This window comes from Labrus mixtus, chromosome 16 (genome assembly GCF_963584025.1).
Source record: "Labrus mixtus chromosome 16, fLabMix1.1, whole genome shotgun sequence".
NCBI classification, from domain to species: Eukaryota; Metazoa; Chordata; class Actinopteri; order Labriformes; family Labridae; genus Labrus; species Labrus mixtus.
This window is the reverse complement of record NC_083627.1, coordinates 18,361,081-18,500,722: the sequence shown is the minus strand read 5'-3', so window position 1 is coordinate 18,500,722 and position 139,642 is coordinate 18,361,081. Positions and strand designations below refer to the sequence as shown.

Sequence of the window (139,642 nt, the reverse complement as noted above, 5' to 3'; positions counted from 1 at the left end):
TCCAGCTATAATATCCCAAACAATGAAACAACAAGTCAGGTTTTACCTAAAGTGCCTAGTCTTTTGGCAAACAGCTACAACATGTCTGGCTGTCAGTCAAATCAAACACGCTCCTTTTTATGTCTATTTAAAAGGATGCATCTATTGTGAAAATCAGGTGTATGCCGCTGTTCTTTCTCAAAGACTTTCGTTCAGTTTCACCACAAAAACAAATCAAGTTAAACAGGTGACTTCTGCACATTAAAAAGGCTCTTCTCAATCAGCAGTGAAGTATACTGGCTTGTCAGCTTTGAATTGTTGCAACACAACAGATATACAGTACATGCCACATTATTTGCCGATGGGCAAATAACTGGTATATAACAAATAACCTATTAATTAAGCATGACTCATAACCTTCATATAATCAGAACAGATTAGTTCTAATAGCAAAGGTTGCTGCTATTTCTGGATCTATTCTCATATTTCTCAGGAGAACAGTACAAAAAAGTTATATTTTTGGTTGATGTTTAGGCTTCTAGCCCCTCTTATTAGAGAGACAGAACAGTGAAGAGAGAGAGAATGGGGAATGACATGCAGCAAAGGAGCCACAGTTCAGAAACCCGCTTTGAGGACTAAAGCCTCTGTACATGGGGGCCACCAGCGCCCCGTAAATGTAGGTTTGATGTTCATTGTTATGTGGTTCATAAGCTCAGAGCTAAAGTGAAGGACAATGCACAGGGTAGTTGTAAAGACCAACTCTTGGTCCTATCCCCCAACTAATTAAAACTACTGTGAGGAACATTTGTCTCTGTCTTAGGGTCTCTTTGCTGATCTTGTCCCTATATGTGTGAGTAGGGTTTATTGGTAGAGAATTAAAAGTCAAACACATCAGTCAGTATGAATCTTTTCAGCAAACAAAGACAAAAAAACAAGAAGACTATTTCAGCATAATGCTGTTAATCACTACGTCTGATCCAGTTGCAGCAGTAACAGGCATTCCATTTTTCTTCATTGAATGAGTCCATGTTCTTGCTGATGGTCTCGTTTGCTCTCAAAGGTCAAATAGACGCATTAGTATAACTTCTTCATGTTTCATAACCAGCTACAAACTCCTCACAGGAGCTTTGAAAATAAAGAGTAACCTTACGTCTTGTAACTTACAACAAAATTACTTTTATGTGATATTCAACTGTTTTCATCTTTATTTTTGTTTGGATTTAATTGCAGTTGCCCTAATTGATTTTTATATGTGGCAAATGTCCTTTAGGTTTACCAGCTGGCGGTGAACAGAATATATTTAGCTGCTTTAAATTGTGTCTCAAGGCAGTGACTCAAAACATGCCACAAAAAGACTGAGAAAAGATTGTATTATTTTCTTTAAGTGCATGTATCACTGTAGATAGGGTAGCAGCTTCTGTGTTTTTGCACTTTCTGTGAAAGTATTTGATCATTCAACCCTTGTGTGTCTTTCGTGCACTGCTTTTCTCACCCTCTCACCCTTAGACACTCTGATTCATGACCTACTCACACCACTGTTCCCCACGTCCTTGTGCAACAGATTCAGTTGCTCAGCTGGATGGTACCTCCTGTGAGGCTGTGGCCCAGATACCCTCTAAGATAAAAGACCGGGCGCTCTTTGCTCTTGTGTGTCTGCCAAATTTCATTTAGCTGAGCTCATAGTAATCACTATCACTGTTTCACATGGCCTTTATGCCCTCTTGTCTGCTGATAAGCACTGACATAGACTTTATTCATGTCTACTCAAACATGTTAAACAACTGCTGGCAGAGGCTGTTAGTAATTTTACTTTGCATGTTGATTTACAAGACAAGTTGAAACATTTGCGAGCTCTCCTCTTTAATGTACAGTGGTCATTATTTGGAAAGATCTTTTCTCAGACACAGGAAAGTTTTGTTAATCATTTCTTTGAAATCTTTAGTTAGGAAATTCAGATTAACTTTTATGTGAACTCCCTTTTGTAAAAACGTATTTTGCCTCGTTGCTGCCCGACCCTCGCTCCCCTGCAGTGAAAAAATTAGTTTGGCTGGTTGCACCTTTTATTAAGTTGAAAATGGGGGTTATGCTTACAATTTGCTCGGTTCAAACTCAATTTATCCAAAAGGATTAAAGCTGTAGGAGACGTGCCCTGACATGTCAGCTGCAACAAAACTAACATGGGGGGCAAGCATGTTAATTATAGTCCTGGAAAGATACTGGATGGTTCACAATTCTCCACCATGGAGGTAAGAAACAAAACATCTTCATCAAGATGAAACGAGTATTGCTAACTAAACTAAATAACTGTTTCTTCTATTCCCCCAATGAAATAAAATGTATCTTGTTTTCTTGTATTATTTCCTTAGACTGTAGGTGAATACATGGACATATTAATTCAGTGATGCATCGGTTTCTAAAGAGTGGTCATGAAACCCAACAATGGCCGTCGCTATAACCAACTAACCAACTCCATGCTAATAAAAATGTTTAAGGTCAGTAACAGCCACAACAAGCCCACCTATCATTTTGATAAGCCACACCCCTTATTACTGTATGCCAAATTATGCTAACAGGGATTCCCAAGATTTTGTAGCCAGCCTCATGTGGACACACAAGGAAGTGCAGTCAGTTTTTTTACACTTGCTGTTTGGCCTCATTTTTTAACACATTTTTTAAAGTTGCCCTTTGATTGTTTGACTGATGTTTCTTGTAAATCTGTTCAAGTCTACACCAAACACATCAATGCTCACTAGCTAATACTAGTTAAATGCTAGTGTAAAGTCAAATTTAGAAACTTTTGACAATTTGAAAAAGGTGGAACAAATACAGTGGGCAGCGAATCAGTAGTTTGTAAGTTAAATGCAAATCAAAAATAGTTTGTAACCTCATTTCAACCTACGTAGCTGCTAACGCTACAGTATGCAGTTAAAAGCTAGCACCATCTTTGTAGGCTAACAGCAAAAGATTTAGCTACCTAAGCCCATTTACCTAAAAAACATAATTATCCCAACCACATCTGCTAGCTATGTTAGATATGCAGCAACCTTCAACAGGCACATGTTTTAGTCTTTTAAAATGTAAGAAAGAGAGAAAAAAAAATAGCTGAAGTCTTTAAAGATGCTGTGTAAGTTTAATTGCTAATTTTCTCCCAGATCTATCAGGTTAGCTAAATCTAACAGAGAAGCAAGGACAAGATGGAGAGTTCATCTCAGGGCATATGGGCAGAAAACACATTTTAGATGTTGGGAAAACTGGAACCTCAACCTACACACATGAAGACCTTCAATCTCAATGTCACACTCTGTGAGAGCAGAAAATCGAAAAAACTGTAAGCATTGAACTGTGCACGGTTTGTGAGGATAATGACAGTCTAGTGTATTCACAGGGCCTTAAAACACTCGTATTGATTTAGCCCTATTACAAAATAAACCTGCAATGGATAGACTGCATCCATAAAGACAAGATGTGTCTATTAGGCTACTGTGGATAGGAAGAAGTTCAGACATTACACTGGGCTTATTGAAAATTATGAAAAAGACCATTTCAAATAGACTGCATTAAAGAGATAATGTACCTTTCATTAAAAGTACATTCATACAAACCCTTCTGCAATTCAATAAAGGTTCAATAAACATTATTGTCCTTAATTTAATAGACCCTATGGCGGTACTTTCTCCTCTTATTGACTGGCATTAGAGATTGAAGCCGCTAATTGGATGTCAGACTCTGCTGCATAAACTTTCACGACGGCCCTCTGAGAATCTTGTTCCGCCAGTCGCTGCTAATTTGTTGCTTGAGTAACTTTACTTGGGTGGAAACAAATATGTGTGGTCGAAAACACAAGCATGGAGAAAGAGAGCGTGTATAAACTCAAGTGGTTCGGCTGTTCCTCGGGGGAAACCTCTCTTTCACATCAAAAAGATCATAAAAACATGAGAAACATTTGACATGATGCCAGACAGTTACTTCTCATAAAGAAAACATTAAAGAGACTAATTCAAATACTGCCCATGTGATGTATTATTTATTTCATTCCAATTCACATCACTAAGTAATCTCAACAGCAGCACTTTGTGGAGCTCTTGGAAATACCCTTGCACAAAACACAAAGTCAATACTCCCGTCTCTCAGGCATGCATATTGATTTTTCTACTGTGGACCTATACACACAGTTTAAAAGAGTGATGCTGTGTCTACATCTCAATTCACAGAGATGGAGGTACAGCAGGAAAACATTTCTGTGTATATCTTTGTTTCATAACCTGAGTACTGAGGCAGTGATCTATTATAAAATAGGCTACTTGCTGTAATGGCAAGTGGCCTTTTCATTCAGAGGGCATTGAATAATATCATCTCTGAACGGTCACTGCCTCAGTGTTTAGTCACTCAAAAAGACTGCTTCACCTTGCTGAGGTCTTGAAAATGAAATTGTCTTACATTACATTTGACTGCTTGATTCTTAAATGTTTCTATTGTCATGAACAGATATAATATATTGGCATGCAAGACCAAAAATATACTATGACAGCCTATAGTGCATTTTAAACTGGATGCCTTGTTGTGTTGTGCAGAGAATTTGCTCAACTTATAAACATTCATACATTTAGTCATTCAAAATAGTAAACATACAGTGCTCATTCAATCTAACGCTTCAGCCAAAGAAAAATAAGACTAAGGTCTAAGGGGGGGGGGGATATAGAGGAGTCAAAGGTTACAGGGCACATGCAGACCAAGGCAATGAAATAAGACAAAGATAGACTTTAAAAAATATTCAAAAAGAAAACGTGTGCATATATTGTATGCTATTGTCATTTATCAAGGTGTGTGCAGCATGTGTGATATGAGCTCAGGCAGCAGTGGTGGGGAATAAACTAATGGATTATGGAGGGTTTGGTTGGATGGGGGTCTTTTTTCAGTTGCAGGATGAATAACGGGGGTGCTGACTGATTGTTGTGCTTCCATGATGGTTTCCTGGAGGGCATGGTTGTGTCTTGCATATGATAGGTATTTCAGGGCTGTTGTTTGGTGCCTTTGTTTATTGGTTTTGATGCCAGATATGGAATGGATGCAGGGGTTAATGATTTACAATGGGAGTTTATCAGCTAGTTTTAGTGTTTGTTTTGTATGATCTGCAGGCACTGAAGTTGATGGATCAAGACCAAGACAAAGAGTTCAAAGTCATATGGACGAGGGTAGTCACTGGTAACGTCTTCAATATTAATTTCCGGATGTTAAACTTTCCATTCATTCGCAATTTTTCTGTTGCAGGTATGACGACATACTTGAAGACCATGTGCTCGTTCAGTGATTTTTCGCGCCCAGCTCCCATGGTCCTGGACCACCCTCTTCAGCTCCATCCAGAGTTATGAAAAAATCGGATCAGCTGATCAACCAACTGATGTGCTTTCCCTTGTCTTGTCATGTTTCATGGAGGAACACTTCTCTACAGGGAAGGGAAGTAGTCACAGGGGTGCTAAGGATGCTTCAGCACCCCTTATAATCAGGTACAATTAAAACAATAAGCTTTTAATAACAATCTTATTTAATCTTATGTTCAGTCCATTTTATGGTGAATGTTGAAGTAGTTCACCGATATGTGTGATCACTTCTATAAATGGTTCATAATAATTCTGTTTGTGCACACATTGAGATGTTACAGAGATATTTCACTATTATAAAAGATCATCAGACAGAGCACAAAAACTAAATATTAGACTGCTCTAGATTTTTTAGTTTAAGTTGATTCTTTAAAGAACAACGTCTGAGAGGGAGAGAGAGCTCGAGCAGTTGTAAAAGAGTGAGGGAGTGCACAGAGGTTGAGGGACGGGGGAAAGAATCAGGGATCATCTGTCCAAATGTATCTTTGTATTACTTTACCAGTTAAGTGTGTGAACAACACTGCAGACTTCAGTACAACAAGTGCTGAGTGTACATTTATGTCTGTGCTTCTGCTTGTCACCCTCACGTCTCTGTTTATTGTAAACTAGATAAAGTGGCCATAGAGTTCTTTTGTCTTTTGCTGTATAAAATGTTCTAAAGGTTGGTAGGAGCTGCTGTTAATAATATTAATAATCCTGAACATTCAAATGAATTAATCAAATATAAATTTGGGCAGCACATGGTAGAGCATCAATGACTTCTCTCAGTACTCCCAACTTAAACTGACTTCCACGATCATTGCCTCTCCCTGAGGCTCTGACTTTATTGGTTCATTGTGGTTTTATTTGTGATCGTCGTCTTCTTAAGAGCCCCATTAGCTTGTGCATTTCAAGGTGCAGCACTAAAAAAAAATGGCTTACATACTGCAATCCATTACCATCTCTATCTTCCAAAGTAAGAGCAAAGGGTTTTAATTTGGAAGCTGGACAAAAAAATGAGCCGGGCTAAAACATTTCATTTTAACACTGATTTGAAAGAGTTTCATTGATGTTGAAATTTTAGGAACTGTCATTGTCTTTATCTAGGGCTATACATGAAAATCACAATTACATCAAAGTATCACAACAAGTGTTGATATTATTTGAATTTTAGAAGTATGATATTGAAGTTTAAAATGTGAGTATTGTTAAAACCCTATGTTCTAATACATTGGAATGGAAATTTTGAATAAAAGCTGCAGTATGTAACATTAATTCATTAGAATTCTATTCAAAATGGCATATTTTGATGATTGCATATCACCTACAATATTAAATTCATCATAATGTTCCTTAGAATACATGTGTGTAAGATCTGTAATCGACACTACTCTCCCTCATTCAGGCTGGATCAATATAGCCAATCAGAGTTGGTTTTGCACGTAACTAGCCAATCACAGCGAGTCTGAGAGGAGACTGGTCGGGTTGCAGACAGATTGTAACAATGATTGGCTGCAATCTAATGTAATATTCATGTTATATACTGAATACTATACTCAATAACATGGCAAGATGTAAGCACAGCTCTACTTTAAAATTTTCAGTAAATTATTTGAAAAAAAATCTTTCTTTTCTTTCTTTTAGTAATTTAAAGATATTAAGTCATCTAAAAAACAGAAACATTGGTGTCCCAATACTCCTTTTCAAAACACAGAATATTAAATAGATGTTAATTTCTTTACAGACATGTTTTCAAAGTTCTTCTAACAAGTGACTTAAATCTACTGTGCCTATTTAGTGATCCATGAATGAGGACTGCAGACATTTAGTAGCAGAATGTGAACCACACTAACAGGCTGAATATTTAAACTGGTAAACAAACAAAATGATCACAAAAGATTATTCACAGGTAATTTCATGGGTCTTGCCCTCTCATGTCTCAGCTTTCACAACACTGTAAACAGAGAGATGACTTTAGAGGAGTGAGACAGATAAACCAATGAGAGACTCTCCACAGTATCTCACCCATCTAATTGTGTTTGCAGTTTAATCATGCTCTCACTATCAGCAAATATTCCTGATGAGCGATGTGAGGGGGGCTCAAATATATTGTTGACTTTGAGTATATAAAAAGAGCAGTGTTGGTCTTACACCTCCGGATAGCGCAGCGGGACCACAGTCCTCAGATCACCTCACATGCGAGTATCGTGAGGAGAATTAGATATACAATACAGGTCAATACTTGAAATCTGCAGGGAGGACCGTATTTATCATAATGTTGACAGGCTGTGTTTGATTAAGAAACATGTTTGACCTTAAGATTAAAACACACAGACAAACTGTTGATATTTGAATTGGATTACCATTGCACCTATTGATCAAACAACGGCTGTTAAATCAAAACAACTGTGCTCACATGAATAGCTAACCGCTGGTTACTGTCTGATCACGTTTGTTTTATTGCTCACATATGTATTTAATTCTATATCTACTATTTATCTTTCTGTCCTGTATAAATAGTGTATATTTTGTCATTTTAGCATAACTCTCTTCCTCTGATTATTTCTATTATTATTCTCAGTTTCATTATTATTACATTGATATTTCTCTCAAAGGCATCCTGAGGACAAGTGCTGAGAATTAGCATGTGTGCTAAAACACTCAAACCATGCATCTGGTTCGTCCAATGTTATTGTGATGTCAATGTAAATCAAATCTATCGTATAGTGAGCTCAGGAATCCAGGATGCTACAATACATTTTGATCTACATATTGGAATTGCATCAAGCCTTCCTGCTCTGCGTTGACCTCTCAATGTTCAGGGATGTAATTTTTATGGATTTATTCAGAATCCTGATTTCCAGATTTTAAAAGCTGACCCAGCGGACTTTAACCATCCATGAGGATGTTCCGCTCAAACTCAACCTGCTAACTTTAAAAGAACAATGGTGAGTTTCTTGGCTGTTTGTGTTCTTTTGCCGTGATGCTAATGTGGTCAAAAGTAATTTCTGAAGCGTCTGTTAATGACACAAATGTCTTGAAGGGTAGAGTTTGAGGATTTTTATTAAATCTGACAAATCGTTGTAATTTCTATCCTTCTCGATTGATAAGTAACTGAAAAGACATAATGCTGGAGGGACACTGCGCCACAAGGAAAAAAAACGTTAATAACCATTCATTTTAGCAGTCAAGCCTGTCTAGCTAGCATTTATTTTAAAAGTGTGATAATTACAAAATTAATTAAGAAGTGTATATTAATGGTGAAAGATAAACACACATCTTTTGAAAAGCCTGCTATTCAATCAGACTCAACTACCTATCCCACCACATAACTCTGTCACATGGTACTGTAAGCTAAGTGCTTCAATGCTGATGTTAGCTCTTTAATGGTAACCAACAAATACAAATACATGATATATTCCCCTCTGAAATTTCTCTTACCATTGAGTTTTCAAGAGCTGATCAATGGGGACATCTTGAAATCAAGACAGTTTGTCAGATTTCCTTCTCTTTAATAACTTGCTAACATAAAAAGTAGCCATACTGGCATAAAGTTGTCACCTTGTGAAAACACAAGAGCATAACATAATGCCACTAATGATGTGTAAGATCAGATTCTGTCCATTATTGCTTTGTTAACTGTGTTTTAAAGGGTGTATGTTGAACTGGAAATATGATATCAGCTTCATAGTAGCTAATGATACCGTTGTAAAAGAAAAGCTTTACCTTTTTACTGTTGCAGATGAAGCTGACAGGAAAACCTCTAAACAGCGACCCAGTAATGATTACTTTGCTTTCATTTTTACTGGATGGCAGAATAATGAAAGCAATACATCATGCGAGGGAAAGTAGAGCCGCTCACGTCCTCCTGAGTTCTGTAGGAAATGCGTTTCACGACCACCATTATCATACAGACCAATATTCCGTGCACCAATTTGTCAAAAGCTCCTCGGCGTTGCTTTTAGTAACACAATCTGTATACTGTACCATTTCAATCACTTGGTTATCATAAGGCCCGGCATGCTGCTCTTGGCTCTCCCCGTTTCTCATTACTCTGGGGAAAGCTCTGCCCCACAGATCAACGAGTTTAAAGAAGTAAGAGTGAAGGCGACAGCAAATGAAGGTCTAACAGGGACTGAGCTAACCTCACAGCGTGACAGCTTTTCTTTTAATGGCAATTACACACTGTGCTCGCCACGCTCCCGTACTGACAGCACGTAAGAGTGTATGTTAAAGAGAATAAGACAGGGAAAGAAAAAAACAGACATCATATGCTGTGATGTACCGGTATTCTATAGTACAGGTATACAACACATATACATGCTGTATGGTCCACAAACCACAGCCGACCACCGTAACAGTTTTATGTATCCAACCTCTTTCCCCTGCACTGTGCCTTTTATTCCAGTTTTTTTTTTTTAATTCCACTTTAATTTGTTTGCAGTGGTTAGCTCTGTTGCCTCACAGTGAGGAGGTTCCTGGTTTGAATCCCCGTTGGACAGGGCCTCTCTGTGTGGAGTTTGTATGTTTTTCTCCCTGTGCATGCGTTGATTGTCTCCGGCTTCCTCCCGCAGTCCAATGACATGCTCGTTAGGTTAATGGGTGACTCTAAATTTGACCGTATGTGTGAATGTGAGTGTGGTTGGTTGTCTATCTCTATATGTCAGACCTGTGATTGACTGTCCAGGGTGTACTCCGGCTCTCGCCTAATGACAGCTGGGATCATCCCCAGTCCCCTGTGACCCCGACCTGGAAAAATGGTATAGATAATGGATGGATGGGTGGATTTGTATAGCATAATTAATACAAGCATAAACGCAGTGTGATATTATATGGTCATGATTCCCATTTTTTTTATTCTTTATTTAGGAAAAGCCTTCACCATTATCATTGAGACTACTCTCACGACATTGGAACATTAAAGACAAAAAGAAATGGAATTCTTTTTTTCTGTACATATGAAAACCTTTTTACAGTCTGGTTCTTACAGATACGTTGTTCTTTATAAGTAACAGAAGCTGTAAATAATTATAAATGAACATAAGGAACATTCCCCTAAGATGCTAAAAAGGGTTCTATCCATTTATTAATAATGGTCGCGCTCTGTCTAAAATATTTTGACCGATTTATTATCAAAGATATTCCACCTATCCTATAAAATGTCACCCATGTGTACTGGTTGACACATAAAAGGGATATTATCTACAAATAAGTTATTACTATGTTTATGAATTTCCTGCCAATAAGGCACAATGACCTGGCAAGTCCAAAAATAAGGAAGTGATTGGTGTCATTTGTCCCTCATAGCCTCCAACAACTGCTACCACTTCCCTGATGTCTTTTTATCCAACAGAATCCTCCCAAGAAAATGCTGTCCTCTCAGTGTTAGGACAATGTTATCACGCTACAGTGAAGTCTGCTGGGGCAACAATTATGAGGGTTAATGATCATACAGGCTGTGTACAAGCCAACAGGGCTTTGCTCAGCTGAAACACTTTGGATGTAAAACTGAGATGTTCAATCCCAATCAAACCCCAAAACCCTGAGCTGAAAAGTCTGTATATATAAACACTATATATAAGTTAAGAACATTAAATTATATTCCTTTGTTCATATTTGACAAAAAAACCCACAAACAACTCTTTAAACATGGTATAAACAAACACAGCAGTTACTGACTATATTTGTCATTTACAACTTTCTTGTCATTTCCCCTTCACTGTCCCTGCTTACTTTTTTACATTTCGTTTTTTTTACGCACTCAACGGGAACTCCCCTCAAAGTTTGTGAGGCCTTGAGTTTTGTGACTGGGATTGGGCCTAAGTGTCCCCTGTATCATTGCAATTACAGTTAACATTGTTTATAAAGTAGCAGAGACACAGATATTATGGTTTAGATCATCTTCGGCTACGATGATCGTTTGAAGAAAGATGTCTTAATTAAATCCTAACAGAATGATAATTGTTATCTTGCATAAACTTGTGATAAAACTTTAAGTACAAGTTGAGCAATGGATGTTTGTTTGGGCAACAACATTGCCACTCCAGTTGGATTATGGTCACAAAAATGTTACTGTATTTCTGCAATGTCCTTTGTAAGTATGCAATTATTATAACTGATCAGAAAGTCTGCAGAATAACTCTTTCACACTTTAATAATCAACTGACAAGAGCATATTTAGCTTCCACAAAGCTCTGAAGTCTAGCTTGCACACATTAATTCATGCTTTCCGATCACGAGCTCCTCCACAGCTGTTACACCAACATGATGCTTTAACTCCATCTCTGCAACTCTCTCTCCTTATGTGCTGCGCTTCTTAGATTTTTCATTACACTAAGATTTTCTTTCATTTAAGCGTATCAAGAGGTTACTCTTGGAGAGCTCCCTCAGAGAGTAGAGCCTTTTAAAGATAAATCTAACCATGTATTTACGCTAAATGGTTAAGTCATGTTTGTCCTAAGTTTCCATTTCATCTGATACTCTGAATATTTTTTTTCCCATTTTGGCTGACTTGTTAAATGCTGTTTCAAAGGTCATTGACAACCTTGCGATTCGCAAAAGAAACTTTTAAGAGAAAAATTAAGAGAATAGTAAGATGTTATTTAGGAAACACTCTGACATTCATTGTCATTGCGTTAAGTAATAGCTGAAATCCATCCAATGCTCAAAGATTTGCAGTGGATGACGTCTGTCTTACACCCTGCTGTGGTGTCCTGTCACCCTCTTTTTTCTCACACTTACATCTGCCTCGAGGCTCTTTGATCAAGATGACCATCAGCCCTTCTGATTGTCTCCTTCATGGGGTCTTCTTACCATGTTTGATCTCTATGTTGGTAATCCTGCTGGGGTTTAGATCTTTGCTCGGAGAATGCAGCTTACATGCAGCGCTGGCTAACTGAGCTTTGACAGGTTTCTGTGGATGTCCCAGTGGACACCCTGAGAATGATAGGAACTGCAGACAGACGGCTCACAGGCCTGCTTCAGTTAAATCATCCCAATCCCACCTGGGCCTCAGCCAGCTCTATTTGCATATTCAAATGAAGCGCAGGATTAACTTGAGGTTTGCGTCGTGAACTCACTGGCGCAGATACATTATGCATCTGTCTCGTGCATGTGCTTGAATTTCCCACAATTATTAAAATACTTGTGCTGGTTAAGTTCCTCGTAGCCTTTTGAAGTTCACAGGGCAGAGAGGAGACACCTTTATTTACCGTCTGTTCTGCATCTTCGCTTCACTCTTTATCTTTGTTTCTCTTTCTGTCTTCCTCTCCTCATAAATCATCTGAATTAACTATTTATTAAACTGTCAGGGTTCTGTGAGGGTAAATTGCTTGCATGCACACAAACAATCACACTATTTAGGGAAAACACAGGAGAGGGATTTCATAAATAAAAGACTAATCCGACCCTGTTCAACTCCATCCCTGTCAGTTTGCGTCCTCTCTACAGATTTCTGTCTACTATGTCCAGACTAACGCTTCGGGATATTCTCGTCTATCATGTCTCACTTTTATTTTTCATGCTTGATAGTGTGTATGACACTCGCTGATGTTCATCTTCCACTCTGGCAGATATTTTAAGACCTCTGGAGTGAGACAGATTGGGGCTACGAGCTACGAGCTATGAGCGTGATTTAAACCTGATGGGTGATACGTGGAGTGTAACGGCTAGCTTGCCACAGGCAGAGTTGGATGACAGTAAACAATGCCTTATCTTTGGGTGGGAAGTGTCTGGCTTTTCCTCTCCCAACCTGCTGCGCCGTATAACCCCGAAGGGAAACACACTCTCCCTCACAAGTGTGTCTTACAAGCTGAGTACATGAAGTGCCTGTGAGTATCTGAGCTTGTGAGGCAGGTCAAGAATCTTGTTTGTGCTCAAAACATGTGAACGCGAACGCCTTTGATGTGCAAACGTTGTCTGTGCAGGAACCTAGAACATGTCATACACACCAGGGGCTGTATTGGTCATTTTTTGCTGGCATTTATTTTTTTAATGAGAAGGTTCCAGGGTTCAGATTTCTGCTTGTGTTTTTCTTAATTTCAGCACTATTTACAGATCTTACAATTTAAAAAAAATGTGTAGATGGGGATCCAGATTGTCATCATGGGACGTGTCCTGGTTGACATCTTTAGCACATAGGCCAGGTAGTATTAGCCAGTGACGTTTCAGTAATGTTAGCTCGTAAAACAGTCCATGTGAAAGTCCTGTTTGTTTGACACATCCATCCACCCTGACCTCTTCCTAATGCCGGCTTTGTTTCTCTACTATTCTCTACTGTTGGGATTTTTGCCTTTATTCGGTAGGACAGTGGATAGAGTAGGAAATCGGAAGAAAGGGAAGAATGACATGCGGGAAAGGAGCCACAGGTCGGACTTGAACCTGGGCCGCCCGCTTGGAGGACTACAGCCTCCGTACAAGGGGTGCTACCTAACCGCTAGGCCATCTGCACCCCTAACCTCACTTTTCTAAAGGTTTTGTTTTCCAGTTTTTCAATATAAATTTGAAATGAACAAGAAAAAGATACTTTGTGTCATCGAAATGGCCCTTTTTATAAACTTATAAACTGTTGCTATTGTACAAACTTTCCTGACACAAGGCGGTAAGTGATTACTAAAACGTGCACTTTGTCACTTACTCACACAGTAGTTGTTCTCTTTGCCTGCAGACCACAAAACAAAAGCCTGCCATTGGCATTGTGGTCAATTCACAGAGACGCTAACAACACAGTGTTTTTACCTGTTGTCCCAAATTGTGATGGACCTTTATCCATTGTGGAGGCCTGGATGTGAGAGTGACTGTAAGCAGAAGCTGTAAAACTCTCTTCGTCTTTGTTTCTGTATGATGTTACTTTTTGTAATTGACTCTCATGTTCTTTCACACAGTAGTAAATGTCACCCAGGATTTTAATAAAAGAGCAATGTAAACACCTCCTCCTTTTAATTTGAATCACATGTATTGTATGTGAACAAACGTTTACAGCATTTGTGAGCTCATCAACCGCCTGTCTGTTAAAGCTGTATCTATTAAACATCACAGGAATTGACACTGCAGGGAAAGTATAACAGAAAACCAGTTTGTGCTCCTCCTGCTGTGCTGGGACCGCTCATAAAATGTTCTAAGTACCGTGGAAAATCAGAGTGCACAGTCTTTGGATGGAGGGACGGCTTTGGCCGCTAAACCGGCGTTTAACGAGGCTCCCTGGTCCCTTAACCTTAAGCGCTCTGGTTTTCACGGCTGTGTCACTTTGAGCTCCGCGTGTCGGAGAATTACGACGCTGGTGCACGTCCGTATTTCTGCACAGTGGATGTTGAAATCTGCGGCTCCGAGGTGATGGATGCTCACGTCTTAGCCATGTGGGATCAGGCATTTTTTTAGGCTGACTAAGCAACAGTTTGGTAAATATTTTCCACCTCTGTTATACAGAATGTGTTCTTACACCCTGTGCTACAACATGCCTCATTCAGCTTATTTTGTGAAGTCTAAGAGGCCAGCAAACTTCCTTTAGATTCACTCAGCGGGAGATGTGATTAAAGTTAACGATGTCTGTCATATTGGATTTACATCAAATTATTCTCAATCCTTGAACAACTGTCTTTATGGACTCCCTCACTCCTGTAACTTCAGAAAAGGGAATAAAAGCGGTTTCCCTGGCTTGTGTGAATGTACACTGAATGTTTACATTAACTCCACATCACCGAGTAATAGCCCAAACCTGCTGCATTTGCATTGCAAGACTATCTGAGGACGGAGATAATGATAGGGATTAATTTGAAAATGAATACATTAGGAATACATTGGTTAATGTAGGAGGAATGCATTAGTTTACTTGACTCTGCCAGTATTTCAACAGAAAAACAAGTTAAATTGATGTGTCTTCCTATAGGTCTAAACAATGGAATTGGTGGAGTAACTATTTTGACACTCTAAATGATTTCCCTCCACGGCAGATATAAACCTTCACAGACACAAAAAACACGTCAAAGCTTCCTAACGGTTAGTGAGTGAAAGCACAAAATAAAAGCAGGCCGGAAATGAGTTTTGGAGAGTCTCTCTATGGCCGCTTGTCTATCAAGGGTTCTTATTATTGATAATTTGACTCACAAATCCCATTAGCGCATAATGAGGGAACATACAATTACATGATTTAGAGGGTTATAAGACGTATTATGGGCCCTGAGCTTTGACTGACAGGCTCACCTCTGCCTTCAGAACAAACAAGGTGTAAAGAAAAGCTTTCATCAGGATGTGTTGGACTTTGGACGGACATCCACAAAGATATCCAACATTGTTTATAAGGGTTTCTTTTTTTAAACAGCATATCAGAGTGCTCAGAGTGGCTCAATGCGCAGCAGCCTTCAGCAAAGGGATTCTGCTCTTAACTCAGGAAAGCAGAAAAATATACCTACTGTGAATCTTTCTTCTCTCCTTTTCCGTTTCTCCGCTGCTCCATTGCAAAAATCTGATCTTCACACAAGTGGATCAGTGATCTGCTTCAGGCCACTGCTTTGGCTCTTACGTTACTATTATCAAAGGGTTTAAATCAAGAGAGCTCAGATGATAATCACGCAGCTAGCATTATCTTCCAATAAAACATCAAACACACAGCTCATTAAAGATTATAATTTATGAGTGTTAGATGGTAATCCTGAAGGAGGAGTTACTTTATTAGGTAATCTCTCCTCCTCTCGCCGTAGGTTTCTTTCTGGGCGATGCTAATTTCCCGAAGAGGCAAACAGCATTGCAATTTAAAAATCCAATAAAAATTCTTGATTATTCTTGCGGCTTTGTGGATAAATGGACTTGGCCTCCAAAATGCGGAACAGAGCAGTGAGCGTCAGGCTGAAACCAAGAAGCACAGATGACATGATGGTGTCTGAGATGAGTCGGTTGACACTTATGGGGGCGACGTTCCAATCATAATTTGTAAGAATCTGATCTTTCTTCTTCATATTCTTACTCCCTTTCATGCAGCGCTCCACCCCGCTCAAACGGGGTTGCAATTCTCGATGGCTGAATGCAACCACGACTGTTAAATCCAATCACGTCTCAGAAGTCCCATCTCTTATGAGACCATGCTGCAGATCAGTCCCTGAGTGAGACGAGATTCTGATGGTTTGATTTATTTTCTTTGAGGCGGCGGCGTTTAACACAGCAGGGGTCCCTTTCTCTCATATTATGATGAAAATGCTATAGCTGGCACACACATGCAGGCAAATGCCAGCACACATTCACTCACAGTATGGAACTGTATATGCGCACACACATTGAGATCCAGGTCTGATGACATCTTTCTCATTTTGTGAGACACCACACATAAAGAGGAACAGGAAAAAAAACATGATGAAACCCAGAAAACATTTTATGGGCAGCTTCCAGAACATTTTACATTTTTCTTCAAGCAAATGTGACATTTTACAGATACAGCTGATGGTTGCCCTTTAGAGGCTGTTTGATTGAGTATCTCAGGGACTATTGAATTGGCTGAATAACTGTGACATTTTGGACCTACCATGCTGGCTCTTAGATGATGAGCTTTTCCTACGAAGCAATAGGGTTGAGATTTTTGGGTTTTGAATATAGTCTAAAGGATTATTGGTGTATTTAAATATACCTATCTTACCATACTGTAATTAGACCTATCACTGTGTTGTCCAATAGCCTGCAGAACAGGCTTTCTGATTGTGTTGTCTGTGGGGCTTTTCTTGTGTTTTTTGTTGGTGTCTGTTAATTCATGCCCACACATTTTCAACTGAGCATGAGTGCACACACTTCCAGTTATTTAACGTTGCTTCTGTATGGCCTGCTTGTTTAACATGACAATCTGCGGCCACGTTAGTCACAATCTTTGGTTTCTCTTTTCTCCCTGCATGCTTGATCGTGAATCCTGTCACTGTGAGCTCGGGTTGTCGGTGTGTACTTCGGGGGCTAAGTGCTGCGCTAAACTGTGTCCAAATAAGACAAAATGTAGCTACTCTCATACCTGCATGGACAAAGTGGAGAGCAGAGTCTTTGTGTGTAACCAAGCCGAGAAAAACATGTCCTTACTGCATTATCAATGAGCTTGTTGAAGTAAAGGCCCAGCTATCAAAAGAGCTGAAAACACTACAAGTGCCGGGTGAAAGAGGGTTCAGTGCACAGTCAGTACTCTTCAGATGGATTGAAAGGACATGAATGTTATTTGAAAAGAAGTAGGAAGAGAATTTGACCATCCATGACAACAATTATCTTAGCAGCCACAAAAGACCAAAAGTTTCCTCTTCCATTTTGAGCCATTTTTGACCCACAGGTGAAGATTTTTAAATGAATACTTGTCATCTCTTTGTCACTGCGGAGATAAAAAAAAAACATGGTCATGACTCATGTGGATTTCTAAGCATACATGACACATATTTTTTCACTTGCCCAGTATTCTAAAATTGTCGCTGTCAGGGAACATTTTCCAAAGCCTGCAATATCCCATCACTGACATTTTCCCTGAACTTTCCCAAGGCCAAATGATTGCAAGATGGAGGCTTTTTTAAAGCAATTTCTTCTTCCTCCTCTAACTTTCTGCATCATAGCTCCGTTGAATCTATTGAATAAACACCCATAACAGGAAGATCTAGGACAATTAGGAACGTTTTTAGTGTCACTTTATCTCCATTACTGCTGATTCTCCTCCATCTCTGTCTTCGTTTGCATACAATTTCAGACTTTGCATCGAACACTTGATGGATTTGTTGCTCTGCTGCTGGCAGGAGACATTACTCAGGAGAAGAATGACGTAGTGTCTCCATACATCTCTGACTTCATCATTGTGCAGGAGGACAGCAAGTCTTCTCCTCTTGACTGTGCCATTAGGATTCAGCAGGGCTTGAAATGACATATTATACTGCAGCTGTATAGGAAAGCTGTAACACTCATATAAAGAAAAGTCTTGTTATTACCGTTATAATCTTCATTTGTCGTGAATGTGAGCGGCCATGTCAGTAGATTTTGCCTTGATTCACATTAATGGGTGCTAGTTTATGTTTGTATGTTGTTTTGTGTTAGTCCGTTGTTGAACTTGTGTGTCTCTTCATGAATCCCTTCTGTGTGTTTTGAACTTGTTTCACATGTTTTTGTTGGGTCAATATGTGACCTGTTGTTGGCCCCATAGGGCCGCTTTATGGTGGGGCGTAACATTTTCGAACAAAAAATAGTGCCTGTATGGGATTGCCAAGCCCGAGGGATCGCAAAGACACAAAATGAAGTCAGACTTCTTTGTTTTCCCAGCATGCTCTTTATAAATAATATCTCAACCCTGAATTATTGACAAGAGTGTTGGCCAGGAAACTGATGCTGAAATCATTAGAGATTGTTACAGAATAATGTTTTGGGGAAAAAAAGTTTTATCTGATGTGAATGGAAAAAAATGTCTTCTTCAAAATGTCATTAAATCATTATCAAACACAAAATGAAAATAACTTTTTATTTTTCATGTAAGGGCTGCAAATTGTCCATTTTCATCTTAATTCTTTCATCTTACTCTGATTTCTGTTGCTCAGGAAATAAAGAGCAACAACAAATAGGCTTTTTATACGTGTATTCTTTTTCTAAATAGCTTTTATACAAAAAAAAAAGAACACTGATCAGTTTTGCTTTTACAAAATGCATGTTTTTTTTTTTTTTGTGATTCCAGTCCGAGCCGAGGGGGGAGAGGGAGACAAACATGGGAAGGTTACAAAAATAATTGTTGGAGTAATTCACAGTGCAAAAATCTATTATATACAAGGTGCCAGCTTGTATTTACATCAGAATAAAGTCACAAAATGTACAGAAGCCTTTTGCAAACTCAAAGATTTAAAAATGTGTCTTAGAGTGTGCACCACATCAAACCAATGTTCTAAAGATAACGAGGAAGGTGATATTTCATTTGTTAAATAAATAATACTGTATATGCTACTTTAAAATGACACACGAGAACATGTGTAGTATAAAACCTTCTCTGCCATCCTGGGATGATGATGTGATTCTCTCGTATTGATTGTCAATCTCTGTTACTTTCTTTGACCTTGCTCACGACAAACATTCATTTAAAAAAAAAAAAAAAAAAAAAAAAACACTGCAAACTAAAGGTGTTTTCAGACCAAACAGTTCTGGGGACTTTTTGAAGCAGAACTATCCTCTAGAGAGTTCCCTGAGACCTTCACACCACCCGGACTTTTTCTCTTGTCTGCCTTTGCACTGCCATGGTACCCTCTCTGTAGCAGTAGCTAAAAAGATTCCTCTAAACCGGGTTCTAGGAACTAAAATAGTTCATAGTTCCTGTGGTGAGGGTATCAACAGTTCCTGGAACTATGAAAAAGTTCCTGCGGTCTGAAAACGCCTATTGTCCGTGAATTTAAGATGCTATGAGAGCTTCGTCTGTGACCTAGAAAACTAGACTGATATAATTATATTCACCAAACAGGCCAGTTTAAAGTGATCACCTTAGTGTTGTTCACATGCTTTATAAATGTGGAGCTTGTTAGGTACCATGTTTCTATTATTTAGAATCCTTTGCATCTGATGATATATTGATTATAATTAAAAATATGACTTCTTTCCGGCTCATTATTAAGACTATTTTGTGTTACTTGATGTGCAAATTAAGTCTTAGCTTCGCTCTTCACTGTAGGTCCATAGAAAAATACTTTGCCCTTTGTTCTTTAAAAGTTGTGTTTTCTTATGAACAATCTCATCCATCTCTCTTTTACAAGTCAAACGTATCACTCTGTGACGTAGGGTTACATTGTAACCTTGGTTCTCTGAGTGAAGCAACTACTCTCCACCCTGTGACATCACATGTATGTGATCATATCCCGTACGATGTGATGTAACGGGGTGGAAAGATAGTCTCAAGATGATAGAGAACCCTCATAGGAGAAAATGTAAAACAAAATGTTGTTATCAATCACATTCTCTGACAGGGACCCGGTGGCAGAGTTACAGCCACTCTTCACTCTTCTTCTTGACACTCTTGTTTGCTTTTGGAGGTCATAAAGACACATTATTATAATAACAGACTGTTACATATCCAGCTCCAACTCTTTTAAAAAAGATTTTAGTTTGCTGAACTTTCTCCTCATTAATCAGGGAGAGACTTCTGTTTATAGAGGCCAACAGACAAATCACAGCAGCCTGAGCCAGAGGCCTTATTGGCTAAACTATCAACCAAATTCTACCTTTGCAGAATTTAAATTTTGAACACCTTTTGGGACAAAGAGTTTTAGCCAAGTGCAAAAAAATTGTTTGTTTTCAAACATTTGTCTACGTACTTGATGCAAATTAATTTTGGCCTTTTGTCTTTATTCACACTTAAATGCACCGTTTGCCATCCAGGCTGTCATTTTTGAGAAAACTTTTTATGACATGAAAGTGTCGTTATTCCTGTTTGTCCGTGCAAGTCTCTCGAGATGATGTGGATTTTTTTCAGTTGAAACGTTATGAATGTGATGCTCTCTCATCATTTCATCATCAGTAAGCCTTCCCTCTGCACTTGATGTTCATTCATTCAAAATGCTACACTCCATGAATAAATATGTATGAAGGACAGAATATAAATCTTAAAAACAGAAAAACAAGAAGATGGATTAAAAGGCATCATAACAAAAAGAGGATTGTGAATAAAATCAGACAGCGCAGCTTGAACAGTTAAGAGAAAGCTGCTAGTTCTCGAGGATCGTTGACATGTGATGGCATACACAGTGAAACAACTCTTGCGGCTGCTCAACCTCAAAATGTGTTTTTTTTTGTTCATAAATGGTTTTGTGCATGTAGCTTCTTTTTTGCTTCTCAGCCCTGTGATTTCGGCATCGGCACAAATACAGCAACTACAAAGCAGTCAGGAGTGCAGCATCACAGGACACACACACACACAGCACGTACTGAGGACTCGGCCAGAATAAAACATGAATAGAAAACAAAAATAAAAACCTTTAGAAAACATTTTAAAACAGTTTTCAACGAAAACGGTGAACATACATTATATACACAATTCCAGAGCTTTAAGAAAAGAGGGTCACCTCTATCATGGCACATACGATCAGGTTTGTGAAATCTGTTGATGTGTTTGTGTGTGTGTTACACCCCTACACAGCTTTGACCAACATACACCCTTTGGTATAGGTGAGCTTAGGAAGGATTGCTTCTTCTTCTTCACCCTTAAAATCAGCATCATGACGCCATTCCAATCCTTATTCACCATCCCTGTCACATTCAACAACATCATTTCCAAGCAGGAAACATCATTAACCTTGCTGTCAACACAGTCTCACTTGTTTATCCAGTCTCCACACCCGCACAAAACCTCTGTTGTCACAGTTTAGCAGCTTTAGGAAGTGACACATGTCGAAAGCAGCTCTGGTCTCATGCCACAAGTTCTTGACATCAAAGTTGGTTTTTTTTTCTCGAAAAAAGCAGCTGCAACAGTCATGATAAGTTACATGAAGAGTCAGCCTCATAGCAAGTCCATCTCCATCCTGTGACCTCTTTATTCCCAAACTTGTATCACCGTCCTGGAAAACCATGCGCCTGTCAGCCTCTGAGATTTTTCCCGACGAGATTTACTCTAAGTCTCCGATGCTCTGTTGCTCTTCTTCGGGCTGTTCCTACACTCTTTATCCCCCAACGGGACTCAGCAGCTCAAGCGTACGTCTCTCCCGATTTCAGTGCCACCAGTTCAGAGTCATCCATGTGGCGCCCATTCAAGTGTTCGCTGTTACAGTCATGGTGGTACATGAAAGCGGGCACCTCAGTGATGGAGGTGGCTGTGTAGGACGTGGAGCGCATTGAGCAGTGGTCCTTTCGTCTCTGACCCCACTGGGTTTTGTACTGCATCCACTGTCTCTTTAACGCCGACTGCACCTAGACAACGTCAAAAAAAGAAAACGTGTAAGACATGCACCATTATCAGGACGACAATCTATGACTTTGAATCCCATTCGAAGGCAATGCTTTGAGCCTTACATTTGTAAGATAGGGGAAGAAAGCTAGCATTATGTCCTTCTCAATCTCCTATACCCTGATAACATCAGGACAATTTAGCCTCAGGGAACAATGGTCAAGTTTTAAAGGCTGCTAATGTAGCCAGCAAGTTACATTACCAACCTACATTTTTAATCTAAATAGTTTTTTTTGTGTGGATATAAATAGAAAGATAAGTTGTCATTAGATAGTTACCAGGGGGCTCCGAGATTGCATTTGGACTGAAACCAGAACACTTCCAAACTCTGAAATCAAGACTCAACCTGTCAGAGCCGTCGACCACCATACATCTATTTAAACAGACTTGCTAGTAGCACTGAACTCCTCACCTAACCTCAGCTTGTACAGCGTAACTGACTCGACATGCCGATTGAGGTCGCCGCTACATTGCTGTGACTGGTTGGATTTAGATGTTATCAACTTTGACAGGTGGATCCACTATTATTGGCAGCTTATAACCCTGGAGTGTGGGGGAGGGGCATCTGTTTTTTTTTTATGTTGACTTGAAGTGGAAAGAGGCTTTTAAAATGCATTTATTGTCGTCGGATATTTCCGACAGTCTGTGAACCTTTTAGGGAATTATTAAAGACCGGACCGCAAGCTATCGGTAGTTTACGAGTAACCTGTTGCAGAAACTGTTGTTAAAAGAACACTTCTTTTTAAAGTGGGCGACGGTGGCTCAGTTGGTGGAGTCGTCGCCTCTCGACTGAAAGGTTGAGGGTTCGATCCCCAGCTGAGCAAGATGTCTGATGTGTCCTTGGGCAAGACACTCAACCCTGCATTGCTCCCTCTACTACTGTGCCAGTGTATGAATGGATTAGTGTTGTACCTACTCTATGATGTATGTCGCTTCGGATAAAAGTGTCTGCTAAGTGAATTGTAAAAGGCAGAACCCATGAGAAGAACCAGACTCACGTTAAACAGCGGCATTGCCTGCCTTGTGTAGTATAATCACTGTTCAAGTTTGCTCCACACGACCACAGCTCATTATTATCATTTTGAGCTTTGATTGTGTGTGTTTTTCAGTTCTCTCTGTGACACATCCCAAACGCTTCTTCGAACTCTTGCCTGTTTTGCTTTGACCACAAAATGATTCTGCCAGACGTCTGAATTTACATGCAAATCATAAGCGGCCGCGGAGCAGTGTGAGTGAGGCAGAGCCATGTAAACACCATCTTGTGACAACATCAACCCATGCAACTGAGATCTTCAGTGATGCGAGTGTAATTGCTGAAGCATATGGGGCCTGCCTCATATTTCTATCACAATAACAGATGCCAGTTAGGAAATGCAAACATCACAGTCACGTTTTTTGATATGAGGCCAAGTTGTGCATGTGGCCAGATCATCACTTTATAAAGGGAGGAAGGCTTTAGTCTATATTGAATTATATGAATAATTATCTCCTATATCTGTCAATCTACAAATGCTCAACACCAATATGCCTAAAGTTTGAGGATTGTGATTGATTCAGTTATACAAGCAGCAGATTTCCATGCATCCAACTTATTTAGCTATTTAGTCCAAACATCCACATTAGGAATAAAATAACCACATTCCAACTTCAATCCATTACATTTTGAAATGCCTGAAAAATAGGACAAACTGCAAGTGTTTCCCAAACTCCTCTCTATTACTTCCTCATTGTCCTGTATAGATGTATACCCTTTTTGAAGTTTAGATTTCAGAGCAACAACAACAACAAACTTTTCACCCTCCAGAAGCCTGAATGCCCGAGAGACCTCACTGTTCCAAATATTACACTCACTCGCTTACTTCACCTACATTGATACGAATGAGTAAAAGAAAAGCAAGTCATCTTGGCTGCCTCCAGATTCAATATTCAACCACATCTCAGGATGCAGTATTCATAGCCAAATCATTGATACTAAAAATATTCTTTCTATTTAGATTCCAGAATTACCATACAGTTTGTGTATAAGACACACTTTTATTGGCTTTTGTCATCTAAAAAGTTGTCTGGTTCCTTTTTACTGCTGTGCCAATATAAAAGTATAAATAAAATAACATGTGCCATCATGACTGCAAATGCAGCCCCCAGCATCACCCCCTGAACATGATAATTATATATCTGTGATTTGTTCTTCTCCTGCAGCTGTGCCTTAATGACTTTGTTTATGCTCTACAAAAAAAATACTCACAGCTGAAATGGTCAGAGCCTAAAGGTAGTGATTTAAAAAAAAAAAAAAAAAAAAGATATACATATACAGTATCATTCCTATATAAAAATGTTGTAACCCTCAATATTCATCTTTGTATTATAAAGTCAATTGTCATAAGGACAATTTCTTTCATGGGAAAAACAAACATGTTTGTCACTAAGTTTGGGCGCAGGAGAAACATACCGCTCAATACAAATCAAACGCAACACACAAGACTGACAACAATCAATTCACATCAAGTGGAGTATAACAATACCAGAAAAATACATAAGATCCCCAGAAGCCATAGTTTATTTTTCCCAGTTCATCCAGTATTTTTGGTAGGTTTTTGTTGGCTTGATAAAAGGGCTTTCTGTTGAGTCTTGTTTTTGTTTTATTTGGAGAATGTTGGAAAAGAGGAAAGAAATACATAGAAAATTGTTGAACGACCAAGACAGACCCACATTTTCAAAACGCTTCTTTGACCACTATAAATGATCTAAAAACAACTGGATTCATGTAGATTCTTTTGCAGCATTTTTTTCAACCTTGATTGATTCAAATTGATTATTTAAAAGTCGGCAACTCGTTTTCTGTTGGACTGATCAACTGGACTCTGTAAACAATCCTCTTTGAACGATTCTTTAAACTATAGAACATGTGTTTGAAGAAAGTTCTGATAACAGAATCTGGATCTTCAGTCCTCTGCCAGTGCAATGTCAACCATTTAATCCTGTAACGCCTTAGTACCACTGTAATTACTGCATACATTAACACACAATAAACCAATTATCTAAAATATGACACTAATTGTTATAATGAGACAAAAGAGCAGCCAGGGCTTAAAGCCTCCATTTAATACGTCACATATACAACATGGAAGCTGTTTGTTCAGCTGACCTTATTTAACAATGGCACCATTGAACAAACAAGGCAGGTCTGTGCAGTTTGGCCTTGAAATAGAAAACAAAACAAAAAACAGCATTGAAACCAGCCCCAGAAACCTGTGTCCTGATTAGAGGAGCTGAATTGGTCATTATGCGGATCAAGCGAACAAACCCTCACATTCTTGGATATAGTCTTCTTGTCTGTTGATCCTGAGTCTCCCAAACAGTGGCCTCATCCTTTAAACATACATTCTACTCATTGTCGATACTACGAATGTTTACATCGTTCTGGCGGATGTTCTCTGACCTGTTGATGAATGAGCTAATAGGTGACCTATATTTTTCCGCTGAACGTATATTGCTCTCTTAGTTTTGCATTTCTGCCCCGTTTCCTCTCATACAAATACAAAATAAAAAAATTACAGGATACAGGATTTAATCAGACATTTTATCTTAAGACAAATCATTTTCTTGATGTTTTAAACACAAAGTATTTTGTAATAATATTATATGTATATCGTATTTTATTTTATTTGTCTGCAGCAGCTCAGTCTCTAGGGTCTTGGGTTGGGAACCATGCAGAGGGTCTAAGGTTCAAGTCCCGGTATGGACCAAAGTACAGAAATGGTCCGGTTGCTGGAGAGGTGCCAGTTCATTTCAAGAGAATTGCCAAGGTGCACTTGGGCAAGGCATCGAACCCCAACAGGTCAGTGGTGCTCTCTATGGGTCTTTTCGCTGTTAATATTTATTTCTTATTTTTCTACTTTTGATGTCTTTGTGAAATCTCAATTCAACAACAAAAAATACACTTTTGATGCTCTGATGTTCAACAATATTATCCTTGTCTTTGCATTAATTTAGAACACCCTGATCTAAAAATTACAATAAATTAACTGAAATGATAAATTACAATAAACAATGTAGGCTCAATCTAATAGTTTTGTTATAAGTCTACACTAATATAACTAAAGAAGAAGAAGAATATATACATACATAAATATTTTTACAGAATGCATTAGCTACAAAAAAAGCTGTTCCCGCAAGATGCCGCTGAGTAACCATGGTAACATACAGTTCCTGTTTCCACCTGAGAGAGGGAAGTTTTTCCCAAAGCCTGCCGCTGTATTTCTACCCTACACCTTGATGAAGGAGACTGCGAGTGTGACTTCTAAGGGAGTGCACTCCGTCACGGAGGGGGAGTGTGTAGGGTTTGGTTTGAAAAAGGGCCTACGAGCTTCCCCCTCACTATGCCATCTCTCCATTAATACATATCCATAGGTCCTGTTTGTGCATGTGTGTATTTCAGTCCTATGTTTGTGAGTAGCATGCCTCAATAATAGAATGTTTACTTGAATCTTCCCTTAAGGAATAAATGAGGAAAAAAAGAGGGTAAAAAAAGTCTAATTTCACAATAAATATGTGGCATTCTGAAGACCAAATCTAACTATCTGCCCTAAAAAGGTCTAATTTAACACTTTATAAGCACATTTTGTTGCTTTTTTAGTCGTCACACAAGAGCCTCAACAGCAACATTAACCCCAGACTTTAGCTTTAAGAATGATAAAAGCTCACTCTATCTGAGAAGTGTTTGAACCACGTTAAGGATGCACGCAGCGAGAAAGCTGCAGACAGGCGTAGAACGGCTGACAGGAGGGAACTTGAAAGGAGAGTCAATTTCCAGCTGGGCTTGGAAACCTTACAGTCATTTATAAACAGCTTCTTACTCCTCACCTGACATGACCCTTCAGCTGCAGAGCTCTACTGCTCTCTCCGAAGAGACAACCTGAGCATATCTTTATAAGGTGTTACAATTGGACTAATGACAGATGCAGCTTCTTGATATTCTATCAAGTTAAGATGTCAGAAGTCAGAGATCTACCTTGGCAAAAACAACATTTAAAAATGTAATGCCTGATCGAGTTAATGTCATAAGCAATGGGCAGTTTTATTGCTCTGTGACTGAGCAGCTCCCAGAGCAACATCTGCAGGTTGACCTTTATGGAAATGCAATCACCCTGTCAAATATGCACAATTACTGTGTCACACACAGCACAAAGAATTCTAAAAGGAATATTTTCATTTTGAAAAATATTTACTATTTTCCTGAGAGAAACGATAGCAGGAGTCACTCTAGTCTTATGGCTGTCTGTTAAAGCAATAATATGTCACTTTTCCATCTTAAAATAGTAGCTTCAAAGTCGATGAAATACAACAACTTTCCACAGTGAGAATAGTGTTATCCTTAGTCTTATGCTAAGCTAAGCTAAGCTAAGTCTCTCCTGGATCTGGTTTCACATATAGCTTTCGCACATGAGAGTGGCAAAAATCTTCTCATCTAACTCATGGAAAAATAAGCAAAACTCTCAAAGTGTTGAGTTGCGTAACTACATGATCAGAGCTTACCTCTCCATTGAAGAAGCAGAATATTGTTGCCACCAGCAATCCCTTAAAACGCAAAAGAATACAAATTAGCATCTCACAGTAAGAAAGGAAAACACGTTCATAATAAAACACATGAACTTTCACCTCCACTCGATATAAAAACCATGGGATATAAACATCTACCCCCACCCACTCACTGGCAGGGAATATACCCTGAATATTACCTGCTGCTGTCACAAATCAGCTCAGCCCCACTTTTTGAGGAGAGATATTACTAGAGTGCTGGCAAGAAAAAAGTATTGATAAAGTCCTGTTGAACAAATGAAGGCCATTTGCATTCCGAAAAGGAGGAGAAATTATAAAGAGGTCAGAGCATGTGTGAAAGGGGCTACAATAAATAGAGTGCTTTTTTTTTAAGGAAAAAAATAAATAAACAACAGCTTGTTGTTGATTAAGTGCCTAACTGGTAGTGAAAGTTAATAGAGTGCCTAACTGGTTCTTTAAGAGGGAATCATCAGCGTATCACACCAATCAATCCCAACAATAATGAGGCAGAAAATGAGACCTTTCAAGCATGCAAAACATCTACATCTGGAGCCTGGCAGGAACAAAACTACTATTAACTCCATCCAAGATCAAGTTTGGATACATGATGAGAGCTGGGTAGTAAAATAATATAACGTATAACAATACTTTTCAGATCACAGTGTTTATGGATTTCGTACCCTTCAAATACTTTCAACCCACAGGGGCAGTGAAGCAACAGCTACTGAGCTTTTTAATTCACTGCTGCATTACCCTTGAACTGAGCTCCCCTGCTACTTTTAATGGAAATTCTGATTAAAGCAGCGCCCTGCTGTCAGCTCGGTGCCTACCTGGTAGTGCATGAGGATGTGCATGATGTATTCATAGACCTCCCCAGCTAGCCGGTTCTCTGGCCTCCAGGGGAAAATGACAAACTGTATTCCTAGCAGGGGCACCAGGATCAGCGTGGCTCTCACCGCCTTCATGTACATGTTGGACTCTGCTCGATGGGTGTCTCTCAGCTTGGTCACCAACACTCTTATAATATTTAGTAAGAAGAAAAGATTCACCTGGAGGAAGAAGAAAATACATAGAAAAGGACAAATAAACCCAGATATGTTTCTTGTCTTAAATGTTATAAGAACTAAAAGTCCAAAAAAAAAATACCAAACACATAATTATGTTTTTTACATCAATATCCAGGTATGCCTTTTATATTATTCTAAAACAGGGGTACTTACAAGAAGCGCGGCCACTATGGGACCATGGACCGCGTAGAGCAGATGGGTTTCCACACTCATCCAACAGCTACAGAGGGAAAAGCAGATCAGTCAGTGCTGTCTGCTGCCCAAAATACACACACACATCCAAAAGCACACACGTGTAGGTATCTGCACACTCTCCCTCTCAGCCACACACAGGCGAGCACATATGTAAACACCTCCTGTTTATTTGCAGAAGTTTCTGGAACATTACTCACTTGTCATCGAAGTACTTTTTCCTTGCCACGGCGTGGATGGATGCAGGCACAAGCGGAAAGCCTTGGACAGGGAAAAAGATGGCGGCCATATGAGGTCTTGAGTGAATTTGGGAGAATCCATTTGTCATTTATGCGTCAGTAAAATGTGTGGTTAGCTTGGTCGGTTGTTTCCTGCTTGTATAAATGACTGCTTCACAAATATATTCTTGGAAAGGCAGAAATATAGTGGATCAACTCTGATATCCTTACTTCTACTAACATTTCTTTGAGGATTTCATAGGCCAAACCCTTAAAACAAAACCATATGGTTGGTGTAATGGTTAATTTAACATTGCTTCTTATAAAACTCACACACACACACAGAGGTCTGGAAATAATCACAGGAAACCATGTTCAGTCTTATTCAGACACCATTGAGACCCTGCAGAATATCAACCACAGGAGATCCTGATTGGCCATCCTCCAGAAACAAACAGCAGTAGAAGGTTATCCTCCAGTTTTTAATGATGGCCTGCATTTGCTTTCGTTACCTACTTGACTGACACACTGCACCAATTATTTATGTCCTCTATAGGGTGAAAAACAGGACAGCTTGAGAACTAAGCGACGGGAGGGCCAATAAAGCTGTCATTATGTCCATGGTGACAAACTGTACGAGGATCTGGTGGTTACTTGTAAATTTCTGCTTTTGGATTGTGTCCTGTGCTGTGAGTTGCCTTTTTCAGATGTTTTAAAAAAAAAAAAAGTATGGGTCTTGAGAGGAAAATAAATTCAGTGAATTGGGTTTCAGACTAATGCAGATGGACTTACCCCAGCCAAGGAGGTAATACCAGTGCAGATGCTGCTCCTCTGCAAACACAGCCACCACAATGAGCGTGTGCAGGTAGATCCCTTCACATAGCATCCAGAAGTAGTTGCAGCCCAGCATGTACATGTGGAAGAAGTGTAACACCTTACACCCAACCTGCAGAGAAAGCCACACAGGAATGTGACTATGTTTATTATCAGTTTTTTTTCCTGCTTTGTACTTCTTGTACAAAAATGAAATCTATGACAAGTATTCAATTGAGATACTACTGACATCATCACAGTGGGTTATGAAACAGTTTGAGTGGATGTTTCTGCACGAGTGACATGAAATCATCAGTAAGTATTACCCTTATTTACAGAGAGGGTACTATTCATTAACCCCCTCTGAGGGTGGACTGAGGTGGAAGTGATGCTTTTCTTTGTAGCTGGAGTTTTCTTTGATTACATTTGTCTTGCGTTGCAGAAGAAAATGAGAAACTCTACAAGTGCAATCAATGCCTTAGCCTACGCTGTGCAGATGTATACGCATCCAGCACACTGTGACAACATGTCTCATTATGTATCTATTCTCTGTGGTTTAGTCATCACCATCATTTTTTGAAAGACATGTTTTGATGGTAATTTTCACGTCAGTCTTATCTCAACACAATCTACTAATGCTGTAATTATTACTGAGAAACATAAGTATGTGCAGTAAGCTGTGATTCTCCTTATGTCTTTAACACACTCACGCTATACACCATGATATGTAAATTCAGAAAGTCGGAATTCCTCTCTTAAAAAGACAGTTTCTTCCAAAAAAAAAGTAGGAAAACAAAATTCATGGCTGAGGAATTTGTGAGAGTTATTTTTCATGGCCACCACATGTGGAGTGTTTGGACATTTCTGCTTATTTTGAGAGTTCTTCAGCAAACAACATCAGCTGTGTTGGCTGCTGCTCTTCTCGTCCCTTCTCAGAGGGCTTCTCCTTTGTCCATTTCTGGATAATTCAGCTCCATTTAAAGCAAATTACTCTGAAAATGGCAAAACTAAGTCAAACATTGATCCGACAAAATTATGAAAAATGTAAGCTTCAATACATCAACCTCTCTCATAGCATAGCACAGGACCTGAGGGCCAGTTTAGGATGAAATGACAAAGAGCATTAAAGCAGAGGGTAAAATTCCATGAAAATCAAATCATTTCATGATCAGTCAAAATTTTACCAATTTAAATTTAGTAGTATACCTAAACTTTTCCTTGTACTCTCTGCAAGATTTTTTTTTTCTGGATCTAAGTGTCACTGCACATAAGTTTATAGTAAAAGCTTGAAAACATACGAAACACATGTGGCGCCCTCAAGGCTTTTGATTTTGTTAATCACATTGTATTAAATTATCTTTTTTCACGTCGGTAATGTTGTTGCAGAGGTTTTAAAATCAGGGTGCAAAAAGTTAATATAAATGTCTGACATGATTCAATTTTAGTCCTCCAGGTATTTATCCTATAAATTTCAATTTCAACCTGAACATTATAATGTAGTTCATACAGACATTTGCATTTGCTTGGTGGTGGTGGGAATGAGCAAGAGCGCAGTAGTGAGGAAGGTCAGCGCTGGCAATGAAGGAGCAGAGGAAGAGACCGGGATTCTTTCAGCTTAAATAGATTGCCAATTGGAATGAGGTTTTGTCAGGTGATTGTGGATAATGCCACATTTCAATGAGCAATCAGCGCAGCGTGAGTTGTCTGCCTGAAGTAGCTCGCAGGCGTCGCCCCATTTTTTTTTACAATGACAATTCCATCAGAATCAGACTGTTTTTTTTTTTTATTGCCAAATACATTTACACATACGAGGAATTTGACTTTGTGTGTTGGTGCAAAACAATTAGCTAAGAACTAAAGCAAAAATAGTAAGAAGCTATATAAAACATCAGTGCTCCTGCTGACAACTTAAATATAAAAATATAAAAAAGCAATTCAAAATATCTTGTCTACAATCATCTTTTCCTCAAACTGGACTTCATTTTGCCTCTAATATTAATTACATCCTGTGCTAAACTCAACTTCTAAGTGAAGGGAAGAAACACTTGATCTTCCTATAGCCATTCCCTAAATGGAAATGGATCAATTGTTCTACAAATCTCATGAAGGAAACTTCACATAAAAACCTATTTGATTTATTTCTCATTGTATCTATCACACTCTAAAAGACCCTCTCAGAGTCATGAATATGACATTTTTTAAATATTCCCGTCAGGGTCTCTGGTTCCCAGTCCTGTTTGCAAAGTGCACGTGTGAGGCCTCAGTATTATTCATATATGCTGGCATTACTATGAACTGCTCCTCTCAGGACTCTTCCCGGCTAAAACACAGAACAGTTATTCACCGCTAAACTGTAATCCATGTGTGGTGCCTCTCCCTCACTTTTTTACATTCCCCTTCACTAGAGGAATCTCCTCCATTACAGACATGGACTCGTATCAGTGCATGGAGTCAGGTCATTCACCGTTCGGTCATTTAAAACTGATGTATGTGTTTTGTAAGTTCCCTACAAACTTCTGGTTAACAAATCAAGCTGCCGTAGATCATGTAAATGTTTCTCATGTTTTCAGCATCCTCCCGGGTTTGACACAAGTTTTGAGGATTCACTCCCCCACAATGCTGGCAAGCCAAACCAGACAGTGTGTCACCACACAAGAGAGATTAAAATGGGCTTGATTTCTCTGTGTGAGCAAATCTCCACCGCAATCCACCATTCCCAAATCACCAGTGCAGAGAAAAAGGCTCATAAGTTTCACTTTGGCAGCGGTAAATTTCAATCAGGTTTCCCAACAGACACGCGTGAATCCTAACCAATGGTGCTTGTGATTTCTTGTTCTGCCTCCTCTTGTAACCGGTGCTATGGTAAACAATTTTGTTTTTGACATGTTGAAGCTAGTTAACTCAACCTAACCGCTGAAAATATCAAGGAGAGCCTAAAAAACTGCACAAAAAACAATATATTAATATATTTCATGTCATTCCTGGGTGCAACTTGGAGACAGTGAGAAATGGGATGTAAATTTAGACATCAGACAGGATGAGCCACACAGATATGTGAATACATGACAAGGAGCAGCAGCAGGACGCAGAATCAGTCCCGTAACTGAGACGCCGCCACTGTTTCTTTTATGTTTTTCAAAGGTAGGTGATAATCTGACACTGTTTTTTTGTTTTTGGCTTTTGGCCTGTATTTGACAGGACAGTGGATAGAGTAGGAAACCAGGGAGAGAGAGAGAGAGTGGGGAACGACACTCAGGAAAGGAGCCACAGGCCAGACCCAACCCGGGCTGCCTGCCCAGATGCCATCCTCCGCACATGTAGGGGCGTCGTAGTGGGGGGAAAAGTAGGACTGACTACCCAGGGCCCAGTGGGGAGGGGGGCCCTTCATGGGCCTGAAATAAAAATGTATTTCTTATTTCGCTTTTTTCTCTTATTGAAATAACCGCAATAAGATAATAAACTAAAATTGCCTGAATAAATAAACAAACATTCAGAATTCCTTTCTGGAAAAAATGTGGAGTCTGTCTCAAAGGCCCTTCTCCCCCCTTCTGAATGCGCAGAATGGTTTAGTTCGCCCCGCACCTCTCGACTGGATTGAACTGTCGGCGGTCAGTCGAGTCAAGAGTGAGAGATGTGGCAGGCTGCAGATTAAACCAGTTGTTAGAGGATTTCAGCCAAGAATATGGTTTGGATCATATTTGTGTTTATGCATAAATTCATCACATGAATCCCCTTCATAGATACCACTTCATATGACCCTATTTTATAAAAATATTACGTCGTGGTAAAAAAGAGTCCACTTTGGAGCGATATTTAGCATCTTTCCCAGAGAGCTACAGTAACATATGTGAGCTCAACAGATTCTTTGTAAACTGTCAATTCATATGATATCAATGTTGTCGCGCTAACATCAAAACTGAGTCCGCGACTTCTGCCCAACAAACAACATTTTTAATGTAAGGTGAGACAAATGATGATGCAGTGTAAGAAGAATTAAAGTGAAGTCAGAACTACAAAGAACTACAGCCTGATTTTAAAGTCATGCTGACAAGTGTGGTGGAATCTAATTCAGATTTATTGTTTGTTTACAGTTTATCATTAATGCCAGTAGAATTTTTTATTTAATAAGCTAACCAATAAGATCACTTTAGACAATAAAAGCCTTTACAGCATTAACTATAGCAAGTTAATAAGTAAAATAATGCTGCTGGAAATGCTTCAAATGTCTGAAAGGTGCAAATATTACAAAGTTTAAATCATTTTTAAACTATGAGGAAATATTACAGTGATTATTTTCTTCCATTTTCAGGGTGTAAAGCATAGTTCAATGTTTGTATGGGTCATTTGTGTGATGGAGGTGCGGTTGTAGAAATTTTCCGGGTTAGTTTGGGCTGTGATAGGGGCCCAATGTGATATCTTTTCATGGGGCCTGGAGTTCCTGGCGGCGCCCCTGCGCACATGGGATGTGAAATAACCGCCAGGCCACCTGCGCCCCAACACTATTCTACACAAAAGTAAAGATCTCTCATTTTGTAGAGTTGTCATACTAAACAATACAAAAATGTAATAGGCAGGAGGCACTGAGTTGACAGGCTTTTTAAAAAACTTTTATTTCCAAAAGGAGCGGTTCTTGAAAAGTAGCACATGAATTTATGCTAAGTTCTAGAAGTGAGGCATTCCTATGAGACAGATTTATCATCCCTACCAGAGCAGTTCTCCTCATTTCAAAGAATTTACATAATGCATTCAGTGTGGCTCCAAAACTCTGTCAGAAATACGTGGAACAGAGAGAAGACCCGTTTGTTGATGACAAGATATGACATGAAATACTAATTAAGTCTGTTTTTTTAAATTCTTTTAATACAAACTTTTAAATGTTGAATAAAAAAATTCAGATTTGTTTTCACTTCCACACTTGCCTGAGCTTGCAGGGCAAATGAATGTTAAAAGTCCATCCACATGTCTCAACCTTACATTTGGGCTTAGCATAAATCAGGAATACATTTGTATCTCATTTGAAGAAAATGGAACTATTCCTCCTCCTAACAATGAATTCTGCGAAATAGTACTTAGCATGTTATCATCTGGCTCTAGAGATGTATGACCATCGGTCTGCCCGTCCATTACTTTGACCCAGATATAAATATCTTGACAAACTTTAAAACACAAAAATTGATTTAGACATTTATGTCACAATTTCCACCTGTCTGAAAATCGTCAGCCTTAACATGTTGGAAGGATTTTGTGTAGCTTGTGCTGGGGCAATTTATTGTAAGTGTCCCAAGCCAGATTGGTTCCAGAGGAGTGTGAGTCAAAGAACGTAAATTAACCTATAAGACGGAGCTGCAGCAACTCCCAAAGAGAGAAATCAGTGCCAAACCTGAGATAAAATACAACTCTGTGAGCGCCTCTCTGCCTGGGCCTTGGCCCCATTGGGCTTGCCTAAGCACATTGCAGAAGAAAAACACGGAGCTGCCGCAATTTACGTCCACCACACTTAAGTAAAGCCTGAGGAAGTTAGGAAAAAATTAGCTTGAAGCTGCAGCCTTCTGTGACCCACTTAGGACAGGCACTGTAGATGATTGATGGCATCGTGGGTTAGTCAGCAGGCAAAGGGTGGACCTGGGCATACTAACGCCTAGCATACAGACCGGTCCCTTAAACATGGAAAATAATCTCTCTCTATTATAATGGTCAAAACAGTTTCTGTTGTGTTTTGTTGAAATTAGCACATGCTATCATGCTAATTTGTGAACTTGTAAGCACAGTTACTTCATGGCTATTGTCAGAGTGATGCTAACAGGTCTTCACTCTTGGTCTTATTTCTCCTGTAAGACAGCTTTGTGCTTAGTCGTCCACACCAGGGATGTTTAGCATTGTTTACAGTGTTAAATAAATTATCCACAGAGGCTTTACTTACAGGGTTTCTGCCCACCACTTCAGGATTATTGACCACTGCTACGAGGTAGATGATGGTGAGCGCTGAATTGAGCACATAGGAGCAGAAGAGGTTCTTGTGCAGCGTGATCCTTTGGCAGCTCAGACTCCTGTGCGAAGACAGATCACATTATTGATACCTTTGCATACCAGGGCATTATGTGATTACCACAAAAGTATTCCACCTGGGACTACAAGCGTGGAATTAATTTTTAAGGTCACACCAAAATATCCCGTTGAAAATGAGAAAGAGTTGCCTCTCCTGATGAAATAACCAGGACTAAAAAAAAATGTGCAGTCTAAAAGTTTAATGAGGTTGTCAGATGTTGCTCCAGTCTGTAAAATATCCAATAATTGAGATCTTTCATCTCAGGCAAATTTTCGCAGTTTGTAAAATAATCCCTGGGATCAATGCGCTGGATTTGCTGCTAAATGCTCTCTTCTGTACATGCTGGACTCGTTGTTAAATAATGCATAATGGATCCTGACGGTGCTTCCTCATTAACTTGGCTGGCCACTCAGAATTAATAGCATAATGAAATGCTTGACAGACAGAATGAAAATAACTCTAATAATCAAATTCATTACAAGGCAGTCATATCCAGTGGCTTTATTGTTAATGATGGGTGAAATAATGTACAGTATTTATTCCAGGGCAGCGTTTAAATGTACTACTGCTCAAACTGTTTTCAGTGCTTACTGAAACCTTAGACCCATTTTACTTGTTTGCATATGTCCTATTAATAAGTCCTGTACAACTTTAGAAATGGTATCCTTGTACTGCTCATGGCCAATTTTAAGAGTGCTACATTTTATCAAGACAGTACAAAGGAATTATATACGATTGTACATTTTAAGAATCTGTTTTGGGGGCCATGGTTATCTGTGGGTGGAAAAAACAGACTCATTTAAGCTTTAAGAATATGCAGGAGCTTCTGACTGAATCTTTATGGTAACTCGGTTCAGAATGTCTGCAAACATTATCAGGTCGGACATGTTTTTCCACCGCGAGCTAGGGTATTTTTGTCTGGGAGTTCTGACAGTGTTTTGTCGAGAGTTGTAAATAACAGGGTAGTGCAGCTGTACACCATCACATACCACAGAAGGCTTCACATCTGGATCTTATAATTCAACATTAAGCCTCCAATATTTTAAGTGTTCAGCTATAAATATGGTTAGTCGCCGATAACAGAACAAAAGAGAAAAAATATTTTCTACGCCAGTAAAATATCCAAAGCGTAATTTGTTATCACTTTGATCGTGTAAATTGTGAATATCCAGCTGTGTTTTTGTGTAGCTCAGCAAGGAGTCTGACTCTCAATGGGTCTTGGGGGTTTTAGCGATTATGCACCTGCCCTAAAGAAGGCCACTAGATTTATGAGTGTGCATAAAACTTTAGAGCAAACTGAGGGTAACTTACAAGATCTGTGCTTGATAACAGCTGCGATTGGGAGGTCAACACTCTTCAAAATGTCAAATTTTACAACTGTAGCTTTCACAATCAACAGGCACAACATAGTAGTGTTTCCAAATATTGTAACGGAACATAAAATTAAATCTTTCCAATGGGCAATGGGTTTTCAGATTTCTCAAGTATCTGGCTAAGTAAAGTGGTATCGTAAAATTTTACGACAATGAAGTTCCTTCCTGCTTAAAGAATTTTTTTAAAAGTTCATACAATGTGAACACTATTGCTAACCTTTTCCTCTAAGGCTTCACCATTTCTAAATCTCACATACATAAACTGCATATTATACCTCCTTCACCCTTGTCCACTTTTTTTCCTTCCCTCATCTAATTGAATTTCCTTTGCAGTATCTCAATTAGCGAGGCACTTTTCTCCTCTGGGATTAAGCAGTATATTGGGATGAACAGCTTTAATGAGCGGTGCGCTCAGGTGCACACGTTTTTAATAAGAGCAAAGCACCAACGCTTCCATTGGACGTCACAGCTCTCCGGTTTTGAATCCTAAACATCCATGAAACAAATGCACAATGAAGCCAAGTTGGCATGAAATTAGTGAAGTTAAGTTGTGTATGAATGACATTAATTCCAGCTGCTGAACTACTTAAAAGGCTGACAGATTGCATTGATGTGGGACAGAAGACATAAAGTGAGAATAGTGTTGAATATTTATGCCCTCACACAGCTTCTCCAGGACAAGTAACATGAGTTGAAAGTGTTAAAGCACAGTTTTAACTACGTTTTTTACTATACTATAATTGTGACAGAAATATGAACACTCGTTTACATGGACATAATCTTCTGTCTGGCTCTAAGGCGGGTGAATAAAACTGTCATTCTGCTCTGCCAGTGCGGTCAGAGGCACAAAGAAGATTCTGCTGACTGTGAATAAGGCTGAGACCAAAGCGTTGTCTATGCTGAGTAATGAAATGGCTGGAGGACACTGTAGTGAAAGATCACCACCGTCTGTGCTCCTGTCAGACTTAATGATGACACTGACAACATGATTGAGCCTTCAAGGGCAAGGCCAGTACCGATTAATCATCCCAAACTGTATCAGTGCCTATTATGTTAAGCATTCACAAGCATTATAATGTACATAATTAACTTAAACACACTTAAACAGCTTAACTATCCTAAAATGTAAAAACCTTATATGAAGGGCAACAGCATCATATTGAATCCATTACCTGAAGTAGAAGAAGATGGCCAGAGAGATGAGCAGGGAGGCGATGGATAAAGCATGACCCACAATTGCCATGTAAAACAGGATGTACGCTGACTGTAAAAAACAACAACAGACAAACAGGATTAAGTGATAGAAGAATTTGGATGTAGCACTACCTTGGTTTGAAAAAAAAAAAAAAAAATCCAAGTTAAAGAGAAAGTGTCATGTTTTCATTATGTGAGCAAAACATAATTTTGTGTTTCTATCAAGGCTTGTAAATTTTCCCCAAAGCAAGTGTTCCCTTCTAAACACTTGGCACTAAATGTTATGTTTTGGACAACCCTCAACAGGGACTTCCTTGATTCACACACGGTTTTGTAAGCCATCAGGGCATCAGATATATCACGTTATTTAATTTAAGCCTATTTTAAGCCTACTCTTGACTTTTGATGACAGATGAAATTAGCGCCATAAATGCTCATCAAAATGCAACTTAATCTTACACTGGGCTTTATAGAAAGGAAATAGCACCATTGTTTGATTGATTAGTTTATTCAATTGTCTCATCACTGTTCTTTTTCGCATAGCTGTAAAATAATCCATGATTAGTTGGCAATTGTTGGTAATTGTGAAAAAAATTTTGTCAGCTTTAATCCTGTGATTCCCCTTTACAATAGTATATACATAGCTGAGGGAATGATAAAAACAGGAATTAAATTGCAACTTATTTGAGAAATACAGTCATGCACAGTAGAATGTAGATTTATTAAGAGATGGCATTTAATACTTTAAAGGTTGAAATTGATAAGGCAGAACAACATACCTTTAGTTCAGAGGAATTATAAAAGACTGACACAAGAATGTTGAAACTATGAATAAATAAAAAGGTCATTATAATAAGCAGCTGACGTGTGGGTCCTTGCTTGTAAAATAAGGAATTTTGAGCTAAAGCTCACATCTACTTAGTCCAATCAGGAAACAATGGTGTATTTATTTAGCTTTATTTTCCTTTGAGATGATACTGCTGAGACAGTTTGTTCTCCGTGGTTTCCTGAGGCTGGGAGCCCAGATCAGCAAAGACCAGGTTTTTGTGGTAACAGATGGAGCGGCTGATCGATCAGAAAATGTTCAGGTTTGCCAGAGCAGCTGCTCCAGCTGTACAGAACACTGACTGGCAGTAAAATCATGTTACTTATAGTTTGGGGTTTTTTGCAGATGTTTTGTTCATATGGTGCCATTATTTGTAAATGGCCAAACTTGGAGCCCAGAGCAGGGTTGTATTTGTATGGCCTTGGATATACACTGCATGAAACATTCTTTGGAAAACTTAGTACAAAGTAAGATAGTGGGTGAGTTAGAAAAGTCTGCAAAAGGAAAGCCAGAAAAATAAAGTTAGACAAATGCAATAGATTTGGAAGGGATATTTTTGTGTGTGTTTTGAATTTACCACAAAGCACACCATGTAGCTTCACATAATCAGTCCATTATTTGTTCCAACTTATATCATTAAAACTTGAAGACAAACAGTTTGAGAAGAACTCAAGAATTTTACATATCAAATAAGTTGCCAAATATCTTTTTCAGCTAACCCATCCATGACCTTTTGTATTACTGATGCAACTTTACAGGATCAAATACTTGAGAAAGAAAAAGTAAATGAAAAAGAAAGCAAAGTTAAAAGATTAGTGTAGTGGAAGCTTAGGTTCATCATTTCCTATCAACAATTTTGTCATGATGTGATTCTATAATCACATGATTTACATCGTCTCAAGGATAAAATTAAAGACAGGGTTGGTTATTTTCTCCAGATACACTTTTAAGATTTTGGTTGAAATTGTTTTTACGTCCTGACAGGAACTAATAATTCATGTGCTCTGAAAGAGGAACAAAGAAAATCCATCCTCTGTAGCAGTTGTAAGCATTTAAAAACTTCAACCAATGTCTACCACGAGGTACCAATCTGATGAACCAATCATATCTCCCTGTCTCCCTGCTCGTTCTCTACCCCTTGCATGCACTCGCCCAACCTCAAAGCACGTCACTGATTACAGAGTTTATACTGTGAGTTTGCCGCTGACCGTTGTGAGTAGTACAATAGTCACATTTTCTTTTTTTACATTATGATAAAGTTTAGTGTTTACTTACCACTGAATGAGACATGAGATGACGTAGTTTCTACACAATACAAGCGATGAGCTTAGGTCCGCTTCTTGAGCAACGACACTCGTGCATTTAAGTGAGGGGCTTAGCTTTTGAGGGAGCACAGATGGGGAGGGGTAGGATGTAAACGGAGCACTGAGGGAATGCTACTTTCAAAATAATGCTAATTTTCGAAAATTACCAATCCTGCCTTTAAACATGTGAAATAGAGTGTTTGTTTTTCAACTTTGCTAATAGGGTTCATCCTCTTGTTATTATGAATAGCTTTGCCAAATGATTGTCAGATGATATTTACTTATTTAACCTATCAAAAGGCCTGTCAACAAATGACATGACTAAACTTTCTACTCTTGCAAATAAACATCAAACTGGTGTCAGCTTTGCCTTTTTGCTTCTACCTCACCTTGTGCATTTACGGCTTATTTTCCATCTTAAAAGGTCACTTATATAAAATAAGTCTCAGAGCTACCCAAAACATGTCTGTGAAGTTTCTTGTTTAAATTCCACTCCTGTATTTCATCATACCTATAGACCACCTCTATTTCAGCCCTGCTCAGAACAGGCTGTTTCTGTGTCTGTCGCTTTAAATGTAAATGAGTTGTGTCTAACCACGCCCCCTCTCTGGAAGGGGATGTGGCTCTGGCTTTCTTGCACAATGCCCAATTGTTTACGGTGAAAAGACTGGCTCAAAGGGCAGAACAAACACCTAGCTGTAGGAGCATCAACCCACCTGGGGGAGGGGCTACTGCCCTTTGTGATGTCACAAAGGGAAAATCTCCAAATGTCCTGTTTGAGCAAACATTTTCTGAAAATTAGAGTCGGAAAATAATGGAAAGGGTGGACTTTTCTCATAATTGGGGGGATTGTAGACAGATGACATGGCAAAGGGCATTTTACATATGTGACCTTTAAATACAGTATTTCTATGGAACTCAGTTAAGGAGGGTAACCATTATTTGGAAACAAAAAGCCTGTTTATAATGGTTTGTTACACATTTTTACGAGCATCGACATGAAAACTATTTATTTCCATTTGATACATTTTCTCAAAAAAAAAAGACTCATTTCATTACATATCATTGTTGATTTATTTGCTCATTTCAGTGTATGATTACAACACAATAACACAACACACAACATGAAATATTTTCGCATTATACTTATACACTGTCCATGAACAAACAGGAGCAGGAAGAAGTAAACGTATAATACCTGCCACTTTCTTAATAACAGAAGTTACTGTTGATACAGAATCAGATGGCTAACCTGATCCAGGCATAAACAGAAATGATTATGCTGCCGTATAAAACCGTGGCAAACATGCAATTTATCTATTATAGTAGGCTATACATGGTTTAAATATTCACCTTCAATTTTGCCTTTGTGTTTTCGTTGCAGAGTGTGTAGTTGGACCAGGTCCTGTTGGTATCCGGATGGCGAAACCACTGACCGTCCTCCCCACAGTACTTAGTGGCCTTCTCTGAAAGTAACAACACATCAATAACTAGTCATTTTCAAACAATGTCTTCACATGCACACAGTTTGTGTTCATGTCTTGTCTTTTTCATAGATTGTACTCAACTCATGCATGCAAAGTCTCCTGAGTGTCACTGCTCACCTGTCGGGTCAAAGTCCACAAAGTAGTTGGGGCAGTTTTGAGCGGTGTATGTTCCCGCTTGAGTATCGTCCCAGCACAGCCAGCCGTCCCAGTTGCGACTGCAGTACAGTCCTGTAACACCATGAGACAGTCAAACATCCAAATAGGAAAAGTAAAACAAAAGGAGGCTAAATGAGTCGGTTTTGTCTACCTGATTTGTTATACGGATGATCTCGATTCATTTTCTCAAAGCATTTGTACTGACTGTCGAGGATCTTTTTCCTCACTATCTCTTGCTCCACTGGGTTCACCATGGGACTGACAGTGGCCTCATCAGAAAGCTCCACCTCTGCGTCTCCTGAGAGCTGGGCAGCTGCCTTCTTTTAGGGAAGACATCACACACAATAACACACACTTTAATATACACATACAGAGTCAGGACCAATGGAGCTAAACGATGAGAAGATTTACACATAATTATGACAAGTGGAGGAATTTAACCTTTTTTCCTACAAAAATATAACGGGCAAAAATATAACAGGCAAAAATATAGCGAGAAAGCACGAGCCACCCAACCAATTCCAGAGGGCTGTGGTCAGACAGCTAATTTTCATTTAAAGCAACAGACACTAAAACAGCCTGTTCTGAGCACGGCTGAAATATAGGGGTTTATAGGCATGCTAAAATATAGGACTGGGGTGGATTTTTTGCAAGAAACGTCACAGCAATGTTTTTGGCAGCTCTGAAACTTATGGCTTGTTAAAAAGGAGGATCATATGTGACCTTTAAATTTACTGGAAAACCAAGCAAGCTAGTAGCCTACTTACTGATAACCAGTGTTTCTGATGTGTAATAGTTATCTTAGAAGCATTACCCTCCACTTCTCTTTAGTGTTGACAGCACACAGTGTGTAGTTGGTCCAAGTCTTGCCAATCTCTGGATGGCGAAACCACTGCCCGTCTTCCCCACAGAACCTAGTTACCTTTTCTAAAAAGAACAGTATTTAAATAAATCGAGAGTGTAATATATTCCTGGAACACTGTCAAAACCTCTGTAGATCTGTTCAGCTGTGTATTTAAATCTAAGTTGTTGATCAACAGGCCTGTGTAAGAGTGATACTGCTCACCTGTCGGGTCAAAGTCGGAAAAATAGTCAGGACAATTTTGCGAGGCATAGTTTCCTGCTTGAGTATCGTCCCAGCACAGCCAGCCGTCCCAGTTACGACCGCAGTACAGACCTTGAACAACAACACAGCGCAAGAACATGATTAGAAATGTTTCCAGGCCCCTCAACATAAATGAGATTCAGTAAACATCAATACCTGATTTGTTATAAGGTGGATCGCGATTTATTTTCAGGAGGCATTTGTATTCGTTCTCAACAATTTTCAGTGTCTGTGGAAAAAAACGGATGTATTAATTTCAAAAACAAAATACATTAATATTAATATTGGTCCAAATTGTTGCTGAACCCTCGACACTATCAACACTGATTAACAATTATCTCTTGAAGCTTGAGCTCTTGGTTAAACAGGAGAATATTTAACTAGAATAGCCCACAGCTCTCCAGCACAACAATGCTTTAAAAATGTTATTGTTCTTTAATAACGCTCCAAGACTGGTTGCATTTTCCGTAAAGAGTGTTTTAAAAAGTCACTGAAATAGTAGGAGCCAATTTACTTGTTTCTGATCCATGTCCACTTCGATATATCAGTACTCACGGATCGCTTCATTTTCCATTTTATTCATTGAAGAGTTTCCACAATTTCCAAAACAGCATCTAAACTTAATATTCAAAATCTGAATTTTTTTTTTAACACGATCAAAAAACATTTGACGTGACGCTACATCAACTCCACAACAGACAAAGTTGTTCTCATTTTCTCACACCACCTGTGCATTGCGGCCACATTCATTACTAAACTCCACCCATAACAAAAAACACCTGCCAAAGGTATGTCCTAATAAATTGTTGTCTATTTCAAATCAAATAATTCCCATAAATCACATACTCATTTCCAATAATCCAAACGATATGCGTTATTAGCACCAACTGAAATCAGAATTCGGAGACTAAATTAACCATGATTAAAATGGCTTCTACACTGGTAATAAGGAGACATGTTTACCATTAACCCAGCAGAGCTGCCCTATGATTTCAAATCCACATGATAGCAACAACTGCCTCACAATTTCAAAGGTTCACCTAAAATTAGTTGTTTTGAAACAAATTGATTTTTAATGGATGCCAATTGGGTGCTTCTTGAGCCAGCTATAAGTCAGAAATTAATTTGGGTTTGCCAGGTTGTTGAAAATTCAAAGGATAGTACACTCATCTGTTGTTTATCTGTTGGAAGACTGGTTCCAAAGATAGTCATTGACATTAAGGACACAATGCTATAAGAGGATCCTTCACCAGTTCCCCAATCCATGAATATAACCGAGGCTAGTTGCTGTGGCTAAAAAGGCTGCACCATTGGTTTTTGCAACTGTAGACAAAGACACTTCCTTTAGTAACCCAGCTTATAGTTCGACTATATTTGTGCATATTCCTTTATCCACTTTTGCCTTCAACATCAGAATACAACTTTGTGGAAGATGCCACATGTCCTAGACTTGCAAGGAGAACAAGTGTGTTGGTAAACTGAGAATGTGCAAAAAAAACCCAATTTATTAAGACTTCAACAATACTTTACTCTACCCTCTGCTTCTTCTCATTGGAAGTTGCACAGAGTGAATAGTTTGTCCAAGTTATTTTGGTCTCTGGATGGTGAAACCAACGACCGTCCTCTTCACAGTACTTAGTAGCCATTTCTGCGAAGAAGAACTAAGAGTGAGTCCAATTTGGTTTAATGTTATCAATAAAGATCGAAAAGGGTCATCTTTGTGAGAGACCAGCAGGGCAAAAACCCCTGAGTCTCACTGCTCACCTGTTGGGTCAAAGTCACTAAAATAATCTGGGCAGTTTTGGGAGGCAAGAGCTCCAACTGGAGTGTCGTCCCAGCACAACCAGCCATCCCAGTTACGACTGCAGTAAAGACCTACGACAACAATAAATATAAAGAAACATTTCTTTTGAACAGTTTTTTTCACTTAAAATGAAGTGATACGCTTGATTTAAAATAAACCATGTATTGATAGGCAGTGACTTCCTACATTCAGTAGGCAGTACCTGATTTGTTGTAAGGCGGATCATGCTTTATTTTCTCTAAGCATTTCTTTTCATTTTCAAGGACAATTTCTTCTATAACATCGCCTTTTTCTGTCTTAATGTCAGTGGCCACTGTAGAGGGCTCTGCTGGAGCATCCCTTAAATAATGGTTGACCTCCGTCTGGGTAAAAAGGAAGTTCAATGTACAAGTTAGTTGCAGAGCTACTGAAAGTACCCCCATTATTTGCAGGGAAACAGCCCAAGACTAAATACCTCTGATTTCTTCTTTGAAGATGGTTGACAAGTAGATCCAGTCTCAGTCTCAACCCAATTTCCCAATTGGTCACATAATTTAGTCACTTTTTCTGAAAGGGGAAAAGTAATTATCACAAAGGCAACTTGACAAAAGCACAATCCATTAATTATACCATCATATTACTTATAAGGACATAATTGCTTCTGTTTGATGTTCATGTCTACAATAAAATCTTTGCATTACTAAACAACTGTGATTAATTTAACTTGGCATACATCATCAAACATTATGTCAAAGAGATATTTCTGGAATGTGGGGCTTTAGAAACATTTGTACTGCAGAGCTAAGAATGAGATCATAATGTTACTGACAACAGCCTCCATAACCAGGCTGCTGAGTATTCTCCGACAGCTCATCAAATGTTCAACAACCTCTTCCAACTGTATAACTCCCCCAAAGCCTCATATCAGTAGCATCAGCTTTAAATAAGGAGCCATGAGGGGACACTTAGCGTCAGGCATTTTGGGAAGATCTTTTTTCTCTTACAAAGACACCCTCACTCTCTCCCAATCCATCTCTCTGACTCAGACTACTCTGTCATTTTTTGTAATCCCTCTTTTTTTGCTTCTATTTTCCATATATATATACTCTTCAGTCTTCTCTCTGACCTCTCCTTCACCTCAATACTCTCTGTCCTGCAGCATCTCCTAAATCAGACATGACTTGACTCTGGATCTTCTCAGCTCCACGTTATTTAGCCTTGCATTCTTCACGTTAACAGAACTGCTTCCAATGCGGTGGATACTTCCATCGAAAAACATAAATCTATTTCCATGATACATTTCAGTCAAAAGCAATATCAATAAATGTCTGTTTTAATTTAGTCTCATTAGATTACATACACGGCAGATGGATAAGGGGTTATCCAGTTTGTAAATGTCTTATGCTGGATGTCTTTTATGTTTTCTGTAGTGTCAGTCTTACTCCATTGTAGCATCCAAAAGAACCTTGTATGCATTGACTGGTAATGAACTGGCTTCAATTTCAATTCAATCTCCAGCTCCTGCAGCCACATGTCAAATTGTCCTTGGGCAAGACTCTGAACCCCAAATTGCTCCCACTGCTTCATCAACATTAATTAAAACTGAAGGACACTTTATATACCAACCTCTGCCTTCAGTGTGTGAATGACTGTGAATTGTGGAATGTGGCCTGCAGTGTAAAAAGTGCTTTGAGTGGTCAGAAGACTAGAAAAGTGTTATAGAAGCTCAAGTCCATTTGCCATTTACTGTGATCTTGTAGGAGTAATTTTTCCTCAATAGCAATGTTATATTTACTTATTAAGCACTTAAGGTTGATGCTGCTGAGACTGCCACCAATTTTGTAGTTTCTTGATAACTATATCATTGGATTCATTCAAATGAAAGTACTTCAACTTCAACTTGGTGATGGCTCTGATTATAAAAATAGGGGTTGTTCCTCTTGCTTTATTTACAACTTAACCAAATTGACAGAATTCTAGGGAAATTAGAGCTGCAAGTGCATGGGGCTAATTAAAATGGAAAATTTGAGGAAAATTCAAAGAAAATATGTCATATTAGCTAAAGAACTAGCTGAAGGGTTAATTTAAGATTTGTATTAAGAGAGGAAAAGCACTACACAAGAAATCTGACAGGTTAGCCCTATTTGAATCCATGTATCACAAAATCTTCCTTTAATTTTTAAACTAATTTCTACTCTTTTACTCCACACTTGTCATGGCCTTTTATGGTAAACAGTTGTAGACTGTGGTTTGATTTTGTGGAAGGAAGTTATGTTCATGAGGGAGCAGAAAATTCCAAAGAATCTAACAGTAGTAGATTTATGGTTTGAGAACTAATCCGCCCCTTAGTCAGACACATGGATATTAAATCATATTTTAATCAACATTGGAAGAATTGGATTACACGGAACATTACAAGTCAGCTGGTAGCCTCAGCTGAAGAATGAGGCTCTGATAATGAAGCTTGTCTGAAACAGCTGATGCCATTGGCTTTGCTCAACCTCAGTGTCTTTCCCATCCAACTCTGTGCATCCCATCATACTAGATTTAGAAGTGAGCAGTTTCATTACGTCTTTAAATCAAATGACAATATCATTTTGCTGTAACTGCTGAATTGTCTGCAGTTCTTGCATGTAAAAGGAAAGGAAGTCATGTCCAGAAGTCATTGATATCAACTGCTAGCTTCACTGGAAGCCCTGTAAGTTGGCTGTTTCCAAAGACTGTATTATCGTCAGACAATAGCCAATGGGTTCCAAGATGAATCATAAACTAACATGTCTCATGGAAATGTCTAAAAAAACATTAAACATTAAAGTATGAATCTACCTTTCTAGTCCAATGCTAACCACATACTGGCTAGTGGACTTGTAATGCAATAAGCCCCATGACCTTTAAACCTCAAAGCACACAGAATATCTGATTGTTTTCTGCATTGTCTGATGACCTGGAATTAAAAAGTTATGCATGAAACCCCCTCAGTTTCCCACCACTACTGGTTCAGTGGGTTCCTACCATTTGGGTTCATGTCAGGATGACCTGGACAGTTCTTTGTTACAGATATCCCAGCCTGTGTCTCATCCCAGCACAACAAGCCGTCCCATAGACGTCCACAGAACCTAGCTTTAGACGAGAAAAAGAAAAGTGTAATGACTATTGTTTGTACAAATAGTTGTACTTCAGTTGTATGTAGTGAAAATATATGTCAGGGTTATGCAACTTCCCTACAGCCTTGAAAGCCATTATAACCCCCCAGCTTCTACCCCAAAAGCCCTTTCATGTAATTTAAACAACCACTGGCAACACTACACCATTACCCTGAACAATCGTGTACTGACCTCAATCCCCTCTCTTACAATGTCATTACACCTGTGATGTTCTCCAGAGCTAATCCATTTGGCCTGAAGAAACCTTAAATGATTGTGGCCTCTCACCAGTTCTGTTTTCCTGGTGGTCTTTGTTGGAAAGCTCAAGACATTTGTATTGATCCTGGCTCACTGCCCGCTCCTGTACCTCCATCATGCTCTGTCCAGTCCTGAGTGAAGGGTCTGAGGTTGACTCAGCTCCTTCCACCCCCTTTTGTTGTGGAGAAAAAATGATATCGGAGGTGAGAGGACATGAAAGAAGACATTCATTCTACCGATATTTTGGAGTGTGTCATCATGTGTGTTTGAGGTTACTGCTCTTATCTGGATTCCCTTAACTGTCAAAATAAGACAGAGTTAAAATTCTTGGGTAACTTTTGGGACTAATTTTTTGGGTCTCATTTGTAATATTTCAGTTTTATGACAAAGTCCAGATCTATACAAAATATTAAAAAGTGTAAACGTAATGTTAAAATTGAAGCTTTTTTTGAAGCACTTTCAAAGCTGATCTGACGAGGATTTTCCGCAACATTGAAATTCTGCTCACTCACATTTCATGCAACTCATTAAAGTGTGTTTGGGTGCTCAAAAGTTTAAGAAGCTGATGAAGCTTATCTCTGCTCTGTTGTTTGTATTTGGAGGTGGCATTAAAAATCAAGAGGCTAGCCGTGTGAATGCTGGTTCTGATTGTGCTGCTCGCTGAGGGATAAAGAGCTCATTTTGCTTTGACTTATCTCACACATTTTTTTTTGGCTGAGAATTAAGCTTTTCAGAGTGCCAGCCAGGCTCATGCACTTGCATTTCCTAAATCATTTGATGAATTTCAATACCTCCTTCTGCACAAGCCTTTTATAATTCAGATGCAAACCTCCTCCCCCTGTCTTTTAGTTAAGGGGGAAAAGAAACTCATTAGAACAAAATATCATTCTTACCTGCCCGATAAAAGCTTCTTTAAAATGTACTGATTGCAAGACAAAGGGTGACTCTTGTGAGAATGCTGATGTCCCATGTAGCAGTTTAGCAGCCGTACATATGATGTCACTCCAAACATTGAAGTAAATGACGTCATACATACGACCACCAGGCCACCACCAGTATCAACAGATGAGCATAATGAATGAGAAAAAAGGAACAAAATCTTCCAATGTAAAGCGGTTCATCAGTCTACATAAAACAGCACTTCAAGACAATTTAAAACTTAAGTACAGAGACATAAAGCAGAACAGCACGAATACATTTGGCAGCAATTCTTTCCAGGACCTCTTGGTTTGGCTTGATGCTGAAAGGCAAAGAGAATTGAAACAGAAAACGTCCATTTTACTAAAACTAAACAACAGCCGACTGTTTTTTTTTCTATTTAGTAATGGACAATGACTCATGAAAGACATCTATTTTCTGCAGTAAATAAAAGCCCTAAAAAATATCCCAAAGTGAACATGCCCACAGGGACCTAAGCCAACATCCCTTTAGCTGGTAAAAAAAAAAAGATGAATTTCCTCTCCAAGCCTTTGAATATATAATATACTAAAGTCATGGTGTTGAAAATATGATTTATTATAGAACCCCCATTAAGCCAAGTGGTACAGTTTGATTTGTGTAATTATAACACCCACTTCAGGGAAATCAGAAGGTTTTATATGATAGGACATACTGCACAAAATGTGTCACCCCACTATAATTTTTCTAAAGTATTACATTCATTTTAATCTTTACATTTATCTTTCACTGATGATTGAAGCTCCTCCATTACTATATAGAAAATTGTATGATCTATAACTCTGTAGTATGACTTGTCCTTCAAAGATTAATTTAAATTGGATGATAGGTTCTTAGATTAAGATCTCACTTTTTTATGGGCAGAAGGACACAGACCACCTATTCTCAATGCCCACTCCAACCCTTCAAACATAAAAAAAATTGTGACATATAATAGCAGGGATAGAACTGTACGTGACAGTATCATGATTAATGACTTTATAAATGTGAGGTCCATTATGACAGAATTTTTATAGAGGGTACAGGTGAACACTTTCAGCAATCATTTTCCATACTGTCTCAAGGTTTTTCAACACACTGCATGTTCATGTGAAAATGTATTAATAAGAATGTGTACACTTTTCACAAAAATGAACTTAAACGTAAAATATGTAGAATTTTATGACAATGTTTACATTAAAATATCTAAGAAATGACAAGAAATGACTAAACCCATGTTATATATATTGAGTACTTACATTACCTCAAACATTTCCAACAGTTATCAAAGCTAAAGAAATCTGTAATTACAAAGCAGCCATGACAGACAGAATTTTTATAGTTGCAGTGGAAACAGGATATTACGTCAAAGACCTTGGGAATTGCTACTGAAAGCTGTCGTACTGTTGCTGTATGAGCTGCTTTAATAAAAACGTCATGTAAATTATATTTGGATACATTGTCAGTAAACATATTCTCTTCCTCAGGTCTGTTTCAGCCATTCTTGGAGGGGGTTAGCAGAGGGAACTCCCATGATTTGTTATTGTAGTCTTGATTGAGAGCCCCCTGTCGGCGGAATCTACATATTGTATTTTTTAAGTTTAGATTTATTGTTGCACTTCAATCCAGATTTCTATTTCTAATTTTGACACATCGAAGATTCAAATTAGCATGGTTTACAACAGGGACCAACACATAGCAGATTTAGTCATACCACAAATACAAAAGTGATTTTAAGAGACGCTAACATTTTGTCATGCATGGATGTTTAATACGTTTGTATACAAGTGAAATTCAAGACATCTCAATAGTGCATCATCTGCATAGAAGTGTAAGGATCAGAAACAAGAGAAATGCCGCAAACACAAACAGACACATGCAGTGATGGATGACATTTCTTCACTCTGAGGTCAACCAAGTTTGTAATGAACATGCTGAGTTAATTCTAAACTATAATTATTAATTATAAAGGATGAAGGGAAATTAATTATGAGGCTTTTTGCTGAGAAAAGAAAACCACTGGACCAAAGCATACTATGTGCCACTTTAATGAAAATGGAATCCTTTGTGGTTAAACACACATGTGCAGAATACATTATGGACATAAATGGAACCAGGGCATATTAACCTTATTGTATATCCTTGAATTAAAAAAAAAAAAGTTAGAGCTTACCACCAGGAGAAACCAAAGGATCCAAAGCGAGCCCACTACCTTCATATCTTCCTCTAACAGACCGATCTCTGGAGGGACAAAAGAGGAGTTATAACTATCAGTAAACAAGCTGTAGCATGAAAGTGACTTACTGAGCAAACATATGGCTTTTTCAAATCACGATTACTGCATCTCAGGAGAAAAACAACAGCAATCATTAATCTGAAATGCAAAGCACTGCAGCAGAAGCGTTGCGGCTTGTGACTTTTCAAACGTTTTCTCGGTGTGTGAGTGCGTCTGAGAGATAGCGAGCAAAAGTAACCATCAAAACCTGAAACAAAATGCAGACAGGTTCCCACAGACAAATAGTAACACAATACTAGTTTATGGTCATTAATCATTGTGTGCTGCAGCAGCAGACCTGACAGTTGAGGAACGGAGTGCATGTGAGATAAAAATTCACTTCAGGTCTCTTTGCTTTGGCTCACAGAGTCTCTGCTGGAAGCCCATCACTCCGCAGTTTGAATTGCTCAGACACCCTACTGCTTGTTCCACACCCGCCAGGGGGCCCAGGGGGACCAGGGGGCAGGCTTTCCAGCAGATAGACATGCATGAGCAAGAACAAGTCACCATGAAAGGTTAGCTGGATTGATGGTATTTGAGTTGGCTTTTCAGATGCATGCTGATGGTACTCTACTTAGTAGTAGGATGAAAAATTAACCCAGAACTCCATCTGCAACATATTTAAGGCCAAGAGTGACTATCTCTGACCAGGAATCTGCTACATTTCCCTGAAAATTTCTCATTTATGATTTATTTGTTTTTGCCGTAAAATCCAAAGTTGCACCGGTAAGTGTTTGGAGGTCTCTCAGACAGAAAAAGCCATAACACAGTGAGAAATGACACCAATATTACGCTGTTGTAGAATTAATATAAAAGAACAAAGGCGTAATGACTGCAGAGTTTCGTTACAGCGCTGTTGCAAAAATGCACTCTGAAAAGGTTCATCAGCAAATTATTTGTGGGAATAATTGAGATGACCCCAGATGAGAGCTTAGGACATTTTTTTTTAAACAATATAGGTTTTAATCTCCATGATACAGACTGAATAATTACAAAAATTGCAGGTTCTTTTGGAGTTACCACCTAACTTTTAGACAGAAAAATAATTTTGTATCTTGTGTTGAAACCCAAACAATCTTCCAAACATTTGTTTTTCCTGACTAATGGTCAATACTTCCTACAACATTGTTCCACTTTTGTCATTTGACCATCACGACTAACCTCATCCCCGTGCTGAAGTTGAATCTGAAACCCATTGACTAACACTGTTTCTATTCGGTCTCTAGGAGAAGATCTATAAAAACATCATCAGCAACACACAGCAGAGCTCACACCAACGATTATCATCTAATCACCTCTGGCTGTGCAAGCATGTGAAATGTATAAAATCGTATATTATCATAAAGTCTGATCAAACAAAAGTGTAGAGAATCGACACAACTGATTCAATGTAAGCTATCCAATTTGTGTAACTGAGTTTTTAAACATCACAAAGGGAGGGAAGAGGAGACAAAGATACAAACTGAAAGGAACAGGCCTGGTTGGAACCACCCTTATTTATTTTCTTATTTTTATTAAGGAGCTTAAGATGAGAAGATCGACACCACTCTCGTGTGTGTAAGCTAAACAGAAAGCTACAGCCAGCAGATTGTTAGCTTAGTTTTGCATAAAACTGAGAAAGAAAGGAAACAGCAATGGCCTTCCACCAGTAACAACTCCAGAAGAAATAGGCCTACAGTAAATTTAATTCATTTAACCATTGTGTTAAATACTAAACTGTGTGGTGTAAAAAATGATTATGTGGTTGACATGAGCAGTCACAGTAACTTTCCGGAGTATTAAGCTCTGAGACGTTTGTGAAATAAGCTATGTAACAGATTGCTATCAGTAACTTAATTTAGCCTACAGACAAGAGTGGTGTTAATCAGTTCAATGAACTTGGGAAGAGGTTGAAAAATTACATTTTCTAACATAGAAGAGAACTTTGACTGCCCTTGATATTTGTCTGTTCAGCGCTAACAGCAAAAGTAGGCTATGTTAGCTTACCCTATAGCGTTAAGACTGGAACAAAGCGGAAAACAGACAAACAGCTTAGCTTATGTACATGAATAGATTCATCTCATATTTGTACATTTTAAAAATCAAATAAAGTCATGAACGCGCAAACCATCATGCAAGCGAATACTTCAAACAGATGGTGTTGTTAAATCTACAGAATAGTTGTGTGTGATTGTCTTTTCGCTGAAAGGCGGTAGAAGTTGGTTTTATTGGCGACACAAACAATGCTCTCAATATTTCAACATTATTACACTGACTTGATCAATAAGGATTTTGCCAGCAGCCTATTTCATATTTGAATATCTCAGCTGCATGTTGAGTTTCCCAAACTCAAACCTCAGTTGTATTTGACTTACAATGAGAGGAGGTGTGGGTTCTTTCAGTAACTGTGTCTTTGGACCTTACACATATAGCTCATACATGTTTCCGAACATAGACACCCCGAACACGAACAATAAAGCTTGAAGCATGTGTAACTCAGTAAAGAGACGAGGCCTGTTATTAAAACAGACAAAGGAAAGCACTCAGATGAGACGAATGAGTGCATGGTACACAGCATACATACAGCACTCAATCCTCTGTAGTACTGTCAAGCACTAAATGTACAGTACAATAAGTTAAAGGTCAGGCCACATATGTAGATTTCAATGTACACTTTGAAAGTAAAGTCCCATGTATAAAGAAGGTCTAGTGTAAGGTTTCATTCTGAATTAATGTCCCTGAACTGACACTGTTGGTTTGAAAAGTGAGTTTAGTACTTTATACAAAGATGCACAATGAATGAATGGCTCCAATTTTTTTTATTCCACTCATCATTAGACTTCGTTATTGCTTTTCCCTTGGATCAAACCCAATTATAATTCCTGCTAAAAATTAAGTTTATAGAATAGGATTCACAGAGGAGAGGTGTATTATCATTCCAGATATGTAAGTATATTAACAGGGATTAAATCAGGTACCTTGGTCCTGTTTTAAAAGAACAATTCAAAATGTAAAAAATGCAACAATATTATTGAGTTAAAGAACTATTAACTGTAAAAAAAAACAGACTTAGGAATAAGTTAAACTTTACATTGAATATGTAAGAATATGAAGTGGGATATATGTGAGGAGAGGACACTCTATTCCTCATCCAATTTAGCAGCACAAGAACAAGGATGGAAGCAAAATTAAAACAAGTGTAGTTGCATCCAGCATATTCAACAATAAATTGGTTAAAAAAAAAATACAATGGATAGCAGCATATTGTGGCTGATATTGTCACATATTTGGTGCATCAATGTGTGATTTTGAGTTTCTTAATGTATTAAAATGATGTATCTTTTATTATGTTGGTATGTATGGCGGCTCGCTGTTTGTCAGACACTCTGTTAATTGTGCTGCTGCCTATCTTGTCCAGGACACACTTGTATATGAGACTTTAAATCTCAAGAAGGTTGTCCTTGTTAAATAAGGTTAAAAATAAAAATAAATGATTAAAAGAGTCTATTTGAGCAGCATTCAATAGGGCATAGCGTGCTATTCCCCTGCCTACAGCAGAGCATTTGTACTTTTGTGGATCCAAAAGGAAAAAACAAAATAATATTTCTTTTGATCATTGTGTTCATGGTAGTTGGGTATACTGAAGATTGCAAAGGGGCTTCATGTTAATCCCATTTTTTTCATTTCGATGAAACAGTCATGATTTTTATTTGTTACTTGTCTTTCTCGATTCTTTGTCCCTTTTGTCCCCCTCTTCACCTGTCACCTTTTCTTCCTCTCTTCCTCTCTTTCTCATCCTCCCCATCCCCTTTCTCCTCTTTTTCATCTTCCTCGCATCAGTCTGACAGCAACAGACGGAGCCTCACATCCCTCTTCTTTCGTCTTGCACAGAGCGGACACGGGCTCAGTGACAACACAGATTTGTGCTGACATCACATCAGTGATGGAGGACACAGCGGCTCAATCTAACCCCCCCCTCCCTTCTGACTTTTCACCACTACAGAGCCCATCACTCAGTCTGAAGGCTGAAGCCACACGAACGTGATTTGGCATTGAATATTCGGGCAGCGACAAATGAGCTGGATTACAATGCAGGCTCAAGTGGATTAGTTTGACGAATGGACAGCTTGTGGACATTACCCATAAGGCTGTCATATTTGTCCTCTCCAAAGAACAAAGTATTGCAGTCAGGCACGCGCTAAATGATTGACAAGCGCCATTTAACACTCTCTTTACATAGCTACTGGGGTTTAACTACTGTTCCACAAAACAAAACATTATTTAAATACCATTTAGTAATCTGTGATGCACAGCGTGTCATGGCCTCCTGACTGTGCTGCCAAAAAGACTTTGGCTATATAGATCACTGAAAGCGCCAGATGCACTAGATATCTGTACAAACTTCTGTCAATGCACAGAATACAGTAATGTACACATACTACCCATACAATACAAAATAAAATGACTTTACGTAAGGTGCAGAGATGAATTTCATCTGCTAAATTTATTGAAGGGATTTCCTTCTTTTCCTGTTTTTTTTAAGAGCAATCGTGTTATTTTATGATTGCAATGACAGTTAATACGAACAAGTATGTAGATGCATCTAAGCAACTGATGTGAATAAAATACTCTATTATTATATATTATTTTTATTTTACAGCACTGAATGTATATTTAACATCATTTTAAAAAACGTATGATTAAAAAAATGCAGACTAAATAAAATTCCAATTTACACACACCCCTACACACACACACATACAGATGCACGCGCGCACACACATACACACACACACATTTATATATATAGTCTTTTTAAATTATTTAGTTGTTTTTCAGTGTGTTATGCATTGTTGCAAACAGGGACTACTTTGGAAATTTGTCCTGCATGTAATGCCTTGTGCACATTCTTTCAATAAAATATATATAGAAGGATGATATAAGGGCTGTGAATCGCTGTGAAAGACAATTGGGATCTGGAACCTCGATTCATGTTATCATTCAATAAATTGACTATTATTTTTATTTAAGTATACTTCCTTCTTGTCACTTTGCTCCATAGTGCGGCGGCAAAGTCATTCAAAAAGTTAGACTCATGAGGAAACACACATTTACAAACTCATGTGCACCCTACCCAACACACTACTCTTTGGCTTTATTTAGACCGTCCTGAAGCAAATATATTTATGTCAGTGTCTGAGTCACGCTCGAGGGGAAACAGGTGAGCGGTAGAAGGACTGAGAGTTCTGCTGCCTGACTTTTTCCATGGCTTTAAAATCTATCTAAAAATACACCAATGGCAGTATCTCCAATTAAAGTAAAAAGAACAAGCTTGTATAGGCTATTATTTCCTAACATGCATTAACTCCCCCCGCCAATCAAATCAAATCTCAGTTTTTCCTGCGTTCTCTTCTCATTTCCTTTCTGGCCTCTTTTCTCTTCTACATATATCTTCTGTTCCTTTCATCTATTTCCATTCTCTCCTTGTTTCTCCATCTCGCTCTTGTCCTTTCTCCACTCCTTGCTCTCCATCTTTTCTTTTTACAATCTCCCCCTTTAAAAGCTCTGCCCTCCTTTTTCCCTCTGTCCGTCTCTTTTTTTTCCTCTTTTCCGGCTACATTTTCGAGGCTTTCTCTCTGACTCTGTGGGAAGATCACATAGATTCATCAAGTACAGCATTTAAACATTAAACAGGCTCCTGTTATAGTGACACATCATATTTTCAACTAATCCGTCTGTGTTCAACAGAATACACTCACACAGCACAGCCACAGTCCTATTTCGTGTTCTACTGTATATGAGACGGAGAATTCAGACCATAAACAATACCCCCACCAAACCACAGTACAGTTTTAAAGTTTCATAATGGTTTTTGATTAAACCAGTGGGATTCTTTTGGGGGATGGGAGATTTCACGTTCAAGATAGTGTTAAAATAGATTCAAAAGAAAAGAACAAAAAATATTTTTTGGTTACCACTGGTTAAGAGGACTTGAATTGACAGGCTAGACTCACACTTTGACTTGAATGTTTTTCTTTGAGCAAAAGAAGGCTAATACTTTTGCATCAAATTCAGAGATCCTTTTTAAATGGGCTTTATATATAGCTGGTAGGACATATCAGTGCAAGATTACTGATTAAGTATAATTGTGATAAATACATTTGACATAATGTTGATGGAGTTGCAGTGAATAATCCTTTTTTGTTTGCTGTGGAAAGTTTTGCAAATCCAAAGTCAATTTTTACTTTACTTTAGGACTTGATTTTTTCAATTGATTGGATGACGAATTGCCCCTGTGTTTTCAGTCAAATAGCCCCGAAGTCAACAAACAATGACATTCATGGTCCATCAGTCAGGGTCGTTTTTAGTTAATACTGATGTAAATTATCCAATATTCATACAGCCTTTTTTGAAACTCCAACAAAAAGACAGTTAATTGATCACTTCTTAATGCAAACTGAGTGGCTTAAAAATCCTCACACACATTGTTTTCTGAGAAATAGTCTTCAGCAAACATTACACTGAAGATGCCTGATTTACTGCCAGTCTAAATGGTTGACCAATGGGAGACCAAACTCATTATGACAGGAAAACTCATCTCCACGAGTAAACAAATTAAGATGAATCTGAACACACAAAGCTTTTCTAGTCTCGATTGATTGGACAGTCATCTCCTCCGGCATAATGTGATTCATCGTCAGGAGGTCACCTGATTCAATTGCATGCACAGTCTTCCTCATTACATGTTCTGCATCCTTATGCTGTTTCATTTTCCAAACTTGAGGGAAAGGACTACCCTCCGGTGAGCGAACAAAATTGATTTTTGTTGGAGCTTTATTAAAAGCCCTTTTGTTGTCTGGCCTGAAACAGTCATTTGGTGCCTTCCAGCATTTGAGCTCGAGCACCTTCCTCAAATATTATTCACAGGTGAAGTGGAAGGAATATGGTTGGAGGCACTGAAGCATGAGAGCTTTGTGTTCTCCACCTGTTCGGGAACAAGCTTCCTTCAATAAGAGACTTTTCAGATGCTCTGTTGATTTATCCCTGTTCTGTAACGGCATGAAATCCCATGGACCATATTCACACCATGGCCATTTTCTTGTGATGTCATGCTCAGGGTAGGGAGCTGATATTGTATCTTAATGCTTTGTTCCAGGCTGTAAGTCACGTCAAATGTCTGATTTGTTATTATTTCCCTGTTCCCTAATTGAATAGCAACTACAAAGAACATATTTCATCACAAATTAGCTACCATCTAAACGACTAATTTGTTATGCATGAAGCCACTCCCCGGCTAATATCTGGGTTTGAGAGTCACAGATAAAGCCTAATAGACAAGGCATGTATTAATTTTGGCTATTAAGACTTATATTGAACACATTAATATAACATATAACTCCCTGTATGTATTTTATGCTCACAACATAACGTTAACCATGTAGCTTTCTCAACAAGCCCCACTTGTTTGTCGGTTTTTCACCATTTGTGAAATAATGACGTTCTGACCCTTATTTTGCATTTTTATACAAATAAAATGGTTATTTTGTTAGCTGACTTATTTAGTAACACTTACATTGATGTACAGGTATGTGTTCATTTTTACTTCTTCGTAGCTAGACAAACATATGATGTTTACAGGGTGGTGCAGAAAAACCCTTTCTCTTCTTCATTTGTAAATCATTTTTGGGATCCTGGCAGATTCATCAGCTCATTGTCTGTTTTGCCATTTTCACACAGACTTCACTATATGCTGGAGGGGCAGGCAGGGAAGATAAAGGGTACTGATGCAGCAAACCTTTTTTTCACATCATCTAGACCAGTGGTTCTCAAACTTTTTAGACTGCGTACCACCTCCGAAAATATTTGGCTCTCCAAGTACCACCATTATGGCAGATGTTAAAATACACTGTAGGCCTCCTAAGGACTAGCGCTAGAACTGGCACTTAAACTCCACACAACTCTGACATTTGCCCAAATCAAAAAAAGTGCAGAACAATAAAAATGACAACTTTATACCAACAACCTGTTTTAGAAAATGTAGTCTCCGGTGTTTCCCACACAAAGTGTTTCCCACACAATGACTTCAGCTACAGACGTCAGATCCCGACGTTGGGCTTCAGAGCAAGAGAGAGGGGGAGCGATAAGGTCCACTGTCCGTACACTCTTGTGAATGTATCAAAACTGAAGCTTCTCCTGGCTCCGTTTTAAAAATGTAAATGTACATCTGCTTGCAGCCGATTCTGTTCTGAACTCCAATAAATAACAGAATATCTGTTAATGTAGGCCTACAGCTGCTTGCTGTTGATTCAGGACTGAACTTCTATAAATAACAGACTATCGAGTGGAACTTTTCAAAACGTGAGGCGTACTCCTGGTGTTTATGTCTGTGCGTGTGCGAGCATAAATTGAACAGGTTTGTTGCAAAACCTAGATTAATTTAGAGGGGAAACACATTTGATATAAATACAACCCAATAGATACAAGACAGATAAGATAAGAGTACGTCAACAACAAAAACTCATTTTGTTTTATGCTGAACAGGTTTTATTTTTTTATATTGTGGAGATTCCTTTGTGTACCACCACAGGGAGCTCACGTACCACCCGTGGTACGCGTACCATAGTTTGAGAACCACTGATCTAGACCCTGTGAACTAAATCCAGTACCCAGGGTGTTCCCTTTCATTTTCCTTCTTACTGGCATGAACTTCTACTAAAAACATACATCACATGTAAATTGGTGTTATTTAGTGTTTGCCAGGCAGACTGATGGGAGCCATCTTAGTGTTTCCTTTACTCCACTTATGAGTACATGGAACAGGTTTGTGCCACTCTTCAGCTCCCACAGCTAATAACTCAAATGTGGTAAACAGTCTCATGTGAGCCTCTGCATCAAGGGATAAATGCTGTCATCTTACAGTGAGGTAACATCACAAAGTGAACAGTGTTTTTCCATTTCTGTAGCTTTTACAAAAAAGCCTTTACTTGGGGTATTACAGCAGTTTTAGCAACGCTGGAGTTGAGATGTCTATACTGCATTTGGCTGCACTCATCCAAGTATGATGTGCAATTCTGTGTCAGTACTGTTTGTCTTTTGCTGGAACACAAATTACCTACACCTAGAACCTTACACCTAGTACAGACAGAAATTATCCTTTTTTCAAAAGATGAACCCATAGCCCTTTTTTACAGGCAGCTCACTACAACAATCTGGTGTCTCAGTTGTCTAGCCATCACGTGACATTTGACTAATGAATTTAAAAACAACCATAAAACAATAAGAGGTCTCTTGCTACTGGTGAGAGTGGTTTAGGAAAGGCTCGAGCTAGAGTGTAAGAAAAAAAAATCAAGAAAAACCTTGACCTTGAAAAAAGTTGGGCAGTATCAATTCTAGAAATCACATCATTGGTAGCTTCATTCATAGCCTGGTTGGAGCATTGCTGTTCTCTGAATCGTATATATATTCAGTAGCTTAGCTAATTTATTGATCAAATAGTGTACTAGTGTCAATATGAGATAACAGAGTTGACCATCCGAAACGGGTAAGGATCAGTAGGTAAGGCCAGCCAATACACATTATGTGTTTTTGTTGCATACGACAGTATCTTCCACCATCAACATCAGTGATTAGACTTCAGTGTATAATCCTTCAGTTTGCACCCATACATCCCTGCTGCTGGCAAATGTGCAGACATGTGATCATGAGTTAATCTTACTGGAGGGCACACATACAGGTGATTCAAAAATAAACATAACCAACCCCTATTTAGTTAACCAAAAGATCAACTGAAGACACCATCATGAGGGATGGACAAACAAAATGACCCCTCACTCAATAGTGATAGTGATATAATAGTAGATCAGTTCCTGAATTTGGTACCTTCCCTTTCCTTCAAGATTCTGCCACTTGTAAATTTGTCTCAGTGCTTGTAAAAGTGGTTCACATCCTGTAAAAGTTTTATAAAATTGTTCATTTGTTTTGTCCTTGGTAAAAGTGTTTTGGTTATTTTGTTTTATAAAATGTAACAATGTTTTATAAAATGTAAATTTGTCTCAAATTTTGTAAAAGTGTTTCACACTTTGTAATTTTGTTTGTGGTCCTCTGGGCAGACTCTTTTCCTGCATGTTTTCCCCCTCTCTCTCTCTCTCTCTCCCTGATTTCTGACTATCCACTGTCCTATCTATAGATGGAGGCACAAAAAAAAAAAAAGCCTGCTGAGGCCAAAAAAAAAAAAAAAAAAGATTTGGCCATACAACCAAAACAATTGGGTGAAATATACTAAAATAACACTTGGGAATTAGCATATGACCAAAAAAAAAAAAATGAAACAAACTCTTTCACTTACAAATAGTCATGTATGCCAAAAAAATACATTTTTATTATGCTTTAAAGTGAGTTATGGTGAGTGTTATGATAATGTTTGATGTCAGGAGGATGAACCATGCCCGATTGCCAAAAGTCAACTCCTCCCTGTATTCAATTACATGCTCCATATGCATCCTGGAACTTCACTCATTATGGTCAGCTTTGTGCAAAGTTTTTCCACCCCTCCTCTTTCTCACTTCTCTTTCTCTGGCTCTCTTCTCTGGCTCTCTGTCTCTCAGAGTTCTCAAGGTAACGGTCATGGTGGTCTTTACATTTATTTGCTGAGGGACCACCAGGCCTCCAGGACCAAAAAGTCTATCATATTCCCCTCAAACACCTCTCTCTCTCTGACTAATTTACAGTTGAACTAACCAACCACTGAGTTCATCCATCTATCTTACAGGCTTCAGGCATGTTTGAACCATCATCATCTTTATTATTCTCTGTAACCTCACACAAAAGTCATAAGAAATTATCTTTGCCTCACAAAATACATAATGCAAATTACCATAAGAAATATCATCAATACAGATTCTACATTTTTAATGCAGAAATGAGACTAATACCCTCCTACATTTGAAGATAGGCAATCTAAGAAACCACCAGCTTTCATCTTATGACAAATATACCTCTGGGAATAACTTCATGGCAATTCCTGTGTAGCCAGCGGTTAGCGTGAAATGACTTTCTGCCAATAGCTTTCTTGGCAGGAGAGAAAGTAACTAAAGTAACTTAAGAGTGCCAGGTCATCTCTGTAAGCTCTGTCCTCACAATAGAGAGGAAACACATTTATAAAGGCTTGTTTGTTCAATGAAGGTTGGATTGTAAGTTCTGATGCAGTCCAGGAAATCTAAACGTTGATTGTCTTTCATGATTCTATAGAGAGTGTTTTTCTGTCATACACCAAAGACTGCTGTGATTGGTTTATATTACTTGGACTACAAGGCACTAAAAACATAAACTAGGACCCTTCTCATACCAACGTCCAGTCCTGTAAATAGAAATGAGAACCTGAGAGTTTGGTATTTAGAGTTACAGACAAACAGTTTCCAAATTTGGAGAGCAAAATTTGCACTTGTACTTCTCCTTTCTATAAGTATTATCAAGTAATATATAGCCTTTAAAAACAGTTGTAGAAGTTCTATAAAGAGACCTACTTGAATGGGAGGGGGCTTTTATGCTTTTATTTCCCAGGACAGTGGTTAGTGTAGTAGAGAGGGGAATGACAGGTCGCAGGTCGGACTTGAACCTGATTGTCTGCTCAGAGGACTATAGCCTCTGATCAAACTAAGCACGCTAAGTCATTGATGCCAAATCTCAAAAAGTCCTCCAAGCAGGCGGCCCGGGTCTGGGTCTGACCTATGGCCCTTTCCCGCGTGTCATTCCCCACTATCTCATTCCGATTTCCTACTCTGTCCACTGTCCTATCCAACAAAGGCAAAAAGCCCCAAAATAAATCTTCAAAAATGGGTATAGCCCATACTCTTTGTAATATTATTTATAGAGATCCATAAGTCCACCAATGTGGAAGTGAAAGACGTCCTCTTAACAGGCAAAAACCTCGAGAAGAATCAGGCTCATTGGTGAAATGCCATTTGCTACGACCGGCTAGTTTAAGAAAGTGGGACAGTGGGGCCTTATACTGTTCATCGTTAAGGCGCCCACATGGAGGGTTCACCACACTGAGTGCCAACCAAATTAAAAAAAGTAAGATTATATCAACATTTTTCACATTGACACCATTACAACATAATTTAGTTTCAAACACAAAAAAAGTCTAACATAATTCTTGAATATGGGGTTTCTTATTTCCTCTGCTATTCAAAGACATCTAATAACTTCAGTTAAAAATACATCTTTTTTTTTCTTAGAGGCTTGAACATGAACCCACTCTATTTTCAGCTGCAGCAAGAAACAATACGTAACTCCTGCTTTGATTTTTCCAGACGCAAATCTGCCAATCAACAGAACCTGCACATCATTAAATTGTAATAATCAGAATGTAAAACAGTAACTACCATCAAACCAGCCTGGTTAACAAAAGAACAACACTGGTGTGATTGCTGCTTTCTAGGCTTCATCTGATTTGCATACTGGTGATTAATTCATGCTAATGTCACCGCTTCCCCAGGGTCTCTGCTGAGACGATGTTTGGATAAAGACTTAGTTTCATGCCAATATTATCACTTTGTATTAGGAGCATTCTGCTGAGGTACATTGAGAAACTTTCAAAAACACTCTAACAAGGGTCTGGCTCGTTTTTGTGTCAGAAAATAAGCAATCTTGAAGAACAGATGTTCCTTCCAGTACAATAACAGTCTTTTTTAACTGCGAATAAAACCTGCACAATACAAAGTGCATATTTAAAGTGCATTAATAAACATTTCACGCTACATGGTTTGGGATGCTCTATTACAAAAGGTTGTACCCGCAGTGCAGCGTGTCATCAAACATGACAGGATTGCCAATAAGTACAGAGAGCACTCAGCTGTATTGTCAGCTTTATTAAAAACACCCGCCCTGTTATATAATCTCCTGAATAACATTTTCTCCTCCTGGTATCAGTAAACAAAGGAGTCTGTTTATGAGCACAGCCTTTGTTGTGTCTTATGAGAAGCTTCCGTCCTGACACTGACATCTTCCTTCTAAGTTTTTTGTTTACTTCCTGAACCGATTACGTGCCACTTTATACTTTCAGCCTCTCAGGAGGCAATGTGGAGAGTCTCAGGTGCTAACAGACGTCTAGAACTGAATGTTGGGTATAAAGGTCCTTTAAGCTGGCAACCCTTTCCTTTCCCCTGAATCCTCATTTCCTCTTGACACTTTACCGAGAGTACATCTCATCCGTCAATGGCCCAATGACGTTGTTTGTCTTGTTTTTCCAAAATAGGAGAGCAGTGGACAGATGGTGAATACAACGTGACCTCTGCCAAGTTTGGGTTTGGTGTCACTGAGTGAGGAAAATTAATTTCAACTCCATTTTATCACAAATGAACTTCTCTATTATGAATAGGCAATCGCTATTTTGGAAATGACCAAATACTTTCTTGAGATAGACAAGAAGACAAATACCACACTCATGTCTGTCAATTAGATAATTATAAATAACATTTTAGTTCAAGGTCTTAATGGTGCATTTTATCACATTTGGCTAGTCTCAACCTTCTCATCCATTTTCAGTCTTCTTCCCCTTTACAGTACACACAACAGTGGTGTTGATCGTATCATCCAACCCTTACTCTGAAGAAAGTTAACATGTACATTTCCTTATATTTCAAAACATTTCTTTAAATTGTACATGAAGCTATTTCAGGAGAACAGAGATGAACAAGATCTATGAGTGACAGATGTGTTGACAAAGTCATCTCCTTCAATTCTCGTTTCATTTTTGATTCGTCTGTTGGATGCAATTTATAAGCACTGCTTTACAGATGAGCAGCGTCCATGCATCTGTTACGCTGAGTCACTGAGTTTCACTGTAACAGATGCGGGAGTCAAACATATACAGAGGCTGCTCTTTGGAGTACCACAGCAGTTGGACCTCCAAAACGAATATGATTTTCCTTTGATCAAATTTCAAGAAATTTGAGGAAATAACAATACCATAATGAAAATTAATCAAATGGAAAAAAAATGCAAACTTGTTCAGATCCGTTTGCAAGATGTGAAGAAACAGCTTGCTTGTTTGTAGAACTTGAGAATGCGAGTGATGGGGATTTCACAAAGTACGCACCTTCCTGTACTGTCCAGTAATGTTTGCTATTTAACTATTTAAAATTTGTGTTGCCTGCAGTGAATTGTCATCTTGCAAATGACTTTCTAAGTAACTCTGTCATGCAAAAGAAAAAAATTAGTTCCATTTTGATCTGGACACTCCTTAAGCTTTTCTTAAAGAGGATCAAAATCCCCATACTGCAGGCATAACTAAATGATAAATAGGGCTGAAATGCGACTATTAGTTCAAAGGACTGTGTCAAAGAAAAGTGGACAATATGGCTGCTCAGTTCAGCTTGTAGAGGCATTAGCTGGGAAGAGTAGCCACAAATCAAAAATAAAAGATAAGCCCCTCAGGATGAAGAATCGCAATCAGACAGAAAATTGATCTCAGAGGGCGAGATCAGAGGCCCCGAGGGCAGAGGTCCAACATGATCCTCCTACTCAATCTTAAACTCAAACAGGACGGTTATAAAGCACCAGAGAGAAAAGGCTTATTCCGAATGGAAAATGATCTGCACCTATTGGAACATATAATAGCTCTGGGATGTACACCGGGTGAATGGATCAAACATTCTTTACAATAAATCAGGCTAGGTGGGAGGAAATAAAGAAGAGGTTGACAGAAATAGCTCTGTTAAAGCCGGCACAGCGATAGCACATCCGCGACATGCTGCACAGTCATTTTAGTCGAGGCTCAGAGGGTACAGCAGCTCTGCATGATCCAAAAAGACTGCTAAACAAGATGGCAAAGCACATCCCCACATGCACACAGATGCTGAAAAAACTTAAATAGATGCAAAAGTCAATTTCTGAGCAACTCAGAAAGCATTTTATAAACTCAATGCACAGTTCCCCTTCACAGAAAAACATCTCTACTCTACTGTAAACATCCCTGTTATTCAAACTCTGTGCCTGCAGTGAAACCCTACACAATTTCAAGGACACACATCACGCTGACAGAACGAAAAACTGCACCAAAGGAAATGTGCAATAAAAGTCGCTCAAACCAAAACATTCAACGAAAAGGAAATCGCCATCCCAACGTTTGCAAGCACAAATGTACAGCAGCCTGTTTTGCTATTTGATCAGCTTTAGCAAAAACTCAAGTATGCAAATGGGCATTCGGTGAGAAGCAGCATAAATAGAGGAGAGCAGAGGAGGAAGCTGGAGTGTTGTCATGCATTTCTCCTTCAGGATGTGTCTTTAGGATCGTAAATGAGAGGGATTACACAGTCTCGTGTGTGTGTGTGTGTGTGTGTGTGTGTGTGTGTGTGTGTGTGTGTGTGTAAGGCAAAACAGTGTATCTATAATTATGCACTGCTAAATTTATTACTGGCTGCATTATTACATGCTGAAGTGTAACATCCTACTTGGCACTCGTGTAAACAAATAGGCAGTGTGTGTGTGTGTGTGTGTGTGTGTGTGTGTGTGTGTGTGTGTGTGTGTGTGTGTGTGTGTGTGTGTGTGTGTGTGTGTGAGAGAGAGAGAGACAGAGTATGATGCATGAAAAAACATGAACAATTTGGTTCAAAACAATATTAACGTAGTGGTACAATTCAGAGATGCTAAATTATAAATGTTGTTTTAAGTGCATATTTAGCTACATGCAGGTTTATTTAAATACTGACTGAATTACATTTCTAACGGTTTTGTCGTTCATCCGTTGATAGCTGAAAGTTAGCTGATTCATTCAAAAGATGATTTTTCACATCATTGGATCATCCTAATAGAGATCTTTATTTTCAGATATATTTTTTGAATTTTTGTGCCTTTATTTTAGAGATAGGAAAGTGGATAGAGTCAGAAAGAGTGGGGTAAGACATACTGGGAAAGCAGCCACAGGTCGTATTAGAGCCTGGGTCGCCCGCCTGGAGGACCGCAGCCTCCAAACATGGGGCGCGCGCACCAATCACCACGCTACCGGAGCCCCCCTTATAGAGATCTTTGGCTCAAATGACCTCCATGACCTCTGCTTTTTTTGTTCAGAAGATACTCTATTTACTCTTGGTGAAAATGTAAAATTCTTGTTTTATTTTTTATTTAGAAAATACAATGTCCCAAACTCTTCTAATGGTGACAAGCAGTTTTCTTTTCCTCTGCGTTCCCCCTACAACTCATTTACTGAAGCCTATCTTCAGTTGATTTGTTTCAACCTGCAAATGCAGGTTTCCAAAACATTTCCTAGCTCATTGAGGGAAAGAAAACTAATGCAGCCAGTGTTCTTTGTTTTCTGTCAGCTCATGTCCAGACATGTCAGATCTTTATTCTTCACAGCTACAGCGTAGCTCTCATCTTTTAAACGGGGAGTTTCAGCTTGTCTGCTCTGGCTGTCTGTTTGCTGCTCTGAAGGGGGAAAACAAAACTTTACAGAAACACTTCTGTAGCTGCAGCTATTGCATTACCTAACAACGCTAGCATTACATGATGCACTTTAACTATGTCAGGATATTTTAAACTTTTGAGTGGGTGTCTGTGTAAGGACCATGACCTGATGTAATGGACGATGTTTGTTTTAATGTATTCTGTCTGGTCTTTTTATCCTGGGCATTGTATTGTGATGTGTTGTATGTATGTTGTATGGAAAGCTGAATCTCCTGTCTGCATAACCAAATGTACCTTTCTAAAGACCTTGACCCTTGAACCTTGATGCAGACCAAGGGACACCTCTGCAGACCAAAATTGGCATGACATGCTATTGTGGCCTCTCGTACTTTGATGCTATAGTTACATGATTCGGAAACAGCTTCAGAGATCTACACGTCTTAATACAAACTCATTTTCTATATAGCATACACATTAATTTGAGTTCCCAGGCTACACGCTCTTACACTATCTTTCCATTGGACTGGGCCAGCTTCTTTTGAAACAAAGAATCATTTTACTGTTCAACTCTGTTAATCTTAAATACATTTCTCTGTAAAGAAATGTGTTCGAACTAATATGTTGACCTAATTTACTGAATACAGATGATCTATAAAACATAAAGAAAGAGCAAGAACCTTGTGCTATTTTAAAGCCAAATAACACTTGAAAAAATTACAGATGTGTTTGTGACCTCACAAGCATTCAGTGAAAATAACACCTCCATGTCATGAAATATCAAGTCTTCTTATTTGGCACAAAGAGGGAGAAAATAGACAGATGGAAATGCATCAACTAGAAAAGTTTCGTCATGACTGAAAACATTTCATTCATATTTTATAACTAGACGTAGCCTTTATGTGGTGTTCATATTGCTGTTGGATGATATTAGTCATCCTCACTAACACTTTGTTTCATGATCTTAGAGAAACTTCAGATGCAAAGTCCAGAGCAGCAGAATAATGTCAAAATAAGTCTTTGATCAGCCACTCATCCCAATCGCTTTTAAACACACACATTGTCTTCCCCGCCTTTGATCAACTCAGTATCCTTCCTTTATCACAACCATTTCACTGAGATGTTTTTTCCTTCATATATTTGTCGGAGCGTATTCTTCTGGAAGGTTAAGACAAAAAATGTTTTGGAAGTCTTTCTAGAGACAGTAAAATAAGATCAACCTCCATTGGAAGCATGTAGATATCAACCGACTGATTTGCTTTTGGCTAGTATGAACAAAGCCCACACTGATAACGTTCCCAAATCATTAACAGACATGGCTGCACTGATTTATATTGTCCCTGACTAACGGATCTAATTGCATCAGTGAGGATTGAAAGGATGCCCACTCGTACACAACAAAAACTTTCCCTCGCTCTTCTTTTCCAGTAGCTTTAGCTTTATGCTAGCTTTTTTTTTTTTTTTTTACTTCTATCAAATGTCAGAGTTGTAGTTTCTTCTTTGGCATTGATTATATGCCTCATTTTCCATCAAATATTTTCACATTCGCATTCCTCATTCAAATGTTGCTGCTGCTAAACGTAATGTAAATTAGGGGAATAATTCCTTCACACCCTGATTGGTCATACCTCAGCTCCTATCCTACAGTTTAAACCACATTAAACTGCCTTTAGCAGAGCATGAATTATTAACTGCAGTTTAGAGCAGGGGTGACAACAAAATTCCTCATGTGCACGGAGTGGGCTACTTGACTTTCCCACACTCATCTGCCCCATCCTTAAAGCTCATGCTGTGAGGAGTTTTTAGCTGCTTATGCTGAAATTAATATTGAGGCCTCTTTATGAGCTACTGAAGCAAACAAGACCGTCAGCAACTAGATTAGTCATTTCTATGGAGTAATCTTTTGTGGCTGTAACCACTGTTGGTGTGATTAACAACACACTGAAACAACCTTTGTTGACATTTTGAAAATAAAAGATTCACATTGGTTGTTCAAAGAAAGCAGGATGAGTATTTTTTTTACTTAAAACACTACTTAGACATGTACAGGACAAGCTCAGCAAAGGAGATAAGATGTACACCAATGGGAGTCTCAGAAATAGACACAAAATGAAAGTTCAATAGCAGCTTGTTTTACTCTTTGAAAAAATGTGAATAAAACTATTTTCCCAAAAGTTTTACTCTATCTGAGTTTAATGGACATTTTTTCATGACCTCCTCTTAACATTGAATACAAGACTCTGTAAACAGATCCAACATTTTACGATGTGATGAAAGAAGTAAAGACTTGTGTGGGTTTGTCTTAGGGTTGTTAGGTATACACAAAGACTAAAAGATGCTCGGGATTAGACCCTTATTTCCTTCAAACAAACACGATCGTGCAAAGGCAACTTGAACATCTGTGCTGGATAATTTTGCTCAATTGCGCTAAATGTCTTCAAATGAAAACATCCCTCTTTATTTCAGGCCCGGTTTCATTTCCTGTCTTTGAATTTTCTTTACAACCTCATTAAAATAAAATAGAAAGCATTTACAGGCCTTTCTTCTTGTGTGTTCATTTGTTTAATGACTTGAGTTCGGTTAATTAGTCCCTAACAGCAGTGACATTCAGGTAGTGTAGGTCGGCTACATCGTGGAAATGTGTGCTGTATTAAGACACACATACACATATCCACACACACAGACACGTATATTCAGAGAGGTGACGAGAGTCTCCCATTTCCTCTCCGTCTGATACCATTACCATTATCTGTGCCGTGCTCATGGCAGCCATTTAGAGCCCAGGAAGAGTCTGGGCAGCACTGCAAATTGGTCCACTATTAACTAATCAGAGGATGGATGTACACTGATGCGCCTGATGCTCTGCACCGTTACTATCACACTCCGCCTCATAATAATCCATTAGCACCATCGAAATGAAGTTCAGCATGAAGACGTGAGTACAAACTAAGTGCTTTTAACACCACACTGCTTTATGCAAAACAATGTCACTGTTATTGACTGACTGACTGACTGATTAAGAGCTTAATTGTTATTTACTTACTAACCATGCCACTAAAATTCTGTTTTCTTTTTTTTTTCAAAGACTTCGCTGTTTTTTTTCTTTTCCTTGAAGTAGAGATCTTTTAACTCCGTGTCAGGCTTACCCAGTGTTTGAACAGCTACATTTTAACAACGTCTTTTCAACTGTTGTTAATTATAAAGGATTTAAAATATAAAAGTAATAATAAGTAGGGGCCGTCCGATATGAGAAATTCCAACAAGTTTTAAACATAATTAACAAGATATAAGAAGAGAGAACACAACACGCTTTCAACACAAAAAAGCTCATAAAGATAAATCCTAATGAAGCTAAACATTCATTACAACCAAGGAGTCACACATTTTATAATAGAAAAAATACAACAATACAACAATTTAAACTTTATAAACACACAAATACAAGGTGTAACTGAAACGTTATTGTGGTAGATTCAGCTCTTATTTGCTTTTCTCAATTCATGTGATATTTTATACGTTCTTATTTATACAAATGAGTAAAGGATTACTTTTATGAGAACTAAAGGTCAACAGCCTTTTTTTCTATAAAGCTACTTTCAAGTGTTCCTTTAAAATAAACATTCATACATTAGCATGTGAAATTTGCATGGACTTGAAACATTCCCATGGAGATCTATAGAGCGAGCTGGGAATAAAGAAAGATGGAGACAGATGGCCTGCACTGTCATCTGAGTGACTGACTGTACGTCTCTCGCCAATCCTCAACCCATCTGCAGATCATAATTCACATCTAAAAGATAACCTTGCTTTTCTTTCAATTCCAGAGATAAAATAAAAAAAATAATACACACATTCTTTCACAGTATGCCTTCAATTATCGCTGTGAGAGTAGACCCTTTTCTCGGGAGGCCTCTGCCTGGAAGCCTTTGCTCTCTTTTCCACTTTAAATACGGTTTTCAAAAGACTGCTAATATTTTTTTCATTCAACGAGACCATAAGGGTGGGAGATAACCAAATAAAGTAATTAACTTAACCTCTAATATGTAAACAAAAGCCACAACATACTTAATCAAACTTAAGACTGCAGACTTTTCTACTGAAGATTCAAACTCAACAATATTCCTACAGATATGATCAAATATGCAGAAGAAGAAAAACAGAATAGGGCCCCAGACTGTGTCGGTCTTACGCATGAGGATCACAACAAGCTTTTTGCAAAGATGGACAAAGATCCCATTAGTATATGCCTTTTGTCCTGTTTCGCTAACACCCACGTGCATCAGTGTGCAGTTGCAGAGGAAGCACACTGCAGCTGAGGGCTATGGGAAACCAATTAAAGAAGTATTTTGGCTGGACTTGGCTGAAAGGCATTAACCACAATTCCCTCCTGGGCACAGTGTTCCTAACACGCTCCATTGGGTCAGGGATCGGGATGTGTCTGGGTGCTACAAGCTGTAAACAGACAGGGAAGTAGACGAGGCAGAGTGAGAGAGATGGGTGCTGTTATCACTAATTCACAGAGCAGCCAGCAGGATAATTAAAAATAGCAGCTCGAGCCTTCTCTCGGTCCTTTAATATCGTCCCCAAGGGGTCAAAATGTAAAGAAATTAAAAGAGGAGAGAACGAGAGAGGAAGAAAAAATGGGAAAACACTATAAGCATTCAATTATCATTCGGTGCGAGGAGACAAATGATGAACTGACACAAGGGAGAAATGGCAGAGTGTGAGAGCAGAAAGCTTCCCAAGAAAACAGCAGTTGTGCATCACATCACTTTCTCTTTGCTCAACAAGCCCCTGAAGCCTACTCTTGGAGCCCCTGAAGCCCTCTCAGATCCTCAGAAGAAAAAAGTCGGAGTCCTTCCCGCTGCTCTGACTCGCTGTTGTTTTAACAGCAACATTTCAATATCTTGCTCTAAATCCAACATCAGATCAGTTACTTTTAGGAAGAATTCAGTTGTAGATCAAACGGAAGAAAAGGACATCGGTGTGTAATAACATCTAAGATTATAGACCTCATTACTCAGGTGGAAAAGAAGGCAATGTTTGAAGTATTACCAGCATTATGCAGAGAGTATATTTGCGCAAGGACCCCTCTTAGATGACAAAGATTCTGGAAATAAATATTCACATCCCTCTGCTTTTCACCATCAAGGTCGCATTAAACTTGAAGTGCACCACCTTATTTCCAGAGAAAATTGCTTAACCCAGAGACCAACCAACAAAAAGAAACTGTTAGAATGAGGAGGAAATCACTTTCCAGAGCTTTCAAAGTTAGCGTAACATCCCTCCCTGGCTTCCACCAATCAATCACAGAGACCTTAATTGGTGGCGATTATAACTGGTATCGTAGTCGACCCTGTGATTCATAGAGGGAGATGAGATAAAAGCCAAAATCAGGACGCAAAAGAGCCAACAGGCAAAGGAAATCAGTGAATGGTCTGGTAGTCGAGGGATATTACAGTAAGTCAGAATTAACAGTGTCTCACAGCACACACAGAGCTGCCCTTGGAGGGAAACGTAAGCTACATTAATTATCGCAAACCACACTGTGCTTCGCTTTCAGACGCCCTGAGAGAGAGAGACACTTCAATGGTGAACAGCAGGGGTCCCTCAGAGGGGGTCTTATTTCTCCGGGCCGCCAAAAAGATATCTAGATCCTCTTTACAAATACCGGCATGTAATTTCATTCATCAAAACTTTTGATTGAGGTGCAAATTCTGTCTCATTTTACAACGGTGTCTTCCGAGCTTCAATTGGCTGAAACGCCACCTTATCCTGTCACGTTATCACACAAAATATCACTGCGAATAAGGTATTTCAGAGATTATTCTTTGCAATGCTATAGTAGAATGCTATTCAACTTTTTTGGAAACAAGCTTATGTGCTCTTGACAAAGAAGACATTCTATTAAACTCTCTAACATGAATGAAACTGTAGCTAGCAAAGGGTTAGCTTAGCTTACAAATAGGCTACTAGAGACCAGGGGTTGGGCTAAAGCTAGCCTATTTCTGTTCAACTGAAACAAACAAAAGCCTACCAGCCCCTTTACTGCTTTCCATCTAACATTTTGTATTTCATTTGTTTAATGTATTAAGTAATACTGTCTAAAAACAGATCTTTTTTTTTTAATGTTATGCTATTTTCTTGGCAGTGCGCAATGATTTAGCAACAATGAATGGCCAAGAAATAGCTTCAGATGGGCTAATAAGTGAATGTTGTTATCTTCTGACAGGTCCAGGCAAGCTCCATCCCTGACCTTTGCTCTTATCTCAGCTTAATACAGTATGTAGCTCCTGTTATACACTATAAATGTGAAAGGGGCATCAATCTTCTGATCTAAACTCCAGAAGCAGGCAAATCTGTGTGTTCCCCACAACTATTACACAATCACTTCATTTGTCTTCTCTTGTTTTTATGGTTGTCATGTTACTGTAAGTCTTCTTGTTCACATTAATCAAAAGATCACTATCGGTCGAAAGCTGACAGATGCATTAGTGCCATGGGAGAGTGCAAATTTATGAGAAAAGGAACAAAAAAAATATTCCAGCATGTCACACTAAATGTCAGTGTTTCTGGCAAATAAAGGACAAACATATCTGGATTGAGAATCTAGACACCTGGCAGGTAAGCATCATCAAAGATCCTTTGGAACCACACACATAAGGAGAGTTTATTCTGTAGTATATATCACAAACAATATGAGAGATCGAATACTCTATTTTGTAGCTCTAAAATGTTGGACTTTGCATTTTTCAACAAAACCAGCTTCAACATTGTAAAGGATCTTTTGAGGACAAGCTGTCGGTGTGACTCCTCTGTGTCAGAGACCTTACATAAAGCTCGCCCTGTGACCATGTGTCTCCCCAAGCAACAGAAAGATATCAGGGGTTGTCACTTCGGCACAGGAAGCCCCGCAGGAAGTATTTTCCAACCAAACACGGAAGGGAAAAAGTGAAAAGATTTAGACCTGAAGGTGAGAGGATGGAAGCGAGACTGAGAGAGAGTGAGAGGACAGAGAGGGAGACAGGAGAAGACAGAGACAGAGAAAATGAAAAGAAGTACGAAGAAGCAGGTTGCCGTGTCGGCCCAGCCCCCTGATAAACTCAACAAGGAGGAAAAGAAACAAGACAGACGGAGAATGAGGCGAGGACACGATGGAGAAGAAGTGAGTTTGTGGGAAAGAGAGAAAAAAACACCAGCACATAAACAAAAGCGTACAGTGGAAGTTGCCAAGTAAGAAGAGGAGAATAAAACAAAGCGCTTATTTTAATGAATAGCAAACACTAGCGAGTATAAAAGAAAAAAATAGACAATAAGAAACACAAGCGTATTGACATTAGCATGCTAATGGATCCTTCACATGGACATGTTTGTTCCTTTTCATGTAAAAGAAACCCAAATTCATCAAGGCTCTATCAATGAATTGCAATATACAGTTTCCAACTTGTAGCTGCTGCTTTACATCTCAATGTAGGCCTATATGCTTTCTATTTGATTTGTCAAGAGCTATTGAGTTTGCTGCTAGCAAAAACATTTAGTAGAGTAATTGTTAGCTTGTTAGAGGCAGCCTAAAACGAGGATTTTGGATGCTTAAAATTATAATAGCTGTCTTTATTAACCTGGAGGAAATGTAGAAACTATCCCGGAGAATAGAATTAAATTAAAATCTCATAACTCATTTTAACAGCTGTAAGAAGGCAATTTAAACAGTCATTTTTCTTAATGATGAGCTTACTTACAATTTGACACATGTTACTGCTGAAAATGGCTTTTTATTTTTCATAACACATGATCGTATTTTTCTGACCTTAAGGTACACTTAAAAGGTGAACACTATGGGCTACAGATAATAAAGAGCTGCTATGGCACAGCACGATTCTTGGCTCTGCTAATAAACCGTCAAACTGTCAGAAGGAGAACATTCGATCGATCATGGAAACACGGGATCACGTTCGAGCCTCAATGTTGCAAATTGAATTCAAGTAATTAAGGTGGGAAGATATCACTGGACAGAATGAGACAGAATGGCATTTTCAAGTCAGAAAATTCAAAACACACACACACACACACACACACACACACACACATCTGTTGTAAAGACCTCTTCCTGCCTACCCAGCCATGAGCCATTCACTCTATTCTAGCACCACCTATCGATGCTTCTGCTCACTATATAAAGCGCTGTGCGTGCAGCATTTTTTAAAGCAAGTGTATTACTTTGTGATAAATAACCAACCACACTGTAATCATTTTAGATTCACGTGTCTCTTTCCTTCGGTCTCTCGTGAGTTCTGTCATAAATCACCTCAGATGTTTTCTGCTCTTATTTCTCTAAAGCTCCTCATCTTACCACCTGCATTCAGTAAACAGCTTTACAGTACAGAGATAACTGCAACAGATGACTGTGAAATTGAATTTGGCAACATCAGATCCCCTTGTCAGTCCAGAAAGTTTGCCACTAAGGCTCATTTGACTCGTGCACAGAACTGAGAGCCAATATGTTAGAGAGGCAGAGAATGGCTACAGTTGTGCTGCACATATTGCAGCACTTAACTTTAACAGCATCCTAAACCAAGTCCAGGTTACCTAATAGTTTAAGAGATGTCGACTTCTGTGTCCTTTGTTGCTTTTTAAATGTCTGTATCAGTTTACACAGACCCAGCTGTACACTGCTGTGTGAATTTAAGAAGTATTTATTATGCAACACAAAAGGTGAAACCACACCCTGATGTATGGCTTGCTAGTATGGGATATAAAATATATTTTCTCAGAATATTTAGCCTGGTTTCCTTAAACGTTTGCAAGACAGCCATTGAAGGGGTTAACTACGTGACAGCAAAATCGTCCACATTGTCAAAGTGGTAAAAGGCAGCTCAGGGTCAAAGATAAGGTCTTTTCCACTTCTGCAAATCTACACCATAATCATGCTAAATCACATGATTTCTCTGATTTCTCTGATTTGCTCTGTGCAGGGAGTAGCAGGATAAATATAAGTCCTCTGTAAATTGAGCATTGTCCGGTCCGTGATTACAGTACCTTGGTGGATAGATGATAGGCTGACATTGTGGGTCATTCCATGTACCTCTGAATAAAACATGGGGCATTAGCTTGATTAATATTGAAGAATAACAACAGGCAGTGGATATTCTACCGACCTTCCCTGAGTGATGGACTCAATTACATGATGTGTGCATGAGAGAGAAAGGGACAGATACCTAAGGTGTGTTGAAATATGTAGGGCAGTGTATTTAAATTTGTGCAGTGTGTTAATGTTCGTTTCCCACAACAAATATAGGAGTGTTATAGTCTCAAACAACACACAACAGTGCAAATATACCACATGCATCCTCATCACTTTGGCTACTTATATGTAACCTACAGTGGACACATTTTTGCGTATTTGGCATCTTTTCCATTTTAATCTTTTCAAGCAGACCTTTCTTTTGCTCCCTCTTTCGTGCTCTTTTTTTTTTTCTCTTACTCCTGTCCTTTCAAAGTGAGCATATTTGCCGCTTGCTCGCTCGCCCGTTTCTGTCCAGACTGAGGGGCAGCCAGACAAACAGACAGACAGAAACACAGACAGCATGTGGGATGATGAATGACAAACTTATCTCCCAGACTCAGAGAGCAGACAGACAGGCTCGGCTCACTGCAGGGTGCTGTACATATCCAAGCCTGTGTGTCTAAACGTAGTATCTTCTGTCGTTCTCATTCTGTGCTCTTTCTGTCTCCATTTCCTTCTTCGACAGCCTGTTTGCATGTCTATTCCTTTTCTCGCTTCCATCTGTAATGCGCAGTTTATGTATTTTTGAATGTGCAGAGAAGCTCTTATTCCTCTCAGTCATATCAGCTCACTGAAGTCACTTCACTCCCATTGCCCCTATAAAAACCCCAGATGATACAAGCCATTCCTTTAAACAGGCTTACGTAAACTCAAAGGAATCCCCAAAAGAAGGATCCCAATATAGTCGCAGACATCTTCAAGCCATTGCACTTCACGTTCTGCTCGCTTTCTGCCACAACTGGAGAGTGAGCTGATGCAGGCACGCAGCATTTGCTGGTAATTTTGGATTATTTTGTTTCCGGCCTGTGGGTCTGGAAAAGTGGGTGCATGAAGGAATGCTTATTTTCCATGAATTTGTTAATATAATCAATGTGAGCGTAAATGCACGAGGGTGGTTTCAAAAAAGTGGTGTCAAAAATTCTCAGGCGAAAGAGGGGAGAGACAAAGCCCTTTCTGGGGTGGATATGGCTCGTGGAAATATATTTCATATGACGATGACAGCTTTTTCTTGGAACAAAGCAAAAAGCATCTTCATTCTAACCCTGTGAACAGATGCCGCCGTGCTCTTTTTGTTTGGCAGTTTGATAGTGGAGGTGCAGAAAGGTTGCATGCATTGACCTTTAATCTATACCAGTCTACTTTTGTGAAGTGTGTACTGCGTGATTGTTCTTCTAATGTGTGTTGTAAAATTATGTTTATTTCAGGTCATATACAGATGCCTCTCCATTTAACTTCTATGTAATCATCTTAAGAGAAGCAGGAGCCTCTACGGGTGCGTTTGTGTATCTTGTGTCGAAGTGTAATTCCTGAGTGTGTTTAGTTTGTGTGATGTAAAAGGATTCATCTGAAACACACAGCTTCGCATGTCTTTGGCTGGAAAGAAGATCCTCAACGCTGCCTTATGTGCGCAGTTTGAACACGACTATTTAAAGTACCTTTGTAAATGTGCATTCATCCACTGGGAGGATCTAATCTTCAGAATTCATTTCTGTCATTCCTGAGCATTAACCTATCCTAAATCCCCACTGAATCATTGCATTTTCCAATTATTCCAGGAAAATCTTGCAAAAGCACAAAATAAGATTTTCTGCATGGGGATAAAGCATGCTATCATTACAATGTAAATCTAATGAGAACTCCCTTCAGCCTTTGCTGGAGTTTGTCAGTCTTATAAATAGAGCATCACAGGCAGCACAACATGAGTATGACTCATACTCTGCATTTTGGTTTTTTTCCCCCGTTTCTTGGGCAAGCTGGTGTTTGCATTCAATCTGCATGCAGTAATAATCCCTTTAACAGCATTATAAACGGGGAAATGCAAATCCAATTCATATTGCGTCAACAGTCACGGTCATGCATTGCAAAGAAAATGGGATTCTCCCTCATCATCCCGAAAAACGTGACTTTAAAAGATGCAAATTGGGATTTAAAGTGACTGACAAGTGAGAAAATGATCATCGCAGCTGACACATTAACACCTCTTCAAGCACAAGACTTGAAGAAGTTCAAAAGGATAATTTCAGTCGGTACCATACCTTACTTCAGTAGATTTCTTGCGAGAGAAACAGATGTAGAGGAGGTTCAGAGGAGCTTGGACGTCCTTCCTCGGAGACTGACTCCCTGTTTCTGCGCTCCTATTTAACACCGCGTCAATAAAACTTTTTTTTTTTTTTTTTTTAAATCTTGCATCCACGGAGATGAACCCAAAATAAAAATCAATCAAACGCTTCTACTGCCACGGCTTTGTCCAGGTAAATACCTTTTATGAGAGGATTTAATGACCGACGGTGCGCGCGGAGAGGAGCGCCGGGCAGGGCGCCGGTCTGCAGCTGCTATGAGCGGTGACAGTTGACTGCCCGGTAATCCAAGTGAGTCTAACAGCCTCCCTTTTACGCGGACGAGCGTGTGGTGGCTGAGCTCCTCCTCGCCTTATCTTCAGTGTGTCTGTGTGCTGCAGGCACACACAGCGAGGAGAGGGAGCCTCTCCTGCGCGTGTGTGCGCGAGGGTTTGGACACCGGCTTTTAAACAAACATCATGATGAGGAATTCTATGATGTGGTACAGTGCATGTCTGTTTGGCTTTGGGTGGCCACAGATTGTTTTCCATGATTTAAATTACCTTAAAGGATTACGTTCTGTCTTGAATGTGAGGCTTGTAAGTTAAAGATGATGTTTTCACAATACCTAGGGTTTCTTTCTATTTGAAATATTTTGTATAGCCTAACTAACAGCACAGGCTTCAATAAAGAGGAACTCTGCAAATTCACAATACGTTTAAGGTGACGTATAGGCGTTTATCACCAAACACTAGTTCACACACAATAGTGCAAAAGTCATGCTATATTGACATTCGCACGTGACATCTTTTTGGGATAAAGAAGCCATTGAGAAATGTTTTAAGGACACATACACTTTGAGTGGTAGCCTATTTTTATTTTAAACTCAAAGTTCAATTTTATTTAAAAAAAATACCCAAATCCTTAAAATTAGCCTACACCTACACATTTTTGCAAAAAAAACCCTAAAAACTAGCAATAATTAGCCTAAATATTTATAAATAATATTGGATTAACTTTCAGTTTTTTGACATCACAATAACATTATATTTTTTTATATATCTTTGAATGTTAAATGTTAACTGTGGAGTTTTAGACTCTTTGTTTTCTATTACACAGCATGCACATGAGGCAAGCTAGCACAGAGGTGACATGCTACACATGCAGGTTAACTACAGTGAGTTACGCTGCTGCATGGTCAACAGGTGGCGTAACACCTAAAGATCTGCTGCAATGCACCAGCAACAACATCATCTGGTCCTCCTCAGATGGGCCTTCCAGCAACATTTCCAGTCACCCCGTTATTCCAACAACAGAGAAGAAGAAGCTATCAGGTTACAGGATGGAGGTCTAAACAATGCTGCATGTAAAATAGCCTGTTTATTTTAGATATCAGCCTTGTAAATGGATGGAAAAGCACTCAACACATTTGTTTGACCTCAATGATATACGCAGATCATTATGTGTCTAGAAATTGTTGAATGCCTTCAAAAACGTCAAAATTGCCTGCTCTGATGATAAAAAAAGAGTATAAATCTGCATCTAATTTCAAATATCTCCCTCCTGGTACCCTTGAAAATTAGATAAAAATTTGTTGCATTTGATACCATGGATGACATGCAAAGGTCTGGGGAAAAGTTTTCATCTGGCCCATGTGCTAGATTTGTTTCACTACTACTTGTCCCAGGGTAGGTCTCTGCTCCGTGCATGCTCTTTCTGTGCATCAGTCACCAAAATGTGTGATCTAACTCTATGCCGATGATACACAGCACGGCATCATTGTTGTTTGCTACAGTATAATATGGCTTTACCATCAAGTAAATTTAAAGATAATCTAAGACGTTTTAACGAGTTTAGACAAACGTTGGCCTAATTAGGCTATTACTATAGGCTATTAACTCAATAATGCTATTACAGATAATACTATTAAGGTAGTTGAATCTTTTGATCCCTGTACAGGTTGTTACCAGGAGCTCCACCAACACACACAGTGACCAGGATCATATTACCCCTATACTCATATTATTGCAATGCCTCCCTGTATTTTTCAGTATTGATTTTAAATTATTTTACTTTTAGAATTATTTTTTCTTACATAATCTAGTACTTTCATATATGTGTGATTGCCTTTCATTGTGTGTCCCAATACAAACTCTCAGATCTCTCACTGCCTGTCTTTAGAAGTTCTTTAAGTGTCCCATAGGAAAACTGGTTGGCTGCTTTCTGGCTCGTGGCCCTTAACTGTGGAACACCCTCGCTGTGGAACGCATAACAGCAAACTCCCTTTGAATGTTAAAAAACCCCAAATACAATTGTCTTTTCATTTAGTTGAACACTGATGGTTCAGGTATACTTTTGAACTCATTTTTTAGTTGTATTTTCATTACATTATTGTTTTTTTTACTTCATGTTGTATCATTTATTGACTCTTTCAGGTTATTTTGGAAGCATTGTTTTTTTTTTATAATTTCTTTCTTCTTACATCACAAGAGCAAGCACAAAATCAAATACTCATTAACAACAATCTGTTCTCATACCATATCTTTGGAAAACCAATAATATATCAGATCATTGGGGCAAACAATATGATTGGATGGCTTACCTGCTTGTCCAGTAACTACTCACCCACCTGAAACACTCTGATCGTGCACTCGTTGTACAGAAGCCGAGTCTTTGGAGAGCTCAAGCTAGCAAGCTACAGAAATTGCAGAAGAATGTTAGAGAAAGGTTGTTTCATTCAGCTACAATTACTAAAAAACACCGTTCCCCTTATATGGAGTATTCCTTTATGATTGTCTGCAACGTGTACGTTCTTGCGTTTTGTTGAAGTGCTTTTTATATTTCTCCAGTTGGATACTTACAGAGCTTACACTTTCTGTTTCTCCAAAATTGTCCACCCCATCTTTACCACTCATTTCAAACAGGTGCACACATAAACACACATTATCATGAAGACCACTATAAATACACCCAACCTTAAACACCAACCATAAAAATCTTGTTCTCCAGGGCATGGTCCCTATTTGACAACACATCCTTCTATCACTTGTCTTTAGATGTATCCCTGACGGTATTGTAAGACAAATCCCCATATTCACGTCAGAGTTGGCCATGTAGCTGCATATTTATAACACATTATAATAGTGGCCTTACAAATCCCTACTGGAAGAGTTCCCGCTTCAACTGATCACATTTGAAGCTGCGCTGTAGATGATGCTGCAGTTAAAAGACAATTCTATGAAAAAATGAGAACATTTTCCCAGAATCCCCTCATTATGGTGAGTCGTGGTGATAATGGAAGGTGGTGAATGAATGAACAAAATAGAGCTGGAGCTGGAGGGACGCCATTTTTCTTCGCCCCTTTTTGTGGGTCATGCTGTGATGTGAATCTAGAGGATAATGATTGCCATGTGACTCCGTCTCGCAGTTTGGTTTAGATCATCCACGGGGTTTAGCGCATCACATTCTCTCATGAAGGAATTCAGTTGTATTTCTTAGAGATACAGAAAACCAGAGCAAAGACAACTGAGGCTGAAGCAATTGTTAGCTGTGGAGGTTTAATACTGTCAGCTAATTATGCTGAATAAAAGAGATCAGAAGCATGTGAGAAACCATTTCTAACTAGGGAATGATTGGTTTAATTTATTTTCAACAATAACTGCGGAATATCTCATCAGTATTTCCAGTGATTTGGTTCAAACAGGTGCAACACTGTGAGGGTGGGCAAAGTCATCAAGAGGTGCTTTCTGAGATCTAATTTTGACATTTTTTATGGATTAATTTTGTGTTTGTCTTTGATATTGTATCATTAATGTCTGATGGTACTGTAAGCTGCAAGATGTGTATCAGGAAATGTGTCATTGTCAAGTAAATTGACCTTGGCCATGACATCATTATTCTAGTTCTTATTTGCTGCAGGAAAGAGCAAACTGTACAATGTAATTGAATTCATATTTTTAGTTAATTTAAAAAAATCATCATACAAAATGAAGCTGCTGTAACCAATGGACTTTATTTTACCACTTTGTTTAATTTGTTCTGATTTACAACATTTGAAAAGACTGTCAGACAGTGGTCCCGCATAGTGTAGTTATGTGCAGATATATTATCACTTAACTAGAGGAGTTAAAGCACCTTTTGAAGGGCTTTTTGGTTTAATTCTTCTAATTCTTTCAGGAAAAAAACTCTAATCTGCTCTGACTCAAACAGGAGCCAGAAGCTCAAAAGATCATGTAGCCACTGCAGTGCAAGATATTTCCCTCAGGAGACGATGGAGAGCACAGCAGAGCTACAACAGTATGAATATGTCTCCATATTAATTTAAAAAAAAAAGATGTTCAGCATCTACAAGATATGTAACTGCACAGCTTTAAGCTAGCAAGTTAATTACTGATATTATAGTAATTTTTAACAACCTATTCAGCACAAAAAAGTGCATCGCGCACATCAAGATTCTGCTTAATATTGAAGAATCTGTGGCCTGATTTCGATATCAGCAGTGTTTTCCGTTTGTAGCTGTTTTCACTTTTTTAACCTAAATTGGTAGAAAGTTCGTCTGTAAGTACACGTTTTACATTTTTTAAACTTTCAACATTTTGACATGTCACAGTAGGAGCAGATTTAAATATGACTAATAATGGCTGAAGTCCATTTAGCTGCTTAGCTGCTAAGAAATTAGTCAGATTAACAAATAAATACTTTTCCAAACCCGGGTATCTTAAATAACTAGATACAGATTATTACAGATTTAATAAATCTATTTTTCACTTAGTTCAGTAAATGTTTTCTTATAGCCTTGCTCAGCTTCCACCAACATATCCAGTTTAGGTTGCAGCAGGTCTCACATAGATAATCTGTTTCTCACCTCTAGTTTGCATACGATCTGCTTACTCAGTGAATTTTCATTTCTCTTGTGCATCCCTCTCATGGGCAGCATGTGGCGGGTCAGCTTTCCTAAATGTAATATGTATTAAAAAAAAAAACCTATTATTGAGCTGCAAATTCAATCCTCACAATGTGTTTTTAAGATGCTGAGTCTGCAGAGCACTGCTGAACAGCAGCTGGATATCAAGTCTTCAACCTCTGGGAAGCTTGTAATTGAAGTGTACACGAGGAGAAGAAGAAGAAGAAGAAGAAGAAGAAGAAGAAGAAGAATCTGCAGCTCGGACTGAATATCTTTATTTTTCTTTTGAGTGTTTTTTTTTCTTCAAATTGGAAGATAAATGTCATCATCTGGCTTAGGGGAAAAATAGGCATCTGCATTTGTTTGTTCTGCTCGAATCACTTTTAATCTTCCCGAACTTGATGAAAAGGCTTTGTGGCACATTAGCAGCAGGGTGAAAGCAGAAGATTTATTTACAGCAATGCGTCATGTGCAGAGGAAAAGATGGTATTCTCAAACAACAAAAGCACCGCGTGGTTGTGAAAGTAAAGATCTGTGAGCTATGGGAGGGAATCCATCAATAATATGTTAAATTGATTCCTTAGCCTTGCACAATGGGACAGGCTCCTGTTGTCATAGAAAGTGTTACATACACCTGAAAAATCAATTGCTGCCCCGCTATCGGAGCAAAGGCAGGGTAATTACAGCAATATTTAGAAGCAGGGAAGATAATGATTGTAGACCTCTACTAGCTTCACATGCACGGGTAACACACATCTCCAAATTAATCTCCTCTTGTTGGCATTTCCAGGAATCAATTGAAAAGCTGCAAAAACTTCCAGAAGTAGAAGTGTGGAGATGTTTGACTTGTTTAATTATACAACAGCTACATGTGTTCGGCAGCCTGGATTCTCATCAGCAGACGCATCAATCTCAGGATAAAGAGGAAAGAGGAGGGGGGCTGATGTGTTCTACTTTCCCTAACATGGGGTGATGGATGTTGGGGAAACTGATGCCATGTCAGGTCAGGACAGGGAAGCCTCCAAGAAAAATGGGTCGACTGTAAAAACAGACCAAGCTCTGACAGCCCTGAGGTGATTTTTCTGAAACTTAAATACAGCTTTTTAAGGCTGTTTGATACTTCATTGGCCAGTTACTGTGTGCAGTTTCTTTCTGAGTCAGGTATAAAAAAAGACAAAGTTGTAATCAGCAACAAGATTAATCTAAGGGGACCAGAGGTCTATGGATTTATTTCAGATTGGTTCAAATATTTGCCCTTTTTCTTGTGAATTGTGCTCTTAAAAAAAAGTATTTGAAGCAGAGTATGTCCTTCTTTGGTTTAAACTGTGAGTTATATAACGTTCACCAGCAAAGCCAGTAAGTAAAGATTTAACACCACTTGGTACACCAACATACATAAACCTAAATGATGACGTATATTAAGGGAGTAAGAAATAACAAAGTAAAATATCTATAAGGTTGTTCTTTTGTTGCTAATATCACAAATAGACATGATGAATTCCCTTTCTTTTACTTTCATTCACTGGTACATTAAAACAGTCTCAAGAAAAAAAATAGTGTATATCCGTTTATTTTTCTTCTCTGAATTTGTCTTTTGAAAATTCAAATCATGCCTATCCATCTATATTATCAGACTTATGTGAATTGTGTACACTAAATGAGTTGGCATGAAAAGAGAGAAGAAACATGTAGAAGATGTTGCAGCATCCAAATTATTGTTTTTTTTTTTTAGTATACTCTTTAGCAGCAGACGTGAGAGCACTCTGAAGCAGCAGGTACTAGTGCTCATTTCAACATAATCCACCTACAGGAGCAGACTGTAGTTGAATAAATGCTGCTGAGTCAACACTGCATTGCGTGGGTCGCTCCAATTTGCTCAACTATATAACTACAAGTAGCTGCAGAATCTGTTGCATCTGCAGTTTGTTTCTTAAAAGCAGCGAAAAGCAGATCAAGGTCAATTCAATTGCAAGTTATATTATATATATATATATACACACATACACATACAGGTAAATAGTTTATTATGACATATTAAAAGAGCACTATTCACTTTTACTTAAACCCCATAATTGCAGGCACTTGTTGTTGTTAGCTATGTTATTCTGCCACCAGGGGGCGTCTAAGATTCTCCCCTTTACCTACTACTATATCTACAATATGTTGAGCCATCTTAAAAGCACTCTATGCCATGCAGATGAAGATATTGAGTGATTTATGATATATAGTATGAAGTGAAATGTTAAAATAGAACACTATCCAGCAATTTTTTAAGAGTGAATTAATAAACTCCCTCACAGAGACAGATGTTTACTGGCTTTAAAAAATGACTAAAAGCCCACCATTATTAAAAAAAAAAAAATCTACTCATAAAATCACCTCACCTACAATCTGACAAATGGACTTTGTACATGGAATAAATCTCTTTTAAAATGAGAAGCATGTTTCAATGTAAACTCTCATTAATCAGCACGAAGAACAAGGGAGAAAAATGACATTGCCTAATGTGCTGCAGCTAATGAAATAACCAGAGCTGGATCAAGTCATCTCGAGCCCCCTGAACTATTCACCAATTCTCCTGCAGCCTGTATCATACTGCCACCTATTAATGGTCCGATTAAGAGCTTTGTTCTAATTAAAAGTTAACCAGTGTGTCTGTTTGTGCCGTATGCAACATTCATCATGTACTTTAGTGGCTTAAATAGTCTGTAAGGTTAAGTTCCTTGTTGAATATTTCTCTTCTCTGCTATCTATACATATCAGATACGCTATCATTTGTATTTTTATTGATAAAAAATACCCTGACAATGAAGGAAGTCTGCCTTAAAGAGCAGGAAGCTGAACCAAGCTTTGCCCCTCCAAACCACTCATATCAAAGATTTCAAGTGCATGTTGCTTTCGAGAAGCTGTGTGCACATTGTTACATCCTCTTTCATATTGCTATCTCGCAGATGATTTAGCTTTTGTTCCCTCATAGCAAAGGGCCGAGACGGATGTATTACCTTTCATTACTATTTATAGCCAGGCCAGATTGGGCGGGAAGTTTCCTTTGATATCTTCCATAAATATTTATTGTCTGGAAAAATCACACAGTGCTTCAACTCTTCTATTATTAGAGTTGGAGAAAGCAGATATTTAGGCCAGTCACATTCCAGAGACCCAGTACACTTTGGATTAATAGCATCTTTCTCTTGATGAGATTTTGGATTTCTCTGCCGCATCTTATCTGAGAAATGTAAGTAGTATTGACCAAAAAATAAAAGAAAATCCTATTCGATAATTGGCTTTGGAGAAAATGTGAGTGCTGGCTGCGTTCCAGTTTGTACTAATAATTGGGAGAATTTCCTTGTAATCGCTGTATACATTGTTGGAGCTCATGTTTTCTCATTTTGCAGTTTCCTCTCCTCTTTAAAATGCAGTATCGTCCTAATGAACCTGTCACAGTATGTAGCATTTTGCGCCTCCATGATTACTTCCTTCCTGATTCAAAGCCTCGCTGAGCCAACCCAGATAGGCCTGAGTGCCTCACAAAGTCTCGCCAGATAAGGCGGGAGGACAGCAGCATTAGTAAGGAATGGAATACACTCAGAGATAAAGTGAAAGTGCTTTAGAGAAAGTGAAGGAACTGTTTTTCTTTGGCCTGCTGTGTTGTTATGCTCTGGTTAAGACACTCTTAAAGGTTATATGCATACACTGTACTGGTTTAAGGTCTATTTCACCCATTTTAAATATGGGAAACCTTCAATAGACACAAAACACTCTGATAAGATAATGATAAGAGGAAAAAAAGTGCAAAAAAAAGTGTAATAGATATATTTTATTCTTCAATTTTTATACAAATGTTCTTATAAAACAGCAGAGCAATTAAAAAAGTTTCACTTTGATAAAATATGTCTTATACAAAACACACACATTATATAAAAAACACACACTCACAGGAACATTTGTGCAGTAGTAAAAACTTTGTCAAAAAAACATAAAGGTAACTCACATTTTGAACTGCTCATAGAGCATTACATATGAATACAGTGTAACTTTTTGTATGTGCCAGTAACTCTTTCTGTGACAACAACCAAGACAAAAATCTGTTTAACGCTTTGGCAAAAAACAGCGTGTCAGTTTATCGAATGATAGCTTCCAAGAAGGCTTTGTCGAAGTGAGATCCCTGAGACCCCGTGTCAGCTGTCTACGCCTGCAAGAATGTGATGACATTATTTCTTCTCCTCCTCCTGCGACGACCTTTGCTTTGGATTGAGTGTTTTTTGGCGGCTGTAAAAACAAAAACAAAATAAAAATGGATCAGTATTTAGGTACCACGTTTCATTTTGTCCAGATCAGCTAACTGTATTTCAAATATGCTGCTTTTACTGCTAAACTAAGTACTATCATTAAATCAAGTCGACTGCTAATAAATGTTCATCCACTGTTAAAAACTTCTTAGTTATATAGTCAACACACATATGCTCCAGTCGCACACCTTTTACACACACGTCCATGCAGTTCTGCCGGGAGACAAAGTTGTTGCTGGTCCCTCCGCAGCCCGAGTAGATGAACTCCTCACACATTTTGGTGGCTGTGTTGTAGTAATAACGAGGAATGGAGGCTGAACACTTCCCTTTGTCCAGTTGGTCCAGACAGAGCACGGGAATAGCTATAAAAAAAAAATAGACACAAAGCAAGATTAGGCAGCCATTCATAAGAGGAGAAACATCAGAGCAGTTTCTGATTGCTTTTTTTCAAAGTGAAATCTGTTTTTTTCCCTTCTTAGATGTTTAATTATTTCCTCATGACTGATGTATCTTTAGCCAATGTGCAGACACGATGAAGCCTTCATTTACACACGATGTGTCTTCTTAGAGCTACTTAATTGTACTTGAATAGGCTACTCTATTACTTCCTACTTAACAAACAACAAACAAATTTAGGAGTAAATCAGCCACACAGAGATGCTGGTTGAGCGTCACTTCAGCAGCAGCACATCACAATCAAATCATTGTATACTAACTTTTCCGGGGACTGCAGTACTCCATGCAGGATGTGAGGTCTTGGAATCGGTTAGAATTGCCCATGCAGCCTCCATAAGAGAAGGGCTCACACTGCATGGTGGTCATGTTGAAGAAGTACATGTGGAAGAGGGCACGGCAGGGTCCCTCCTCTTTAGTAAACCTGCAGATTTGGGGAATCTCTGTGAAGAAGAATTACAATATTTTAGTTAAGGGGGGACGGGGGGAAACAGACACACAGAACTTTAACAAGCCTAGAATAAGAAATAAAAGCCTATAGTAGTTTTTTTTTTTTAAATGCAAAGAGTGAAACCGCACCCAGTGCACTTTCAATAGGTTTGAGAGGTGTCCAAGGTCACCGTCCTCTTATGTGTTTGCGCATCACAGTGAGAAACCTACTTGGGATTCTGAAACAGGTTTTCTGGCACTCCTGAAAACTCTTGAAGTTATTGGCATTCCCCTGGCAGCCTCCATAGTAGAAAATCTCGCACTTCTGGGTGATAGTGTTGTAGTAATAGCGCTCAATATCTCCTCTGCAAGGTCCCTCGTCCACTTGAAGAAGGCACACGCCTGAAAGCAGCAAAGATATTGTTACTGGAGGAATACAGCACCATAGACAAAACATGGGAGAATAAGCAGGGAATAAGAAGAAAAATGCAGAGGTTTCTGGCGATCACATGATTAGACAATAAGTTACGACTTTAAAGTTTAAAAAGTTCGGTTAAATCGAGAGACTTCAAAACAGCATGTTACCTTTAGGTGCCAGGGCCAACGCGCTGTACAACGAGGAAAACAGTGCGAGTAGCGCTAATGTGCAAAACTCCATTGTTCAAACTTTTTCTTCAAATGCTTTTTTCCGCTCTGAAGACCATCCCGAACAGATCCAGTTTTTATAGCAGAGAGAAGAGAAGAGTTTCCCAGGAGAAGGCAAGGGGCGGGGATGTAATGACTCATTTCAGTACTACAGTGTAACTCCATCAGAATGGTGATGAACCACTTCGTGACATCAGAGTGTCGCTGTTAATTTGTAATACTTGCGCAAAGGGTCGTTGCAGTAATAATGTCTATGACTAAGGGTCACTATCAAGCCAACAAAAATATCAGGAGAGAAAGTTGACTTCCGTTTCATTGAGAGTCAAACGAATGCTTTTACCAGCCATAACCATGATGGTGATGATGATGATGACGATGATCAGAGATCCCAAAAGTTACCCAGAAGCATCACTGAAACTTTTCCGTGTTGTTTTTTCAGTGGAAGACTCGTGAAACATAAATCTGATTTGGCTGATCCATCAAGTTCCCATTACACACCCCTCCACACACACACACACACACACACACACGCACGCACGCACGCACGCACGCACGCACGCACACACACACGCACGCACACACACAAGGCCTACACACATTTTCACTGGAGTCACTTATTTCCAACCTTGTAGTCTGTTATCTTTTGTTCTGCTTAACAACCTCCAACAACAACAAAAGTGTGGCCTATTGCTTCAATGAAAGACACTCAAGGTCCTGATATCTAAGACTGAAACCTTGAATAGAAAAACAGAAATAAAGATATAGGCCTACCTTTTATATATCTGCACAACTCTACCCCAAGGCTTTATTCAAGCTATGACTACAGGATGGTATTTGAAAACTGCAGTCATGTTAAGAACAATGATGTGTCTCCATCCCGACAGGTGGAGGCTAAATACAGATTAGCCCTCTTATCAAAGTGACCTTATAAATGAGGAGCCACCCCCTAACCCGTTTCTTAGCAGAAGAAAAAGCAAAGTTAAATGTGCAAAAATATGAATTAAATCTATAACACACATCAAATACAGCTTCTTGTTTTTACATGTAATGTAGAAGAAGTGAAAAGGACACCTATGGTTCACTTTCCTATTTTTAAATTGGGGCGTGATCACACACGGGGGGGGGGGGGGGGGGGGGGGGGGGGGGCTTGTTTTAATCAGATTAGCAGATTAGGATTGTTTATACAGATTACTTTATAACCCAGATTGAGGGAACCGGGAGAGGGATTCTTCAACAGAACTTCAGGGGGGAAGGTCTGGTCCCTGTAAGCATTCGTGAGTGTACTTTTTTTCTTTCAATAAATAATAACTATTTGATGTTTCACATGTTTAATTCTTAAAATTAAAACCTGAATGTTTCTATTTTTTGACAGAGAATGCCGGTCATAAACGTAGATGACTTGACGGACAAGGACAAGGCTCAGATGGAAGTGACTCAACTGAAAACTGAAGTGAAACTTGAGAGGTGGTTGGTAAGTTTTATTACAATACAATATACTGCTGGATTTTTAAAAACGTTATCACTTTAGAAATAGCAAGGAATTTTTCTCAACTTTTATCCATTTAAAGCTATTTTCCCACCTGTCTTAGTGTATTTATGCAAATGTTTAATTAAAAATGACCAATTAAACCATTCTTATCTGGTTTATATGGCTGGATAAGTCCTGAAACATCTTTTTCTGACCCCTTTAGACATCTAAATGTTGCGAGGAAATTAAGGACTACATCCAGGCCGGGGTGGAGGAGGACATCCTGGTCAAAGGCATGCCAGAGGACAAAAACCCCTTCAAGGAGAAAGGTGGCTGTGTCATCTGCTAGACTGGACCTCTGGAGCTTTTCACAACACATCCTCAAACATTAGCATCCAAGGACACTATCCCTCCCCAGATAAAACAGATTTGCAGACTGGAGAAGCCTAGAAGGACAAAACAAAGCCAGAGTTAATAAAACTTGACTGTTCCCATGTATATGATTCCCCATCTTCTTGCCAGATTTGTAGCCTCATAATTGTATTTTTTGGAAAGAGGCAATAAATAAGAGTTGTACTCGCCGAGGGTTAAAAAATGCTTCTCTCTCATGTGGTGAATAAAGTCTGAGCAAATGGACCCATGTGTTGTTTCATACACAGAAGCAACGGTCATTAAATCTGCTTGTTTGTAACTCAGCCTGTCTCCTTCAATCACTGTGGGAAGCTTTCATGACTGGGTAGAGAAACAAAGACATCTTCAGTTTGCAGACGTATGACAAACTTTTCTTATGCAACATTTTTGTGCCGTCATTAAATAAACAAATAAATTATCCTGACAAACCATTATGAAGTTAAACGTAAGGACGCAAAGTGTGTCTGAAGGTTTTGGCTCTTTTCAGTATACTTTTTTATATTCATACTTCAAGGCAAACCATTCTTTCTCATGCAAATGTTTATGGAATTAAATGAGCAGAAAATCAGGAAGGCCTATAGGCAACCTGGTATAATGAATGGAGTGCAGAATATGTCTGTAGTAGTAGTTGTAAAATGTCCTATAAATTGCCCAAAATGGGCAAATCAACCAGTTTTGGTTTTAGATACTTTTTTATTCCACATTAGGAAGAATTGTTTAATTTGTTGATCAGGACTTCTAAAATCACTATAGAGTGATTTTTTTAAAAACTTTTACTGAAGGCTTCATTATAGCCAATTTCAATACTGAAAATATCCAATATTTCACAAGAACGTAGCAAAAATAAAGGTTAAAAACAAATATTTAATTCTCAAAAGGGGTTTTCCCTTTCTTTAATTTGCAACACTTTTTTGAACTTTTGAAGGACATGAACCCTTTGAGAACAGAAACTACTGATTAAACTGCTGTGATACTGTAAGTGGGAGCTTTTTTATCTTTTCTGTGGTATTTCCATAAATCCCTGAACCCGGATGAAAAACGAACTAATTTATGAAGTAAAATTTCCTACATTATTCCGGGAACATTCCCTACCTTCAACCTGAAGTGGTCACAGCATGCGCATGCGCAGTCAGACGGCTGTCAACAGAGATGGCGCTGCGCGAAGGAGCCCTGCGTTTAAACTTGCTAGTCAGCAGCCGTAATTTGTACAAGTTCAACTCATTTACTGGTGTCCGGTCTTTGTCTGAAAATGTGTCATCTAAACCCGAGTCTTCCAGTGCCCCAGAGACCGCAGCTGACCATTTAATCTACACACAAGAGCACTTTGCATTAAAGGAGTCCCTCAGAAAGGTATGCAGGACTGCTAGCATAACATTAGCAAGCATGTTTTTTTTTACCATGAAAACAAGTGTCGCTTTCTCTTTGCTAAGCAAGTGACAGTTTCCCATTATATTACCCATGTGTGCTTCGACAAAACAGCAGGTATTCAAAATAATGTAACCGTAAAAAAAGCATTATAGTGGCATTGCAATGGAAGTGGGTGAGAGGTCACTGAGCTGGCTTGTTATGAAGTCGCCCTGTGTTAGTGTCTGTAGTCTCTTCTCTCTATTATAGCTTTAATAATAAGGAGAGAACCACCTACCTTCAAGTTGGACATTATTTTATCATAGAAGACGTAGAAGTCTTTAAGATAAAGCCTATTTTGTATCTGCTTCTGTAGTTTAAAGAACAAGGGATGTTATGAAATAAGAGCCAGTTAAACTGCACGATTTGATAATTGAAAACATTATTGTTTGTGTGTTTACATGACCCATCCTACACTCACACATCCCATGTGATTCATGCCAGTGCTGCACATTACTGTTTGACTGACAGGTCTGGATGCATGGTGGCCTTTTGTAAGACCAGTAGAACAATATAAAAATGGATTATGACTTTTAGTTGAAATAGTTTTTAGAAGTTGGTCTAGGTAATATAGTCTAGTTAAAGAAGCTAACATGTTTGTGTTATTAAACAAATATTTGGCAAAGGCCTTAAGCCGAGGATTTTAATTTGAGAGCAAATATTTTTCTTATATAAGAGCTGTTCTGAGTCAAAAACCATTTCATACTACCTCATATTCCTTACAAGGACATTTTCTAGCAAATGTATGTGCTGTACTGATATGTAATGTAAACCAAAGTAAGCCAAATGTTAGCAATTCATGTTTTACTTTTTATATAGTTTTATTGAATTAGTATTGGATGTATCAGCCAATACCCATATTTAGATATCAGAATGTATTTTGAAGGGAAAATTGGTTTTGTAACCATATGTCTACCATCGGCCTCATTTCAAATGTTCAGAAGGGAATCAAATGTGGTATGGAACGGGATTAGTCACACTTTCTTTTGTCCGATTACCAGGAAATTGCTCAACCAAATCCTGAAATATATGTTATATATATATATCTATATAGATATGTTGGTGTACAGATGATCTGTTGTTTGGTCTAAATACGTTTAAACTAGTTAGCTTTCTCAATCCCAAAAGCCTAGGAGAAAAGGTAAAAATGATTATTTTATGTAATTATGACAGATTATCAATTATTATCTAAAAAATAACCCTCTGCCCATTGGTGAACAATGTCACTCTTACTTCTCTTCAATATTCGCCTTTTACCCAACTGCTCCCGCCTAATCTTAGTCTGCTTCTCCTCATTTTGCCACAGTCAGGGGTATCTGATCAGCAGAGCGTTTATATTTGAAAAGCTACAAATCAGTGGTTGCAAATTATAGTCGTACAAAATCCAAGGGAGCATTAGTAATCAGCTTGACTCATTTTGAATGTATGTCACTAGACAGTGGTTGGAGACAGACTCTGAAAATAACAATCGGTGTCTAATTTAAGGCAGCGAGCAGAGATGTTGCGGTAAAAGGTGTGGTGCTAGTCGTGTGACTAAACCTTGAAAAGGAAGCCAGGAGGTTGAAAATATACCAGCACTGGGAATAATAATAATAATGGGAAGGATGAAAATGGGAAAAGGAAATGCAGAACAATATGTTGGCAGTGCAGGAAAGGGAACTCGAGGCAGCTCGGTTTATTAAAAGAATTTATGGTAGGATGGTTTGTACACAAATGGGGTTGTAGGAAATCCTTTAGTGAGCGTTGAAGGTCAGGTGTCCATCGTGCCAATGTTTCCACTACAAACTTTCTGTTAGTGGGTGGGGAGGTTGTTTAGACTGTTGTCAATGTAGCTGTGTGTGTGTGTGTGTGTGTGTGTGTGTGTGTGTGTGTGTGTGTGTGTGTGTGTGTGTGTGTGTGTGTGTGTGTGTGTGTGTGTGTGTGTGTGTGTGTGTGTGTGTGTGTGTGTGTGTGTCGTTTTAAGCAACACTGCTGGTCAGTAGTTCACATGTTCTACCAGTAACACATTAGTTTAGAATATTATGGGAAAATGTTTGTTCTAAATTTAACTCAATAGACGCTTTTAGTAAATAATGTATTTTTAGTCTGCCTGCCTGAGTTGAAGCGCTTTACTGCTCATTGCTAGTTCAGGCCTTTATGGGTTTACTGGTCCTGTCACTTTCCATTAAATAGGCGAATTGATGACAAAGAACGGATATTTAAAGGTAACTAAGCCTCTGAAACTTATTTTTCAGATTTATTTTTGGGCTTTTTGAGCCTTTATTGTAGAGATGGGATAGTGGATTGAGTCAGAAATCAGGGAAAGAAGTCATTTACGGATACCTTTCCGATAGAACAGGACAGCTGTCATTTAAAGTAACACATGAACACCAAGATTCCTTCAAGTGTTTGTGTCGGCGTCCGTCTGCCTGCACCTCCCCCCCCCCCCCCCCCCCCCCCAAAAGCTGTAAACCTAGGGGAAATACTGTTCTAATCAGAAGGCGCGCCATACATAAAAGCTTTTTTTACCAACTTCCTTAGAAACAGAGGGCGCTATAAAGAGTCTGATCTATTTCTGAGTTTTAAGTGCGTTTGTTTCTGAAATATGCATCAGACACTCCAGCCTGGACATTCTGGACACCTTTCTTGACCATGCCTTACTACTTGACAGTTTGGTGATGTGAAAGGGTTCTGGACACAAAATGTCTACAATAACCTTTGTGAAGACATGTAGAATCACTCCCCGGTAACCTTTCCGCTTCCCTTTTAAACAGAATCGTCCCATCCTTTCCCTCTTCAGGATCTGAACTTAAAACAAAAATGAGTTCATTGCAGGTGAAAGGGGACTGGTGTCTGCCTTTTTTCCCTACTTTTTTGCTCGTGAGTTGGCTGTAAATTAAGTTTGATCTTGACAGATTCAGGTCCAGATTTGCCCCCTTATTTCTGATGAAAGTAGTGCCTATTTTTTGTATCAAACATTGAATGCTAAAAACATGTTGTCCATGTCTTCTATCTGCTGTGTTTTCAAATATCTCTCAGCCCGTGTGTTTTTATTGGCTGGTTGAGCGGTTGGCTGGTTTGGGTTTGTGTGTTTTGGAAGGACAAAATGAGTGTGCATCACTTTTCGCAATCCTGTGAATTCTTCTTCAGCGCTTTTGTTTTTTCAGTACGAATGGTAAAACACTGGCCCTCTCCAACTCAATGCTGCTTGTGTTTTCACTCTGAAGCAGATCTTCAACCAAACCCACATAAAAGTATAATTCAGTAGGGTTTATTCTTCACAATGCACATTCTTTCACTTGACTCATTTAACTTGTCTCATTCCTGGAGGCTGGGATTTGATGTTTCTTATTGCCTGTAAATACCTCTTTTGTTTGAAACCTTCTTATTTTAATTGCTTTTACCCACCATTTAGAGCCTATTGTGGTGAGTAGAGAAACATATTATGAGGCAGATTGTCATTGGTCCATTATCATCGTCTATTAAAAATGTTATTCTGTATAAATTAAGAAGTCAAAACAAAAGCAATCCAGCTCTAGCTGTTTATTATATTTTGTGAAGAACATTCTAATTTAAAAAGCATTTATCAAGAAAAGGCACAGCACAGACGTTTTTAGTTTACATATTTATTTGTTACTGTATTTGGTGTGAAAGGCATGGACATCACCAAACATGAAATTGTTGTTGGTTTCCTGCCAAACACTTTTGTTAACAATGCTTGCCTGTGAGGTGGAATTTTCAAAAAATAAAATACCACATTGTACTGTAACCCTCACTTTAGATCGACATCCAATTCTCTGTGAAGCAGCTTGAGTTCCCACAAAAGATAACACGTTTCAATAGATTGTTCATTCATAAGTGCTTCTCCAGCTGTGGACCACTACCAGGTGCTCAAAATGAGTCACGGCACCAAAGTTCACCCATTCCAAAGTCTATTTCAAAGCCAGGATACAATTCAACTTTACAGCCTGCAGACATTTGGGTCATGACTCACCAAAGCAGGCAGTAGTGATATACACTGAGAAGGCAAAAAAAACTGTCTGAGTTTGGTTTCCAGAAACAAGAAAATCTGATTATTCTGTTGAAAGATATTATGTAAAATTCAGTGTTGAGATTACCACTACCAATTTGTTCCACCCTTATAAATCCATTATTATTTAGTTCTTATACAAATGAGCACAAAGCTGGTACAGGGAGAGATATTTGTATCAGCAAGTTATTTAACTAAGAGTCTGTTCCAACCAGTTAATGCCCATTTTTTATATTATTGAGGATATTCCATGATCACAGCTGCTGTTTTTTTGGTTCCACTCTTAAAGCATATAATATAGTCGTCCTTAATTTTTCAACAGTTTTGTATCTGCGGTTTTGTGGCTCACTAGATGGATAGACTGCTAACCCAGAAGGAATGCCTTTAATATGGGTTTCAGTACCAAGCTTTACTTTTGCATGCTGTTCTAAATAATACTTAAGAGGTTTTTTTTTTCTTCCCTGGCATATTAAAACATTGGCGGAAACACAGAAGTCGGTTTGATATTGGCATTTGGACGGTTGGATGCAAAGATGTGGATTATCAGCACAATGTTTGTGACCAACAGTTTAAATTTGAAATATCAGTATCATCCCTCAAAAAACCTAAATCCCCAGATTTTAGGGTAATTTGCACTTTAAGTTGGGTTGGACAACTTCTGTGTATAATCTTGTGGTACCAGCAGCACTACCACTGAATTCTGTTATCATCTTGTATTTGTGCTCCAGATTCACACAGATCGGGATTGAAGCCCAGGCTGGAGGAATTAAGCTTTTTGGATTGTCTGTCCTTCGTCTGTGGCTCAAGAATTTGGCATAAATGTTCACTTGGTCTCAAGGCAGAACTGATGACAATAAATAAGTCAGTGGTCAAATGTTAAGTTTACTGAGACCTGGCAAAGCATGATCTGGGCAATTACACAGATTCACTCACGAATTTGATCAAAATTAAAATAAATGTTTAATAGGACTATTTCATAAACTGGAGTTCTGATATTTTGAAGATGAAAGGGCAAAGACCATCTTCAATGTAACATCGTAATGTTAAGCAGACATACAAGCAGACAATTGCTCATGCTATGCTATGCTATGCAATGAATGCAATACATTTTTACACATGCTGTGCATTTCCTTTAGCATGCAAACATTTGACCTTTAAGACGGAGCCCTGGTTACACGAAGCCAGCATTCCCACAATTTGGCCACTAAAATCAAGCCTCAGTTAGCCATAAGCTACCCTTCAGACAAGTTGGTGTCAATGTGAAGGCTGAGGAAGAAAAAAGAGAAAACATGGTTGATGAAGTGCTTGGGATGAACAAGATGACTGCTATTCTAAATATTTTAGATTCATGTGATTGCGTGTGTTCTGAACACAAGTACTGTCTCTATAAAATGCAGAACAGCAGAAAGAAATAGGAACTCTGAGATTATACCTGATTTGTAGAGGTCAATATTTAACCAACATCACATTGTAGGTTGACCTTAAAATATGCAGTCCTAGTACCACCTGTAACTGTGGTGTGTCTTATGTACTGGCAGGTTGAAGATGTGTAAGAAGCATCCATGTGTCATAATAAGATACTTTACAGCAGAACTGGTATTTAGTTTCTTTCAGTTAAATACAAGTGAATTGAATTGACTGAGAGGGAGGGACACTACAACTGTAAGGCAGTGATCCTATATTTTCAAAGAGCATGCAGCTTGTCATTTTGTATGTCCTGAGCGAAGCCTTGGTTATCAGCTGGGGACTGATAACATGAACATAAAGGAATAAGGTACTGTCAGTGTATTCGTCTTTGTCGTAGATTCACTGTCTGTAATATTTTTCCAGCCTTCTTTCTATTCATTGATATGTAATACCTTCTCTGTCTGTCTGTTACATATAGATGACATAGACTTAAGTAGGGATGTGCACTGCACAGCAGGAAGCCCATGTGGCTATAACAATAACTGTTTTTCAACTCATAATAATGCATGAATCTGATGTGAGTCATGAGACAGGAGATAGAACAGCAGGGCTGCTAGTCTTGCTCTCAGCATTAATATTTGAGGCCAAATTATCAATAGTGCATGTTTGCGGAGGAACATAGAAACACATGCACAGCTATGTCTAAACTTAATCCATAATAAAGACGATGTCCGTCTCACTTTTTTTTTGTAAAATCATAAACATGTAGTATGTCTCCCCTGTTGTGTTTACCCTGTAGATCATCGACCAGGAGATCAACCCTCATGTGGATCAGTGGGAAGCAGAAGGGAAGTTTCCAGCCCACAAAGTCTTCAAGATCTTAGGAAGTGCCGGTTTTCTTGGAGTTAACAAACCAGTCGGTAAGAGCAAACAAGTACAATGACAAAACACAACAACAATGAATTTCATATACGTTAGGGTGATGCAGTACCTTGGTTATTTAACGCCTAACAACAACTATGGTAAATTGACTCTAGCTTGTACTGTGTAGTGCATTTTTGGTCTTGTGACTACTCAAATCTCTTTTACACCGCAGGTCACAACTACTCATTCACACACTCATGGCAGAGGCTGCTATGTAAAGTGTCCATCAGTATTATCTTATTCCATTTGCACACAGTGCTCAGGAAGCAGCAGGAGCAACTTGGGGTTTAGAGTCTTGCCCAAGGGCCTGGTGACATGTGGCAGTTAAGCACTGGGGCTGGGGATCAAGCTCCCGACCTTCCACCTTCTACCACTGAGCCACAGCCCTATCACCAAGATGGGGTTCACCATTCCTGGCCTGTGGAGTTTGATACTTTACACATTTTGGGACCTGAATGTCCTAAGCTGTCATGTTTGAGTTCATGTTTGAAAGAGGCTCCAATTGAAGAGCAAAAAAACGCACAAAAAACACTTAAACCCCAAAGATGTTCAACGTGTGCTTTCAAACGAGCTATCCATTACACATAAATGGCTCGGGAGTGTTTTGAGTTATTTTCCGTCAGACACTTCATTCATTTGTATTCTTTGGAAGTGAAGCAGGTAATCCATATACCCACCTGTTCCTCAGTCTTCAAGATTTTTGATTTAGAGACGTGCTGTTTCTTTTGCCATTGCAAAAAATCTCATGATAAATGTGTGACATATGGGAATGGAAACGGCTTTGGCAAAGCATAGATATAGCTTTAAGGGATATCATTTTAAAATCCAAGAGCACACATAAATAACAATTCCACAGAATAGTTATTGAAGTAGTGGTTGCAATTTGCATAAATGAAGGAAACCTGGATTAAAATATGTTGTGTTTGGGAGCAGAAACCAAACGTCTTTCACTGCGTGTTTGGTTCGACCATTAATGCTTCAAAGAGCATTTGGCATGTCTTCTTCACAGCTGAGTTAACTTTCCATTCATTTTTCTTTTCTTTCTGTCTGACAGCCATACATTTCAGTGCGTCTGGTGTAGAAATGTTCCCATTGTGATGACGGGTGCTGGTGTCAAATCAACATGCCGCAACAGCTGTCTGCTACAGTGCATCCTATTTCCAGATGTGCACCCAGCTGTGTCGCTGCTGGGTTAGGAGGAGGAGGGGGGGGGGGGGGGGGGGGGGGGGGGGGGGGGGAGGTTGCAGTACTGTATAGTAAAAGATCATCAAATGAGTTGGGGTCATTGTGTGTAATTCAGCCGGATGTGTGAGGAGGTTTGTGGGGAGGGTTTGACAATCAGCCTGCGGCGATCTGAAGATTTTTAACAAGATTCATTTATCTGGAAGAATAAGCTACTTCTCCTTTTGTCTAGTTGTATATTGTGTTGACATTTATGCAAACAAAATAATTAGATAAACTAAACCATAGTGGTAGTGTTGGACATACAGCTGAGTGCAGAGGACTCAACATTAGGTCTGTAGGTCAAAGAAGAGGGAGGGCAAGGGGATTAAAATGTGCTGAGTGCACAAGACTCGAGCATTAGTTGACAGGATTAGAGAGGAGGAGCAGCAGAGACACTCTGTAGTTTTAGGTTGTAGACTTCTTTCTATCACGTACAGCATAAGGAACATGTTGCATAAAACAGTTGTGGAAAATGCTGTACAGGTTCAAAATGACCTTCTAATTCAGACAGAAATATCCGAGGGGGCTGATTTGATGTGTTTTAGTGTGCAACTTAAATCGACCTCACATGCTTCTATTACTGTATCACTCTTTGATTCTAGTCTCTAAAACTACAAAAAAGTTGTTCTCCTTCTAATAACTATTTTCCTTTGGCTTAATAGTTGCCGTACATCAGGATCAGGGGGGAAAAAAACAAAGTTGCATTGGTAATATATGTTTTGAAGAAGAGTGTGCAGTTTGAATAAGGACATCTCGACACGTCCCTCTGCTGCAGCGCTGACTAATGAAGCAGACTCTCCGAGCATTCTGCACTGAGTTAATTGATTTAGAGGCTTGGATTACAGGGATGGGAATAGGGATTTAGGGGTCTGTACACTGAAGAAATGATTCATCAGGTGGAATCAGAGAGGTGCTTGCCCTTTATCAGAAACAAACGCAAGCATGTGAACAAAACAAAACAAAAAAATAGGGAGAACAGCCTTCAAAAAATAAATGTTGAATATTATTTCTGGTCTTTTTCTTGATTTCTCATCATCTCTTACTGCTTTTAAACTTAAGCTTCAATGTAGGCATGGAAATAAGTAAATCTGAGAACAAATTAGGTCAATAACAGGATTCAGGCCGATTTGTTATTCTTGTTCCTTTGCAGTGCTTCTCCAATGGCAGCGATGATTTATGATCCTGGAAACAGAGGACTCACTGGTAGTTGTTCTAACAGATTCATACCAGGGTATGCCCTTAAACTGGCACCGGAGTTAACGCTCCTCCTGTTGACATCTCTTGGAGCCATTCTGCATATCCCTCTATTAAGTCCTCTGAGAACAAGAATCCTCAACACTCAGTTTTTTCCACTCTTTTTCCCGTGTACAAGGAAACGCTTTATTAACTTTCAAAACATGAGAACAGGAAGTTTTGCAAAGGCAGCCATTTTCAGGGAGAAGACCGGGATTGACCCTTGGCTCCCGGCCTGTTTCCCTCTGCTTTCAGAGCGAGGTATCTGCGCTGCACACAATGGCAACGACCTCTTTCCTCCTGCCTGGCTGCCTGCACAGTTTTCCCTTTTTACTGAACGTTTCTGAAAATAAGGTCTGGATGACTAACCACCGGGAGAAAACTTGGGTGTCGTGGCTGTTTTCTTTCTCACAAGTTAAATGTTAGAACTATGATCAATTCAATACGGACTTTTCAAACTGTATGACCAAACTATGTATAGTGCGTCATGCTGCAATGGTGATGCATGCTTGAGAAGGTTGAATAGGGAAGTTTCATACATCTGTTGTAGTGACTGTTAGAGTATCGTCATGGAAATGAGCAAAACGCAACAACCCTGGTTCTTGTTTTTTCATAGTTTTACAATAAGGTCACGCATGTTTTTGTGCACTTGAAACACGGACAGGATTTAGATGAGGAAGTAGAGTTACTTCGTGTCTGGTGCTGTTCCTGCACCTTTAAATTCTCTTGTGTTTCTAATGGAGCTCCACCTAATGAGAACCACCACCCAGGCACATCTGCTGTTCAGAGGAACCATATGGGCATCGGACTGACATTTGTGATAGGATTTTGTTTGTTTTTCTTCAGCTTGCTTGTTCAACCAGGCGGCCTGCTGTTTTGCTTAAAGTGGGATAAACCTCAGCGCTTCCCCTTGTCCACAGTATCCACCGCAGGGTTTCCAGCGTTCAGAGACTTATCGCTGCACAGCTGCACCTGTTTCCTCTCATTTTTGGCTCCCCTACTCCCTTGTTTGCATGTCCCACTATATCTCCAAAGTTCTTTCTCCCACTTTATTCTGCTCTCTTTTTTTTTTCCTGCTCTCTTTCACCGACAGACGCCTGACTTCAATTATTCAATAACTAGCTGAACAGGTGATATTAATCCACTTAGCTAGCATTTGCTGGCCTCCTTTTGATAAATTGACAAATGATTTGTCATTGTCAGTCACTGATGGGATCCATCAGCCATCCTTAAGTTATTTGACTCAGTCTTCTTAAATTAATTACTGACTTGTTGCATTTGCTATGAGCATGAGAGGATTTCTTTCATTTTTTTAGAAGTGCAGAAAAAAGATTCTGAACTTCAAGAGCTTTTCTAAGAGCTGTTTTTGTGTTTACCACAAACAACTTGAGAGAAATTTTGTGTAAAAGTGAGTGCATTAGCTAGCTTATTTTACAAGCAGTGCACAGGAAATTGGCTTTAAGCATTAAGTTTATTGGCATAAAAGGCTGGCTATTCATTTCTGAGCAGATGGTGCAGCTGATGATGAAAGGCAAAAGATAGGAAATGTAATGAGGATAACTGTCACAAAGTGGTATTTAAAACATAGTTTGTGATACGCTCTTCCACTCCATTAAGGACCCGGGGTCTTTGCCAATGTCTCCGCTTCAAGAATTCAGGAAAAAGACATCCAATTTTGACTTTTTTTAGTAAATGGTTTTTTTTTTGTTGCAGAGATCAAAATCAAGATTGTTCATGCAAAGAAAGGATAGGATGACACTGAGATGACAGTGACCCTTATCTGCAGTGTGCTGCTGCTGCTCGCACTGCAGTGCTTTCTGCACGTAATGACAGATAGCACAATTAATGATAACATCCTGTAATTAATTAGAGTGCATGCTCCAGTAACAACGGATCAGTGTGGAGTATTATGCACATAAACGTGTGTGTGTGTGTGTGTGTCTATGCAGGGACATGTTAGGAAGGGATTGTATTACAGAGATAACAGGAAACAGGAAAGGTGAGTGTGAGGCTAGTTTAACATGACTTACTTAGTGATGGAGTATATTTATCCAAAATGGCATTGCTCAACCATTTCTTCTTCCTCTTTCAAATACAATGAAAAGCATTACCTTTACACCAAAATCCACACAGTGTACAGTGAACTGTCGGCCTCTAACTCTTATCAGTACTTGAAGAAGCGTGTGTTTTGTCCTCTGCAGAGTATGGAGGCCTGGGTCTGGACTTCAGCTACAGTGTCGCCGTGTCCGAGGAGTTGGGAAACATCCGCTGTGGAGGCGTCCCCATGGCAATCGGCGTACAGACTGACATGACTACTCCAGCACTGGCCAGGTAACTTAACAGAAACTGCAACAGCGTTATTGGATTTGCTGATAAATCTGCTGGTAGTTGAAAAGTTTGCAGCTCAAATGAACGCTCAGTTTGCAACAGTTGATGGCACATCTTTATGTAAAAGTACCTTTAGCCTCTGGCTCCCACCCCCGCCTCTGAGTCCTTCTCTAATCAGAAAGACAACAACTAATGGATGACTCAAGCAACAATGTCTACTTTCTGTTCTTTTTTCCTTTTCACACTACCAGTAAAGCCACTTGTGTCAGAGCTGGAGCACATTTCATCCTATAGTGATGGGTTTCATTTTGTGATGGTAAAAGGTTGCTTCTGTTGCTCCTCCTGGTATCCACTGTGTCTCTGTAAAGCCTGCAGATTAGTGTGCTGTGATGGAAGAATGAGCTCTTAAAACAAACCATGTCCAAACTATTTGAGAAACACCAGTATTTCTGGCATTTTCTTAGTCCAGCCCTGATGTGGCGTCTTTCTGTCTACTTTTTTTTTATTGGTCTATGATTGGCAATGATTTAGTTAACAACTAGTTAAGAAGTAGTGGTACTGTTCTTTTGTTCCCTCACTAAGGACAGCGGAGCGTCTAATAGCACACTCTCTCTCTGAGTTTTCTCTCAGACAGGATCCTATAGAAGTACAACCCATGTTTCTGTCCTTGTCAGTTAGTGCATCTAATTGAACAATAAACAGTCTTTGTTGAACTAAATTAAACTGGATAAAACATGGAGGCGGCAACTGAGTCGAGCAGCTTCTCCATGGCATGCAACAGGAAGACTTTCTTGACACCAGGTGGGCAGTTCCATAAGTGTGTGACATCACGGTAAAGTAATGAATACTGTATATTCCAAAAAAGAAGCACCTGGTGCGTGCCGCACAGCCAGTGTGCCGTCAGCACCGCCGAGGCAGGGAGAGGGAGAGATGATGCTAGTTTGTGCAGAGACGCCGTGTTGGCTAGTTACAGTAGGTGCAGGCTGACCCTAATTGGTTGTTTGTTTCAGTCCGGACGATGAAAAATAATTGAAATACAAAGGGGAGGATGCTCAGATGCACATTTATTAATGAATATTTCAATTTCATATAATTCAATAGTAATATTGACATGCAATCATCAATGGGTATTTTTTTCCTAACATTCTTGTTGCCAACTGAAGCTCTATATACTGGTAAATACACTGTTAAAACTGCTCAAACTAGATATACCCCATTGTTTATATGAACTAAGTTGAAAGCTGCTGTATAAATGAACACATTTCTACAAGGAGTAGAAACGTGTGACATTCAACAAGTCATAACATTAATATTTACTGCAAGTTTAGATTTATTGAACTGACTTTTTTAGAGGTTCTGCAGCACCGTCTGATAGCCGTGATGCTAATCTGGCAACAGGGTGGCTGTGTTGTTTTTAGAGATTTATTTGGCTTTTTCTGATTCCCATATATTTTGGTCTGAATATTTGGGCCGATTTCAATTTAGGCCCTTTTCAATTCTCTTTCTGTAAAAAACTGCTTATAACTTTTCTTAAAAGTAAATTAATGTTTTTATGTGAATACAATACAACTACCATCCTGTATTCCTTCTACTGTATATCTTTTCCACAAGTGTTTGAGCCGCATCTGAGCGATCAACGCAATAAATGTGTATATCTATATCTATTTATCTCTATAGATGGAAGAAAGATATCGGCCGATATCTCGGTATCTGATTTTTCTCTCTCCCCAATATCGGTATCGTCCCCAACAGTCCAGTATCGGTCGGGCCCTACCTCTAATTGTTGTATTATTTACTGAACTAAGATTATATATAGATTAAACTGACACGGCTAAACATACCTGTGACATTGTTCAATCTCTGTTTAAAAGTGAGTCAAATCTGTCCTGGTCTAGACCTTCTTCTGTATTGTAATTGTGCTACAAATAGTCTTTATCTAAGCGACACTCTTAGAGGGTTTGGGTTTATATATATTTGGTAATATTTGTCTCACCCATGCAGGGCCTTGGCTGGTTGTGTGATATCCTTTTGCTTTGAAACAGCTGGTGGTGACAAGAGACAGAATTCAGTGAAATAGACAAATGGAGTCTCCAGAGCTTAATTAGGGGATCTACTCTAGCCTGCAACGAGTTCTCAGCACTGAGACAGCAGTAAAAGAAAAAAAGTGGGGGAATACCAGTGGGGGGGGGGGGTGATTCATGATAAGACTGTCCCACTTGAAATGCTTTTGCTTCAATCATTGCAGTGTTATTTTAAAGCACACAGCCACTGCTTTATCTTTCTAAAGTTAGAACGTACAGTTGGAGAGTTTTACCAAAAGTTAAGTTTTAATTGAGAAAGCATTTGAATCACATAAGGACACATAACTGTGTTGTGGACTTCTTTGTATGCATGTGTCTCTGTGTGCAGGTTTGGATCAGCTGAATTAAAAAAAGAGTACCTCCTTCCCTCCATCATGGGAGACAAAGTGGCCTGCCTGGGTGTTAGTGAAGTCGGAGCCGGCTCTGATGTCTCAAGTGTGTATCTCCTTCATCTTCTGGTCATTTATTATCAGACCATTTTCTTTCAAGTTCCTGAAGAACCACTTTTCATTCACAAACACTGAAAATGATTCAGCAGCCAGCATTATTAAAGTTCATCATTTTATATGGCACAAATATTTCACATGAAAAAAGGACGACATGCACTTATAACGCATGAATGTTTTTTTTTCTCTTGAAAAGTGTGAAAAGTACCAGTTTGAGTTAAAGTCTGCTTTACAGTCTTCTGATTTCAAAGTCAAAATTGTATGTCTTTGATGTTCATTGACATTTTTTGAACCCTCTGTCTTTACACTCCCCTCCACAATGCCCCCCCCCCCCCCCCCCCTTCTCTATCCTTTGCCACATTTCCCACATATTCATTCAGGTATCATGACCAAGGCTGTGAGGAAAGGGGATGAATATGTGATTAATGGGGGGAAGATGTGGACTACCAACGGTACCCAGGCTGACTGGATGTGTCTCCTCGCCAACACCAGTGACGGCCCTCCACACAGGAACAAATCTCTCATCTGTGTGCCCATGAACCTGCCTGGTATGAGTCAGACATTGTAGCATAACTACAAGCACAGCAAAGCAATTGGCATTTTAATTGGGGAAAAAATATTCAGCTGAAAATTGTGTGGGCACAACAAAAAATGGACCTTCAATTTAAGATTGTGTTTTTCAAATGATTTACTGCAGAATTCCTACATTGTCTCCATGGACATACTACCCTCCAACCTTCATGTTTTTACATCTGTTATTTGTTGTACGTTTTGCCCTTTTGCCTCGATGACGTTTATTTTGCTTTCTGAAGGAATACACATCGCCCGCAAGATTGATAAGCTGGGCATGTGGTCATCGGACACAGCTGAAGTGTTCTTCGATGACGTCCGTGTTCCCTGCAAGAACATCATCGGCCAGGAAGGCATGGGCTTCACCTACCAGATGCTTCAGTTCCAGGAAGAGAGGCTCTGGGCTGTGGCCAATAGTGAGTGAGCTTTTCTTACAGATCTCTCCCTCTCCCACGTCCGACAATGAATTCCTCCCTCTTTTTTTAAAGAGCACCCAATGAATCGGATGCTTTATTTATGTAACGGCTCCTTTTCTGTTTTATTTTCCAAAAATGAGGGAGTTAGCAGGTCTCATAGGTCAAGCCATCAATCTTCTTTAAAATAGTTGTTTACTTTTCGTTTTGAGTAACAAGCCAGAGTAGGGGTTTTCTCAAAAAGGACTTAAGTATGTAGGAAAAGTGATGTCTGACAATGATGCATTAGTCTGCCTGACCCTGTAAACTCTTAAGAATTAGACCATGAATAACAGCGTCAAACATCGAGCAGATATGTATAAAGCTCTTACTGCCATTAAAGAGAATGAAAAGGTGACAATTTACATCAGCGCAACTAGAAAACTATTACTGCAGATGGAAGCAGAGGTAATGGGGTCACTTTCTGTCTCTCTCTTTCTTTAACACCCACAGTCCTAACCACGATGGACATCATCATTCAGGAAACGATCCAGTACACGCGGCAGAGGAAGATCTTCAAGCAGCCTGTCCTCCACCACCAGGCAGTTCACTTCAGGCTGGCAGAGCTGCAGACGGAGGTCGAGCTGCTACGCTCCCTCCTCCACCGTGCAACAGGTGAGCTCACTTTAGAGATACAGGTGCTGTAATACATCACAGCCTTTGGGCTATCAGTGGGAACGGTGAATATTTTCAATATGTACATAAACTGTGTGCAACATCAACTTTTTCGAAATTAAGTTTATTTTCCTCCAGATCATGCACAACACCCCTGAAACCCATAATGAACTTTAATTTCTTGAGTGTACATGTACTAAATATAAGGGAAATTAGACCCATGAATTCATGCAGCGCTCCTCGTGAAAACAATTTTTCTCTAGTAAGACTTAAGGCCTCCGTAACAAAGGCCACAACTGACTCAACTCTGCAAGAATGATGTGAATGCCAAACCAGCCTTGAGTGGGTAATTTGTTCATGTCAGATATAACAGGTTGAAAAGACAGACTTACGTGGGAGCTTTATGCTAACAGTGAACAACACTGAGGCCTTTCTACAGACAGAGTATTTTAATTGATAGCTTTGGGATTCAAACTGCGTCCTTCTATATTTCTAAAGCTACAAAAGGAACTATTTCATGGATGTCTGAAACTGTTTTTTACCAAGATCAGTCAAATTTTATCCTTCCCATACATTATTTGTTTCTTCAGGTAATTTCTTCACATAAATTAAATTCATGCTAACATAGTCTTCTGTCTTTACATGTCATTTTATTTGTAATTTTTGATTCCTTTTTGGTCTGTCTTTCCTTCTCAAATTTAAATCACATTTATACATTTAAAAATGGGTAAATGATGCTCTAAAAAAAGGCAAACAGAAGGATCCAGGGGTTACAAACTGTATGACGAATTGTGGAACTGCTTGACCAAACCTCTGTTTTATTCATGAACACTGGCATGACTTTAAATCCTTCAGCCATGGCCACCTGAAAAACTGGCACACAGCCAGGTCATCCCCGAGAAAACCCTCTACGCCGCAGTGTTTTCATACAAATACGTGGAAGCATCTGTCGGGCGGGCAGCCAAGGCTTTGTGGTTTTTCTCGTTTTGTTTACAACACTTGAAGCTTTAACTGAAATCATCTAGCTGGTACCAGTTCAAGCCAGATCTGCTTGCCCAGAAACAGATCAAAGCTTTTGCATGTGTTTGGCACAGGTAGATAAACACACAGACACACACACAGGCAAACTTCTTCACACATTGAAACAGGAAAAAAATCATGCAGCCCACACATGTTCCTCTGGAGGATACCGACAATGGAGGCATTGATCGGTTTTACTGGGAAAAGGTATGATTGGGAAAAAGCACAGAACCAGATCCAGCCTTTGGCAAATCTGAAACTTTTAATCTGTATACTGTAGACATTTGCCAGTCTAACATTTTATTTTCCTGCAGCGTTGTACATTAAAGGCAACGATGTGACCAAGCTGGCATCCATGGCCAAATTAAAGGGGGGCCGCCTGGCCAGGGAGCTGAGTGACAGCTGTCTGCAGTTTTGGGGAGGAATGGGCTTCACCAGTGACGTGCTGGTCAGCAGATTCTACAGGTGAAGCTGGTCCTTTCTTTTTATGAACCACATAGAAGTTATTTATAACTCAAACTGTAGCACCATGATGGTAATGTTTTTCCCCTCGGTGCTTTGTTATCACATCCAATCTAAAAAAAAACAAAGACAACAAAACCATGGCACAGCGGCACCAGTAACTGCACCAGGCTGGTAGCCAACATTTGTTTTATGTCTGCAATTATGTGCACTTTTGTGAGGGTTTGTGTTTCTATGGGAACAGCAACCACATAGGTTGGCAGAAGCAGCATGGTCAGGACCTTAAACATGATTCCTTAATAATTAAAGTTAAGAGTCAGATTGATTGATTCCACTAAATCCTAGCATGTGGTGTAGTATTATTTCTCAAAAACATGCAATTAGGCTTAGTCTCCTGTTGTGCTGTGTTGGGCATACGAGTTTCATGTTTATAATCAAATGAGACTGAGGTAGACTCTGAACCTCTTATTTTTACACTGTGCTGACATCTACTGACAGGGCAAATAATGCAGCTAGATTAACACGAGGTTCAGAAGCATGAGGATGCTCTCATGGTGCACAAATTAACGGTTGATGAAAATGTTAATGAATTTTTCAGAGACATAACATTTATCTTTTTTTTTTTTCCTTTCCACAGGGATTCCAGGTTGATGTCGATCGGTGCAGGGGCTGATGAGGTCATGCTGGGAATTATCTCTAAGTACATGGACACTCTACCCAAGAAGTGATGTCATAACCTGATGAAGTGCTGATTGTTCAGTGAATTGCTGAACATAGTCCACCTGAAGTGCTGATGTGATAGTTCTAAGGGTTTAATGTCTACAGGAAATAAGATTGTTTTTAATCCTGCCTTTGATTGTTCAAACTATACTGTTTGTGGACAGTGGAACACTAATCTGCTCAAAGCACAGAATAATGTCTGATTGTTTTGTTTTTATCTGACAATGTGAATAGCCTACATGTGGTGTAGTGTAAATTGTAATGACTGAGTTGAATCAATGTTTATCCATTGAAGTCAAAACCCTATTTTTTAGTCTAGACAGGAAAAATTAAGTGCATTAAAATGAATTATATAAAATAAATATCAAGCAAAAAATCTGACTTGTGTTTCTATTCCTTCCTTTAACCTAATAAGATATCAAATCAGTTTGAATATATTCTGCATGTTCTAAACAGACTCTTCACAATGTCACTTTAGAGCGTAGAATTAGTTTATTTACATTAAAAAACTTTTTTTTACAACAAAACATCGACATCAATAAAGAACACTGCTTATACTGCCATTTTTGGATGGGTGACAAATTATTGTATATTTATATTTACCCCATTTAGCACATACACTAGATTTCTATGATTTCATTACTTTGAACACAACATGGAATATATTGATCGCCTAACCGTTTTATGAGTTAATCATGCAACTGACTACATGACCACATGACTTTGAGGATTAGGACACAGCTCTATCTTCTACAGTTGCTGCTTGTTAATATTTGTGTCTCATCTTCTCAATAGAGGTAAATTGGGCTGAGATCAAGAACAAACATATTCTGGCTGTGTGTGCTTCAGATATGCACAAAACCAGATTCTACTTCACAGAGTGAGTTATCACCTCAGACCATTGCGTACTTTTAAAGGTCTCAAATCAAACAACAGTGATTCCTTTTATCAATTCATTTTGGGGTTATTTTATGTAACTTTGAGAGACCAGGGCATCTGTAAAGCCGAGACACTGCCATGCCTTCCCTCATCATTATGTTGGCCTCGTTTGAGATGCATCTGTGGCTCAGACTTGAGAGGACAATTTGCAGTTCAACAGGTTCCTCTTATCACCTCAGCTTGATGAACCAGTACAGGACGAAGAAGACAAAAAAGCAGAAGAGCAGCATGTAGCACAACAGTTTGGTCTGACTGCCTCTGGACAGCTGCTTCACTCTGCCGATGGTGGCACCAAGCAGTCCGCCTGTCGAGTCAAAGTCCGAGTCCTTGTGTGGGAAAGAGAGATTTGGAGTTTAAAGTCCAGCCAAGTACACAAGCACACTGCCTCACTGATAGCTCACAAATGCTCTTCTAGTCCAAAGTGGGGGAGTCTGGCCAAAATCATTTTTTAAATACAGAATTGAAGTTACACTATATTTCTGAATGAAATATTTTTTTATATTCTTCCTCAGTTATATTAATTATTTTTAGTATAAAATATATGATCAGCACCAGAAATAGTTTGCTCTCCACCAGCTGTAATATTAGTTAGTTACTAAATAGTTAGTTACCAAATCAGAAAATCATTTTAATATTATCAATTATACACTCAATGATTTATTACAGTTTTTTTAAAGCCCATGTGAGGAACTGTGTTTAGATTTTATTTACTTTATTCTACCTCAGAATTTCTCCGTGGGGATTAATAAAGTTTCTATAATAAAATTCTTGGGAGTTCTGAAGAGTGGGGCTGCTTCATAGGAAGAGCACCAGAGCTACTGGAGGGTTAGGTACCTTGCTAAAGGACCCCCGGCAGTACTCAGGACACCTCTCCAGCAACCACACCAACTTTAACACTTTGGGAGTGAGACACCTGCCCCATAACAGCCGTATCAGACATTAAAAACTACAATTAAGAAAATTATTGTAAATTTTTACTGATGTATTTTATTTTTTTACGTCTGTCTGTTATTTAGAGGCATTTGTTTAAATTTGTGTCTGTTTCTTAAAAAGTTCAAACTCAGAGCTTTAAGGGACTTTTGCTTATAATATATGTATCAACTTAAGACTTTAAAGGAAGGAGGTGAATTATGCTGTTTTGTAAGTTTATGTCTGTTCTTGTAAAAAGTTATTTCTCTGCTTCAGTTTATTTTTATATAAATATAATCTTTACATTGTTATAAGAATAATTTGACTTTAAAGAAAGTGAAACTCACCATGTCATCCAGCATTGTATTCTGGTATTTCACTTCTGTCCCGATGTCGATAGACAACTGTTGAGATCAAATATCACAACATGATGTTTAGGTACACATTCCTATAGAGAATATAATTAACATTACTGAAAACATAAAGTCCATATGAGAAAAGTAGATATCAACATGTGAAATATCAAGGCGAAAAAACGTCTCATGAAAGCAGACAAGACTTTAGTGTGAAGCATTTTCCAAATAACTCGACAAAAGTAGAATAACAAGAGTGTTGTTAAGAAGTCCTTACACTTTTCAAAGCTGTGACTTTGGCCCTCAGTCCCTCCTGCAGGTGTTCATTCTCCTCTTCATGCACACTGTATCCACTCGCTACATAGTTTCCAGAGCCTCCTTCACCTGTAAGAAACGTAAATAATAATGAATACAAGGTTAGTTGGTTATAATATCCGTAATTATGTTAAAGTAAGTAAGTGTAACGTAACATTTGGGCCTGGAGAACACAAAAACTAGAATTTGTTGACAACATAAGCTAACGTTAGCTAGCTAACAAGACAGTAAGCTAATCCTGAGGTCTGTCTCTTACCCAAACCGGCGCGCCTCATTATGATCCGCTGAAGGTGTTACAGTCAGGTGGCGTAAATGATGTGAAATAATGACAGTCAGACTAAATAAGAGACTGTAGAGTTAACGGTTTCCGTGTAACTGTGGCAAGTTTGTGAACGTCAGCAAACGCCACGACATCATACGGTGGCCGAGGAGGACAATCCTTTTCTGACGTCATCCACAGATAGCTGAACTGTCAGGACCGTAGACTGTGTGTGCTGTTTCACTGGCCTGATTGTTAAGGGAATAGACTTTTGATTATAATCCAAATTTAATTATAAAACTCGTGTGTGTGTGTGTGTTTGTTTGTGTTTGTCGTGCTTGTGTGTCTCTGGAAAGTTTGCCAGAATTAGAAAGGAAATCTATTTTAAAAGTCACGAATGCATGACAACCACACTCATCAGCAAACTCCTCAGCAAACTCATCAGCACTTGTTTTATTGCTCTTATGCATTCTGGACGGACAATAGTCAAGTTTGCCTGAGGCCACAGTTTCATGTATATAATTATCTATAGGCCTTCATATTGTTTTCATCAATTACTAACCTGCAGGCTCAACCGTCACACATCGGACTCAAGATAAATGATTAGAAGAATTGTATTTATATTTATTCACGTTCTTATTTCATTTCCAATTTATTATACTTTTTTTTTCCATTTATTTGTTTTTCAAATGTATTTATGTATTAATTGACTTTGATTCACTTTTGTCCCTCTGTGTTTTTCTAACTCATTATTTCTGTATCATTTTCTTTATGCATTTCTTTATACATTTCCTTGTGTATTTCCTCCTTATCAAATAAGGAGGTGTTGCTGTCTTTGTGAAAGGCAGTGGGGCACCTTATTATAATCTACACACCCACTGCCCGGAGTTGATCCATTCCATCATAACTAAAAAAAAATACTGTACATCAAACTCAGACAGATTGAAGGTCCTTACAGACACAAAAGTGGTGATAAAGAGGGATTATTATTTTGTCTTTACATTAGACTTTACATTTTTTTTTATTCCAAAGCATTTGTATCTGAAGTTAACTATAATCTTTGATATATTAGGTAGATACAAACTTTTCTAATCATTTATATCACAGGTTGTCGAGAGTGTAAACAAACATTTGAATTCATATTAGGCCTAACTGTTGAACATCCAATGCCAATAACATTATTTCTTTGTGTCACTTTTGATTTTGCTAAAAAATACACAGCTCTGTAAGGAAATGCAACATAGGATTTTAGTACAGTGGCCACTTTAGTTGCCAGACTAATACCAGCTTCTTAAAGCAACATTTATGCAAAACTAGTCCAAACTTTCCAAAACACAGAACTTTCCCTTTCATCTTGTAGCCACCTTTGATACACAGTAAATGATATACAAACATCTATGTGTTAATCTAACTTTGTTGGGACAAACATATTATTATGAGGAGAAAATGCTCCTTTACACTCAGACAGACAGTCTCCTTTGTACATTTTGAATTGTGACCACAATAAAATTCAGACAAATGTCCTTTGTGGATTTAATAATGAAAGCTTACTGACAAATCCATCAATGCCGTATAAAATAGAAAAGAGTTTCTCTATATATTTCCAAAATCCTGGCGGTGCAGTTTAGCTGTGATCAGCATTCCTTATCCCCCCATACATCATCTCTCACCTTGCCTTGTGCCAATATTACAGGTGACAGGTGATATGATGAAAGAGATTAAAATGTCTTTCTTGATGTTAATTTATTCTGATCCAATGTCTTATAAATAAATACAATTTAAAGCTCCAGCCCACCATAATGCATTTCAATGCCCCACCGCTCATCTTTTTATGTATCACCCAAAGGCTCTGCTGTATGCATGACCTTGACATAAGTGTCAGAAAAAGGGAGGATATTGATTGAACAATGTCCTCATCTGCGCCTTTGTGGATGTGAGAGGATTGGCTTTATCGGATGGGTCTTTAAAGTGGAGAAAGCGTATGGACGTTTAGAGACCGCTCTTAATCCTCATTGCATCTCTTTGGTTCAAGAACACCCCCGATGCAATGATTAGCACACACTCACACACACACACACACACACACACACACACACACACACACACACACACACAAACACACACACACTCACACAAACACACACACACGTCCTTTGGAGAGAAAGTACACACACGCACAAGTGTGTAAGAAGGGAGGTGTGTAAAGTATGCTGTGAGTTCAAGCCAGCTTGTTCCCTTGAGAAATATATAGATATATATCTAAATATACTTGTGTGTGTGTTTTTGTGTGTGTGTTTTGAATAGGAACCTGTAGATTTCAATGCTACATGCAGTACCTTCTGTTATTTCCCGTGGTCAGGGCAATCATAAACATAGATATTAGATGCAAAATTTGGCAAAAGATCTTCAGCAAAACTGAATATCAGGTTTGAAAAAATGTATATATTAACCCTAACCCTATTTTCTTTAATGGGGAAATTTTAAAGATTGATACCATCTTCATATTATAAAACCCCTGCCAGAAGCCAGTCATTTTAAGGTGGCATAATGAGTTACAAAAATTCCCTTACACTGCAAAAAAGGGGTAAAGGGCTAGACTGCCTCCATTGGGGAAAAAACCACATCAGCTGCTTAAACCTTATTTGTTTGTGAAGAGGAACAATAGCAGCGTAGCAAAGGTGGTATGTAAAAGGATCCGTCACATCATAATTAGTTTCTGTAAAAAATAAAAATACAATTTTAACAGGGATTCCTCCAGAAACTGGACACTATTAAGACTAAACTCTTCATAATGACTTGTTAAAAGTTTATTATTTGGGACCTATTGATTAATTAGACCTAGCCAGGAGATTCCTCAAGAGGATTACAACTTGCCTGGCAAAGTACAGCATTACACAGTTACTGAATTATCAAAAATATAGAAAGTCAAATTAAGATAAGAGTAGGACTGGGGGGAAAAGGCAGACAGAATAATTGTAATAAAAAAAGACAAGGAAGCTTTAAAGTCTCTTGGGAAGTCAGATTATTCTTGGATGAACCGCTTTAAAAAAAAAAAAAGGGGGAGAAATGTGTTATACCAAGATGGTGTATCCTTGGTACCTGGTAGAGCAGCCATGTAGTGGAGCAAAAACGATCACAGCTGTTGGTGAGTGATAGGAGATTTGAAATAAATAAATAAATAACAGAAGGCAGTTTTTTCATTATAGGTTTGCAACGGTTTGTGAGTGGAAATAAACCAATGCTGCTGTCTCCATGGGCTTAATAAAAGACAGGACATCAATCATAACGTCCATCAGTCATTTGTGTTATTATCTCATATAGGTAAAGAAATGGCAGTATTTGAAGGAGGTAGCCTATGCGTTTGTCACTCAGAAGATAAAATGAAGACAAAAATGTTTTGATATCCTCTCTATGAAGGATCTGGTTACAAAGAGAGATAGTAGAGGATGTCAACGTTTGGTATAAGACTGGATCATAATTAGCTGAAGCACTGCTCACCTATCTGCACTCCTCTGACTGAATACTGCTGCTGCTTAACTAAATCTGGCTCACACTGATTAGCATGATTTCTCCAGAGAATGGAGCGGTGAATGAGTCAGATGACGGAGGAGGAGAAGTGAGGAGGAAAACATGCCAGAGGAGAGATCAAAAGTTGGCTATTGTGCTTCCTACTATTAGTCTCAAGAGAAAGGATTTTCATTCCCACACTTAACATCGCTTTGAACTGCAGTGAAAGGAACTCTGGCTGCCCTTAAGCATATGCTTGAAATTTTCTGCCTTTGACATTTTATTAGAATTTGGTTCATGAATAGATGGCTGTGTGGTTTAGAATAGACCAAATCCTTTCATTCATCAGTAGGCTAACTAATGACAGGGGTTGGGGGGTGGGACTATTGCTCTTGGATAATGGACAAATCAAGACAGAACTAAAACACTTAAGGATAATTATAGAAAAATTAGAACTATAGCCACTAGCTGTTTCCAGTATTGACCTTTGCTGACAAAGCCAACCCTGATTAGCTGTCAAGCGAGTTAGCACTGTTGTTTTGTGAGGCTAGCTAAAAGGATAAGCTACTTTACTTGTAGCCTACACAAACAACTTTTATCAGCAGTTGGTTGATTCAGAATTACTTCGGCTTTCTTCATGCTTATGCTAGCTATCTTGAGAACTATTGATTACAGGGAGCTTGCTGAATAGTACGGGTCAAGCACTGGTGACAACCCTGCTGCCATGAAAAGGGACAAGAAATCAAAGTGTGATCGTGATAAAGAAATAAAAACGTGCTCATCAAAAATGTTTTTTTAAGGAGCCCCACAATCAATACTTGCGGTTTGCATATCTGTACCCACAGTTTACAAATCCTTGCACCCAGATTTTAATCCATGCCCACGCATTTTTTTTTCTAACTACAAATAACACATATCGTTCTCACAATCAAAATGGAGCCGTTTTATTTCTAAATTCACCCCCCGTACAGTGTGTGCGCATGATGACAATAACTATTCAGACCTATTCCGTTTTTTTCTACCACGCTGTAAACATGTTTATTTATGCTGTAAAAATGGCTGTGGTGTGTATTTGACTTCCGGGGCTCCTGGAGCCAGCCTCAAGAGGCCACTCGACTAACTGCAGGATTTTGCACCTCCGCATTGTCTTCATTTTTCAAGACCGGAGAGGACCGAAGAGGAATGTGTTTGAAAACAATACGGAGCAGATAGTGAAGTGTCAGAAATGAGAGGAAATGGAGACAGCCAAGAAATAAATAAAGGAGCATGTTGATACAATTTCTTTATAATAAGTAAAAATGAATAATAGGCTATATCACAATAAAATAGTTAAAGAGGTTCTGTTTTCAGAAGAAGGAATAAAGTTTGAAGAATCTGGCAAAGTTTTTACAAGTCATTGATTAATGACTTCTATAAAATGTTTTGAAGACTCAGAAAAGAGTAAAAAGCACACATGTTTTATTACATAGGGACGCATACAACAACACATGGCTGTAATTGAAGAGAAGCGTTTCTATCCCCCTGTCAGTATGTCGATGACAGAAGGATTTGCTTACTTTCCTGAGATCTGTAATGCTCGAGACCTCTGGGAAATTATGGAGGAATCTGTTTAATGAGTTGTTGTGCAGCTTTGTTAATGCCAAACTTCTTAACTTTCTGAATAAACACAAACTTAACACTAAAAGATGAAATATCCCAAAACAGAGATAGATCACATCATAAAACACAGCTCTCTGCTGACTCTTTTCACCTCATCTATACATTTTCCTTAAATAGAGATCTTCATAGGTAACTCAATCAATCAATCATTATTTGTATAGCGTTGACTCGAGACACTTGACAAGAAAGCATATGGGATATGCAGGCATGATTTCTCCAAATGTGCACATATAGTCTGTGTCCTATTAGATCATTTCATTTTGAGATTTAAAAAAATATTATATCTAGTTTATGTATTGTCACCTTGCATTATACACTATAGTACATTTTTCTATCTTATTACTTTTGAGTGGAAAACCATTCAAGCAAATAACAATCTAAGAAAAATGGACACGCAAGGAAAAAGAGGATTGAATAGCAGCAGGATAGAAACTCATCGATTTAAAAGCTCACGCTTCAGCTTCATGGCTATTATGTAGTTGAATTCCCACCGGGGATCCCTTGTCTCTCTTAATGAACAGCACTATTACTCAAGCTAAAATAAGTTGTCACCCTGTTGGATTCATGTTATTATTCACTCATTTGTGTGTCAGTTTGTTCGTGGGTGAATATGTGTGTCAGCAGCCAGATGACCCCTTTAACTCCCATCCCAATGCAAGATTATTCTCCATTTATACCCCATCATTATGTCCCATTTTGGACATCTGAGCTTCTCTCCTCTCTTTTCTTGTTTAAATTGAGCTTTGATTCCTGGGTTGACACTTAAACTCAGTCCTTTTACAAAGGAGATGAAGCACCATTTACAATTGAATTATAATATTGATTCACTTCAGCGTTTTTCAGTCCAATGGGAGCTGGGCTTGAGTGGCTTTGTTTTCCTTCGGATTATGATGTAAACAACACTGTATTGTTCTTTCTAAGAGCTGACTTTTAATCAATGACTGTCATTTCAGGGGCCTCTGGTTCCAAATCATATCATTGTGTTCTTATCAGATCCTTTACTTAATGTTGCCTGATTCCTTGGCTTTGCCTTTTATCCTGCACACACACACATACATACACACACACACACACACACACACACACACACACACACACACACTCTCAACTCTTTGTGTGTTATCAGTGTGCTGATGGAACCCCAGCTGTGAGGAAACATGGAGATATGTGACTTAAACTTCAATTCACTATTCATTATCTACCATGCAGCTAAAAAGTCGACATAACAAGTTTGATGGTTCAACATTTATATATTTTTTCAAAAAAAAATGAAAAAACACTCCCTCAATGTGACGATGCGCTCCTTTTAAATCAAAGCACACCAAATCTTGAAAGAGTTTTTTGATACAATAGGATATTTTATAACTTAACTATAGCATCATCAGACAATAGCTAACGAAAGCATTCAACCACTTTATTATTTATAAGCTAACTGCTAGCTAATACACTTTTCAGCATACAAAGATATCCAAAGGTAATGTTAGCATTCAGCCACTTATAGCTAACAGTGATAGTACCTAAGAGTATCTAAATGCTAACATTAGCTGTTGAAAATGTTGTAAAAAAAAATATCGTAACATATCGTGAAATGTTTTTTGATAACCAATTAACAACCATAAGATAAGAGCTAATGTAAGCATTCAACCACTTTCTATCTCACCATCATCATTATGGAGTTTGAACAAAATGCCCCTCAGGAATTGCACTATCCAACGATTGTTAGAGTCCCTGAGTTAATTTACAATACACCCATCAAACTATCAACATTATCAAAGAAATTGCGCTTCCCACCCTTAGCTTGATGTCATAGGAAAATGGCCAACGTCACATTAGTCCCAACACTGCCAACGTCTGAATGGAGGAACAAATCACCAGTAGGTACCAGCCATCCAACTTTAGTATTAGTCTTTTTTATTTCCTGCCATTAAAGGAAGAATTAGTAACTTTTTGATCCAGTAGATTTCACCCTTGAGCGTTAGCATGAAACCAAAAAAAGTTGCTGTTTGGCGACACCTCTGACACACTGAATCCTCCGCTCTCCTCCAGCGACACACCTCCAACCCCTCTCCCCCCGCGTTCAAGAAAGAAGTTATCAATTAAAACGCACATTTATGAAAATTTGCTCGTAGCTTCATATTGCATGTAAATTCAAATAAGCAGTGAGTACAGTAGGCTATGTCATTCTTCCTTTCTGTAGTCCCTCACTTAACCAGCTTTTATAGCTTTTATATGTGTAAAATATTGCACATTCTTCCTTTAAGTCTGACTTGTCTGAAAAAGTGTGTATAGTCACTGACTGTACTTCCCTGACCGACGATGTTTGCTAAACACATTTTTTAAGTCCCATTATCGACACAGATGCATTAAGATTCAATCAAACCCACTACAGGCTTTTTACTTCATAGCATGATGTAACAGAGTGCAAGTGAGTGCATACCTGGTGGAAATTACCTTGCATTATGGCACTCATGCTGAAATTCAGGCTCCCTTTGCATCATGCAGTCAAGAACTAATTGTTTTAGTAAAGCGGTAGGGTCACTTGAGGCAGCTTAAAGTAAATTCTTCCCACAGACTATCTGCAATACTTTTAAAAGTGTATATTATGCATTATGAACACATTTATAAAAGGACTGATTCGTACAAAACTTAGTTTTTCTGCTAATGTGGCAAAAGCAATTTCTTTCAGTATTTAGTCTTGATCAAATGTGACCTGGGCTTTTTTGTATTTAACTTACAACAAATGAAAATGGTCTTTGGTTTGGTCAAAAGTTGCATGAGACCATTTGGTGCACTCAATTCACATTACAGCCTGCTTTGAAAGAAATCAGGAAAAAAAAGGGGGATAACATGTTTCATGTGAACATAGAACATATTTCTATATTTTGGCTGTTTTTGATGCCTGAAACAGCTGCTGAAAAGTAGATGTCAGATGAGGCAATTTACAGCATACTGCAGAAACAGACTCTTAAAGGTTCTTGATCATTAATACGTTTGACAGTTCAAAAAGCAAGATGAGATTTTAAGGGGAAAAACACCAACACTACTTAGAAGGGTTAAGGACACGCTTTTGCAGGGATAAACATAGACTGTTAAATGAATGGACAAAATCAACCAAAGCCAAAAAAAAGTTCCTCTCACAGTAGCTTTAAAGTAATTCAGAGAAGAAATAGTTTGCAGCAAAAAGAAATAAGAGCATCAATGGGAACATTATGCTAAAACAGCTTGCTACTTTATTGAATCAAGTGTGGTGGTCTCAGGACTCCAAACTCTATTTGTAATTTTCCAAGCATGTTCGTTGTGTAGCCATAATTTGTTTAGCCAGTTTAAGCAGGTAAGCAGAACATCATTTCATCTGTTTTACACTCTGCCTGTGTGTTTAATGCTAAAATACACACTCTGCTTACCCACTTCTTTGAATCTGAGCCTCGGCACAAAGCACAGTATGTAACTCTTGACTTTGCTGCGCAGCTACAATTTGTGCTGCAGTAATAAAAGCTGTTTTTTTTCCCTCTGCAGGATCATGCATTGTTTAAAGTCGCCCACACACAAGTGCAAGTCTGATTGTCCTGGGAGCTTCATAACTCTGTTTGACTTGTTTACCCTGAAAATAAAAATATTAATAAAATAATTTCACAAATCAAATTAAGCACATCATAGCTTTCTTTTTTTTGCCATATGAGAAAAAATGATCAGTTGGTTTTATTAAGGTTGATGAATGAGACATTTTATCAATCTACTCTCTAAATTTAACCCTATTGGTCATGATAATATAGAGGCATGTATTATGGTACGAGTGTTGACGACTTGGCTTTTCCCAAATATCCACGAGTATAAGAAAAGATCAGTAGAAGAGACATAATGAAGCAGAGTGAGTCATAATGCAGCCAGAAGCAGATTGAGTTTGTTGTCTTTGATCATACTGAGAAAACATTTCAGTCATCTCTTGTACATTTCTGCAGCTAAGTTTGGCTCTTTCATTTCAGTGCAGCTAAGACAAGAGCATTAATGTGCAAGCTGTCGTAATTTTCATCTGCTTTTTCAATTTGAATGCCTGTAAACGTTGTGGAGACTGACCATGGGGACGAGTGATACAGCGCTGAATCGTTCCCTGCTCCTACCGACCTGACAGCTCTCTATTAACGGCCATGAATGAGACTTTTCTCTCTCTCTCTGCAAAGAAGCACATCAAAAAAAAAAAAAAGAAATTTGAATTCCATTTGAAAGGCTTACAAATACACCAAAAACGAATCACAATTTTATGCACTGCTGTCCCTCATGTCATGGAGGCTTTGGTCTGCTGCACTTCTCCTCCCTACAATATGTCAGCCTTTGTCCTGCTGTAATTGAGTATCACCAGGGCCTGATTCCAGCACCCTCTTATTCCCCAGCAGCTCTACATGACAAGCCATGACAAGTAATTCATAGTTTGCTGAGTAGTGCAATGAATGCTTTACGCTAATCTCCCCTCAGGGATGAGGCGTAATGTCAAGCCTCCTGTTTGGCTTCACTCGTAGAATATTTATTATGTCCGAAGATGTCCTGGACAAAGTACATTTTGTGTTTTCACGTCCAAGCAGGAGTATCCAGGTTGTATTTGTAAAGTGAATTCCAGCTGAAGTACTGCAGAGGCAGATGTAGGCAACCATGAAGGAACCATATGGTGATCATAATGAGGCTTGTTTAGATATTTCACACTGGGAAAAGCATAGCAATCTGCTCAATATGGCAATGCTTGCTATCTCACGCGCTGAGCTGAAGGATCATTCTTGCAAAACTCTGGCGCTAATATGCTCCAATCGCTATGTGGTCTACAAAATATTGGCTTATTGACACACTGCAACCATTTACTGTGCAGCTCTGGGCTAGAGGCAGTGTCCATTTTAACCTTAAGACAAAATCATACAGCTCTGGGCAAATCATGCTGAGCTCTAAATACACTGCAGTATTTGAGTTTCATTTTTTGAAAGAGCTCTGGAAAAATAAAGCTCTATCTTATCTAATCTATCTTATTATTTTACTTATTTACTTATTATATATTGTTCAAATGCATGATGATCAATTATTAACACAATTTTCTCATAAACTGTTGGGAAGAATATTGCACAACCAAACTGTAACTCATGAAAATACAGCAGGGGAGCCAACAAACATGATCTCTTTTCACAGACTCTTTTTATTTAATTGCTACAACAGTTTTAAAGCTGCTTTTCTTCTGTTAAATGAAGCTCTCAATAAATCTTATGACACATATCATATTGGAGCCAGAGACTGTGTTTCATAGCCGGGTGCAGCTGTTGTTGACTTACGTTAGTGTCTTTGAGTTCACAACTTCATCCCTGGAAGACACCCGCTAATATGTGTGGGAGGAGCTGATACATCCTGAGTTTTTTCTTCCCTGACCCACTTTCTGCCTTGTAAAATACCATTTCACTATATGAACTGATAATCTGATTATAGGAGCCAGCGCAGGTATTAGTGGAGCTCCATTTTTAGAAAAAGAGAAACCATATATCTCTGAAATGTTCACACCTTAGAAAATGGAATTTTAAAGCTGGAGGCAATTTAGCAGAGGAAGATTTCACTTTTTAACCACTGATGGAAGTGTATTATAATCACAGCTTTATTATACACTGCAATGTAGATCAGAAATAACTTTTTTTTTTTATTATCAAAAAGCCATGTGTTCGTAGTTATTATTGATTATTTGAACATGTTTGTAAATGCATTTTTACATCACAAACAGGTCACTGATAACAATAGCCTTAGTCAGACTGCCGTTTTAAGCTGTGATATTTACGCCCCTGTAACGTTTCGCCTTCAATCTGAATGTCCCAGAGCAGAGCCAGCAGGGGAGCGCAATGCTGTGTGTGGGTGAATGTCTGACTGTGTGTGTGTATGTGGAGCTCCTGCTGCTCCATGCTTCCGAAATGCAATGTGAATTCACAGACTGGGACACCAATAGTACGCCTTCACGGAATCTGTGAATTTACAAAAACTGTGATGACGACTGAGCTTAGTTAGGCACTGTCTGAAAAGGGCTTATCACTTGAATACAGTGTATGTCTGTAACAAGACTGAAAGGAGAGCAACAGTGCCACCTTATATAAAGCTCAAAATAACTATGTCCATGGTATATCTGTATGAGAGTGATCGTCTTGATTGACCATGCTCTAAAGAACATTCACCTTTAATGGCAAAGCGTATAATCAGATAGATAGATATCTGTATATTAAGATCGACTGGAATTATGAGTTATGGGTACAGCCTGTCTCTTCCTGTGTCGGTGCAGAGAAGATCACACATCAACATACTGACTTCAGGAACACATTAGACACGACCTTCCCTGATGCGTCTTTGCTGATAGATATTTGTGGTAAGAAGTACACAGAGACACGCATATATGAGATGACTATACTTAGAGAGACACATCCTAATTAGTATAAGGTCATCTCTTTTTGATTCCTCAGACAACATCATACAAATTACATTCTCCTAACAACCTTTGCATGGCTCAAAGAATGAGTCATCACAGCACTATTAGGTAAAGAAACAAATTGACACTGTGAGGAAATAATGTACTTCTTCTGTCATTGTGATTCAAGACAAGCACAAGTCAAATATAAGCTTTTATCTGACGTATATTTCCCTTCTTTGTGTGGTTAAAAACCAATCTTGAAACGACTCAGCTGACTCCTGAGTGTTTTTAAATCACCCTAAAGGAGAAAGTTCTAAAAGTCAGGGTTATTTTTGGATACTGAATTTTGCATATGTGGGTTGAGGCTTAGTCTTCAAAACAATCTACAAGTCCAGAGTTAAGACCAGCAAGACTCAAGTCACACCAACAAGCCCCAGGTAGCACATGTGGTCACAGGTGGTCACGCACATTTTAAGTTCATGTCATTGTTCTGTGAGATCAATGGAAAAGTCAAACAAATTCTAAGTGAAGTCCTAAGTTAAACACCCAAAATGCCCATGTAATAGCACTAGAAATTCCCAGCTATTGACTAAAGACTTTAGTCCAACATGTCCAAAGTCAAGTCCATTGAGTCTAGTCCACTTCAATGCCAACAAGTCCCAAGTCATGTCCCAAGATAAAATCATCAAGTCCTGAGTTAACTGCAAGGCATGGCCAACATGACATTAGGTAACAAATTAGATCGACAAGTCAAAGGTTGAGTCAAATGTTAAGTCTAAGTTAACTGCAAAGTCATCACCAGCAATTCCCAAATCAACTGTAAGTCAAGACCAACTAGTCCTAAAGTAGACAAGTCCCAATTAACGACCAACAGCTAATAAATCAAGAGTCCAGTCCATACCAACAAGTGCCAACTGAAGTGCCAAGATGAACAAATCTGAAGTCAAGTTCAAGTCAAGAACACAAGTCCCAGGTCAACTTGTAGTCATATCCACAAGTCTAAAGTTGACTACAGGTCAAGACAACAGGTCACAGATCAAGTCCCAAGTCAAGACACACAAGACTAACAAGTTCAGAATAACCGCCTGAAAAACATAAATTTCCAAGTCATGTTTTAAGTTGAGACAACAAGTCCTAAGACAAGACCAAAATGTTTCCGATGTGTAGGTTCAGTACCAAGTAAAGACAAATTACACATGTATCATCTTCAGGTCAAGAACAACAAGTCCAGGATTTGGTAAATAATAAAACTATTTCACAACATGTCTAGACAAAGGGATGAACATATGGTAAGTACCAATGTGGGTCTGTTTGCATCTTTTGACAAAAATAATAAAGAAAAAGATATATATCTTTTTATACAAAAAAGATTTCAAAGGCAGAATAAAAGACGTAAACCTTCAGATGATGTTGAGCCCTTTTTATAGCACCCATTAGGTTTGATGGACAGCTTTTGTACAGTCCAGTGTGAGTGAGAAATATCGAGAAAATCATTTTCTATGGTGTTATTTCAGGCAAGAACCAATCAGCTGTCATTATCATTATATTGCTGAGGACCTATAACCCTCAACTCTTTCTCCATACATTGAAAAAGCCACAATTATGCAGGTTTTGAAAGTACTCTGAGGAACCAACGTCGTACTCTGAGCAATTTTATCTTTTCAGTTAAATCACAAATAGAACTCAATAGAGGGAAACATTTGATTGAAATGCATCGCATATTTGCCCAACTCCTTCGCTGAAAGTAAATGCCACAGTGTTAATTTACCGACCACGCTCTCCTACTGAAACGTTGCAGGTCCAAACGTCTAATTCAGTTCTCAGCCTGCACACAGTCAGAACCTCTGGAGTCCCAGTCCATTTAAGCGCTTATTCACTCATGGGCAAACTAAACAGGCTTAATGTGTATCTTGAAGACCCCAAAAACCGATCCACGGTAATCTGCTAATGCATAAGTGTGAGTGGTTTTAAGTCCCAGCTGCTTACAAGGAAGGAGACTTTTATTGATTAACAGATTAGTGAGCTGTTTCTCGTATAACGTGTTCAAAAAAGATAAGCAGAAATAAGTAGAAGTGTTAAATCAGGATGACATGTGCTAAGTATAGCTTCGCAGCCATATAATTTGATATTAAAGGCTGTACAACTTATTTTCAGAAGTGATCTGAAAAGGCTGCTTGTTGAACTATATCAATCAGAATGCAGCAAGGGGGTTTGGCACACTGAAGAGCATGCATGAGGGAACTTCAACTTCTTTCTGTTTCCTCTCCCGTTTAGAAGTTTAACTGCAACAGCAAGCTTTTGATTCAGTGGTATATTCCTACCATCTAGTCTGTTTTTTCCCCCTGCTTGTTTCAACGATGCCATCCTGTTCCTGTTCCTGTGCCTCCACTTCAATGCCATCCAGGTATTCTCATGTCAAAATATATTCAGAAAAAAGACAACTTCAGATGTGCAGGCTCTGGGGCACAACCACAGCCCGGGAAAGCTCTGTATTGAATACAGAAAGAACTGATGGTAAAGTCGAGGTGAGACTTTGGTCAGATGACTCATTGAGAGATTGATGGTGACGTTAGAAAACGAGGTGCTGGCAGATGCCGCTGAAGATGTAGTGTGAGACAAAGTTGAACAGTTCAACCTAAGGCCTCCATATGTTGTTAACAAACACCCTGTACTGTATTTTATCTTGTGATCTTTTCTTTGGGATTCAGACGGTAGATTGTGATTTCACAAAATCTAAGCTTTGATGTTAAATCTTGAAGACAAGGTAGCTGAAATGGAAAATAAACACTAAAATGACAGCACACAAAACAGTCGGCAGATAAATAAGGACCACAATATGAACATAATATTACATCAGCAGTGATTGCAGCTTCTGCATAGCTAAAGGAAATATCAATATGGCGGCACTTGAGTGACAGGATTATCCTGTGCTGTCACTGAAACAGAAGGACGAGGATTTCAGAGTGATTAGTGAAACGTCTGTGGGTTTGAGCAAATCTGTCATGCAGTGTTGTCAATCAAGAGAAGAAAAAAATAAAGAATTCCCTCTCTTGTAAACATGTATGTTTTCTGGTAATGATAAGAATTCTCATCCAAACTGATGTTATAAAGCTATGGTAAGGGTTTTATTAATTTGATAAATCGGACTAGAGCTGCCGATTTCTCTCCTGTCATGTATTAAATGCGTAACCCTGTTTCACACTTGGTAGGTTATTTACCAGCTTCTTATCTTCTCTGCCCAGGATGTGTTCCGGTCAGTGCCAGGGGTCAAACAAAGCTGAGATTATGCATTCTCTGTCGCCTGAATGATCTGGCTACTGTAATAGCATATTTCTAAAACTCATAACGTCTGCAGCACGATCAAGCTTACTTCTGTTTGGCAAAATGGCACTGTCATTTCATCTTAAGGACAGTTAGTACAAAACTGATGTGTGTTATCATGTTGATTATGTGTTCATAGGAAATGGGGTTTCTGTGTCAACAAAGATATTTGTCAGGTATTGAAAAGCTTATGAGCTAACTGATTTTTATGAAGATTAATTGATTTGGCATTTTATCTGTAACAGTCTAATTATCCTAACCTTTTAGATTTGAAATCTAACTGATACGGAGACTTTCTTTCACTCGAGAATACTTTGCTTACATTCAAAGACAAACAGTTAGCTATCAGCCTCCAATGAGCACAAGGGGCAATCTTTCTTTGATTTGTATATATTAAAGGAATAATATGCAATTTTTTGATCCAGCAGATGTCGCCCTTGAGCAACAGCATGAAATAAAAACAATGTGTGCTGCATTGTTGTGTTAGCATGCTAATGCTAGCGATCTTTATAAAGCTTGCATCTTCACACTGCATGTAAATTTACCCGAAATGAGCGTGATCTAGAAACGCTTACGTGACATTCAAATAAGCAGTGAGTACAGTGTGTTATTCTTCTTTTCTCTAGTCCCTCAATTAAACAACTTTTATACGTGAGGGGATGAGCCTGCTTGCTGTCGCGGTGATGTAAACAAAGTGAAGATAGGACTCAGAAAGCTCGGAAAACATCACAGACAGTGGGACTCGGGTGTTACACCCATTTTGACAGTCATGACTCACAGAGTTATTTACAGAGGATATACTTGATTTCTGCTACATTTAAGTGTGAAAAATCGCATATTCTTCCTTTAAATTAATATAATCATATAAATCAAACTTGATAAAAAATCACTAAATATGTTGTTTTTTTTAATAATATTTTGAATGCACCAAATACAACAAATTATCTGAATGTGAATACATATCTGGAAAGAAACACAATTAAGTTGAAATAACTCTTGCTTTTTAACAGCTTTGTGTACACTTGTGTGTGTCCATGTTTTCTAACCCCATACTGTGCCAAGTACATATAATGTTCTTGTTGAATCAACACTAATCACCTGTTGACAGGGATGTGCCATGGACTGGCAGAGAGCTAATCAAGTGTTTGCACACTGACACTCGGCGTGATGAAAGGGAGGGAGGAAACAAACAATCTCCCTCGGCGGTCTGGACCGCACTACTAATGATGAAAATCAGCGTCTGCACAGGGTAAACGTCTCTCTATGGGATGTTATAGAACACACAGCTGTTCATATCTATTCATTTGTTGTGTCTATGACCACGACAAACACGATGGTCAACATGGTGGTCAACATGAGGTAGCTTCAAGTTTCGGACTGAGCCCAGGAGAGACAACATGTAGATCCAACACACATAAGTTCCCATAATGAATAAGACACAATGTTCGGTTTGGGGATGTCTGATGTTGTTCATGTCAGAGAAGCTTAAATTCCACTTTTTCTCAACAGGCATCTTCTGGTGGATACAAACAGGTCATTAAAGCGCTAGATATTCAACAACTACTAAGTGTGTGAAAAAATCTTCTTAAGTTCAAAATAGACTTTAGAAATGTTCAGTGGTCAGGAAACATATTGTGTGGAGAAAAAAAGGAAACAGTAATTTACATACATACTATATATAAAGTAAGATGTATTCATACACTTAGAATTTACTTAGGCTTATGCATCTAAGCCAACCTAACTGACCCTGTTTGGTCATTTAGTCTTGGACTTGATCTTCTTATTACTAGTATGGTTGTGTTGCGATTTGGGAGGATATATGATCTTCTCCGAGTATATCATAATTCAATATTTGACCAAATGTCAAGTCAGAAATATATTAATCAGACCTCTTTTACTTCAACTTTAACATTTTGGCAGTCCTACTTGCAGATGTTTGAGAGGAAATCCATTTTTATGTAGTCATTTAATTTACTTTTAACTCATAGCTTCATTAAACTAAGTTTGATGTTAAGAATAGCTGGTGCAACCTGGATTCAAAACCTCTTTTTAATTGTGGTAACTGGTCAAAATTTTACCTCGAGGTCAGACAGTCTTTTCCTTTCGTTTCCAACAGCTTTGCTAAGTATCATAGTATGGTCTCAAAGGAAAGAGCTGACTGACATCAGGTGGAAGCGGTGAAAATGTTCAGAAATGTAGTTTGCATGTACGTTATTGTTTTTATTATATGTAGGACTTTTTTTAAGTGGCTAAAGGGTTTCTCACAGCCTCATTTATAGGGGGGAATAGCTGAGCTTCTACTTTAAGTACCCCATACATAGAACCACACTTATATAATGTAATATATCCCTTTAAATCACAAACTGCGAGTTCATGATTTATTTAATTATTTTAAAATTTCTAAAAAGGGAATTTCTACGGCACATTATCCAAAGGCGCCAATTAAAATGTGATGTAGCCACAAACCAGGAACAATACATCCAAATAAGCTATTTATTATCTTACTGTATTAAATAAAATGAAATGTTTGGCTTAAAGAAAGACAAAGAATATAATACTTAACAAACAACTTATTTTAATCCATACTCTGCAGCTATTTCTTCGCTTCTTCATTGAGAAAAATACCCACAAAGTTACTGATTGCCCTCAAGGGCACATTTGAGTTAAGAGAGCCAATAACCATATTCATGATTATTTGACGTGTTCCCATCTGTCTCTTGTCGGCTGATCTGTGTCTTTTCTTCTCTCTTATGTTTGTCTATAAAGTTCTGACAGATTTTTTAAACTAATCTTTATGTATGGATGCTGTCATGAGTGTCTGACTGCATTTACAATTCTAATGTATATAGATGGAGCTCTTATTTCCCTCTTTGAGTCTCCAGGTGACTCTTGAATGACTGAAGGAGACCTTTGGTAAACACTGCTAGGCGGGGACGGGAGAAGCAAACACAGCAAGGTCTTCCTCTATGTTTCATACGTCAGACTGGGTTTAGAGAGGAGCCCGTCCAGAAAAGTTAATCAAAATGAGATTAGATCGAACATGCTGCATTCTTATATCTAAAGACAGACCACACAGGGATTTTGGAAATATTACAGTTTCAATAAACCGGTATTCCACTATTCCCAGGCTGGTGTTATTTTCCTACAAAAAGCAGTCACATCAGGAAGAAATCCTTGAGGTGTTAGTATCATGTTGTGTGAGAATTTTGCACCTAATAAAAAGGCTTATAGAGATAGGTATGTGAACCTACTGAGGCGTTGCTTCAGTGAAGGTGTCATTAAACCGGTGTCAAACAGAGTCGTGCTGGGTAATGAAACCATGATTGAAACAGGTAGAAAATGAAGTAAGATTCACAGTTTCAAATGAAAGAAGAAATCTAGTAAGACAGAATCACAGCACAGCTCACTCAGTGCCATAATCCACTCTCATGGCTTTTCATACCACTGCTATGCTGACGATACCCAGCTCTTCCTTTCATTCCAACCAGACGACCTTATAGTCTTAGCGACAATTTCGTCATGCTTTGCTATTATTTCTAAATGGATGAATGAACGCCATCTTCAACTCAACCTCTCAAAGACTGAGCTCTGTGTAGTCCCAGCCAGTCCCTCCATGTAACCACAGATCAATATCCAGTACAACCAATATCATGCTCACAAAGTCTATGTCCTGAACCTAGATGTCATGATTGATGACCAGCTAACCTTCAAGGTTCAAGTGGCCTTGATTGCCCGGTCATGTCGACTTGCTCTGAACAACATCAGGAAAATCAGACCTTACCTGTCAGAGCATGCTACACAGCTCCTGGTCACGCATTGACTATTGCAACTCCTTACCGGCAGGAAGGCAGGAGATGATGATGATGATGATGATATTGATGATGACGATATTTAGGATGGTGTTGATGCTGATTAGAACTCTCAAGAGCAGCTGTCAGTGTTGTTGCTGATGATGATGATATATTAAATCAGGGGACGCCTTAGAGCTAGTATAATTATGCAATTAACTCAAGCAGCACTGATTTCACACTTGACATGCGCCATTATTCACCATCACCCACCAACACCTCCTTCCAATTAGTGGTCTATTTAAGCTGCCAGATTTCCGGTCTCTCCCTCTGCTCCTTCATTACCAGTTCTGACCTGCACCAGTACTGCGCCCTTGCTCAGCCCCACCACCACCACAGCATCCCCCTGTAGGCTACGACTGAGAGGGTCTAAGATATCATCCCATCGCTGAGGACACTAATAGGACAGGAGGAATAAGTGCTCCTATATTCAGTTCATCATCACTCATTCTCATGTGATAATGCTGAATTATTCATTCTTAAAAGAACTTATTCACACAGCCCGAATCCAAAGAAAGAACTGGAGCACACAAATCAGTTATGGCAAATTCATTAAGGTGCAAAGGACTACTAACATTTCAGTGCCATGCGTTTAAACGCACAACGTATTCCTCAGAGACTAAACTGGTTTGATGCTGCTTTTTTGAAGGAGTCCTTTTAAATTATTTTAGATGTCTTAGGTCCCTCTCTGAGAGTGACGACCTCCATCTGTGGAGGGGCTGAAGCGCAAGAGTTGCCTTCTACTTTGCAAGTAATTCTCTCCTCTTACTACAGTAAAGGATATATTCCTTTTCTCTGTGTTGTCGCAGATGGCTTTAATCTATCAAGTGTTCATTAGAATGATTTACATTTCTGTGACACACTGAGCATGTAAATCACCGCAGCGACAGGCAGGCTCAAACTGATTCATTTCATTCTATTTCTGGCAGACATTGAGCTGAAAATGATTCATTGTTGCCTTACATACGCCAACAGGGCCTGGTGGATCAGTCCTTCATTGGGCAGTTGACCCCCTTTGTCATCCTGCATCATCACAGCCAAAGCACTGCTGCAGGAGAACATCAAAACTAAATTCATTCTGCCGACTGATTGCCGGTTCAGGCTGCACTTTGAACGTTTCATTTGTTTTCTGTGCTGGTCACAAAGAGTTCACCAAGAAATATTTGGGTGCAGCCTTTCAGTGGAGACTAAAAAACAGACTCACAGGCACTAAGACACTGGGAGGAAATCTTTTACCACAAAATGGATCAAGAGATGGAGAAATGGCTCCAATCATCCATTTGTTAAGATAGAGGCAGATGAATCAGCCATTTTTTGGGAGACTTTATATTTTGTTTCTTGAATCATTCAAAAGAAAAATTTAAAGTTCCTGTGAATACCGTTGAGTTTGTGTTGATTTTGGCGCCCCCTATTGACAAAGCTGTTTGACTTACTTTACTGAATTTGACTTTTGCATTGTGAATTAGTGTTTATTTTCTTCACACCCTCCTTTCTTTTAATCCTCAAACATATGACTCATTAACTGTCTTTGTAGTGGAAGATGTCAACACAAAGTCTGTGTAGGAAGCGTACAGTTAATCACTTCACCTGACAACTTCTCCCAGCAGAAGTTTCAGGCATTGATAATAACAAGATAGAAATAATACATCTTGTAGCTGAGAGTCCCATTTACTTTTTCTGGTCACAAAATTGCATCTGTATTGATTTTTAGCCTGTTTCATATCCAGTTAAAACTCCTCACAGGAGCTATAAATACAAAATAAATGGTGAAAAGTCGTTTCTTGGAAAATGAACGTTACCTGCTAAATATTTTCAGACATCTCAGCATGCTGGGGTCGTTTGGAGTTTAAAGAAGAGAGTCAAGATGAACCAAACGCCCTTGGCAGAGTTGTTTTGTTGCTTGTGTTTTTCCTTGAACAAATACGTAAGTGTTCTACTGGAAATATTAGTCGAAGAGGATCAAAGAGGATCCTGGAAACATAAATTGGGTAAATTGAAATGATTATATGTTTTGTTGTTGGTAGAAGACTGTGGTTGTAAACTGAGCAGCTTCCAGGTGAGTATGTGCAGAGCAGAGAATATAACTGTTCACCGCCCAATTACAAGCAGAAGCCAAAACATCTGACAAGCAGAACAGATTTTTATATATATATTATTATTACAGAATGATTTGCAGTTGCTGACGCTTTTTGCATTTTGAGTTTGTAACTTACCGTCTGATGAAGCAGCAGCTCCCTCCAGTGGACAGTGACAACTTCTACATCTTTATTTAGGAGGACACTGCAACAATTCTTTACACAGTGATAAATGGTTCATTTTCTGCACAAGGTATTCATATATGTCAGAAAAAACAAATCTTTTAGCCTTACATGTTGTATCACTGGGTTTATATATGATAGTTGTTTCTCCCCAGACATTCCAGCACGCTCTGTAGTCAAAACTGAGAAGAAAAGGGGAAAGGATTTCAACGTAGGGAGTGTCTTGTTTGTTGAGCATTTTAACCAGAAGAGGATGCTGCTCTCTCACTCATGAGGGGGCAAGTACTCATGAGTACAAAGTCTGGAGTTACAGAGAGCAGAGGAGAATACACTATGTGCATTTGGAAAATCTTGGTCTGGCAGAGACGAGAAGCAGGAAGAGAAAAGCAGGACACACATTTTGCACAAGCAGTTAAAATAAGCAAAAACCAGTCACAGTTTGGCACAATAATGGTTGGAAATCTGCCCACCAATTTTATAAGAAAGCTTTACAAAAGAAAAGTTTACTATCATGTTTCAAAAAATTGAGCAAGAATCTCAGATTTTGTTCTTTTTTTTTTTGTCTTTTCCTTTTTCTCTTGTACAGAAGAAGTTCATTTGTTCTTTTCCCTTTTTTTCTCTTTTCTTTTTTCTCTTTGTCTGCAGATGTTTGGGGCGGTCCTAACAAAGATTGTGGGAGGCGTTAAGACTCTTCACGTTTCTCACTTTGTTGCCAGAGGCATTCGAGGTGAAACGTTAGTGTGTTTCTCTAAAATATGTTTAAATGATGTGGTAATGAGCAGGTAGAGAGCGCTTCAGTTGAGATCGCTGCAGCAGCCCACCAGAGATCAGACACAGACAGCAGTCTAGACACTGGAGACTGTGGTGATCTGTGATTGTTAATCAACATTGTGCATGTGTAAGTGAGGCATACCTTAACCACCGTGACTGGATCGTCACAAGTATACATTTCCACCTGGTAAAACTCAGAAACTCTCAGCAGGTTGCATACATCTGCAACCCTGTATGCCTGAGATGAATACGATACATTGCATGTGATTGATTGTGAATACTGATTCATATTAGCAGAAAAGTTCAGTATCTCATTGTTCACAGTGCACTTCAACTGAGCATCATGCAAACAAATTTGTCAACCTATTAAGTTGGGAAAAATCAACTTAATCACATTATTTTTAACCTGCAGGTGCTAATTGATAATTAGATCATACAGCTATCGATCCAGCTGACAAACATACAAATAACATACTGTACATATGGAGTAATCATCAAAGTTTGTAACATAAATTAATTATAAAGTTGGTGAAAACTTTGTCATGGGTTAAAGTTAAACCCCAGGTTATGGCCGGTTTCATATTTCAAGGGCAACCTTCCTGGTTATCATCTGGTGATTGTGACTTAATAACTTAAAATAGCATTCACAATGTAACCTAGAATTGTGAGGTAACATGGTCTTATCTGCAGAGGAGCACCTGATGGACTTACGTTCAGCTACACACCAGGAAGTTATTTACTTCAGAATGAAGAGCTGTGCATTCTTCAGCAAATATATTATTAATACTGTACGATATTACCTGATATTCTAACGGTAAGGTCTCAGTAATCATAAAGCATTCTGAGACCCCGGCAGTCTAGTTGTTCAGATACATAACAAGAAGATTCCCTGTTTGATTCAGGCCTACTGTTTGGCGTAGGCAAGAAGTAAAACAGGAGAATTATCATCAAGAAAGACGCTAATTTGAAGTCATGCTTTGCCACAGATTTGCACATGAAGACAAGAGAACCATGGGCAAACAAAATAAGTGAGGATTACATAGTATGGTCTATTTCATATCATGGTAAAATAGAAAACAGAAAACATATAGATAGAAGTAAAAAAGCAGCACATGGCACAAGAAGCAGTAAGGTCCCAGCCTGTTTTTATCTCAATCATTCAAATGATAAGATTACAGTCATTAGCTACCAGACAGTTTAAAAATAACTTTCAATAGTTCAATAAAAAATCTACTGCAGAGAAACGTATTTATAGAAAACTGAAAACATTTGAGCACGATAGCAAACTGTCTCCATTAAACAGCATGAGTCTTAAGTTTATCAAACACAGAGCCTGTATTTTCTTTTAGGCGTCTGGTCCCTAATGGAGTGTCTGTCTGAGAGTCTTGACAAAATGAGAGGGCACAGCACGATGAAAATGGCGTGAGACCGAGCAGGAGCTGCTCCCATCATGCACTGCTGTGTGGTCACCAAGCTGGCATTTAGACTTCACAGAGCACAGGAAGCAAGACGACTGGACTGACCCTTCCTTCATCCCTGCGAGAGCCACATCACATGTAAGAAAGAAAGAGAGGGGGAGAGCGAGAGAGAGGGAGAGAGAGAGAGAGAGAGAAAGAAAGAAAGAAAGAGAGCGAGAGAGAGAGAGAGAAAGAGAGAAAGAAAGAAAGAAAGAAAGAAAGAAAGAAAGAAAGAAAGAAAGAAAGAAAGGTATCATCAGAGTGCAAGGCAGCAGAAAAAAAAGGGGAGCAGACTATGGTCATGAAGTTAAAAAAGACAGACCAAGTAGAACGTAGAATGAGGAAGAGACGAGGAGGAGAGAAAGGGAGAGACGTGGCAGGAGATTTGGTTGGATGTGGTGATGGGACTCCGGGTTCATCTGAGGATGAGAGCGGGAGGAAGGCTCTGTGTAATTCATATGTGCTGAAACTAAACAATCATTAACTGTCAAACCCTTTAACTGCTGTTTGCACTTCCGCTGATGGTGCTTTCTGCTTTTTTTTCCACATTTAGTTTTCACTATTCTATTATGTTTTTGCTTCTCCCCTTTGTATATAGAAAAATTTAATAAGCTTTAGATGTAGCCATACATTTTTCCAAGTAATAGCAGGGCTGCATTGTAATGCATCAGCATGATACATTAGGGATGATAACTCTTTGTGTTACTCAAGCACAATTCTCTCCTCTCTTTTTTTGGCTGTTTGTAGACGGACTTATCGCAATGATCAGGCGGTTTTATTAAATCTGAACTTCCTTTTTACCCCCCGGGAAAGGACAGCTCGCCTGTTGAATAAATCAGGAGCTCTTCTAAAGTCATGGGAATATGAACATGATTGTTGAAAATATTGAATCCCCTCAAGAAGATAGGAGGAAAGTGTTTCGATTAAAGTAGTCTGACCTTTGCGAAATGTCTTGTTTGAGCTCTTGTATCCTTGTGGGTCAGAATTGAAATGGATCCTTATAATAATACTACTTACACGGTAACTCCTTTTGCACAGAGGAGAATGAATATACATTTCGTTTCAGTTTGACCCCGTGTGAAGGAAGACACACAGCAGAGATGAGGACAGGTAATTGTGGGTTTTCACCTCTCCTTAGCCCACCTTTCAATTTCACACTTTATAGCTGTTGAAAGGGGGGGGGGGGGGGGGTTCTCTCAACGTGCAATCATAGACCACGAGTCTGTAAAGACAAGGTATGGCTGGCACACCCACACACTCACTTCACACACTTCATCTTACGGGACCAGATGAGAGGTTTCTGTGCGATGAAAGTTATACCTTATATACTGTAACTCAGTCTCATACACAGCTCAAGTTTATAATAAGCATAGCTTCCCTTCACTCCTATCATGTCTGTACAGCCCTGTAAAGCTTCTTGTCGTCTGATGTGATGTTTGTCATTTTATGGCCCGAGCACTGAACCAGTGTGAGGACCCTATTAGAATTCAAGGAATCGTATTATATATTTGTCTTCCCAATGAATTGCTTATTTTGTGACTTTACCAAAACTTAGACCAAACCAAATTCAGTGTGGGCATCAGGCCTGGTGATAGATCAAATGTTATCACACCTACATGCAATCTTTTCTCCCTAAACATAGCGCCCCCTACTATCGACAGGGAATTACATCTTTTGGACGTTCTCCTGCTACTCACTTTAACACATGTATGTCAGTAGAGCCTTAAAACATAGAAGATGCTGTGAAGACACTGATCTTCTAAGGTTGTGTCCATGGCGACGCAGTGTATTTCAATGACTCGCCATGCAAGGAAGTTGTTGTAACTTTTTAATTGAAGTGCAAATCGACTCCAAATTCCACACGGTTGATGAGGGTGCTGCCCTCAATAAATCAGAAAACACATCTCCCATCGTCTAGTCATTGCGCCAAAAGGTTGAAAGAAGCAAAGGTTACTCTCAAATGAGTTAATCAATCTGTTCCAATTTTAACTTTTTGATCACAGTACCAAACTGAACAGATCCGAGTATCATAGTGCCAATTAATATTACAGCCAGTACAACTTTGTATAACCTTTTATTTCCTCAAAATGTAACATTTAATGAATGTGTCTGACCCCACGTGGCCTCTCTGCCTGAGCCTGAGCCACAGCTGCGGCTGCACTTATGGCATTCTTGTTTTTTGCTCACATGTAACTTGTAATTAAGTATACTCAGTTTGATGCTGTCTTTGTCGAGTGATGTAGATTCATTCTAAGCATTACTAAAAAGTCAATCTTTCAATGACCACATGAATGCACATTAAACTCCAGAATAACAAAAATGGGTAATTTTTTTAACGAGAGAGCACAAATCTAGAGGGGCTGACATAATTCAGATTTTTTTGGACCAACAGTGCTAGTTGTCACCCCTGATTCCAGTTTCATTCTATGCTAAGCTAACTGTCT

General features: G+C 38.8%; 5 protein-coding genes across 5 annotated transcripts; 2 read left to right on the top strand and 3 right to left on the bottom strand.

Moving 5' to 3' along the window:
- Positions 1 to 18,772: 18,772 nt before the first annotated feature.
- Positions 18,773 to 80,106, bottom strand: calcr (calcitonin receptor). The gene is made up of 22 exons (XM_061059881.1): positions 79,674 to 80,106; positions 51,873 to 51,940; positions 48,794 to 48,935; positions 48,375 to 48,482; positions 45,838 to 45,929; positions 45,586 to 45,745; positions 45,344 to 45,454; positions 45,115 to 45,227; positions 43,736 to 43,808; positions 43,541 to 43,651; positions 43,289 to 43,401; positions 42,626 to 42,794; positions 42,436 to 42,546; positions 42,185 to 42,297; positions 38,680 to 38,771; positions 36,009 to 36,135; positions 30,068 to 30,221; positions 29,258 to 29,318; positions 29,019 to 29,085; positions 28,629 to 28,847; positions 27,775 to 27,816; positions 18,773 to 22,202 (listed from the first exon to the last, which is right to left on the bottom strand). Exons 2-22 carry the CDS (start codon positions 51,915 to 51,917, stop codon positions 21,981 to 21,983), a joined length of 2,445 nt encoding a protein of 814 aa, XP_060915864.1. The 5' UTR covers positions 51,918 to 51,940; positions 79,674 to 80,106; the 3' UTR covers positions 18,773 to 21,980.
- An 8,293-nt stretch (positions 80,107 to 88,399) lies between these two features.
- Positions 88,400 to 90,512, bottom strand: tfpi2 (tissue factor pathway inhibitor 2). Its single transcript, XM_061060096.1, has 5 exons — positions 90,354 to 90,512; positions 90,000 to 90,170; positions 89,603 to 89,782; positions 89,075 to 89,248; positions 88,400 to 88,866 (listed from the first exon to the last, which is right to left on the bottom strand). The coding sequence occupies exons 1-5, from the start codon at positions 90,424 to 90,426 to the stop codon at positions 88,784 to 88,786; spliced, it is 681 nt and encodes a 226-aa protein (XP_060916079.1). The 5' UTR covers positions 90,427 to 90,512; the 3' UTR covers positions 88,400 to 88,783.
- Positions 90,513 to 91,570: 1,058 nt separating this feature from the next.
- On the top strand, positions 91,571 to 92,576 carry gngt1 (guanine nucleotide binding protein (G protein), gamma transducing activity polypeptide 1). The gene is made up of 3 exons (XM_061059409.1): positions 91,571 to 91,687; positions 91,786 to 91,884; positions 92,105 to 92,576. Exons 2-3 carry the CDS (start codon positions 91,789 to 91,791, stop codon positions 92,228 to 92,230), a joined length of 222 nt encoding a protein of 73 aa, XP_060915392.1. The 5' UTR covers positions 91,571 to 91,687; positions 91,786 to 91,788; the 3' UTR covers positions 92,231 to 92,576.
- An 833-nt stretch (positions 92,577 to 93,409) lies between these two features.
- Positions 93,410 to 111,568, top strand: zgc:85777 (uncharacterized protein LOC405871 homolog). The gene is made up of 9 exons (XM_061059012.1): positions 93,410 to 93,642; positions 99,912 to 100,032; positions 104,695 to 104,824; positions 107,231 to 107,337; positions 107,729 to 107,896; positions 108,161 to 108,334; positions 108,824 to 108,985; positions 110,320 to 110,470; positions 111,105 to 111,568. Exons 1-9 carry the CDS (start codon positions 93,442 to 93,444, stop codon positions 111,193 to 111,195), a joined length of 1,305 nt encoding a protein of 434 aa, XP_060914995.1. The 5' UTR covers positions 93,410 to 93,441; the 3' UTR covers positions 111,196 to 111,568.
- A 92-nt stretch (positions 111,569 to 111,660) lies between these two features.
- bet1 (Bet1 golgi vesicular membrane trafficking protein) lies at positions 111,661 to 114,147 on the bottom strand. The gene is made up of 4 exons (XM_061059013.1): positions 113,960 to 114,147; positions 113,666 to 113,772; positions 113,383 to 113,439; positions 111,661 to 112,452 (listed from the first exon to the last, which is right to left on the bottom strand). The coding sequence occupies exons 1-4, from the start codon at positions 113,976 to 113,978 to the stop codon at positions 112,297 to 112,299; spliced, it is 339 nt and encodes a 112-aa protein (XP_060914996.1). The 5' UTR covers positions 113,979 to 114,147; the 3' UTR covers positions 111,661 to 112,296.
- Between the last annotated feature and the right edge of the window lie 25,495 nt (positions 114,148 to 139,642).

Bases quoted from the DNA above. Each gene is read 5' to 3' on its own strand.
- calcr (XM_061059881.1), bottom strand. From the start codon at position 51,917: ATGAAGGTAGTGGGCTCGCTTTGGATCCTTTGGTTTCTCCTGGTG. The intron at 48,936-51,872 runs GTAAGCTCTAAC...CCACAACAAAAG, and splicing joins TCCTTTGGTTTCTCCTGGTG to GGGGTGGAAGGAGCTGAGTC. The intron at 43,402-43,540 runs GTGAGCAGTATC...TGTTCTTTTTAG, and splicing joins TTCCGACTTTGACCCGACAG to AAAAGGTAACTAGGTTCTGT.
- tfpi2 (XM_061060096.1), bottom strand. From the start codon at position 90,426: ATGGAGTTTTGCACATTAGCGCTACTCGCACTGTTTTCCTCGTTGTAC. The intron at 90,171-90,353 runs GTAACATGCTGT...TGCTGCTTTCAG, and splicing joins GTTGGCCCTGGCACCTAAAG to GCGTGTGCCTTCTTCAAGTG. The intron at 88,867-89,074 runs GTGTGCGACTGG...TTGTTTTTACAG, and splicing joins CATGGACGTGTGTGTAAAAG to CCGCCAAAAAACACTCAATC.
- gngt1 (XM_061059409.1), top strand. From the start codon at position 91,789: ATGCCGGTCATAAACGTAGATGACTTGACGGACAAGGACAAGGCTCAG. The intron at 91,885-92,104 runs GTAAGTTTTATT...TGACCCCTTTAG, and splicing joins TGAAACTTGAGAGGTGGTTG to ACATCTAAATGTTGCGAGGA.
- zgc:85777 (XM_061059012.1), top strand. From the start codon at position 93,442: ATGGCGCTGCGCGAAGGAGCCCTGCGTTTAAACTTGCTAGTCAGCAGC. The intron at 93,643-99,911 runs GTATGCAGGACT...TTTACCCTGTAG, and splicing joins TAAAGGAGTCCCTCAGAAAG to ATCATCGACCAGGAGATCAA. The intron at 108,986-110,319 runs GTGAGCTCACTT...ATTTTCCTGCAG, and splicing joins CCTCCTCCACCGTGCAACAG to CGTTGTACATTAAAGGCAAC.
- bet1 (XM_061059013.1), bottom strand. The intron at 113,440-113,665 runs GTAAGGACTTCT...TGATCTCAACAG, and splicing joins AAGTCACAGCTTTGAAAAGT to TTGTCTATCGACATCGGGAC. The intron at 112,453-113,382 runs GTGAGTTTCACT...TTCCCACACAAG, and splicing joins ATACAATGCTGGATGACATG to GACTCGGACTTTGACTCGAC.